The following is a 141,994-nucleotide window of genomic DNA, read 5'->3' as shown; positions in this document are numbered from 1 at the left end:
GGGGAGGGGGCGGAGACTTTGGGGAAGGGGCGGAGTTGGGGCGGGGGCATGGGCGGGGGCATGGGCGGGGCTGGGGGCGGGGGCGGGGCCCCATGGAGTGTCCTCCTTTTGGAGGCACAAAATATGGTAACCCTATTTTTAACAACTCTATGATATTTTGTACTATATAACTATCTTCAGTGGTGTCTGCAACATGGTTTCTTCCAGACCAGTAAAGATAGCAAGTGAAACAAGGCTTCACACCAGTGCCTGTAGCACTCCACAAATAGCTACAAGGTTGTATATCATTACCCTTGTTCATTGTTCTTCAGTCAGCTTTCAATTTACATTCATTTTCTCAATTTGAGTGATCTTCAGAGTAAGGTTTCATGAGATGCTGCTTAAATCCAAACATATAATATCTACACCAAGCATTTTATAATTTAAAAAAAAAAAAAAGCAAGCTCATCTGATAAGATCTGTTCTTTATAAACCCAGATTGATTACTACCTAGGATTATGTTATCCTTTAGGGTCAAAATTTTCAAACATGGCTGGCCTAAAGCTAGGTCCAGTTTAGGTGCCCAAGTTAGTGGCATTATCTGGGTGTCTAAAAAGAGATTTAGCTTAGTTTTGGCACCTGGGTTTGAAAATGTGGTTTGGATGTTCAGTGTTTCCATTTTTTATTAAGAATATAAATTAGAAACAAGATATTTGGAGCATGAATCATACCTTTGTTTGTGCTTGAATAGCACCTAGCACAGTGGGTTATTGATCCAGCAAGGGGCCTTTGGATGTTACCGAAGTACAAATAATAATAATTGCCAATACAAGTTGTCTTATCTTTTTTGAAGATAGGCACCACATTTGTTTCTCGCCATTCTTATGGCACCTCCTTTGTTCTTCATAAGTTTTTCCAAACTAATAGCCTGCAAGAGAGTGAGAAAGCGTGATTGTTTAGTGAGAAACCTCTTTGAGAAGCTAAGGGTACATTTACAACACAAAAACAAAAAACAAACCCCCCCGCTGGAGCAAATCTCAGAGCTGGGGTCTATAGACTAAGATATATGTTATTGAGCTAAAAATAGCAGTGTAAACATTCCAGTGGGGTGTAAGACACACACACACACACACACACAAACATCTGGTTTCAAAGCGTGAGTGCCACGAGTGAAAACATCTACACAGCTATTTTTAGCGCCGTAGCATGAGCCCCACAAGCCCAAATCTGTATACCTGGGCTCTGAGACTCAGCACTGCCACGGGAGTTGTTTTTGCAGTGTAGTCATACCCTGAGTAGTGTATACAAGATAACATTGCCACAGGTGACAAGTTCTCTAAGGATTTGCTCTCCATTGTCCAAATCTTATTTTTAATATATAGTAAGGGAAGAGAAAGAGGATGAGGTGCATGCATTTGAATAACTACAAATGCATCTATCCAAATCTGAACATATCTAGAGTTGTAGAGTGGAAAGGGTCATCTGTTGGTTAGAGCTGGGCAGAACTGAAAGTCAGGACTGCTAGATTCTGTCCCTATCTCTGAGAGGAGAATGTCATCTAGCAGTTGAAGCAGCAGATATTGTAATCAAGCACACACAGTAGACATTCATTCTGAAAGCAGTGCAGTTAAGTGAGACTTCGTCTGTTATATTGGGTTCTTCTCCTATGTCTGTCTTTAACTATCTCTTGCAACCTCTCACTTACCTTATTGGCAAAACCGATTATTTATATATAGATACAGCTCTCAGAGTTAAGAGTGCTGGTACTCATCCACAGGGAAGAATAGGGAAGGGATGTGCTCTAATATAATTTAGAAATAGCTTCTTAGATGGTTCCCAGAGTGAAGGAAGCTTTCCAAGAAGTGATCACATTCTCACACTCAGGCAACTTTGAACACATTCTTTATCTTTAAAAGGAAACAGAACAGAATCAGTCAGTAAATCAAATGAAGTCCTGGTCTTGTCTGCTGTAATCTTGTAGTGCAAAAACATATTGTAAAATCAGGCGTTAGGGCTGGACATTTGAAACAGGAACTGTCATGGCTGAAACTGTTTTTGTGTTTAGAGAATAGTGGGTAAAAGATCATATGTTTTATAAGATAAGACAATACCTTTTCCACACTTCATGCCTTTTCTTTATTATTCTCTAAAGACAGCTGTTGTGGTGACTGTTCTGTGGAATCTTTAGATACATAACAATAGGTAGATCATATTTCATTTATTGTGTACAGTAATACCTTCTCCTATAATCACTGCACACTTTCTTTTCGTGTTTATTTTATTTATAAAAATAGAGATTGTGTAGCTTGCCAAAAAATCCCCATCTCATTTTAATTGTTGTCTGTATGCAATGAAATATCTAAAGAGTTCCTGCTGCAACTTTGTAAAACTGCTAGTATCAGTTTCCATGGTTGATAAACAGAGCCATCTATCACCTCTGCCAACACTATGATTTGGTCAGTTCCCTAGTTCCAACTTCCTCTCCCTTCCACAGAATTGTTATCTGCATAGAAATATTTAGAAACAGATGGGTGCATTTTTAGTAATATATATAATTTAGAAATCTATTCAACAAAATAAGAGGCTATTTCAGAGGAACATTCTAAACAATCCATGTTTCCCAGCTTCAGGGTCATATACCGAGGTTTTATACGGATTTAGCTTTCAGTAACAAGCTGAAACTATTATGATGTGGGTTTTTTTTATGTTAAATGGTTTATTTTAGAAGTAAATTCTACTCAACTGGAGAGGGGAAATAGACAGCAGTAACTGTTAAAATGCCATTAAGGGCACCTTCTGAAAACAACCTTTGTCCTTATATTCTGAGGACGTGGGGGGAGTTGAGGGGGCATGGTAAGGGCACAACAACTCTGTAAACTTTCTACTTTTTGTTCCAGTAGTGTTATATTTTTCTATGTCAAATATGAACTAAAACAGATTGTTGGTTAGTTTTATCCTATTTGATTTTAATGTATATTATCACAAAATAGCTTGTTAAAAGAACGTTATTAAGGTTGCAAAATCAAGCACTCAAAAGTTAGAAAACACCAGAATTAAGATTATTTCTGCAACCATAATTTGGCCCCCTTATGCATTTACATTATGATACAATCTCCAATTACAGGATCACATACTATTTTTTTTCCACAGGACCCCCTACCTTATTCAGTTCATAGGATAGATCAGTGATTCTCAACCAGGGATCCGGGGCCCCCCGGGGGGGCCGCAAATGGATTTTGGGGGGCCGCCAAGCAGGGTCAGTGTTAGACTCACTGGGGCCCAAGGCAGAAAGCCGAAGCTCCACCATGTGGGGCTGAAACCTGGGGCTCTGAATCCTGCCACCTGGGGCTGAAGTCGAAGCCTGAGCAACCTAGCTTTGCGGGGCCCCCTGTGGTGTGAGGCCCAGGACAATAGCCTTGCTTGCTACCCCCTAATGCCGGCTCTGGCTTTTATATGCAGAAAAAAGTTGTTGTGGCATAGCTTGGCAGTGGAGTTTTTTATAACATGTGCGGGGGAGAGGGGGGGGGCTCAGAAAGAAAAAGGTAGACAGTGCTGTCTTACCGTGCAGTTGTTCAATATTTTGTTTTCTCCTCATTGTTCACTGTGTGGGTCTATGGCTTATTTACTACATACTATTCAAACCCTGTTTTGAAGACAAATTTATTAATTTCCTCATGGGATCTGTCTATGGCCCACATCACTCTAGTATCTGAGTGCTTCACAGATATTAATTAATTAATCTTCACAACACTGCTGTGAAGTGAGAGGGTATTATTTAACCACACTTTACAGATGGGGAATTAAGACACTGTGCGATTAAGATCAAAAAGTGTCCACTAATTTTGGGTGCACAATTTGAAATACCTAGAACCTGATTTTTTTCAGCATTATAGAGTTCTTTATATGTCCAAGCACAGCTCCTATTGACTTCAGTTGCAGCTATGAGCATTCAGCACTTCTGCAAGTCAGACTTCAGGGTATCAAGTCAAGCACCCACTGAATGAGCATGCACAATTAGTGACCACCTGTAAAAGGTTTGGTTTAAGTGACTTGCTTACTATCACACAGGAACTCCAGTGGCAGAAACAGGAATTAGATTCAGATTTCCATGGCAACATTCAACAGCCTTAACCATAAGACCTGCTTTGATCTTCCTGCCTCATTCATTACACACCTACCAGCTTCTGCAACAGATGAGGCAGGGTCTTGCAGACAACAGTTTATAGCACAACACTGATTCATCCCCGGAGAAGGCCATCTGTGCCCTGAATGAGGCGGAGTCCTGTAGAAAAAATAGTATGTGATCATATAAGTAAAGACTGTATCAGAATGCATATGCACAAAGGGGCCAAGTTAAGATTGCACAGGCAACTTTAATCAGATCAGTACTAGAAGCTGTGATGGGATGGAACGTGCTCAGTGCTCATGGAGTCAGGAAATTTTATCTGTTAAAACAGAGGTCCCCAAACTGTGGGGTGCGGGAGAAACATTCAGAGATGTGTGGTGGGGCCAGGCCAGCCCCCACAGGGGGTGAGGAGGAAGTGCCACTGAGCCCTGCGCCACACCCAGCTCTGATCAGGCCCCGCCCCTAGCCATGACCCAGTCACGGCTCTGCACCTGGCCCTGCCCCAGACTCACCCCGCAGCTGCAGCCCTAGCCTCGGCCCCTTACCCCAGTCCACGTCCCCCTCCCCTCCAGCTGCGGCTCCAGGGAGAGAGGAGGAGGCATGGACAGAGGGAAGGGGGGGGCGAGACCCTGAAAAGTTTGGGGACCACTGTGTTAAATAGTAAGACATTTCTACTGGCACAATCAAACACAGAATGAGGTCCTGGTCTAGCACTAAGGCTCATATGCACTATGGTAATACAGATAATAAATAATAATAATAATGTGATGTTTTATATTTCCATTGAGTAAGGTCTGAAGCAGTATGTTTGTGTAATTCTCCTTCACATCCTTGATATGACAGAAATGGGAAAACTGTGGTGCCACCAACATTCCCTGTAAACTGCACACACGTGTGGCTGTGCAGCAATCTCCCATATACTGTGCATGTCACAAACCATGCCTCTCACAACTTCCTCTGTCTCTGGGACAGGTGCTGCAAGGGTTGGGCTGGTGACTCCATGCTGCTGGGGATGGAGATGAGAGCAGGACCTGAGGGGTGGAACAGCTGCAGAGGCACTCTGGATCAGGCCAGGGATTGGGTAGGATTGGAACTGGGGTGATTGAGCTGGGACTGGGAAGCAACTACCCATGGCAAGACAGTCACAAACCATTAGGACCCTGCTTCCCATCCTGGAGCCAGGTGCGCCACCCCCAGCCATGTCTCTGTAGCTCACCTTGCAGAGCACCCACCCCAACATGTCCTATCCCTTACTTGCCCAGCCGCCCGATTCTCCCTGTGGGCACAGGTTCAGCCCTAGCACGGTGGCTGTGTCACACAGCGGCTCCCTGCAGTGGAAGCATTTGGCCCCCTTGGATGGGGTCCTGGTCATACCCTCCTCCTCTTAGGCTGAGCTGGGGCAAGTTCAGTCCTGGCTCGGGGACTGGGGTGAGCTCAAGTGTCAGGAGCTGGTCAGCCAGTGGCTCCCCTGCTTCCTCTTACAACTGTACATCCTGCCAGACATTTCACTCTGATGGAGTTAGGGCATCAGTGTAAGGATCTGAGGTTAGGGCTAGAGTTAAATCAGAGGCATACAGAGAGCCTGATCCTGACACAAGTACTCCTGACTCACCAAGTCTCATTTAAGTCCGTGGGAATACGTCGGAGAGTAAGAGTTTTCAGAATCAGGCTCAGGAACAGTAAAATGGAAAAAAAAATTCAGGGGTCACGTGGGTGTAAACGAGGGCAGAATTTGGATCACAATGGGCCAGATTTTCAAAAAAGATAAGCTTCCAAATGAGTGGCAAGACTCCCACTGAGAGCTGCTGGATTCTGAGCTCTTTGAAAATCTGGCCACTTAACTTAAATGGGAATGATTGAGCACTGAGGTCTTTTGAAAATGTGGCTTTGGATGTCTATTAGGACTGGTATCAGAGGGGTAGCCGTGTTAGTCTGGATCTGTAAAAAGCAACAGAGAGTTCTGTGGCACCTTTAAGACTAACAGATGTATTGGAGCATAAGCTTTTGTGGGTGAATGCCCACTTCATCGGATGCACTCAATGAAGTTTGGTGTTCTGACATTAAAAGTTTGGAAAATTAGAACTGAAATAAACCAGAGCCTGGTTGATGGGGGAGGAAATGTATTACAAACATTTATGAAAGCAGAAGTATGAAATAGAAAAAAATTAAGCTATTAATTACAAGTCAGGTTTGATAAAATGCAGCAAGAAACATGATTTGGTTTCTGACGCCTACCCTCTCTCCAATTTAAATTGTTAGATTTGGTTTTACTGCTGGAGATGTGTCAAAGTGTACATAGAAATGCCAGAAAAATATACTCCAGATCATGAAACCTTCAGAAATAAACCACTGACTGTAGCCTGCCAGTAATCCAGCAAGGGAGTCTTAACTTTTTATTTTCTAAATGAATTAATTATAGATTAATTTGAAAAATAGGACATGCTCTGCTTTAAAAAGAAAAATGCAAGATTAGAATGATCAGCAAATAGGGTGACCAGACAGCAAGTGAGAAAAATCGGGACAGGGGTTGGGGGATAATAGGTGCCTATATAAGAAAAAATTAGGACTGTCCCTATAAAATTGGGACATCGTCACCCTATCGGCAAATGCTCCCAATGGTCAGCTCAAGAGGGACATTCAGCACAAAGTTAATTTAAATGCTCACGTGAGTTTTCATTCATATGTGGCATGACCTTGCTAAGATATTTTCTTCTCATTGCACATATACAGTTGTAGCAGTACAGTGACAAGTTAACTCAGTGTAAGAAGACTTTTACAAAAATAATAAAGGAGAAGGATAAAAATGTAATGCTCAGTGGAGTTTGTAGCCTGTTCAGTGCAAAGAAAATTGAGAGGGTACATTGGTTGCCATAAGAGCTATGTAAAAGAACAAGTCGAGTGGAATTGTAGCATGGAAACATTTGGCAATTGACTTAAAAGAAAAAAGGGTGGCCAGGTTTGGGGCCCAATCCTACTACCTTACTTACACAAATAGTTCTTAGCTATGTCAGTAGTCCTATTGAAGCCAGAGTGATTTCAATGAATGAATAAGGGGTGCAGGCTCAGGCACTTAAACATAACAACTGTGCTTTAGGCATCCTTAACCAAGGACTTCATGGGCTAGATCCTTGGTTGGGTGAGGGCAACTTCTCCTGAAACAAAAGTGCCATAAGACTGCCGACCTGACCTCACACTCTTGGAGGATCTCCCCAGCATAGTGGGATGCTTGAATGACACAGTCACTGTAGCATCTCCTACAATATGTCCGCCCCTCACCCCCTCAGGTGGTGCCAGAAGCATTACCAGAGGGGAAAGAGGGTTGCGGTGTCCCTATGTTCTGACAAATTTTATCTCTGAGAACAGCCCTTTGGGCAGCCAGTGCAAGTTAGAGCAAGCTGAAGACTGCTCTAAATTTCAGCACGGCACTGGCCCAGCACCAGATTGGCTTAGGATCAAGGGGCAACAAAGATGGGCTTCATAAACAGCAGGTATAATAGGCCAGCGCAGCCACTGCCAATCTGCCACTGGATGCCTGGGCTGTGGTGGTCCGCCTGCACTCTGCCTCTTCCCATCGCTGCTCCAACCCTTCCCCAAGGACCTCAACACCTGCCGCTGTCTGTCTGAGTCCCTCCTCTCCTCCACTCCACTCCCCCCCTCCAGAGGTACCCGCTGCTCCCCATGTATCTCCTCTCCTCCACCCTCCCATCGCCCACAAGCCCCTGCCACTCGCCGCATCCCTGCGGGCAGCGGGGGCCTTGCAGGGACTGGGGGTGGAGAAGAGGAGGAACATGGTGAGTGGCGGAGGCCTTGCGGGAGAAGAGGAGGAACACAATGAGCGGTGGGGGTGGGGCCGGGAGCGGGGGCAGGGATGCAGGCAGAAGAGGCAGGGCCTCGGGCGGAAGAGGCGGGATAGAAAGCTAGTCTTCCCAAGGGGAAGCTTTACCCGCTGCCCATGTTGGGCTTCTCTATCCCACCGTCTAAACTGCACCAAGCTCTCCTTACAACTGGAGTTGAGAAGAGTTCAGAAGATCTTGTGTGTCCACTTGCGTTCAGGTGGTCAAGTAAAGGTCCAAATCTTCCACTGATTTGAACCTTGTTTAATCATTTACCCATGTGCAAAGTGCAAGTAAAAATGTTATCTAATGAGAGTAGAAGTGTTTTATACTCACTTTGCACAGGTGTAAATGACAACACAAACTGCAAACCTGTAGAAAATCAGGTCAGTGCATTTTATAGTATATCAAATAAAGTTTCTGATCCTGTGAACGCTGATACATGTGAGCAACTTGTAGCTTCAGTGGGACTACTCATTTGCGTAATCGAACTGATAGGTATCCTGTGTAGTCAAATTTTAGATTATTGTCCTTTTCTGTATTATTGCTACAATTCATGTGCCTCTGATGTTACCCTTTGTTCCATATGGGTGATTTACTGAATCTGAAATTGAATACGTTTATATTTAATGGCTTGCACTCCATTCCCATGCCTGTCCAGCACCAAGCCCTTAGAAAGGCATGTCATACAGCATATTTTAAAATGTCAGCACAGCAGAATAGTAGGACACAGAATTTAAGTACAAAGGGTCACAAGGCTTCAGAGGATATGTGCTGCATGTGCATAGGTATATTCAAGTGGTTAACGGCAGTGGAAAATGTTTTGTGGTTTTTCATTATTTGCATCAAGCTGTCCTCACCTCTTAGATGTTAGAGTGGGTAAATAAAAACCATTATTTTTGCTTGCTCTTCATTAGCGTTACCAGACTTAACCAATTCTGCGGGAATACACTTATGCTCACATTTAAAAAAAAAGACTGTTAATCAAAGCAGATTTCAAAGTAAAGCTGTGTGAAAATCTTGGCCTAAAATCTTTTCCCCTCCCCCCTGAAAAATGCAGATTCAAGTCAACGCAAACATTTTACTAATGTGTGTTGATGTCAGCAAATTGGTTCTGTGGGAAAAAATGAGAAATGTTAGGTAAGGTTCACAAAACAGAGAAGAAGATAGTGGTGATGGTATATGTCCCCGTGGTTAGTCCACTCAGCTGGCTTGTAGAAAACCAGGGTCAAGTCCCTGCTCCAGAGTGCCCTTAATCATCAGTGTACTGGGTATTGCAGGGTGTCCTCTTTCAAATCCCTCCTATTGAAGCTATTCCACTCTGTATAAATAATTATGTATTCACTGGAGCAAGGACTGGAACCCATGTTCCCTTTGCTCTCCATGGTGAATGCCCTAACCATTGGGTTATTACAATCACACTTACTGGCTCAATGAATATTTAATTATTTATACAAAATGGATCAGCTTCAATAGGAGAGACTGACAGTGCTTTCCCCACTCCTTATCACTGGTACATAATAGTCTAGTGCAGAGATCAGCAACCTTTGGCACATGGCCCATCAGGGAAATCCACTGGTGAAAATCCGGGACGGTTTGTTTACCTGCAGTGTCCTCAGGTTCGGCCAATCGCAGCTCCCACTGGCCACAGTTCGCCGTTCCAAGCCAATGGGAGCTGCGGGAAGCGACATGGGCCGAGGGATGTGCTGGCCACCGCTTCCCACAGCCCCCGTTGGTCTAGAATGGCGAACGGCGGCAAGTGGGAGCTTCGATTGGCCAAACCTGTGGACGCTGTAGGCAAACAAACTGTCCTGGATTTCTGCCACGGATTTCCCTGACAGGCCGTGTCAAAGGTTGCCGATCCCTGGTCTAGTGGTTAGAGGATTCGGGTTGTGGGATACCTGGGTTCAAGTCTCTGCTGCAGAACAAGGCTTGGAACTTGGGTTTCCCCCATTTTAGGTGAGTGCTCTGGCTATTGGGCATAAGAGGGCATTATCACCACTATCTTCTCAGTTTTGTGACTGTAGCCAGGTGTTTCCAAATTTCATTAGCTTTTTATTAAAAGAAACAGTTAAAAGTGCCTGAAATCAAAACAAAATGTTTAATTGCGGGTTGATCAAAACAATTTCTTTCCTGACTTTCCTATTTGTCAAAAATTTCCACAAATGTTTGATTCAGGTTGACCCCACCAAAAAAAAATTCCCCCATTTTTTGGACCTGTCAGCAATCAAAAAATCAGTTATCCACACAGCTCTACTTTATAGTACTAATGACCCACAGCATTTTGATTTAAAATGGCAGTTCAATGATTTTAATGTTTTGCATATTTGCTAGCTCAAAACAGAAGTGGTCATTATGTCAGGCATAACATGTTAATAGTTTTTGGGGCGCTGCTTCGTAGTTTGGGATAACAAACACAAAATGATATACAAAATTAGATTGTTAAAGTTATACAATTATTTTGACAAAGTGGTAGAATAATCATTTTTATTTTTAGAATTATATTAGAATGCTTTAAATACACTCAAATAAATATTATATTTGCATCATGACCTACAGTATTTTAATAAATGTGGATTGAAATATGCCCTTCCTTAAGAAAGCCCATGGAAGAGGCCTGAGGGGGAAATCTTGCTAGATGTGGAGTTTCCTCTAAATTTGACCCTTGTAATAATCAGGACATTGCCTCCCTATAGAAGAAACAGAGGTTTGGCCTCCAAAACCTCTTAGATCAGAGGCGGGCAAACTTTTTGTCCTGAAGGCTGCATCGGGTTTCATAAATTGTATGGAGGGCCGGTTAGGGGAGGGGGTCGTGGCCCAGCCCTCCGCCCCTCCCACCCCGGGACTCCTCCCCCATCCAACCCCCATGTCCCCTGACTGCCCCCGGACCCCCACCGCCCCATCCAACCCCTCCTCTCATTCCTGACAGACCCCCGGGTCTCCTGCCCCATCCAACCACCCCTTCTCCCTGTCCCCTGACTGCCCCTGATTGCGCCCTGCTGCCTCATCCAACCTCCCCTCCTTCCTGACTGCCCCCCCAGGACCCCTGCCCCCATTCAACCCCCTGTTTCCCCCTGACCCCTATCCACACCCCCTGCCCCCTGACTACCACCCTGAACTCCCCTGCCCTCTATCCAACCCCCCCTGCACCCTGCACCCTTACCACGCTGCCTGGAGCATCAGTGGCTGGCAGCACTACAGCCGCGCCGCCTGGCTGGAGCCAGGCCACGCTGCCACCGCCACCACCACGCAGCACAGAGCACCGGGTCAGGCTGGGCTCTGCAGCTGCGCTGCCCCAGGAGCTCACAGCCCCGCCGCCCAGAGCATTGCGCCGGTGGCGGAGCGAGCGAGCTGAGGCTGCGGGGGAGAGGGGACAGCAGGGGATGGGCTGGGGGCTAGCATCCCGGGCCAGGAGCTCCAGGGCCAGACAGGACAGTCCCACGGGCTGGATGTGGCCCACAGGCCGTAGTTTGCCCAACCCTGTCTTAGATATTAAGGGAATCTGCTAGCAATGTAGGGCCATCTGCATGGAGCTTCCTGTGCCTCTTCACTGGGTCCTGGCTCCTTGTGCCTCAGCCACAGCTTCCTGACAGCACAGCTCCTATGGAGATGCACTATCAACTCAGCCAGGAACTGCCCGAGAAAGCCCCCTTAACTTCCAAAGAAAGTTAATATAGCCTATAGCTCTATGTGAACTTCCATGGGCGATTTCTGAATGTCTCTATGCATAGAACTAGACCTGCAGTTCTCAAACTAATTGCACAAAACTGAACACTCTTGCCCTGCCCCTTCCCCGAGGCCTCGTCCCTTCTCTGAGGCCCCACCCCCCACTCACTCCAGCCCCCCTCCCTCCGTCGCTCGCTCTCCCCCACCCTCACTTTCACTGGGCTGGGGCAAGGGTTGTGATGCAGAAGGGAGTGAGGGCTCCGGCTGGGGGTGCAGGCTCTGGGGTGGCACCGGGATGAGGTGTTTGGGGTGCGGGAGGGGGCTCAGGGCTGGGGTAAGGATTTGGGGTTTGAGGGGGGTGCAGGATACAGGCTCTGGGAGGGGGCTCAGGGCTGGGGCAGAGGCCTGGGGTGCAGGAGGGGGTTCCGACCTGGGGCAGGGTTTCTGGATGCAGGCTCTGGGAGGGAGTTAGAGTATGGGAGGGGGTTCCGACCTGGGGCAGGGAATTCGGGGTGTGGGCTCCGGCCAGATGGTGCTTCAGGCGGCGCCTGGTTGGCAGCGCAGCGGGGCTAAGGCAGACTTCCCTATCCTTCCCTGGCTCTGCGCTGCTCCCCGAAGCAGCCAGCATGTCCAGCCCCTGGGTGGAGCCAGGTGGCTCTGCATGGTGTGCCCTTTTTTCCTTTTTTTTTAATTTAAAGAGCTCTGGCTGTCATCCCCGAGTGGCTGAGGCTTGTGCAGAAGGGCCATGCACACCCAGGAGGTGGGGATAAAGGGGAAAGCTGGAGCCCCGCCACCTGGGCTCAGGCTCTCCTTCCCCTCCCACAATCCTTCCTCTGGAAGCAGCAGGGCTCTGGCTGTCAGCCCCGGGATGGCTCCGGCCAGATGGTGCTTACTTCAGGCGGCGCCTGGTTGGCAGCGCAGCAGGGCTAAGGCAGGCTTCCCTATCCTTCCCTGGCTCTGCGCTGCTCCCCGAAGCAGCCAACATGTCCGGCCCCTGGGTGGAGCCAGGTGGCTCTGCATGGTGTGCCCTTTTTTCCTTTTTTTTTAATTTAAAGATCTCTGGCTGTCATCCCCGAGTGGCTGGGGCTTGTGCAGAAGGGCCATGCACACCCAGGAGGTGGGGATAAAGGGGAAAGCTGGAATCCTGCCACCTGGGCTCAGGCTCTCCTTCCCCTCCCACAGTCCCTCCTCTGGAAGCAGCAGGGCTCTGGCTGTCAGCCCCGGGGTGGCAGCAGCAGCCCAGAAGTAAGGGTGACAACGGGGCACTATCTGCTGTGAAAAGTGATATTGACAAATATCACTTTTCACATTGCCACCCTTACTTCTGCGTTGCTGCTGGTGCGACACTGCTTTCAGAGGTGGGTGACAGTATATGTACTTGGGAGGGGGGGTATAAATGACTACAGACACAAAAATGGGGGCCGAATCAAATAAGTTTGAGAACTAATGAACTAGAGAATACAATCCTCTCCCTTGTTACCTTGCAACTGGCATTTTTAAAATATTGATTCTCATTCATGGCACCTTTATTATGCCATACTAGTATTGGACACATTTGTGATAGAAATGCCATTCCTAACATTTCTTCTTTCTACATTCCAGGATCATAAGGCCCATTTACCATAACTCTATTCACTTGTCAAGCACTGATACCTTGCAATGTTGTATTAAGTATTTAAAAACTTTTTTGAATATATTAATAGTTGCAGTTTCACTTCTGCCTTTGGTAGCCTGCTAAAGGTTCTTTATATAGTATACCCTGATTTTAACTAATCACCATGGCCCAATCGTGCAACACACTGAGCACCCCGGACACCCATTGAAGACCATCAGGCCTTTGGTGTTGAGTCTTTTTTTAGCTTCAGTTTATATCCTCTTGTTTTTGAGCTAGTGATCTTCCTGAGTACTTTTTGTGGCATCTACCTTCTTTATTTCTCTCTCTAGTGGGTTGGAGGTCATCCCTCCTCCTCAGGCTTGGAGGGAGGTGACTCCGCATCACTACATCACAGCGGTCAAAGTCTATCAGCAGGGGAATTAGCATATCACCAGTCCGTAGCCCTGGCCCGTTGGGCAGAGCCTGTCAACAATCAGTCCTTAGCCTAGCTTCATGGCTGGGGCAGACAGCATGTACAGTCCGGGCACTGGGCCCCATGGTGGGCCAGAGCCGGGGGAAATCTTCAGCCCAAAGCCAACTGGCTAGGGCAGGCAGCAAGAACAATCTGGCGCTCTGGCCCTCTGGGCAGGGCAAGGCAGAGCAAGGAGCAGTCTTCAGCTCAGCCACCTTCTGGCTAGAGCAGGCAGCAATCAACACAGCCAGGACCATGATCCTCTGGGTGGGACAGGGCAATAGGCAGTCTTTAGCCCAGCCCTCTGGTCGGGGCAGACAGCAATCAATAGAGTCAGGGCTCTGCAGTGGTTCTGAAACAATTTTTATAGTGGGGGTGCTGAAGGCGGAATCCATGTATTTGGGTTGTTATTACTACTTCAAGCCAGGTGGTGCAGCAGCACCCCTAGTTCCAGCCCTATGGGGCTCTGACCCTCTGGGTCTAATCTAATGCCCAGCAGATGGCAGACAAACACAGGCTGTTTGACCTAAGGTGGGGAGGCTGCCACCCAACGGGTGGGATTGGCAGCAGGGGGTAAGGGGCCTTGGGTCCACACTACTCCACTGGGTCCCAGCCCAAGGCCCTAACAGTGGTGGAGGATCCCACCACTGGGTCAGCAGGGATCCTGCTGAAACACAATGACTCACACTCTGACAGCAAAACTGGACTAAAAACTGGTTTCCCTGGGCTACTTCCTACCACGGTCCAGGGATAGGGCTCCGTAGTCCACGGGTCCTCCATCTCCTCAGGGTACTTGGCAGCTGGCAGTCCTAGCAGCCCCTCAGGGTACTCATCAGATGGCAGTCCTTGCAGCTCCTCGGGGTTCTCCTCCAGGAGCAGGGGTTGGTTCATCTCAGTCCTTGCTCAAGGGCCAGCAGCAAAGTGGAGGCATCTGACTCCTTCTCTGGTTCTCTCTCAACTGAGCTGATCCAGGCTTTGCCTCTTAGGCCTGGTCTATACTACCCGCCTGAATCGGCGGGTAGAAATCGACCTCTCGGGGATCGATTTATCGCGTCCCGTTGGGACGCGACAATCGATCCCCGAATCGGCGCTCTAACTCCACCAGCGGAGGTGGTAGTAAGCGCCGCCGACAAAAAGCGGCAGAAGTCGATTTTGCCGCCGTCCTCACAACGGGGTAAGTCGGCTGTAATACGTCGAATTCAGCTACGCTATTCACGTAGCTGAATTTGCGTATCTTAAATCGACTCCCCGCTGTAGTGTAGATGTACCCTTATACTTCTTGTCCCACCTATTGTTTCTGGTGCAAGGAGCAGATCCGGCCTGGCTCCAACCACCAGGGGGCGGCGAGTGGTCCTTCCCTGCCCCCGGGATCAGAGGGAGGCTACTCCGCCTCACTACATTCTCAAATTTTATTTTCCTAAATCCAGATGCAGAGCCAAATCTTCTATTTTTGCACACCCAAAACTCTCGCTGACTTGAATGAGAGTTTTGGGAACACAAAGCATTCTCATTCAGACTGCTGAATCCACAGTTTGCATATGCCTGTTGTTTTTCACTGGCCTTGTTTGTAACCCACAGTCAGAAATTGGAAAAGTTAATTGAACTACTGAATCTAAAACAAAATTTTATTAGTTTTTCAATTCAGATTTGTAAGTAGCTAATTTTATTTAATGTATTAAAATAGAAAAAAAAAGACATTGGGGATATATCACAAATATTTTGGTCCAGATCCTAGCCCATGGTCTGGCTCCTTTGTGTTACCAGAGTATCACAAAGGGCCTAGAACAGGGGCGGGCAAACTTTTTGCCCTGAGGGCCACATCGGTTTCCAAAATTGTATGGAGGGCTGGTTAGGGGAGGCTGTGCCTCCCCAAACAGCCAGGCGTGACCTGGCCCCCGCCTCTATCCAACCCTCCCTATTCCCTGTCCTCTGATGGCCCTCCCGGGACACCTACCCCATCCACCACCCCTGCTCCCTTCTCCCTGACCGCTCCCGGAACCCCTGCCCCTGACTGCCCCCTGCTGCCCCATCCAACCCCTCCTCTCATTCCTGACTGCCCCCCCCCCAGGACCCCTGCCCCCATTCAACCCCCCTGTTCCCCGCTCTTTGACCCCCCTGACCCCTATCCACACCCCCGCCCCCGATAACCCTCTCGAACTCCCCTGCCCTCTATCCAACCCCCTGCACCTTGACCTCTTACCGCGCTGCCTGGAGCACCGGTGTCTGGTGGCGCTCCAGCTGCGCCGCCCAGAGCACCGGGTCAGGCGCGGCTCTGCAGCTGTGCTGCCCAGCTGCCCAGAGCATTGCGCCGACCGCGCAGTGAGCTGAGGCTGCGGGGGAGGGGAGACCACGGGGGAGGGGCCGGGGGCTAGCCCCCTGGGCCAGGAGGGTCCCGTGGGCCGGATGTGGCCCACAGGCCATAGTTTGCCCACCTCTGGCCTAGAAAGTGTTAGAGTTCCCCCAACATCTCTTCCACTTGGTTCCTCAAGAACTCAGTTTGACTCCAGTCTTGTCATTCAGGTTCTTTTATTTGGCATACAGCAGAGCTACACTGTGTTGATTAGATTCAAGTGTAGAGGGTGGGTATAGAGCGTACCACACATCCAAAGTTACACAGCAAAACTTTACCTTACATCCATTTTTACTAACACTAATAACACATGCATTCTTAACTATACATTGTATCGTATGCTTCATGATTGGCTTGGTTATTTTTTAGGAACCAATCCCTGGACAGCATGCTTTGTCCATGTATAACCTGATTTTTATATTTCAGGTTTATCTTGTCCATTGACCCAAGCTCCAGGGTGTTCCTGCTTATCTTAGCTAGCAACAGACATCCTGACTCCAGCATACTGCTTGTTAAGCCACTATTAACAACTTAACCTTTCATACCATGCCGACAAAGAAATGAGGTCTTACTTATGTCAAGTTACTTATGCCCAGCCAGGCCTACAGAAAGTTGCCTTATAAGAGCAGCTAAGGGAAATCCCCATCTATAATCGGACTCCCCCATCATAGGGTGAGTGTTGGGGGATGATGGGGATTCTATTTCAGTGATCCTTGCCTAGCATAATAGCCCCGAGGGGATTGTTACAAGTTGCTAGAATTTAAAGTAGCCTGAATACAGTTCTAGTGCAGCTGAGGATCTGGCCCTTTTTGTGGTGGTAAGAAAAATCCATATTTGGAAATATGCATAATTTCAATGCATAGTTGCTCACTCACATGTGGGAAATAAAAAGATGTATTAGTGGCAACATACATTTTTATCTGCAGAGAATATAGTATTCCATATTTATTATAATAATTAACAATGTGAGTAATTGCTCTATGTTGTATCATGAGTTTGTTTACAGACTAATGATAATCTTGATATTCTTAAAAGTAAGACTGAACTCAAGATTTAAGTATGTATTAAGTATGAGCAACACATGCCATCATAGGTAAATTAAATATATCATTGGCCATGTAAAGACTGCGGGAACAGGACCTACAAGTAAAAAGTGTAGTGCTTTAGCAGCTTCTGCTCATATAACTGCAGCAACTTAAACTAACAGTCTAAGCTCTAGTGGAAAAACATTTTTTTCAGAAACAAAACACTTTGTTCTTATGTTTTTAATTGAGTGATAGAAAAATACTTCTGTGTGGTCATTCTTGCTAAGAGAGTCAAACCCACAAAATTTTCCATTTTGCACTGTTTCTTTCTTTCTTGGCTGGAAGATGCCTTTATGAACTGGATTTATAAACTATTAGTCTGAGGGGATAAAATGTTTTCTAGAGAGGTTCATCCAGCAGTATACTAGAGCTTCAAGGAATGCCTCCTAACTATGTTTGTTTTTCAGAAGATAAAACCTGCTAGTTAATTGAAGCAGAGCCAAATTCACTGCAGGTAATACTTTGGGGAAATCAATAATATTACTCCAGAGATTAGTTTGGCCCATAGTTTTTGGAATATGTCTTATTGTGGTCTCTCAAAATAAGGTTGTTTATAGGTAGACGTTACATGATTCTCAACTTTTTGTCTGGAAAAATTATGAAAAGAATAGCCAATACAGTATTTTTACTAAACCATTTGAGAACACATTTCTGGCTATGCATTCAGGACTAAATAAGGAGCAAGTTCTGTACTAAAAATAGAAACTGAGGTTGGTCCAGCGGCAGCATGAGTTGTAATCCTTGTAGATTTAAGGGGGGGATGGTTGGTTCATGTGAGGACATCCTAATATGGAGACTCAAAATCACCTTTTTCTTGTTCCTAGAAGGCCCTCATATCCTACCTGATATCTTACACTTTGCTGCCTGTTAGCAGAATTGTAACTAATTACTACAGCAGTTTGTTTGATCTATTACTTCACAGATAGAAAAATATTTTTTAAGATTTTAGGGAAAATTATGGCTTGTTTTATGTAGGCTTGCTTGTGTGGAGGACATGGGGAAAAGGGCAGAGAGAGACTTACTGGTACCTTCACAAAAACGGGGCAGAATATGTACCTGCCACTCCCTTGAGCATTATGCTAGCATGCCTGCCAATACTCCAGGTATCCAAGAGGGCATAGTCAGCCAACTGGGATGTTTGGCCAGGTCTTTAACTTTAACCCTCTCCACAAATGCTGCTGTTGGCAGCAGGCACAACAGAATTGGTGATGCTCCTCCTTTTGGGAACAGCCATAAGGAGCACTGCAGAATGCATTGCTTGTCCACTGATCTCCTAGCTGTCCTACCCTGTGTCAGCAGCATGATTCAGAGACTCTCAAATTACCTTGCCATATATTCCCCGATACTTATTGAATGGTTACTGTGTGCTGGTTCTGTTTGGGAAACATAACCATTAAATGTTTGGGTTATAATCAAGTCCCTGTGGACTCCAGTGCAGAGTAAGCTTGATCTAAATTTTGCGGCATTCCAGACTGGAGATGCTGCATTAGCTTCAGATAGTTCATTAAAATCTACATGTAAAAATGTAAGTATGTGAAAATGAATTCAATCAGAAGCGTGTCCCTGCCACTATTTTAATTTGATATTAAATTCAATTTTACACTGTTCCTATATTTTTAATTTTCAGTGAGCTGCAGAATTTTATATTGACAATAATACGTAACATGTATGTATTTTGACATGTTGATTACAGAATTTGTCAAGGGGATACTGAAATTTTGGTAATGGAGTAGGGAACAGTTGGACAGGAGTGCCATTTGGGGAGGGCAGGGGCACCTGCCCCCCTTTCCGAGTTTCATAGCACATTTGGGTGAACTTTGCAGCAGGAGGAAAAATGCTGCTCTCCCCCACACCTCCCCGCTGCCCTGCTTTGCTGCCCTCTGCAGCTGTGCTGCTCCTGCCCCCTGCCATGGAGCCACCAGTGGCTTCACTACTTGGGACCAGGAGCCTGCCTCCTGATCTGCTGTGCAGATCTGGATGGGAGCTGATATTGGGGTGTCCCTCTATCTCTTCCTGTGTGCTCAGTCTCTACTAAGGTGGGGTGGGAGGGACAGAGACCTGTCTGTGCTGCTGCCTCTGGCTCAGGAGTGAGTGCTGCTGCTGTACTGAGCAAGCATTCAGGCTCCTGAGTGTTTGGCTTAAAGAGACAGCATGCTGACACACTCAGGCTGGGTCTACACTACTCGCCTGAATTGGCGGGTAGAAATCGACCTCTCAGGGATCAATTTATCGCGTCCCATTGGGACGCGACAGTCAATCCCCGAATCGACGCTCTTACTCCACCAGCGGAGGTGGGAGTAAGCGCCGTCGACGGGAAGCCGCAGAGGTCAATTTTGCCGCCGTCCCTACAGCGGGGTAAGTTGGCTGCGATACATCGAATTCAGCTACGCTATTCGCGTAGCTGAATTTGCGTATCTTAAATCGACCCCCCCCCCGTAGTGAAGATGTAGCCTCAAGCACACACACAGTCTTCCACATACACTCCCCCAACACACACTCTTTAACATGCTCCCCCAAACACATTCTCTCTCTCTCTCTCTCTCACACACACACACACACAGTCTCCCTCACACACTCCCCCCCAACACACACACACTTGTATTATTATTATTGTTGTTGTTATTTCTTGGTACTTACAGTCAAAATTTGCAATGCACATCTATTCTCTGTATTTTTATTCTTTCAAAGTTTGTTAAGGTTTACAGTACTGTTATTTTAGTTACAGTAGTTATATTTAGTTTTTTGACTCATCTGTGAATTTCATTACTTTATTTCTCTTTTATGCTTAAATGTAATTCTTTGAGTAGTGAGTTCTAAAATACCTAACCTGTCCTGGCTTGGGTAATTATCATAATTACTTTTATTACCATATTGTGCTTTGTCATTCATTATTTAGAAGTGGTACAATCAAATAATAGTATCCTTCTAGAATGTAAATTTAGCTTGTACTCGTCCTAGCAGTGCCAGTTTAAAAAAAAATTATCTAAACACATAACTTTAGACACTGTGCAACTGAAGATTGCTTATTTTCAAATTGTATTTTAGTTATATGTGTAAAATAACTTAAAATTTGTATGAAAATAAATGTGATTCCAAGTCTGAAACTAATAGTAATGATAGAGTCAAATGTTAGTGAGTTACATACATAATTGTGATCAGCAAACATAAATGCCAAAATAATTAGAAAAATAAATTCCCGTTCTTAATAAAAGAGAAAAAAGCTTAATCACATATTTTAAAATTAAATAAGTATATGTTTAGTGGAGTGAAAAACAATTGACTAAAATAGAGGCAGTAACACAGAGTGTGTCTGTTAGAGAAATAAGCAAATTTTAATCAGATTTTATTTATTTTTATTTATCTCTACTAAAGATAGTGTACAAAGTATCAAACCTATGTTTCTGATATCTGTGTTAAAGCCCCAGAACTGATATCTTCAGGCTTGGGATTGGGAATATTTTGCTGTATTAAATCTCCTGATTGTTCTAAATTTAATATAAATATAAAATATGGCTTTAATTCGTGTTTGTATATATTTTTTCTTTCTTTATATAGGAATTAGGTACAGTGCTCCTGTCAGCTAATTTCTAAGTTATTATCTGCAAAAAAATTAGAGTTTTCACGTGCCTCCGTAGCTCCTGGAATCACAGTTAAAGTCCCTTCTCCCCAAAAATCTGAAATGGCGCTCCTGCAGTTGGACCTTTTGACATCTGGGAGAGTGTGGAAAGACAGTTTAAATTTGTGAGTAAACGTATTGATCATCATCGCTCCAGTCATGAAATAGTTAATATTGTTGACAATGAAATAAATATCATTATGCTTTGCACACACAACTTGTACTGCTTTAACTAAAATCATTTAAGTTATTGACTTCAACTAAATTGAGATAAGCGTGTCTACTTAGGAGTTTATACTAGTTTAAATAAGGGCTTGTTTACACACATTTTTTGTATCACTGTCTTGGTTTGAAACCAGCATAGTTAAAATAGGGTTACCATATTTCCACAAGCAAAAAAGAGGACACTGGGGGGGAAGGAGCCCCGCTCTAGCCCCCCCCCCCCCCCCCCCCCCCCCCCCCCCCCCCCCTCCCCCCCCCGCGCCCCCCCCCCCCACCCCCCCCAATCCCCCCCCCCCCGCTCCTTGTCCCCTGACTGCCCCCTCCTGGGACCCCTGCCACTAACTGCCCCCTAGGAGCCCACCCCCTATCTAAGCCGCCCTGCTTCTTGTCCCCTGACTGCCCCCTCCTGAGAACCCCCTACGACCCTACCTGTCCCCTGACTGCTCCAACCCTTATCCACACCCCCACCCCATAATCACACCCCCACCCCCAGACAGACCCCCGGGGACTCCCATGCCCTATCCAACTGCTCCCCGCCCCCTGACAGTACCCCCAGAACTCCTGACCCATCCAACCCCCTCTGCTCCCTGTCCCTGCCTGCCTCGACCCCTCTCCATACCCCTGCCCCCCTAACAGCCCCCCCCAAACTCCCGACCCATTCCACCCCCCCTCCCTGTCCCGTGACCCGGGCCAGCTTTAAAGAGCCCAGGAATCGGGCTGTGCTTCAGCCGGGGTTGCGGGGCTTGGGCCTGGGTTGGCGTGCTCAGCCAGAACTGGGGCCGGGCCCGGGCCAGGGTTGCGGGGCTTGGGGCTCGGCTGGCGCGCTCAGCCGGAACTGGGGCCGGCGGTGCTGGGGCCGGGCCCGAGCCGGGGTTGCAGGGCTTGGGGCTGGGCTGGCGCGCTCAGCTGGAACCGGGGCCGGAGCCAGGCTGGGGGTGCTGGGGCCGGAGCCGGGCTGGGCCCAGGCCGGGGTTGCTGGGGCCGGAGCCAGGCCCGGGCCGGGGGTGCTGGGGCCAGAGCCGGGCCGGGCCGGGGTGCTGGGGCCAGAGCCGGGCCGGGCCGGGGTGCTGGGGCCGGATCCAGGGCCGCCACCCTGGGGCCGGAACCATTGGGGCCCGAGCTGGGCCGGAGCCACTGGGGCTGCTGGGCGCCGCTCGGCCAGGGCCGTGCCTCCCCGGAGCTCTCCTCACGCCCCCCTTCCCCTGCCCCAGCTTACCTGCTGCTGCCTCCCACTTGCCCCTGCTTCTTTTCACACTTCCCGCAAAGATCTGATTCTCAGGAAGCAGGGGAGGGGGAGGAGCAGGTGGGCGGAGCGTTCAGGGGAGTGGAGGAGGGGGAAGACAGCTGGGGGGCCGGACAGCATGGTAAGGCTGCAGGGGATGGGGGGAGCTGGGAAGGGGCTTTGGGTGTTCAGCGGTGCTTGGCCGCTGCTTTTCTGTCTATTAATAGCCGACTGGGGGGAAATCCCGGACATTTTTAGATTTTTAAAAATCCCTCCCAGACGGCTATTTATAGACCGAAAAGCCGGACATGTCCGGGGAAATCCGGACATATGGTAGCCCTATAAGTTAAAACCCAAACTACCAAAATAGTTAAATCAGTATAAAAACTGTGTGTAGACCAGACATAAACACATTTTAAAATGGACTTTGGTGAAATGTAAGTTGTGTGTACACACAATGGCTTAATTTTCAAAGTTAATACCCTATTAAAATGAGTGGAGCAGTTCACATCTTTCAACGCTATTATTCCAGGCTGTCTGTTGGTTTAGGCAGACATCACTACATCAATTTATGATGAGTTCATGGTTTTCTTTGCCATGACAAGGGCTAGAATTTTTTTTTTTAAATGAAAGCTTGGGCCTTGTCTGTGTTAAAAGTTGCATCGTCTAAGGATGTTTTTCTAAATTGATTTAGTTAAAGAGTACAGACCCCTTTGTGGGCACACTTAAAATTATTTAAACCTGGCTTAGATCACTTTAGTTTAACCAATTTAAAAACACTGTTAAGTTAAGCCAATGCAATTTTTAGTATAGACAAAACTTTAGATTTTGGAGCACAATTCTACAGCAAATTCCACTTTCTCAGAATTGCAGAGTACATAGACCATGCTCATAGATATCATTTCAGCAGTTTCACTCATTTCCTAAACTTGTACATGAGGATTATGAAACATGACAAACAAGAGCCAGCTGACAACTACATTTATTACTTTTTTTCCTTTTTAGAACCTAATCACAAGATCTTCCCTTATCTCTGTGTACCATATGGTAGTCATGGACAGCAGCCAAAAGTCTGTCTTCGTCAAATGGCTTATTATTTAAAAGAACAATGTGGCATTAAGGCAACTCATCTTACATTATTTAAAACATATTCAAAATGCCACTAGTACCATGCAGGTAAGTACAATGTATGATACACTATTGAGTGATGAGGGTTGTACTATTACAGAAATGATAGGAGATAACACTGACATTAATATCAGGATAAGTAAGTCAATGGTTCCAACTGGATTCCTATTTTTACTGTTAATTTTTAAGTTAATAAAACATAGGCCTTAATTCTGCAAATGCAAGTAGTCTCAGTGGAACTAATGGGAGTAAATGGTTGGTAGGGCTTTCAGGATCTGGCCAAACTTAATGATGAAAGAGATGGGGGGGGGGGTGTTTAAAAAAAGTATATAGGAAAAACACCCTTTTGGGTATGAATTAGCTCTAGTGCAAAAATGGTTTCTTAGCAATGAGTTACTTCTTATTATTTGTATTCTGATAGTGCACAATCTGCTAGGCATGTTCTAAGCACACAGGAAAGTACAGTTGCTTTCCTGAACCAATAGTAATCTAAAAAGCAAACAACATATGAATGGCAGGGAAGAGGGAGACAATCAGAACATGTACAGGTGTATACTTTTTAAAAAATGCGAACTAGGGGGTCACACTCTTTATAGCTTCTGTAGGCAGAGCTTATTGCACACAACAGGGGCTACATGCATTCCTCCATCTCCCTACCCCAAGCTCTTTGTGTGCAACCCTCCCATCCGCCCCTATTTCAGGGACTCCTTGAAACTTATCCCACCTCACCCCCCTTATGCTTTGGGTTCTGTGTGTCCCTCATCTCCCCACAGTCAAAGCTCTGTGTGCCCCCATCCTCCTCTCTGCCACATGCCAGGGTTCCCCAATTCCCCCTTCTGCCAGGGTTCTGTGTGCCCCTGTTTCCCACCTTCCCCTGTGTGCCAGAGGCTTTGTGTTCCCCACAGTCTCCTCCCATGTTAGGGGCTGCATGTGTGTTCCCAAGTCCTCCATTCCCCAGCCCTATGTTAGGTGCTCTGTGTCCATCCCCCCAGTCATTATTTTTCTTTCTGTTGGGGAGATACCTTGAACGAGTTATCAAAATGTTAATCTCTATTGCGAGCATAGATCAAAATTAGAAGGGGTATTGTTATGCTGGAAGCCATTAATAAGTGCCATCAACCAATTGTTTTATATATAGACATGTGAAGAGGTGCATGAAGCTCTGGCTGTGCCAGTCAGGTGGCAGGTGCTCCCTATGTCCCCCATTTGTCCCCTTTTGATTTTCCCCAAAATCAAAAGGGTTCGGGCCATTGATGTCTGGGAACATTCTCTGAAATTTAGGAATTGATCAGATGTGGTGTTCAAAAGTTATTATGTTACATACACTGAGACAGATAAATGCCATCAAGCTGAGCACAAGGTCTTCACAAGCTTGGTCAATAAATAAATATGCTTCAGTTACCTCCCACTGCCTATCACTCTGAGATATGGCTAAAGATTTGTGCTGATATTCAGACTTCATTCACTGCATTGGACAGAAAACAAACATGTCTCCCTGAAGATATAATAGCAAGAGCCAAGCTTAAATTGTCAGCCTTAATTTGATTGTTATTACTCTTATATATTTAAATAATCTTATAAAGAGACACAACTTCATTAAGCCCAAGTCGAAGGAGTGACTTTTAGTTTCCAAATATTGAGGGTGGGGGGAATCTACCACTGAGTTTCTTGGAAGTTAAAGGGGAGGGGAGGAATTAGCAATGATTGAAGCATTTCATAAATATTAATGAATTCAATAATCAAAACCCCTTTTTACTGATGGAGAAAGTGAGGCACAGAAAGGGTAACTGATTTTCACAGGGTCACAGAGGAAGTCTGTTGTGGGGCCTCTTGTCTTCCATTCTTGTGTTTTAACCACAAGACTATCTTTCTTCCCATTTTTACACTAAAATACCTTCAAGACAGAGTGAATTCCCCTTGCTGCTCTGAAACATCAGGTAACTGACAAACACGTAAGTGGAAACAGGTGGCCTCTACACTGTCAAATAACCACATACAACAAAAATATTTATTTTCTTGTGGGAATTCAGTGGCTTGGAGGATTGGTAACGGGGTGTGGAATAGATCTTGTCGCTATCCAGCCCAGATTGGTAGTGACTAAAACTTATTATCTTCTGGTGGCTGTTTGGTGGCCTCTGTAAAATGAATTGGTGGTCTCAGTCCAGTTTCCAATGGACAAGTATCCACACCATAAAATCTACCAACATAGTTAGCCAGCTCAGGAGAGACCAAGGACTGATCGGGGATGGAGACCAAACTATTCTCTCATTGCTAGAAGTAATCCCGCTAAGGGTTCTGCACTGCAGGCTTACCACATGTTTTATATAATTTTAAGCCCAGACACTGGTACCATCCATCCACACATAAAACCTCAGACATGTGCTTATATGCCTTTTGAATAAATGCTCGCATGCGTGACTGGGGGTGTGCGTTAAAGCAGGTTTTGCTTTAAGGTGTGTTCCTACCCACCCACTTTGCAGTGAGGATGCAGCTAAATCATGTGTTGCTAAGCTTGTGTTTAGATAGTCCTCCAATGGCTTCCCACAATTCCTGGAGCCTGTCTGTTCCAGCCCTTCTAACTACTTACGGTACTTCCCACTCACATCCTATGCACTGAAAGCCGCGTATGTGCCTGTTTATATACATCAGCATTTACCCCTTGATTCTATGCCACCTTCTCTATTTCCTGCCCAGCTCAGCCCATCTGTGCAAAACAACATTACAAACTGCCTACCCAGTGTGCTGCTAACTGACCAGAGGAGCTCACCAGGTGTCTCATTAACCTCTGGTTTGAGTACAGCAGGGAGTGTGATTTTTAGGAGAAGCAGCCAAAATCTGCACTAGTATGAGACCACCTTGAAAAGACTGGTGGAGGTGGGGATCAGTTGGACTGGTATTCAGTGCAGGGGGCACATTGAACGTATAAAAACCCTCTGTCACAAGGCTAGGGACAGCAATGTCTGTGCTATATCTGTTCTGCTGATAAACAAGGGACTTCAGTCTCCAGGACTGTGAATGTGAAGCCTTCCACAACCAATGAATCCACATCCAAATTGTAAAAAAGTAAAAGTTTTCATTTCAATTTTGAAGATTATTCCAGGGATGCAGAGTAGCTGCAGGGGATTTCTGGACAAATAAGTTCAGCCTGAGGCAGAATGAACTTTTTCTGCTGATTCCTCGTGCAGTTGATAGGGGGATGATGGCATCCCTCAGCTTTTCCCACCTGTTCCCATTCATACACTCAGTGGTTCTGGGCTGCTGCCCCCTTTCTACACAGAAAGGGTGACATCTGCATAGAGGATCATCTCTACTAATGAATCTCCAGGGCACTCTATGGCCTCAAATTCAGGATCTCAGTATTTGTATGCTTTTTGGGGATGTGACTCTATCTGTCATTTGTAAATAAAGCACAGTGCACACTTATGGTGTTATAAAAATGATGTTGTAATAATAATAATTAATAATAAATGAAACTCAGCATTAGAATTTGGCTTACCACCTTTAAATGAGCTAACTTGTGAAATCAAGATTATGACAGACTATGCGTTTTGTTCCAAGAAGGGTGATATTTTGTCATAAAGGACTTTTTACCAGAAAATTTACACAGCAAGATATCTTACTAAGCTTAGATACAGTATTCAAACCACACTGGAATCTGAAGTGTTGGAGATGTGCCATGTCATCTGGCGGAACCTATATTATTTCTTGGGATTCCCCAGTGCAGTCAGAGCTAAATCACTTCTTTGGTAATGTAAGAACTTCCAGCCATACAGAGATTGCAACATGCAAAAGCCAAAAGAAAAAGAAAGAGCAGAAAGCAACTGATGAACAGAATTAATTTAGAACAATATGGCATAAACTATTGCATTCTTTTGACTGTTGCCCTTAGACTCCAAAACTTAAAAGTAGCACAAAGAAACATGATGGTTATTAGGAAAAGAATTTACAAAGATACCAACAAACTAATGTTTTAGACTCATGGGGTTGTCAGGAGTTCGGTTTTCAACTGGAAAATCTGTTAGGAAAGGGGACCTGGCAGTGTCCAGTCAGCACTGCTGACCAGACACTAAAAGGCCAGTTACCAAAGTAACTGCCATCAGCCTCCCCACTGCTGGAAGACCAGCAGCTGCTCAGCTGCTGATGGAGAGTTTCAGTGGCAGCTCCAGCAGGCCTCTTGCAACCTAGGGAGGCAGCTCCAGCTGAGGAGGGGGCCAGCCTGGGGCTGGGGAAGGGGAGCACCCGCAGGTTTGCATCGGCGCTGCGAGCAGAGCAGGCGAGGGGAAGGCAAACTCCGAGCATGCTGCAGGAAAGAAAGGGGGCAGCCCGCTACCTGTGGGGTGCGGATGTCGGGAGATGGGCTGTTTGGAGAGCAGCCTCTGGCCCCACTCCACTCGCCCCCTGCCAGCTGCAGAGGGGCCTGGGCTTCGCGTGCTGCATGGGGCTACTTCCCCTGAAGGGCTGGGCTGGGCTGCCAATCCAAGCTCCACGCATAGCAAGATCACTGCCCAGGTAGGAGCTGCTCCCTAGGAACTCGGGCCCCCGCATCTTCCAGGTGACAGAAGCTGGCAGACTCCAGCACTTTGCAGCCAGTTTGCCCTAGCCCACTGCTGAGGTAGCCCTGGAGCCAGGGCCCCAAGAGCCCCTCACTGTAGGGTGTGGAGGCACCAGGATCAGCGGCTCGTTAAACCCCTTGGGAGAAGCAAGGTGACCTCAGAACCAATATTTCCATGTACCTTTTTTTGAGCCAGCCTGGGTGGGAGGGGAGGTATTAGAGCAGGGGACTGGGAGCCAGGACGCTTGGGTTCCATCCTCTGCTCTGGGAGAGGAGTGTGGGAAGTGGGTTAGAGTAGGGGAACTGGGACGGACTCCTGAGCCCTGTTCTTGGCTCAGAGAAGTGAAAAGTGTTTTGTGGTTAGAGCGGGGATGGGGATGGAAGTCAGGATTCCTGGGTTCTGTTCCCAGCTCTTCCCCAGACTTCGTGTGTGACTTGAGTGAGTAGCCTATGGAGAGAGCCTCCCCCCGTGCAGGTAACTAGAGGGGTGGGAAGAGTACAGTGGTCCTTGGGCGGGGTGCAGGGCAGATGGGGGGGAGAGGAGTGAGCAGAGGGTGGGACTTTGGGGGAGGGGTGGAGCAAGAGGTAGGCCTCTAGGTAGGGGGCAGAGCAGGGGCGTCCAGTTTTCAGAAATTGGAAAGTTGGCAACCCTCATATGAAATCGTTCAGTTCTATTACTGCATACAACAATAAAACACAAGGTTCCCCTTAACTTTGCACTCACCCAAATCTTCACTCTCCTCTCCTCTACTGCCTCAGATTTACTACCTACCACCCATGTCTATCTCCTTACATATATCATTTGCTCACTACGATTTTTGTGCCTTCTTTCATGCGACTTTTTTATGTTTAGAGGAGCCTTCTAGTTGGTGTGCACTAAACTGCCTTTTTCTCTTCCTTTAAAATCTTCTGAAAATCTGTATGGTCCATGAAGCATTCCATTTATTATTCCCATACACCATTCTGAGTTTATATGGTGCCATATTGCATTGTATTGTACTAGCTCACACTATCACCTGTAAGTTCTGTGGGTAAGAACCTGTTTCATTTCTCATCATCAGGTTAAATTTTGCATCTCATTGAGGCTGAAGGTAGCCACCTCAAATAAAAACTACAAATGGTGCAATGCGTACCAACCCATTTATTAGGCAACAAAGGCTGGTGTGAGCACATCACATCAGCACACCACGAACTCCATTGGAACCCTGTTTATTTCCAGATTACATTCAAACAAAACACACACAAACATCTGACTGCACCCTGCATAGTTACACCATGACTCTCTTTGCTGCCAATTCATCCATTGGAATCTCTTCTGGGTACAATCTCTTCTTGTTACCCCTTGTGTGCAGTGGCAAGTTGTAAAGCTATTCGCAGACTCTCTCCTAAGAATGAGTTTATGTTATGGAAAGGTTGGAGAACAACAAAGATAGAGACTAAATTACAATGATCGTTTCCAGAAGACCCATGGGTATGTCAAAAACTAGGTACCAAACTCAGACCTCCACCGAAGTCAGTGGAGCTGCATCTGTTGATACCAGGTCTGAATTTGTCACACTAGGTCAAACTTTACCACTTGATATACCCTTTAATTTCAATGGGAGAGCAGCATGTATGTACGAGCACAGAATTAATTTTTATTTAATTTTAAAATGATCAAATCCAAATGTTATTCTTCCCTTGCCAGCTCTGTGTAGGGATAAAGTGCCATCTTGCATATTTATTTTCTTGGAGTGATTCCCGGAAGAGTTGTGCTCTGCTCTTTTCTGCCCATATATCACTATCTTTATTTTAAGCTGTATACCCTATGGTTTCAATCCCCGGAGATAGTCCTGTTTAGGAAATATCTAGACAATATTTAGTATATGTGAAAGTGTGACAGTGCCAAAAAGAATCTACTATGGGATACCCCAAAGTGACCAAACTCCAGGTTTCAGAATGAACAACAGGCTAGTTAATTTCCATGTTTTACTTTTGGCTATAGAGCTTCCTCACTTACTACTTTGTGAAGAGACATTGTCAAGGTTACCAGGCCCAGAACAACAACACTTAACACTCATATAGTGCTTTTTGTCTACTGACTATTAAAACATGAATAAAGTAAACCTCATAATGCACCTTTGAAGTAGTAGTATTGCTAAGAAAGAGTCCAAAAGAATAGCAACAGCATATAGAATTACTGGCCTAGTGGATGGGAGGAAATAGTAGATGTAAATATCTTGATTTTAGTAAGGCTTTTGACACAGTCCCACATGATATTCTCATAAGCCAACTAGGGAAATGTGATAAGGTAGATGCACAACTGGTTGAAAGACTGTACTCAAAGAGGAGTTATCAATTATTCGCTGTCAATCTGGAAAGACATATCTAGTGGGGTCTCACAGGGGTCAGCCCTGGGTCTGGTATTTCCCAGTATTTTCTTTAATGACTTGGATAATGGAGTGGAGAGTATGCTTATAAAATTTGTGGATGACACCAAGATGGGAGGTGTTGCAAGGACTTTGGATGACAGGATTAGAATTCAAAATGACCTTGACAAACTGGAAAATTGGGCTGAAATCAAAAAGATGAAATTCAGTAAAGACAAGTGCAAAGTACTTGCCTTAGGAAGGAAAAAATCAAATGCACAACTACAAAATGTCTAAAAATGGGCCAGGCGATAGTATGGCTGAAAAGGATCTGGGGTGTGTAATGCTTCACAAATTGCATATGAGTCAACAATGAAACGTAGTTTTGAAAAACACTAATATAATTCAGGAGTGTAGGGTTAAAAATACTGGGAATGAAAAAAGAAGGCTGAGGGGAGACTTGATAACAGTTAAGGACTGTTCTAAAGAGGATGGTCCTACCTGTAGTGGACATGGAGAACAAATAGTAATAGGCTTAACCTGCAGCAAGGGACATCTGGATGAGATATTAGGAAAAACTTTCTAACAATAAGCATAGTTAACCTCTGGAATAACCTCTGGCTTCCAAGGGTGATTGTGGAATCCCCATCATGCACATTTTTAAGAAAAGGTTGAACAAACACCTGTCAGGGATGGTCCAGGTTTGGATGGTCCTGCCTCAGTACAAGGGGCTGGACTTGATGACTTCTTGAGGTACCTTCCAGTCCTACATTTCTATGATTATGCTATGTTGTAATAGGGAGCAACCTCAGTAATATCCTCATTTTACAACTGGGGAAATTGAGACTCAGTAAGATTTAAGCCCACATTTTCAAAAGGGTCCACTAATTCTGGGGGCCCAATTTGAGAGAACAATGTCTAAAGATGTGCATGTAAAGCTTGAGGCATCCAAAACGTGCAGAAAAAATAACTTGGACAAGACCACAGAGTTGGAATCAGCGTCAGAGCTGGGATTAGAACTCAGTAATTCCTGGGTCAGATCACATCTTTCTCCAAAATGTGACCCACTGGTCCTCACCCTTATATTTGTCTTGCTAAACTCATGAATAGTAATTTTATATGGCTGTTTTGAGGATAGGTTTGACTGCAAGAATATAGCTACCAAAAATGCTTCCTTGATTGTTTTAAAAAAGAAAAACAAAACCCTCCTACAACCCAACAGCAGGCCCAACGTCTCTAAGTAACCTGTGACACCAAACTAAAGAGTCTCTGCAATAGAGGGGTAACATTTGGGAAAGGAATAAAGTACAGTTTCAAAACTTCATAATTTAGTAAGAACTATGAAACAACATCTTCCATAAGACTGTCCTTTTAAAGTGGAAACAGTGACATTCAGGGGCCAAGTTTACATTAGATTATAGAATTAAAGTTTATTTCTTCTCTTAAGAGTCATTCTAACAGCATTGTGAAATTCCACAGTTATTGTGTCGCCCCGATTTCATATCAAATTTGCTTAGTTGACAATTAAGATGTTTTTTCTAACTGCTAGCCTTGCAAACTCATCCTGGGCAGCAAAAGAATCAAGCTGGGTCCCTTCTTTCTCACACATCATTATCACTGGAGACCACATTATGTTTTTATTTAATTTTGTGCAAGCCGATTGTCTTCATATTATTTCTTCAGTTACACCTGTGCAATCCCATTAATCTTCAATGTTCAGGTGGAATTGAAGAAATAACATGACCTGCAGGAACTCTATGACTGTTAATTAGTGTCTGGGAAAGTTAAAATCCATCATGATTCTCAAATCCCAGGTTTAGTTTGTAGGGCTGGGAGTCAGAAAATTTTTTTTTTTTTTTTTGGTAAGCGGAGCACATTTGCTAAGAATTCAGTGAGACACAACAAACGTGGAACCCTGTAAAGCTTTAAAATATTCTGATGGGTAGGTAAGAAAGTCAGTTTTTTTGAAAACTTGGATTATACTAAAATTCTGATCCATCTAACAAATCGAGTTTTCTTCTGTGACTCAGTCACCCATTGCTGGTCATTCCTTCCATATGTAAAACTGAGGACTATCCCATCTTCATCCCATCTTATCTATGCAACAGCATTTGGGCATTGTGAACACCATTGTGCCCATAGCATGCTTATAAAACCTCTTGTGTCCACGCACGACTGCTTGCAAGGACACACAGCTGTTCACATCACAGCTATGATTGCAGTTGCTCTGAGCAAGGCTAAGCACTGTTTCATCAGCTACTGAGTCATTCTGCACCACTGTAGTTCCAGAGTAGGTAGGAAATGCAAGGTGCAAGGAGTTCACCGAGTGTGATCGCACATTGCTCTCGCTCTCCCTTCAGTGACAGTAGTCAGGTAAGAGCACTCACTCTGTTGCCTGTCAAGCCACTCACCTACTGGCTGCATGCAGGCCTGAGAGCATATGACATGGTATTCTGCGTTATCAGCTCTGCTTTGTTCCTACACTTCTGGCATCCCAACCCCCAAAGCAGCAAAAGACATGAAAAAACAATGCAAAATAAACTACTTTATATGTTTTCAAAATATGCATTTGTGACCTGAACAATTATTTTTAAGATATTCACCTAAACATCATAAAGAACAACAACAACAACAAAATAATTGGTTAGTCAATATAGACACTGAGAGACCTGGACATACAAAGGATTCACTTTTTTGGGAGTTGGCATGGCTGTCCATATGCCATCTCAGCAGCATTTCCCAAAATCCTGAGATCTGGAAAAGGAAAAAAAATCTTATTAGTTAATCCATACATAGGAAGGTAAACCCTGCCCTTCCCTGCTTTCAGCCCTCAAAGCAAATCCACATACCTCACCAGTGCACCAGTCCACACATCTCTCACAACCCCTGCAGCGGACCATACCCAAAGATGTCAGCAGCATGTGCAGCTGAAGCTGTTGACTTTCCACCATGACACATGCAAGTGTCAGGGCATAGCCTCTTCCCTTTGATGCATGTGCAGATTATTGTACAACACAGAACAGTTTAAAGCAGTTTGTGACTAGGTATCTGGGATGGACCACACTGAGAATGCCATATCAGGGCAGACTGCAAGAATTAGGCAGACAATCCCCCAAAACGGGTTGTTTATAATTAGATTCACCAACAAAAGTGCTTCTGTAGTACCACACTGGTTAACCAGAAGCCAAACACAATCCCCCCCTTCCAGCTGTTGGCTCCTATCCAGACAAACAGGTCTAAAATAGTGAGGGGTTATTGAAAGCCTAATTCACCATATGTGAGGTTCTTACTAATCCCAAAGGATCAGAAACTTATCTCAGGTCAATATGTATTTCAGCTCTTTTCCAAATATCATGCTGTCAGCCAATCCTTAATAAACTAACTAAAGATTTATTAATAAAAGAAAAGAAGAGAGTTATAAATGGTTAATAGATTATATACATACAAATAATTGCAAAGTCCTTATATCAGGTCTGTAGCAGTGATGGAATAGACTGCTGGCTTGCAAATGTCTCTTTGGTAACTTCCAAAAGATTGGAAGGTCCACTGTCCATAGTTCAAGATACTCCTTTTAGTTGTATATCCACAGTCCAGAGAATTAGAACAGGAGAGAGACAAAATGGAGGTGTCTTGGCTATCTTTTTATATCCTTTGCCATGTGCATGGAAATGTACTGTCCCAAACAAAGTCCACAGCCCCGTGTATGGAAATTTACTTGCACAAGATGGAGTAGTTCAGGGTCACATGAGCATATCACATGCCCTTTCATGTTTTGCGGAATCACAGGGGGTGGCCATTGGCTAATTGCTGTCTGGGGCATCCACAGGAAGACCTACTAGACAGGATGAGTTTCATCAATGGCCCGCTGTGAGAGCTGAGTGTTCTTAATGGACCATCAATACATGGCTGTCTACCCCTGGCGTAAATCTATATGGGGGGGGGGGGAAGGTGTCACCCAGGCATACAACACGGGTTTAAGATAAATATACATAGCCAGTATTCATAATCTCAGATACAAAGATGATACATGCATATAAACAGAATAATCATACCTAGCAAATCGTAACTTTTCCATTGATATATCAGTCGTTCTCAACTAGGGGGTAGACAGAGGTCTTCCAGGGGGTATTGAACTCACCTGTACTTGCATCTGAAGAAGTGAGGTTCTTACCCACGAAAGCTTATGCTCCCAATACTTCAGTTAGTCTTAAAGGTGCCACAGGACCCTCTGTTGCTTTTTACAGATTCAGACTAACACGGCTACCCCTCTGATACTGAACTCACCTATATTAATGTTTCTCAACGTGGGGGTTGCGATTCCCCGGGCAGGTGGTGGACAACTTTAGGTAGATTGCAAGTGCAGGGCTGACATTAGGGGTGGCAAGCAGGGCAATTGCCTGGGGCCCTGCACCGTTGAGGGCACCACAAAGCTAAGTTACATGCTTCTGCTCCAGGCGGTGGGGCTCAGACTTCAGACAAGGCTCACAAGTGAAAAACTGGAAATGTAAGTACAATATTTATATTCTAAATTACTTATTTTATAACTATATGGTAAAAATAAGAAAGTTAGCAATTTTTCAGTAATAGTGTCCTGCAACACTTTTGTATTTTTATGTCTGATTTTGTAAGCAAGTAGATTTTAAGTGAGGTGACACTTGGGGTACGCAAGATAAATCAGCCTCCTGACAGGGGTACAGTAGTTTGGAAAGGTTGAGAATCTTTGCCTTACATGACATACTTTGTACAATACGTATGGAAATTGTGTAATAGTGGTAACAACAGTGATATAAATCGGTGGTTCTCAACCAGCCTATGAGGGGGCTACAAGCAGGTTTGGAGGGGGGGCTGCCAAAATAAACCAGAGAGCAGAGCCGGCATTAGACTTGCTGGGGCCCAGGGCAGAAAGCTGGCGCCTCAGCCTCGCTGCTGAAACCAAAGCCCGAGTAACTTTATTTCACTGGGGCCCTTGTGGTGTGGGACCCTGGGCAATTGCCCTACTTGCTACCCCCTAACACTGGCCCTGACTTTTAATCCACTAGCTATGCAGAAAAACAGTTGTGGCACAGATGGGCCATGGAGCCTTTATAGCATGTTGGGGGCGGGGGGAAGGAGAGACCTCAGAAAGAAAAAGGTTGAGAACCCAGGATATAAATGGTCACCTTTCTTATAGACAGCATCAACCAGTTATTGGAATCAATCAAAAATGTGAAAAACTGCAAATATATATTATCCATTGTAAAAGGAATGAGTGGACACTGTGCTGTGTCAGATCGCAAGGCTCTTAGGTTCATGTAACCCTGATTTATGTCAGAATGCTGGGATCAGGAAATAATGATGCGTCTCTTGCCAACGCTCCTTTGTGTCACACATTTATTTTATGTCACATACATTATGCATGTATTTCTGGGAGCTATGCTGGGAATTGTGAGATAGATGCAGTGCTGGGTGTGGGAGCAGTGCACTCTGTTACCCTTAAAAATAGGATGGCAGCTGTGAATGCATTGCACCAGGGGTTCTCAAACGCTGGGTTGGCACCCCCAAGTGGGTCACAATCCCATTTTAATGGGGTCGCCACTGCTGGTGTTAAATTTGCTGGGGCCCAGGGCCGAAGCCCAAGCCCAAGCCCCACTGCCTGGGGCTGAAGCTGAAGCCTGAGTCCCACCACTCAGGGCTAAGGTTACATGCACCCCTCCCAGGACAGAAGTCCTTGATCTTCAGCTTTGGCCCCCCTGCCCTGGGCAGTGGACCACGGGCGGTGGGGCTGTCGGGGTCCGTCTTCAGTCCCAACTCCGGGGGTCGCGTAGTAATTTTTATTGTCAGAAGGGGGTCACGGTGCAATGACGTTTGAGAACCGCTACATTGCACCATTGTAGCTTGTACTAGTTCACTCACACTAATGAAAATTGCAATAGTGCAATTCTCTAGAGTTATTAAAGGTTCTCAGACTGAGCATTAGAAGCATTGTGAATGTAGAGGGGCATGGGCAGGACAAAGCATATCATATATTGCTATGTTAAAATGACCATGGGTTCTACAGCCAGGAGTTGGGAAGGGCTTCTTATTAATGAGTTGACCTTTGATCTCACAAATGTAACACTTATGTTGTGGGTGAAATACATTTCATACCAGAAGCCTTTTAAATTATTTTTTGTTTAAAAAACAAAAACTGACCTTATAACACTGAATTTGTGCTCAGTTTTTTTCAACAGAAATGAAACATTTAGAAACATGAATAAATGTTTCACTAGGAAATCTTTTTGCAAGTTGGTATTTTTTGAGAAATGAGATCTGGATGTCCTAATGAAGTGTTAAGTCATGGGAGGAAAACTGCACTGGACGGAACTGGATTTCATACTCAGAATATTTTAGTTGGGGTCAGCACAGAAAATCTTATAACACTGGTGTGCTGTATAGTGTGGAAGGAGAAGAATCCTTTGAATTGCATGATCTTTTCATTCACGTAATCAGTTTGTTATGCACACAGTGATGCCATGGGACTCGGCATTTTAGCTGCTGGGTTTCTCACTGGCAGCATCTGAAGAAGTTCATTATATGCATTTATCACATGATGTACTTCATCAAACAAATGGAACTGGGAGAATAAGTCTTTCTAACAAGATTCTTCAGAGCTCCCTTATAAACTATTTACTGATATACTCTTCCTTGGTCAGGATACAGTGAAGTTCCTTGTCCTGCAGCATATGACACAGGAAGTTCATTATCCCCCATCCAAATTAGATACAGAGAAAGGAAGTCCACACACAAAAAAGAACCACTTACAAAGAAGCAACAGATAATTTGCAAATGCTTTTAGTAAGGAATCTCAAATCAATATATAGTTGGATTAAAAACTCTTCAGGAGAATGGCCTTGTCATCTTATTTTGTTCTGTAAAGTGCCATGCATAACGATGGTGCTATGCAACTAGTTTCTGCTACACACTAATGATACTGAAGAAAATTAACTAATACAAGCATATAAAAAATAAAGGAGTCAAAACTGGAGTTACAGTTATGTATGCTGTTAAATGATACTTACTTTGGGTTGCCAAGAAATCCTTTTAAAGCCTGCTGAATCCTGGTATGTGGTAAGGTTTGAGGTACTTAAACTCCTGCGTGACAAGCTAAATATGCCTACGCACGCTACTTGTGTTTGTACAAGCTGCATCTCTTTATTTTCAATGTACATAGACACTACTCAGTTCACATTCAGATCAGGTAGCATGATTGCTGTTGTGCATCCTTTGATGAACTCAGCTCAGTGTGCAATATCCTAGGTAACGTGCAGAACATTTGCTGAGCTCGCCAACTGATGTAACCTCAGTGTCTGCATTGATGTAATCAGTATCTTTCTGATAAAGATAACTGTAACTTCTTCACACTGCCAGTGTCCTCTCTAAGTTACCTTTCTATATGCTGGCTTTTTAAAGTTTGGATGAATATACTACTCATGAAAGTTAGGGGACTAACAGGGTCTTGGCTCAACAATAATGCAGTGATGCTCTATGCAGGCTTCCCCACCACAGCCTGATAAGCAACACTTCCTGCTTTCCCTATCTTAAAACTTTCTGAGCAGATTAAACTATGATTTTTGTGGTGTGGACAAATAGGGAGTAGGATCAGAGGCTAGATACTCAAACCTGAGTCTCCAGATTAACAGTTCTGTGTACAGGAAATTGCCATTGCAACAAGGGACATCAATCAGTTCAAGAGGAAAGTAGATAAAACATTAAAGAAGGGGAATGTGTGCGGTTGAGAAATATAGGCAAATGGAACCAAAAAGGAAGCAGACATGATGGGCCTCCTGTTTTTTCTCTGTTGTAGCTTGGATGAATGAGGCTGCAGTTCTTGACACTCACTCTATGGCTCAGATGTTTATTTGAGTGATCGAGTGAAACCTTTGTCTCTGGTGCCAGTTCCCAAACTGGCCAGGATTTTCAGTCTCACATATTAGTTTTTCCTATTCCCAGCCAGTTGTGTAAAGGAATGGGAATATTCTCAACTTGATGCATGGGTTTAGTGTTTAATTAGTGTTACTGGAAGGTACGGAACTAATGTTATGTGTTTTCAATAGTGAATATTTCTAATTAAAACATGTCATACCAGGGCAGCTAATCCTCATACTGTCATAGGTCTATACTTTATAAGTCTATAGCTTATTGCTATACCAATATAAACATCTTTATACCAGTAAAACTGTGTCTGCTCTAGGGCATTGCACTGCTTTACCTAAACCGATATAGCACTACAATAACTGTGTAGGCAAGCTCTAAGAAAATACCCCTTTTCCATTGCATTCCTCTTCCCTTCAGGAGTGGTGAACACTAAATTCCTTCTTTTTCCTCCTTCCACTATGTAGTAAGGATTAATATACGCATCCTGGGCATCTCTGCCCCTTTGCCCCATGTGGCCAATACCCCATTCCTGTATAATATCCTTACTCTCTCTCACCTCCTCAACATGAGCCATATAGCCATCTTCTCAGGCCTGGTCTACACTAGGCGTTTATGTCGAAGTTAGCGCCGTTACATCGAATTAACCCTGCACCCGTCCACACCGCGAAGGTATTTAGTTCGACATAGAGGTCTCTTTAATTCGACTTCTGTACTCCTCCCCGACGAGGGGAGTAGCGCTAAATTCGACATGGCCATGTCGAATTAGGCTAGGTGTGGATGGAAATCGACGTTAATAGCTCCGGGAGCTATCCCACAGTGCACCACTCTGTTGACGCTCTGGACAGCAGTACGAGCTCGGATGCTCTGACCAGCCACACAGGAAAAGCCCCGGGAAAATTTGAATTTGAATTCCTTTTCCTGTCTGGCCAGTTTGAATCTCATTTCCTGTCTGGACATCGTGGCGAGCTCAGCAGCACTGGCAACGATGCAGAGCTCTCCAGCACTGATGGCAGTGCAATCTCAGAATAGAAAGAGGGCCCCAGCATGGACTGATCGGGAAGTCTTGGATCTCATCGCTGTGTGGGGCGATGAGTCCGTGCTTTCCGAGCTGCGATCCAAAAGACGGAATGCAAAGATCTATGAGAAGATCTCTAAAGACATGGCAGAGAGAGGATACAGCCGGGATGTAACGCAGTGCCGCGTGAAAATCAAGGAGCTGAGGCAAGGCTACCAGAAGACCAAAGAGGCAAACGGACGCTCCGGATCCCATCCCCAGACATCCCGTTTCTACGAGGCACTGCATTCCATCCTCGGTGCGGCCGCCACCACTACCCCACCACTGACTGTGGACTCTGAGGATGGGATAGTGTCCACGGCCGGATCCTCGGACATGTTAGCGGACGGGGAAGATGAGGAAGGAGATGAGGAGGACGAGGCAGTCGACAGCGCTCACAACGCTGATTTCCCCGACAGCCAGGATCTCTTCATCACCCTTACAGAGATCCCCTACCAACCCTCCCCAGCCGTTACCCCGGACACAGAATCTGGTGAAGGATCATCCAGTAAGTGTTGTAAACATCTAAACATTTATTTGTAACAGAACATGATTATTAACAATGTAAAAAATGGGTTTCTCATGATTACTTTGAATAACTTAACGGTTCAGTCATGGGCAGTGCAAGTATTTCAAAAAAATCTAGCAATGTCCGGTTTTGCATGATTGTCCTGCCCAAGCCGCTCTACTGTGTAGTCCCTGCTACTGCAGCTACAGTAAGATGCGGTCTATATGTCCGGGGATGGAGCAGAAATCCTCCTGGGACATCTCAAGGAAGCTCTCCTGCAGGTAATTTGAAATCCGCTGCATTAGGTTCTTGGGGAGAGCGGCCTTATTGGGTCCTCCGTAGTAGGACACGTTGCCGCGCCACGAGACTAGCAAGTACTCCGGAATCATTGCTTGGCACAGCATGGCGGCATACGGCCCTGGTCTTTGGAGGCTTTCCCGGAGCATTCTCTGTCTGTCGCTCTCAGAGATCCTCATGAGGGTGATGTCGCTCATGAAGACCTGCTTTGAATGAGGTAGGGGAATGTTATTAGTGTTGGCTGGTTTGCAGCCACGCGGTGGAGGCGGGAAAGGGTCAGCCGAAAGGGATCGTTCCCGGGGACAGCCGCGAGGGTGTGGGACAGGAGCAAACTTCCTGCTTGCCGGATTGCTGGCAGCAGGGACCGACATTGATTTCAATGTGAAATGAGGCCATTGCTAATATTAAAGTTTTAAGCTGCCACGAATCTACGGCTTACCATGTCTGCCTGCAACAGAAATTCCGTTGTCCTGACAGGGTTCTCAAAAGTGCTCTGCAAAACCACAGACAGTGAATGCGAAGGCCGAGAATTCGACCTTGTGCTGAGTGCGCATGTGATAGGTGCTGTGCATGGTCCTGTTCACAGAGAAAGACTATGTTCTTTGTTCACAACTACATTTATGTTTCTGAGGAATTCACTCCCTTTTTCCCATTCCCACAGCCCCATCTGCGACTGTCTCACAACCTAGCCTGTCATCACACTCCCAGAGGCTAGGGAGGATTAGGCATAAGAAGAAGAGGACACGGGAGGACATGTTCTCCGAGCTTATAGCCTGCTCCAGAGCACAGGCAGCACAGCAGACCCAGTGGCGGGAGAACTTGTCCCAAATGCACCAAGCCAACATGGATCGGGAGGAGAGGTGGCGTCAGGAAGACCAGCAGGCGACTCAAACCCTGCTTGGACTACTGAGGGAGCAAACGGACACGCTCCGGCGCCTTGTGGATGTTCTGCAGGAACGGAGGCAGGAGGACAGAGCCCCGCTGCAGTCCATCTCTAACCGCCCTCCCCCGCCACCAAGTCCCATACTCCCTTCACCCAAAGTGCACAGAAGGAGAGGCGGCAGAGTCCCTGCTAACTCTCACTGCACCCCTGCAGAGAGCTCGAGCAGCAGAAGGCTCTCAGTCCCCAAAGTTTGACAAGTTCTTTCCTTCCCGCCTGACACAAGCCCCCGTCCAAGTTTCACTTCCCAGTCCCCTGTGTAGTTGTTAATAAAAAATATGTTTCTGTTAACTACTGTTTCCATCATGTTCTTTTGGAGGAGGGGGGGAAAGGGGGTTGGTAATTGGACAGGACAGTCACCTTTGGCAGGGTACATAGTCGGGGGCAGGCACAGCAGCAGGGCACATACATAGTGCAGTGATGCAGTGACTACTTACCCTGGTTAGTCTGGGAGGTTCTTTTCATGTTATGTGGTGGGAGGTGGGTTGCTCTGTGACTTTGTGGCACGGGAGGGCAGTTAGAGATCTGAAGCGGCGGTCCTTAGGCAGGATCACAGAGCCACACAGCAGGGGATCTGTAAGCGTCCCCCCCCGCCACAAAGTCACATAGTACCCCCATACACACAGTCCCTATCAGGAGGGGTGACAGGCTCCGTTGAAAGAACCATCCCACCGCACCGGAGCCTGTCAGTCCTTCAGTTTAGAAGCTGCATTCGCGCGACTACACTACACCCGCTCCGCACCACAGTCTGCGTCCCAGTTTTAAAAAATTCCCGCGAAAACAGTATTACAGAAAACGGTGTGCTTTAACAAAGTAGAACTATTTTTATTTTGAAACGTGTGTTGGAAGTGGGGTGAAGGCTTCTCTGTACACAAAATTAGAAAGTCACAGGTTACCCTGCTCACTCAGGAACTTTGCTTTCAAAGCCTCCCGGATGCACAGCGCTTCCCGCTGGTCTCTTCTAATCGCCCGGCTGTCTGGCTGTGAGTAATCAGCAGCCAGGCTAATTTCCTCAACCTCCCACCCCGCCATAAAGGTCTCCCCCTTGCTCTCACAGAGATTGTGGAGCACACAGCAAGCTGCTATAACAATGGGGATATTGGTTTCGCTGAGATCACAGCGAGTCATCAAGCTTCTCCATCTCCCCTTGAGACGTCCAAAAGCACACTCCACCACCATTCTGCACTTGCTCAGCCGGTAGTTGAAGAGTTCTTTTTCAGTGTCCAGGGCACCTGTATAGGGCTTCATGAGCCAGGGCATTAGCGGGTAGGCTGGGTCCCCGAGGATGACTATAGGCATCTGCACATCCCCAACAGTTATTTTGTGGTCCGGGAAGTAAATACCTTGCTGCAGCCGTCTAAACAGACCAGAGTTCCTGAAAACACGAGCGTCATGAACCTTGCCCGGCCATCCCACGTAGATGTTGGTAAAACGTCCCCTGTGGTCCACCAGTGCTTGCAGCACCATGGAAAAATAGCCCTTTCGGTTAATGTACTGGGTGGCTTGGTGGTCCGGTGCCAGAATAGGGATGTGAGTTCCATCTATGGCCCCACCGCAGTTTGGGAATCCCATCGCTGCGAAGCCATCTATGATCGCCTCCACGTTTCCCAGGGTCACTACCTTTGGCAGCAGTACATCAACGATTGCCTTGGCTACTTGCATCACAACAACCCCCACGGTAGATTTGCCCACCCCAAACTGGCTCGCGACTGACCGGTAGCTGTCAGGCGTTGCAAGCTTCCAGAGGGCTATGGCCACTCGCTTATGGACAGTCAGGGCTGGTCGCATCCGGGTGTCATTGCGCTTCAGGGCAGGGGACAGCAACTCACAAAGTTCAAGGAAAGTTCCCTTCCGCATGCGGAAGTTTCGCAGCCACTGTGATTCATCCCAGACCTGCAGCACTATGCGGTCCCACCACTCAGTGCTTGTTTCCCGTGCCCAGAATCGCCGTTCCACGGCATCAACATGACCCATTGCCACCGTGATGTCCTCGGCGCTGGGTCCCCTGCTTTCTGAGAGGTCTGTGCTACTCTCACACTTCAGGCCATCACCGCGTTGACGTAGCCTCCTCGCCTGACTTTTCTGCATCTGCCTCAGGGCAACCTGTATGATAAGCTGCGAGGCGTTGAGAGCGGCCACAACTGCAGCGATGGTTGCAGCGGGCTCCATGCTCACAGTGCTGTGGCGTCCGCGCTGTCAATGACTTGAAAAGTGCGCGAAATGATTTCCCGCCGGCGCTTTCAGGGAGGGAGGGAGGGCGGGAGTGAGTGATGGATGGATGACGACAGTTACCCAAAAGCACCCTCGACACATTTTTTTACCCAGAAGGCATTGGTGGCTCGACCCAGAATTCCAATGGGCAGCGGGGACTGCGGGAACTGTGGGATAGCTGCCCACAGTGCACCGCTTCCAATGTCGACGCTTTCCCCGTTAGTGTGGACTCACAAAGTCGAATTACTGTCCTTAGTGTGGACACACACGTTCGACTTTGCAATATCGATTCCAAATATTCGATTTAAGTAAAATCGAACTACTCTCGTAGTGTAGACAAGGCCTCAGTTACCACTATGGCTGTTTGAAGAGACTGCCTCACCCCTCTGAAAGGCAGCCAGCCTTGGTGTTGTCCATATACCTGTACTGCCTGACTCCATGATAAGAAGTGCTCTATATATTGGACCACACTTGTTGAAAGCCAGTATTGAGTGTCTGTGCTTATTAGTGATAGGGATAGTCTGGCTTCCTTAAAGAAGACAAGTTGCCAGTGACCCTAAAACATGATGAGTCCTTGGTCAAGAAACTATTACTTGTGAATAACAACCTTGAAATTAGTGCTTAGTCTCTGCTCTACATCTCTTTTCAAGGAAGTGTTAAAGAGTTCACTCACGGCAAGCATCGCCCAGTGGCCGAGCATACTGTGGCAGGTTCTCTTCTTTCCTGGTGCCCCTCTGTTGATGGTCCCTCTGGTCCTGTGATCAGGGATGCTGGAACAATTATAGTGGGGGTGCTGAGAGCCATTGAACCAAACTATAAACCCTGTATATGATGGAAACCACTTCAAGCCAGGAGTTGTTGCCACACCTCCCGCACGCCTAGTTTCAGCACCTATGTCTGCGGTGGTCCATCCCTTCTGTGACTCAGCCCTCAGGCAGATCACATGTTTACGTCTGCCCCTTTTGGGATATATAGACTGCAGCAATGGGGTTGCCCTCTGAGTTAGGTGAGATGGCTCCCCCCAGGTTGAGTTCTCAGGATCTTGACCCTTCTGTCCTTAGGGCCTTCTCTCCTCTGGACTCTCCAAATCAGGGGAAGGCTTTGACCTTTGGCACCCTCTATAGGGGAATCTGGGCTTACCCTCGCCACTAGGTTCCAACACAGGACCCAGTGTAAAGCAGCTAAGTCTTGCACCAAAGTGTTATAAAGCTGTCTCCTGGATCACTTCCCACCAGTACCTTCTTTCCCAATGGGTATAGTGTCATTAAATACCTGGAATCAAAGATAAAGTTTCAGGCCTTCTGAAAATCACCAGTCTCTTCCCTGTGTGCTCCTGCAGTGCTCTTCTTCCCAGGCTCTCAGGGTGTAGATCAGTTCACCTCCACTGTCTGCAGCCTACTGAACTGGCTTGTTCTCTTTTTGAGTTCCTCTTGCAAGCTGTGCATACTTTGGAGATGTGGTGGGTGGGTCCCAGAGTAGCCATTTAACCCTTTCCTTACTGCTATGAGGGGTTGTATACCCCATCCCAGGAAAGTTATAGAGCAGGAAGTTGTTGTGATAAGTTTTGTGTGTGTGTCATGTGCACTGAGAAATTAACTGGTCAATAACTCATTTCACATCGGCCACCATACAGCCATCAGATTGTAATGACTTTTGGTCACTACCAACCTGGGCTGGATTAAGTGAGGTGGCCTAAAAATGAAATGCTCTTTAACGTATCATCTCCCCCACACCCAATATCAGACTTTTAAAAAGTGTTTCTTATTAAATCTCTTCAACTTATCAAAAGCACTTGGAAGACTGCAGGCTTTTTCATAGCACACTTCAGCACTCAGTCTCTTGCTTAAACTCTCAAGGCTGAAATTTTTACATCACTGTGATGCCTCTCACCCAGATATGGCAGTCTCAAAGCATTATATTTAGCAGACTTTAACATGATGAAAATAGTATGGATGCATCACAGCGACTATGTGTCAGTCCAAGTAAAAGTAATAGTTAGCTCTAACAAACCCCATCAATGCTGCTGTTTTTGGGATGAGCTACTTTAAAAAAAGAAAAAAAGTCAAGCTCCAAAGAATAAAAATATTTAAGTATATTAATTCAAAATAAATTAGCCGTGTTGTGGGTAGTCTACAACAACATTGTCCTCAAACAAAAAATACTTCTGTTCCCAGTGGGCAGAGAAAATGTGCTACAACCTGCTGGCAATAATTGTTTCAATGCAAATGTAGTGCTTGGTTCTGTTCTCTTTATGGTCATTGCATTAGTTAGACAAGACAAGTGTCTTCAGAAGAGGTGAATAAGATTTCAGAGAGATCTTAGAAAGTTTAGCATAAATATTTGTGAAGTTCCCATTTATCACTGTAACAATGACTGTCTAGAAGGGACCTGTTACAACACAATAGGCTGCTGACGTGGTTTAAATAGAGGGCGGTCTTGCAGTGGAGATAGTGCTGAACCATATTTTAACCACATTCCTGACTTATACAACAGACTTGAATTTACAAAGACCTGGAGCATGATTTAGGAAGCTGTTAGGGTTCCATCTATGCTGCAAATCCAGTTTGTGTCAGTGCTACTGTATTATGAAAGCATTATCCTACAATAGTTACAATATCAATTTAAACTGGAAACTTCAAAAGGAGCTGTCTTTAGAAAGCTGGTTACATTTCCCAAACAACAGCCTTTGGTTATTAAACAATGGCAGACTCCTCCAGGTAACCAGACTCCTCTAAGTGAAGGGAGAAAAAAGTCTATCCCTTTTGTAATAAAGCCAGGGGATGAAACATGGATGTTTATTTTGAAAGATAACATACACCTGTTCTGTCTGTTGAGTGCTAGGTAACTATTGGAGGCTCATTTTCATCTGTTACCATGGTAAACTCTTTGCACTTCAAGGCCTTACAGCTTTGTTTCCTTTCAAGATGAGGTACTTGCCCTAGCTTTTCCAGAAGCTTTAACCCAATAACATGGAAGTGTGATAATAATAGTAATTTCTCTTCTCCCTCCATCAATATGTCTCATTTGTGTAGCACTGACCTATGGACTGTTTTTCCTTTGAACTCCTTTTTGAAGTTTGCTGCTGCCTGTAGTAGTCATCCTTATTAACATTCCTGGTTCTCCTTTGCCTTCACCCAGTTTGCAGATAGAGAGATAAGGAAGGGCAGGCTGCTAACAATGGTGCTTTTCAGGCAAGCTGCTCTAATGAGCAGGCTTGGTAGTTTATCTTGCTGTCTGTCCAGGCAGGTTACAGAATCTTTGCTTCTTTGTTTTGTTAAATAGTACAAAAGAAACCTGGAAGGTTAAAAAGCCTACGGGGGAAACTGGCAGTTATGGGAAGGACCATCAACAAGAATTTTCAAATACTTTTTCATATGAGCTCTTATTGGCTTGGCTTTTTATCAGAATGGCTGTAAAGTATCCTCACTGGAGATTAGCTATGGACTAGAACCACTGCACTAAGATTTTGTTAAGTGCTGGTGACTTGTATCAAAGGCTCATCCCAGTAGTGTAATTTGAGTTTCTTGAAACTTATAACAGGAGAAGAGAGTTACTTCTTTCACAGCTAATTTTATTTATACTCTTATATTACACCCATCACCAGGTTAAATTGGTAGCAAATAAGCCCTCATGCCTTCATCTATATCTTGATTACAGGGACAATGCATACTCCCCCCCCCCCCCCCCCTGAATCCTACTAGCTGGTCTGATAAGCAAACTCAGACATAAAACAGTTGTAAATGTTTAAGAGGTGCCTTTCATCCCCTTCATTACCTGTATCTCAGTTTCTGCTAGACAATAATGCCAGACTCTTGGGAAATGTACTTATTTACATATGGAATGGCTATATATGTTACTATGCTATTTACATATATAGTTAATAATTTACTTAGATTTTGGCTGCAAATAAACTTTTAATGCTTGCTCTCATTCATTTTTCTTCCCTTCTATGTCTCAGTCTTTTGTCCTCTAACCCATTTCCTTTATATTATTTAATGTAAAATGTTTAATTTTTAAATAGTCTCAGTATATTTTGTCTGTCTTTTCCTTTCCTCTTATCTACTGTTTCTTTCTCTTACTTTTCTCTATCCTTTCTATTCTTTCATTGTTTTTCTCCTCCTTTCTCTCCCTTTTCACAAGTCCTACCATTTCTCTATATTAATAAATATCTTTAAGGGGGTGTGACGAACTGGGACTGTTCTTAATGTGGTATGTGGTCTTTGAATGCTGAGTGGGGAGTGTTGGCTGGGAAGGCAGGGGAGTGTGGCTAGGATGGTCTGCATTGGGGGATGGGAGACTGGCCGGGAGGGAGAATACCTGAGGATGTAACATGAGAACCCAGGAAGGGGTTAGAGGCCAGGTGACACCTTGGCCCGGGAAACTGAACAAAGGGGAGGGGGAGGAGATGGTGGAGAGAGAGAGTTGGGGGCTGGCTGGAGGAATGGCTGGGAGGCAGACGGGGCTCTGACCTCCCAAGGGGGCTGTGGTACCCTGGGACCCCAAGATGCACCTAATTGTGGGGGGGGGGGGTCCTGTTGTCTGTGCCTGCAAGACCTGTCTTGGACTGTATTCCTGTTGTCTGAATAAACCTTCTGCTTTACTGGCTGGCTGAGAGTCATGGTGAATCGCAGGAAGCCGGGGGTGCAGTGCCTTGTGTCCCCCCACACTCCGTGACAGGGGGACTGCTCACAAGCTGTTTCCTCATCACAATGCCCTCATCATCGTGGTTTGTATCCTTCTAGAATGCTCTAACTAATTTAAAGATCAACAAAGCTTGGGAATTGTTATTTGAAATGGAATCAATGAGAAAGTGTCTGAATAAAGGGATTGAGCTCCTTGTGCTTCCTAGACCCTGATCCTTTCTGCCTCTCCCCAATGGTATTGTTTCCAGTAAGATATTATTTTAATACATTTTAAGGACAGAAAAGACCATTATGATCATCTGGTCTGACCTCCTGGCATAAAACAGGCCATAGAATTTCACCCAAGATCAACAAATTGTGGTTGAACTGGAGAATGTCTTTTAGAAAGACATCTAGTCTTGTTTTAAAGATGCCAAGGGTATGTCTACACTGCAATGTAAGACCAGGTTTAGAAAAACTTGAGTTAGCCAACTCCAAGTTTGTTAACCTAGGCCTGGAGTGTCTACACACATTTGTAACTCCATGTTAGGAACTGTCGAACCCTGGCTCCCAACCTGAGGCTATAGTGTCTACATTGCACCCACACCCCAGACTTCCTAGCACCCTCCCAAAATGTGGCTGCTCTAGCCCTTTGTTAGTAGTGCAGTGTGGGAAAGCTTGACTGTCCCCCAAATGTGACTGTCCAGAGGCCAAAGAAAGTCAGCCCATGGAATTGTGGGATACTTTTGGTGGATTCCCAGTGCACAAATCCAGTGGGACTGCATCTATACTCCAAAGCTATAAGGCTTGAGCCCTGGATCCTGGTTTGACTCAAGCTCAGACCCTCCACCCCTGTTGGTACCTGGGACCCTGGGTCCGAGCCCTGGGTTAGTATGACTTGTGTGTAGATGGAAGACAGTTTAGGCTTGAGCCTGTTTTTGAACCCTGGGTTTACATTGCAGTATAGACATACCCCGAGGATATATCTACACTGCAATTAAACACCCACGGCTGACCCAGGTCAGTTGATTCAGGCTTGAACCCAGGCTCTGGGGTCTTCCCCCTGACAGGAGTCTCCTGTGAACCCAGGCTCCAGTCCAAGCCTGAATGCCTATACTGCAACTTTATAACCCTGCAGCCCAATCCCTGTGAACTCGAGTCAGCAGACACAGGCCAGCAGCACGTTTCATTGCAGTGTAGATGTACCACAAATGATGAAGAATCTACCACCACCTCAGTAATCTGTTCTAATTGTCAAGATACAAATTTTTAACAGTTATTTCCATTTTTAAATTACCGGGCTTCAGCTGCCTGCAACTGAATCTTGTTATGCTTTTATCTGCTAGTTTAAGGAATCCTGTAATAGCAGATAATGGGAGTATCTTATTTCCCCCTTAACCTAGTGTGACGTTGCACTCTATATGATTTTATGAAAGTATGCTGATGAGTATGAATATAATGTAACTGGAATATGCTTCATGCAAAAGGTCTCGTGTAAGGTATGATTACAAAGCTTATAATCTACTGAGTGTGGTCATCCTATTTGTATAAATGTGTCACTCTTGTATCTAAAACTAGAAATATAAAATATAACTCTGAGGGCCTATTGTAATTATGCAAAGTGTGGGCCATTAATGGAGGTTTGGAATCTTGATGGCTCCTATTAACCAGGACAATTGTCTGTAGATGGCTCTGTTTTACTTGTGAGTCTTCCTGTATACTGTGTACTGGCAAGTGGGTAATGAAGTCTTACAGTGACATGTGATCATGTCACCTGAACTAGTGCTTTTCCATTGAGAAATGGGAGGTGGGAACTCAGAGGGAGAAAGGATTCCCACCTTATGCAAAAGATATATAAGTGGATGGAACAGAGAAAAGTGGGGAGCCATCATAAGAAATCCCCTAGCTACCACCTGAGCTGGAACAAGGGCTGTACCAGGTGAAAGGATTGTGCCCAGACTAGGAAGGCGTACAGTCTGTGAAATAAACTTATTGAAACATCTCTGAGGTGAGATTTTATCTATATTCAGTTTTATTCCTGTATTAGGCTTAGATTTTCATGTTTTATTTTATTTTATTTGGTAATTCACTTTGTTCTGTCTGTTACTACTTGGAACCATGTAAATCCTACTTTCTGTATTTAATAAAATCACTTTTTACTTATTAATTAACCCAGAGTATGTATTAATACCTGGGGGAGGGGGGCAACCATTTGTGCATATCTCTCTATCAGTGTTATGGGGGGGGGGCCAGGGAGCTGCCGCAGGGCTCGGGGAGTGGGTGGAGCAGAGGTGGGGAGCTGCTGCACGGCTCCCCGGGAAGGGGGGGGAAACTGCCATGGGGGAGGCGCCTCAGGGCGGAGGGGGGGGCTGCCGTGGGGGAGGTGCCTCAGGGTGGGGGGGAGTGGAGAGCTGCCGCAGGGCTTGGGGAGGGGATGGAGCAGAGGTGAGCTGGGGTGGGGAGCTGCCGCACGGCTCCCTGGGCCAGGGGGGAGTGGGGAGCTGCCGCGGGGGGGGGGCGCCTCAGGGTGGGGGGGGGGATGGGGAACTGCCGTGGGGGAGCACCTCAGGGCGGAAGGGGGTGGGGAGCTGCCTCGGGGGAGCTCTCAGGGTGGGGGGGGAAGCTGCCACAGGGCTCGGGGAGGGGGGAGGGCGCAAGGTGGAAGTTTTGCCTAGGGCGTGAAACATCCTTGCACTGACCCTGCACTTAGTTAGATAGAATTCTTTATGTAAGAGCCCCTACAAAGAAAATCTGCTTTAGATATATTTGCATTACAGGCCCTCATCTTGCAGCTCCATTTCGGACTGCTTCTCATGCACACAGCAAGGCCGGCCCTGCCAACCTGCATCTCCTTGGAAGGGCAATTAAATATTTTACCCAGTGTGAAAGGAATATCAGCTTTTTGGTTAAACAGATTTCATTGTTAGTCTGCCCAAAAGCTTTTGTGAAGCTAATTTTGGAAATCACTCTATAATATTGAATAATAAACTTGAGGAGGATCATGCAAAAGTATTTGCAATGTCTATAGCTAGGATTCCATGTCTGTCACAGAGGTCACAAAAGTAATGGATTCCGTGACTTTCTGCAACCTCCGTGACTTCTGCAGCAGCTGATGTGGCTGACCCCAGGGCTGCCTGAGCAGCAGTCCTGGGGGCAGCAGGAGCAGTGGCGGGTGGGTGGCCCAGGGGGCAGCCAGAGCAGCTGCTGCTTGGTGGCCCCCAGCAGCTGGTGCTGCTGGCCTTGGTAGCCCCCAGCAGTGCTGCTGGCCCCTGAGCCTTCCACACCCAGAGCAGCATCCCCTCCGCCCCCCAGAGCGGCATCCCCATCCAGTTAAGATTTAGTCAGGGGTATATAGTAAAAGTCATAGACAGGTCACAGGTGTGAATTTTTGTTTATTGCCCGTGACCTGTCCATGCCTTTTACTAAAAATACCTGTGACTAAATCATAGCCTTAACTATAGCTGATTCTGGGCTTGTTCTTGGAGCCCTTACGAGACTATTCAAAAGAGTAAGGGCTATAGGCTTTGACCATTCAAGTTGAATAGCATCCCAGCTGTTACGTCAGTGAGGCTTACTGAGTAAAAAAATAAACAACCACTCCTCCAACATATTTTTTATATCTTTAAAAAACCCTGTAGTTTTTGTTGATCTCATATTAGGTAGATTCTCTAGGTGCCAACCCTCCATATTTTCTTAGACTATTTTATGGCTCACTAAGTCTTACAAGTGGTGGGATTGTAAAGTTGTGTCTCTGGGCTAGCACAGCGTTGCAGAATAGCGACTGTTCTTTGTCACGTTCTTAGAGTCATAGACTTTAAGGTCAGAAAGGACCATTATGATCGTCTAGTCTGACCTGCATAACGCAAGCCAAAGAATCTCACCCACCCATTCCTGTAATAAACCCCTAACCTATGTCTGAAATCATGGTTTAAAGACTTCAAGGTGCAGAGAATCCTCCAGCAAGTGACCCGTTCCCCACGCTGCAGAGGAAGGTGAAAAACCCCCAGGGCCTCTGCCAATCTGCCCTGGAGGAAAATTCCTTCCCGACCCCAAATATGGCTATCAGCTAAACCCTGAGCATGTGGGCAAGACTCACCAGCCAGACACCCAGGAAAGAATTCTCTGTAGTAACTCAGATCCCACCCCATCTAACATCCCATCACAGGCCATTGGGCGTATTTACCGCTAATAGTCAAAGATCAATTAATTGCCAAAATTAGGCTATCCCATCATACCATCCCCTTCATAAACTTGTCAAGCTTAGTCTTGAAGCCAGATATCTCTTTTGCCCCCACTGCTCCCTTTGGAAGGCTGTTCCAGAACTTCACTCCTCTGATGGTTAGAAACCTTTGTCTAACTTCAAGTCTAAACTTCCTGATGGCCAGGTTATATTCATTTGTTCTTGTTTCCACATTGGTACTGAGCTTAAATAGTTCCTCTCCCTCCCTGGTATTTATCCCTCTGATATATTTATAGAAAGCAATCATATCTCCCCTCAGCCTTCTTTTGGTTAAGCTAAACAAGCCAAGCTCTTTGAGTCTGTTTTCATAAGACAGGTTTTCCATTCCTCGGACCATCCTAGTAGCCCTTCTCTGTACCTGTTCCAGTTTGAATTCATCCTTCTTAAACATGCACACAGTATTCCAGATGAGGTCTCATCAGTGCCTTGTATAACAGTACTAACACTTCCTTATTTCTACTGGAAATACCTCGCCTGATGCATCCCAAGACCGCATTAGCTTTTTTCATGGCCATATCACATTAGTGGTTCATAGTCATCCTGTGATCAACCAATACTCTGAGGTCCTTCTCCTCCTCTGTTACTTCCAACTGATGAGTCCCCAACTTATAACAAAAATTCTTGTTATTAATCCCTAAATGCATGGCCTTGCACTTTTCACTATTAAATTTCATACTATTACTCCAGTTTACAAGGTCATCCAGATCTTCCTGTATGATATTCCAGTCCTTCTCTGTATTGGCAATACCTCCCAGCTTTGCGTCATCCACAAACTTTATTAGCACACTCCCACTTTTTGTGCCAAGGTCAGTAATAAAAGGATTAAATAAGATTGGTCTCAAAATCAATCCCTGAGGAACTCCACTAGTAACCTCCTTCCAGCCTGACAGTTCACCTTTCAGTATGACCCGTTGTAGTCTCCCCTTTAACCAGTTCCTTTTCTACCTTAAAATTTTCATATTGATCCCCATCTTTTCCAATTTAACTAATAATTCCCCATGTGGGGAATTATTAATGCCTCAATCGAGGTAAATTAGATTCACTGCGTTTCCTTTGTCTAAAAAACCTGTTACCTTCTCAAAGAAGGAGATCAGGTTGGTTTGGCACAATCTACCTTTTGTAAAAATGTTCTTGTTGTAATAAGGGTTAAAGAGCAGCAGCAAAGCTAAAGCCCATTGTAAAAATATTGTAGCATTCTATGGTAATAACTAAAAACATATTAAGCTGTAGTGTTGTGGAATATTATTGTAGAATACAGTAGGTGTTTGTTAGGGACTATACTGTAAGAGAGTAGCACTTTGGTGACTTGGGATCTAAAAGGGCTCTGTCATGCTGGCTGCTGTGGCTCATGTCCATGAGTGTCAACCTTAGAGCAGACTGTCAAAAAGCAGGGTGGAAATCCCAAACTGGTTCTATGTTTCTATAATAAGATTTCACCAACTCAATAACAGGTGTGAACTCCTAAAGTGCTACAGCACTCTTACCATGGAGACAGCCCCCTTGGGCATTCCAGTCTAACTTGCCACCCAGGCAAGCTGGACTATGTGATAGATGATCACTTACACCAAAAATCACAACAATATTCAGGTTACTCCCAGTCCCAAAAGGACCAGTCACTTACCCCAGGCCAATTATACTCAGATCTCAAACTGAAGACAATGCCTGTAGCCAGTCCTGTAATAAACTAATTAAAGATTTATTAACTAAGAAAAGAAATGAGAGTTATTTACAGGGTTAAAACATGAAATACACACACACAAAAACATACACATACTTACAGCCTTAAAATTTAAAAAGGTAACATAAGCTTCTACAATAAGTACCTGTGTATATCCTTTAGGTCTGACCCATGCCAAGCAGCACAGGGATCTCTTGCTTAGGTTTAGAAATCTTTGCCCCTCGGAGTCCAGACAGCATGAAAGAGACCAGTGTCTCCCTGTCAGAGATTTTTATCTCCTTCACCTCAGATTCCAAACTAATGAGATGAGTTCAAGTGCAGGCCTTCCCTTCCTGGAGGGACTGAGGAATGCAATCAACAAGGTCTCTGTCCTTTGATGCTACACAATGGCTCATTTGGCTTCAGTGGGACATCTTGTGTGCAGGATGAGCACTATACCTTAATTAATGCTTCTTTTCCTGTTTGGTGAGTTATACAATTACAGAGGTTTACAGTGAAAACACTCAATATAACTTTATACCGTTGGCTACAGAGGTTATAAGTGAGATCAATACATGCAGCATCCTACACTGTTCATAGGGTCTAGACACCAAACCCACTCTTATAACATTAATATCTACTTTAACTGTATCTTCCATTGTTGTATGCAGTGCTGTTATAGCCCTGTTGTTCTGAGGACATTACAGAGACAAGGCGGATGAGGTAATATCTTTTGTTGGATCAACTTCTGTTGGTGGGAGGGACAAGCTTTCAAGCTACACAGAGCTCTTCTTCAAGTCTGGAAAAAGTACTCAAGAGCGTCAGAGCTAAATACAAGATCTAACAGCGTTCAATACATGCTATGCTAAACTACCTGTTCAATCTTGAATTTAGCTGTGACACTCTGATTACGTTTCCCAGATATGAAGAAGAGCTCTGTACAGCTCAAAAGCTTGTCTCTCTCACCAACAGAAGTTGGTCCAATAAAAGGTATTACCTCACTCACCTTGTCTCTCTATTTTAACTATACTAACTCACAGGTAAGCCAGACTGGTTTCCATCTTTGCATGGTTCAGTGAGGTCTGAGATCTTGCCATGAGCTGGCACGTGGTCTGCCAGAGTCACAAGCTCTCTTATCAAATTCAGTGCAAGATAATCTGTTTGAGTAAAAGCTGTATTACTGAACAGTCGCCAGTCCTTTAAGGTTGCTCCCAAAACACCATAAAGCCTCATTTATTTCTCCCCAGCAATAAATAAAACAGTTTTACAAAAAGCAAATATAGTTTATTGTCTATTCCATTGTTTGAGAGCACTGTAATATACAAGAACATCTGGATAACAACAAAAGAAACACTCAGTAAACAGGAAGGCGGAATTGTTTTACACTAATTGCAACATCATTTACAGTAATTACATGCTGTGTGGCAGACTAGTAAAGGAATATTAGAAACATCAATAAAAAATAAAATTGGACATTTTTTCCATTTGCAATGTGTTTAAGAATTGAGAGAGGAATTATGTCTGCTCAGCTTCAGAAAGAGATGTTTGATGCAGTGGAAAAGTGAGAGAACTGAGTGTGAATTACCCAAGACAACTCCTTTAGCAGAAAGAGAATCTTCCATCACCAGAAAGGGCCACCTGGAAAAGTCCTGGCTCCCTGCCAACATCAGCCTTTTACAATTACTTGTCATGCACTTTCTGTAAAACTGTTCATAATGGCACAACCTGGAGTGTAGGCAAAGGTCCTACTGGAGGAGCAACATATTCTTCTTCTCTCAGTAACCGCAACAAGATGTTGTTCTTATTTTTTGGCCAGCTATAAATGTGAGTGTTCTGAAGCCAGGTAGGCACATGTTCCTGCAAATGAGAAAAAACAAACCAAAACCATAACCACATAAAATCCCCTGACTGCATATCACTTTCTTGCAGAAACCTCCCAGCAGTGCTATTAGACTCTGCCATACAACCGTCACTGTGTCTCTGCTATGGCCATTTCCCACAACACTGACAAGTAATTAGTCACACTTGGATTTTTATTTATTTTTTGAAACAGGTTGAGTCTATGTATTGCTCAGCTGCATAACTCATCACAAAAAAACACATGTGTATAACATTTTTATATTAGCATACTATGGTGCTAACCATCATTCATGTTTTAATTTACTTTTCACTGATATCAGTAACTATTAGACCAGGGGTCGGCAACGTTCGGCACGCGGCTTGCCAGGGTAAGCACCCTGGCGGGCTGGGCCAATTTATTTACCTGCTGACGCAGTAGGTTCGGCCGATCACGGCCCCCACTGGCCGAGGTTCGCCATCCCGGGCCAATGGGGGCGGCGAGAAGCCGCGGCCAGCACATCGCTCGCCCGCGCCGCTTCTTGCCGCCCCCATTGGCCCGGGACGGTGAACCGCGGCCAGTGGGGGCCGCGATTGGCCAAACCTGCCGCGTCAGCAGGTAAATAAACTGGCCCAGCCCGCCAGGGTGCTTACCCTGGCAAGCCGCGTGCCGAACGTTGCCGACCTCTGTATTAGACAAATGCCTAAAATGGTCATCACCATAGTATCCAGGCACTATGAACATTTATATAGTGCCACATATTTACATGGTGCTTAATGAACGAAGAGTAAAAATTTCCCCCAGATGGAAGGATGGAAACTGATTATTTAGAACAATAGGTTTGCATATGACTCATGAGAAGTATTAATAAAGTCAACACACTGACTGAGTTTTGTTGGGGTTTTTTCACTCTAGCATTTTGTTTGCCCTCTGATTTTACAAGGTTCATCTGATAGCAGATTGATCTTCTTACAGCCCTTGGTTATCAGGGAATATATAGCAAAACATACCAAAAACTACTGTGGACTTTCAAATGCTTTGTGTGTGTTAGCACACAGAAAATCACTGGCTAACATTCCACTGGCATACTGTAAAGGTTATGTTTGTTATTTATAAAACAAATCAATAAAACATATACATATCTATTACTTGTCTATTCTCATTTAGAACATGGGATGAAAATTAATAAGTAACTAAATTCTCCGTTTTGATCCTTTGCCTACCGATACATAGTGTTCTAAACAGCACATTGTTTGGGCATTCGTGTAAGGAATTAAATACTTAATATTTTTACCTAAATCACTGAGGTTACCATTCTGTTGGCTTAATGCAAGGGCTGAATCAGCTGCCAGATCTGAGAGCTGGCAAGACCCAGGTTCCCTGTAGTATTATACAAGTAGAGGCTGGAAAAGCCCACTCAGTCTTTGGCTTAAGCTGTTTGTCACAATTTCTTCTCCCTTCAGTATAATTTAGTTTCATAGTGAAAACTATCTAGACCATTTGGCTCCTTGGTGATGAACTTTATTCCATATACGAGCAGTTCTCAAATCTTTTCTTATAGGGGACTACTTACTAAGTTCCAGACCCTATCATGTATTATTACCCTTCCAAGCATTGATCCCTTCACTTTCTCATGACAATTGCAGTAATACTGTGCTTGATTACATGAAAAATTATTACCAGGACAGTATAAAGGAAGCAAAATAAAAATGAACTTGGTTTAATATGATGAGTGTGGCTTCCTGTTTACATCATTCCACTTCGCATCTATACTGTTTATTCCCTCTCTATAGGTGTCAGGTTTACATACATTGGTACCCACACCTCCCCATACTTCCTACAGCCCTCCCACTGTATAATCTATACAGGTCACTTTACAGTTTGGTTCTTTCCTGCAGTACATTCACTCCCCTACAATTGTAGTGTCATTAGCAAATTTTATGAAGATTGATCTTACCCCAGAGAAACATGAAATAAAGACTACAGTCACAAAGGCTGTAGAGATGGTCCTAAATTTGTAGTTTAATTGAGAAAGGCACCTCTCGAAAACCTAAGAATGTCCTAGACTGGGTTACAATTAGCAGGAAGTGTCATTGCTTGAAGACAGATGTTTCACCACTCTGACAGGGACAGCTCAGCAGGACACCTGGAAACTCTCCTTGGCTAACTCTTTGAGAACCACTGCCATATGCTAGCTAGTCTCACAATACACAAAGTTCAGCCAAAATTAGTTTAAGTGTGCTATTCTTGTGTCTGGCATTAGGCCCAAATAGACCTGTAGCATCCATCTTGTCTATTCACTTCTGAATCTTGTACCATTCTTAGGGTATGTTTACACTTCAAACTGAAGGTCTAAATTCCAGCCCGAGGAGACATACCCACAGTAGCTTTGATCAAGCTAGCATGCTAAAAATAGAGTGTAGCTGCAGCAATGCACGCAGCAGGAGGGGCTAACCACCCTGAGTCCATACCTGGCTTCTTGGAGGGGTACATACTTGAGGTTTCTAGTCCCTCCAGCTGCTCATGACACACGGTCACACTCTGTTTTTAGCATGGTAGTTAAATCAGAGCTAGTGTGAGTATGTCTCCTCAAGCTCGAAAATACACCTTCAGCTCAAAGTGTAGACATACCTTAATCTCATTTTTTAAAAATAATACTACAGTATTCTCTTAAATCTTTTTGAATTACTAAAATCTCAAATTCTGCATATATACTAGCTCTCAAAGACTGACAAAAGTTAGGATTAACTCTGCCTTATGGGTATGGGTAGAGCTTTAAAGGCTGTAGATGCATGGATAAATAGAAAAAAAACTCAAAGCAATATGCTGTCCTTGATCTGCCCAGAATTCCCACTAATGTCAACCAGACCCTAAGCTTTAAAAATTTCTAAAGCAGGTGTGGGAACGCCTTCATTCCCATGATTTCACTTTTCTTTCCATTTGAAGAGAAATGCTACTTTGGAAACTTTATGATCTAAAGGTAAAATACTATAGCACCATTCATCCTGAAGGCTCCCAAACGCTTCACAAACTAGAGTCAATTTTTCAAAACTTTGGTGCTTCAAAGTTAGGTGCCTAAATCTATATTTAGGAACCTAAATAAATTATTTGTGTCCACAGATGCTGGGCATACACATCTTCCACTGATGTCCATGCTAGCTATAAGTTTCGGCATCTCTAAAAATCAAGCCATTTATTTTGTTGCCTAAATATAGATTTAGGAGTCTAAAATTAGGTAGCCAAGTAAATATAAAAGAATCCTTCCATCCACCATTGAAGTGCAGAAACCACATGGATCTAATGTGTAGAGCCCTGCGCGGAAAAAAAAAATGTATATCCACAGATATGGGTATCTGCGGATATAAATTGGTATCTGCGGAGCTGCAGCGGCGAAAGCAGTCGGGTTGCCACTACCAAGAGCCAGTGCCCCGCGCTGGCATCTCTTCCGGTGTGGCTGTACCACTCCCAGCCCCACCCACTGGGACTCTGTGCTGAGGCACAGCTGCTGGTGAGCCTGGTGCCCACACCAGTGGGTGGGGCTGGGGGCGGTACAGCCACACAGGAGGCGCTGCCGGCAAGGGGTGCTAACTCTTGGGAGCGGCGGTCCGACATGCTGCTGCTTTTGCCGCTGCGGTTCCCGGTAGTGCCCTGCAGCTCCGCGGATAGCGATTTATATCCATGCATATCTGCATCTGCGGATATAAATTTTGTATGCATGCAGAGCTCTACTCATGTGACAGCTGTTGACAGGCACAACCAAACTGCAGGATAAAACATTTTAGAACAAGAAGTGAAGATGAATACCATATCCATTTGTAATTTCAGCAGGAGAATGTAATTACCCATCTAGAACTTGGAAAAGACAATGTATTTGATATTTCTACTGTCGCAAAAATGTGAGGGAGGTCAGTAAGAATCACATGTGGGAAGGACTTTGATTTTACATCTTATTTCCTATTTTCAAATGAATCTTCAAAAATCAACAGTGAGGACAGGTGAAACTGCAGGTCTTGCAAAACCTTGTAGTTTGTTTGATGGGCCCACCACAGCTCACATGATGACCTACGATAACTTAGTATTTATTAAGTATCAGAGGGGTAGCCATGTTAGTCTGGATCTGTAAAAAGCAACAAAGAGTCCTGTGGCACCTTATAGTCTTACAGATGTATTGGAGCGTCTGACGAAGTGGGTATTCACCCACAAAAGCTTATGCTCCAATACATCTGTAAGACTATAAAGTGCCACAGGACTCTTTGTTGCTTAGTATTTTATTGTTTCTTTGATTTTACTTTCTTAAAAAAAAATTGGAAAAACCTCAGTTCCCCATGATCATAAATCTCTCCCATCAAACCCATCAGCATTATCTCGGGGTAAACTGGCAATATAATAAGGTGCAAATATAAGAAGCTTGCTTGCCAGATAACTTATCTCAAACTTAATTAAATTCGTTTACTACTCAGGAGAATTTGATTCTGTTTTAGTTATTACACTTATTAAGACCAAATATATCATGTTAACATACTGATTAATGCTATGGTATATGTTTTATTTGTACATAAAAATGAGGACCATTTGAGTAAAATATTGCTCAGGAAATTAACAAGCTCTTATAAAGCACCAAGAAAATGAGTCTTTTTATTCCATTTTGCACATTGACCAAAAATAATACAAGATTAATTATATAACAATTTGTTTTTACCTTCTTAGCATTTGGGAAGAGCACAGGAATGAATCTAAAGTTCATGCTTCCTTGTTGGATAAACTCAATCTGCATCTAAAAGAGAACAAATGTGACATTTAATTGAAAAGATTAATCTTATAAAGTTAATTTTTCTGTACACATGTCCAGACTCCTACACATATAGAACATTCACTGCTTATTCAAACTACTCTTCTGCTAAGATATTTGACCTATGGCTAGTCAACCTTCACTTCTAATTACACCAAGCATCATCTGTTTGGCATATTTATATGACTTCTCTTTATACAGAAATAAGAGACACAGGAAAGGATTCTTCAAAGCTTTATTGGCTATTTGCCAGTTATTCAGAATAAAATTATTATATTTTTGGTTGCACCGAGTAATCCTGTCAAATAAATCTAGAATTGCTTAAGTATGACTTGATAAGAACTGCTATTCAGTTTACAAAGTGGTGAAAGCATTAATTTTAATATTTTCACAATTTGGGTCAATTCTGTGTCCTGGCAAGGATGCTAACTAAATCCCGTCACATGTAGACTCGGGTTTAATCTGACTTAGGTTCTGATGGAAGTGGTGAGAACTGGAAGTGTTGCCAGGATACTGGGCTTAGCTCCCACGTGGGGGATGGGTTACCTTTGTATTAGCTCATTCTGGCTGATCAGTGGAGAGCTTTGGAGAGAAGTATTTTGAGAAGTTTAAATAGGAGGTTAGTTGTGGCAATGTGAGGCCTATAAGGTTATGACATGAGCTCTACAGGGGCTGACAAGGGAGGAAGAAGCGGGGTGAATTACAGGGAGGAAGGTCAGACAGCATTCTATCAGATCATGCTGGGGGAGGGGGCGTGGGAGACCACATAAAGGGTTTAAGATGATGAACTGGAATATCAAAAAATCCAATTTCATAAAACCACAAAGAATATGGAAGAATAAGGCACACATGATTAAAAGGGTGTTGTATTAATCTTGAACTGCATTTCCTAGCCAGTGATCCTGGGTACAGGACATTGACTAGATGGCAGGCATTAAAGTGAGCACCACAAAAAAAAACAAACAAAAAAAAACAAAGAACATGCATTTGGAGAAAGATTTGCTTTTAAGAGGAAATGATGCAGATTCCTTTTAAAATGGCAAACGCGTGCCCTCACTTACCATCCTGTGGATGTATTTAGTATGTAAGCCATGCTCATCCCTGTCCAGCTGGGATTCAGCCCCTTCAACATCCTGTTTGTATTTTGGACTGATTGCTATGATTATCATCACCATCTTCTGTTAGGGAGAAAAGCACTCATATGAAATTGTGAAATGCACTATGTTTGATAGAGGCTGCTTGGAAACCTGCCAGTTTGTATTTTAAGTGCTCTTGATGTTCTTGGCAAATATCAGAGGATCTCATTCATTCTGGCAAGTGAAATACTGTGAAACTCATCCACACTCTCTCCTCTCTCTTTCTTGCAATTGCTACTTCTACATATAAAACACCTAAATGTCCAGGGATAAGATCAACAGATATTAGTGTTGACTAATTTACAGTTGAAACCACATTAATAAAAAGTAACTTAGGTGTAATATAGTTATACCCAGATTTTCAAAAGTGCACATGCTACTACAGTTATCACTGGGGTCCACACCTGGGACCTTCAGTACCAAAAGTACAGTCCCCTGTCACCTACCACTTGAGCTCCTTCAACTGGGAGAAAGTAGAATACTGTATAGTTGTTGGGGCCAGATACTACAAGGAGTCATGGTAACTTGCACTGGACCAACATATTACATATGTGCTTTTTCACATGCCTGGCTTGCATGCACACACTACCAGATGTGTGCGCACATGTCAGGGATTGGCATGAACCTATGCACACACATGTCCGCACACCCATATTTCTTGCCTAGACTTTCAAAATGTGGGCCTGTCTTCAAGGATCTCAAAGCACTCTGCAACCAGTAATGAATTAAACCTCACAACACCCCTGTTAGGTAGGTAAGCATTACTAACTCCATTTTATGGATGGGGAAGTTGAGGCACAGAGAGGCTAATTGTCTTGACCAAGGTAACATAGTGAGTTAGATGCACAGAGAGTGCACAAACAAATATCCTGTGAAAGAAAGAATGAATCCAAGAAATCCAATGCATTAAGCTGATAGAAATGATAGAAATTAACGCGGTGCTTTCTACTCTGTCAGTGGGTATCTGTCTTTGTTTTTGTTTAAAACAATGATTTGGCTTGATCCCAACAGGGACTGAGGACCCAGAACTCCCATGAACTTCAGAGGAAGTTGTAGATGCTGAAGACTCTCAATATCAGGCCATAAGTTGTAGCATTATAGTCTTGGCTTTGAAGCAAGCTGCACTTTAGTTTACCTTTACACAGCACATTTATCCATAAAGGCCCCAGCTTCACAAAGTGCTTTACAGACATAGTAATATACAAACTATATACGGGGAACAGGATCACTGCATTCCCCACTGAAATGCAGCTGCCTTTGGGATGAAACAAAGTAATGGCCTTAACCATGCTTAGAAACACTATACAGTAATTTAGGGCAATATGTGAGGAACAACATATCCAATTGAAACTTCAGACAGAACTTAACTACCAGAGTTCGAGATTGGCTGAAATGCCACAGTTAATACCCCAGCTTGTAGAGAAAGAGCTTTGGGATGTTTAACAAGCAGAAGGAATCGAGATTGTGGTTTTATGTTTCATTACATGCCTCTTTTGCTTGTTTTAGTCTAGAACAGGATGAGGGTACAATCATTTTCTTTTAAATCACAAATCCTAAATTAAGCTATTGATCTATATGTGTTCTATCAATGGAAAACAAATCACCAGTGGATTGGCTAAGGGAGATGTAATGTTCCCCAAAGCTAAGGTAGATTAAAAGCAAAGCAGGGCAAAACAATTTCATGTAAATACCCATCTAGCTACTTGTGTTGTGGACCTATTGTTGTACAAAAATGCAGCATCATATTTCACATTCTATTGTAGAAGCAATGCTGCACCAAATACCCCCAGGTTGGGGACAATGAGAGCATAGGCTGGGAGTGAATGCTCATGAGTCTGGAGCAGGAAAGTTGGAAAGGTTCTTGGGGAGAGAGGGTTGACCACTGGCAGCAGGCAGGCAGATAGGGAGATCAAATCAATCAGCCTTGGGGGGAGGGAGAATGTCATGCTAGGCCTGAGGGGACAGACAAGGAGAAAACTTGTGATGTGGGGAGAGACAGAGATGGATGAAAAACTTGGTGGAGTGTGGTGGGGGCAAAGAGAACTGAGGAAAAAGAAACAAATTTACTCATGTTCACTATACTGTTTAATGAAGGAAGACAAACTCATTCTCAGAGCTGTATGTTCAGTGTAGGTGTGTGCACCTCACATTTTGGTTCTGGTCCCTCACTACTAGTATCAGCCTTAAGTATCAACCTTGTGCCATCTCTGTGGGAAAATATCCAGACAAGATTAGATTGTCTTTACGTACATCACCTAGGTAGCGTTCCATCCACTTAATGATGTCAATGCCTCGTACTGTGTCCTCAAATATATCAATCTGTAAGAGAAGGAGAGTTGGAGATTATTACTTCCCCACTGTTTAGCTGCAGGTCCTGAGGGTTGTGAAAATGGGACAGGGACAGGAGAGTTTCCTGGAACATTTGTAAAAAGTTTACCAAACGAATTTTAAAGTCAAATAGTGTACTTAAAGATTCAGTATCAGAGGGGTAGCCGTGTTAGTCTGAATCTGTAAAAAGCAACAGAGGGTCCTGTGGCACCTTTGAGACTAACAGAAGTATTGGGAGCATAAGCTTTCGTGGGTAAGAACCTCACTTCTTCAGATGCAAGTAATGGAAATCTCTAGAGGCAGGTATATATCAGTGTGGAGATAACGAGGTTAGTTCAATCAGGGAGGGTGAGGTGCTCTGCTAGCAGTTGAGGTGTGAACACCAAGGGAGGAGAAACTGTTTCTGTAGTTGGATAGCCATTCACAGTCTTTGTTTAATCCTGATCTGATGGTGTCAAATTTGCAAATGAACTGGAGCTCAGCAGTTTCTCTTTGGAGTCTGGTCCTGAAGTTTTTTTGCTGTAAGATGGCAACCTTTACATCTGCAGAAGTGCATCTGAAGAAGTGAGGTTCTTACCCACGAAAGCTTATGCTCCCAATACTTCTGTTAGTCTCAAAGGTGCCACAGGACCCTCTGTTGCTTCTTAAAGATTCAGAGTCTTAAGTGTTCGCTATTCCTAGGTGAAAGACAGATTAGCATTTACATATCAAAATCGTTGCCTTTTTTTTACTTTAACGAAGCTACTTATTACATGTTTTCAGAAAGTCCCAATCAAAGACAGTTATAGTTCAAACCAGAGTGAAACTCCACACAAATTGATGACACTATCCAAAGTTGGTGTTGAAAATTTAAATCATGGTTTTGAGCAGGGGCGGCTCTATGTTTCATGCCTGCAGGAGGTCCGCTGGTCCCACGGCTTCGGCATACCCGCCGCCGAATTGCCGCCGAAAGCTGCGGGACCGGCGGACCTCCCGCAGGCATGCCGCCAAAGGCAGCCTGACTGCCGCCCTCATGGTGACCGGCAGGCCTCCCCCCGTGGCTTGCTGCCCCAGGCACGCACTTGGTGCGCTGGTGCCTGGAGCCGCCCCTAGTTTTGAGAATATTCCTGAAGTGCCTAGTCTGTTCCTCTGCTTCTGTGGCTTCTGAATCTCCCATTTACTGCCCCTACCCCAACTCTTCAAAACCAAACACACACAACACTCTCTCACCCACAGCACACCCCAACCACCCCCCAAAATTTGCCATTATTTCCCTAAGTTGGCATCATTGCAAAGAATGCATGAATTTATGTCCAAGACTATTTATCAGAAAAGATCCACAGCTTTCTTCCTGCAAAATTTTACAATGAATATCTGAGCGTGGCTCCACACTGTGCTGATCAGCAAGGCTATTGCTCTTAGAAGCAGCAATCCAGGCTGCAAAGAGGGCCGAAGGGCAGGGGGCTTCATTGTAATGAATATGATCAGCCTCAATCAGCTCTCTGCAAGGTTCATGAGCTCCATAAATTGACAGTCTATGACACTGGTTAATGAAGTACATTTGAACAATTCCAAGGTTTTGGTAGTCTCTGTTTTTCTCTTCTTTAAAAATAATGAGTGAATATATTTGGGTACCTGCTTTGATACCATTTTTCTACATTTGTTACTCTGTCTCCAGAGGTGATATCAACAGTCTTCATACTAATTGGTCATATTTAGAATCAAACTACTATAAATAAGCATAGCTTGAGCCTCTGGAAAAAGGCTTTGATTCAAGAAAGCAAGCAAGCACATGCTTAACTTCCATTAAGTCCTATTAAGCTTGAAGCCATGTGCTTAAGTGCTTTCCTGAATTGGAGCCAAAGAGTGGAGGTGGGAGAATCAGACAGCTTATGTTCTTGAAATAAGAACAAATGAGTTAAAATTGGCTTCTCTGGATATCAAGGCCTGGAACCTTTGTGGATGATGCTTGTAGAGGTGAGAATTGTGTTAAAGAAAACCCACGAACAGTTAAATGAAAACCTGGATGGCATGTAGGATTGACGGTGGAACACATAGCCTTTCACACCTCTATGTCATTGGCTTGAATCCTCCTTAGATATGTAGTGACCAAAAGATCTCACTATCTTATGGTTGTTTCAGTAACCAATGTGAAATATCTGGTGGTTTTTGGTCTTTGTCTGATTTCTAGTGCACAGATGTCCACATCTGAAAAAAACATCTACAAAATTAGCTGTCTCTGCAAAGAGTCCATGGTTTGGACTGAACGAACATGAAAACCGGATTGATTTTTCCTGCCCAGAGATGGTCAGTCCTAATCAAGGGAGAGGCACATTGATGGAGTAGCGCGTGAAAGCTCATATTGATGTCCACACTGTACCAAGTTATCAAGAAATGTCTTAAGGACTGTCAGTCTAGCACCTTTCAGAAGCATGAAATTCACTTTTAAAAAGTCAACAAATGAAAATGTGGATAATCTAATCTAAACTTTTCATCTAAAACCCATTTCTCTGAATCTACAACATTTAGTGATGCATAGAAAAATATACACCTCTCTGTTTAAAAAAATTCTCTCTTCCTTTATCTGAAAATCATTCTTTCCAGAAGGAATACTCACTGCAGTTTGAAATCCATTTACAAGCAGAAAGTTCACAAATTTCATGACCTCCATAGCTGCATCCACAGAATAGGTTATAAAAACCTTACCTAAGAGAGACATTCATATAAATAAGTGATGAGTCAAAACAGATGATTCAAAGAAAAGGAGACAGTTTCATAACTTTACTTGCTCAGTTGTGAAGTCAGTGAGAGGGGGCTGTGCCTTGTACATTTGACCACTGTGACCAATTAAAGAGTCAGAGAATCATAAATTTTGAGGCCAGAAGAGACTATTACAATACTCTAATCTAACCTCCTGCAATAACACTGGCTATAGGATTTCACCCAGTAATTCCTGCATCAAGGCCATAACTACTGGTTGAGCTAGAGCATATCCAAAAGTGATATTGATAGTCTAGTTCAGCCTTCAGGCACAATGACATAATGGCTGTAATATGGGATTTTGAAGGTAGATATAAAGATATAAAGTGGTGGAAAATGTAAAGCTCCTATTGAGATGTGGAAGGATCTCACCAGAAATATATATCACCTGTCAATCAGTCAACACAATGTTTAAAAGGACACTGACCATTTAAAATCCTAACTTTTCCTTGAAAGAGACATTGGAAGACCATTACAGCACTATTTATAAAAAGTGGTATTGTTCTTTTTATTCATAGCCCTGGATCAGGGTTGGTGTGGCATTTACCACTTCAGCAGGAGTGCTGGGAGGCACAATACGGCTTCTGTGCCACTCCTTTAGAGAGTGCAGTGTGCACTCCTCTGTGTGGGCTGCATTAATTCATTCAGAGTGGGGATTGAAACCATGGCCTGACTGCCTTTCTATCTGCTTGGGGTAGATAGCGCCACTAGAGCACTGTATGGATACCAGTGTGCCAACCTCTCAGCCTTAAATACCTGCACAGGAGCTTAGCCATAATCTGGTCCTAAGTACTGTGAGATAAATAGGATCCGGAGACAGGATTCAAGGATTTGTGTGGCTCATGTGCAGGAAACAGATTCTCTAGAAATGCTCTGAATTGTATCTATTGCACTGAAATGTCAGGGATTAGAGAACTGAGTAGATTTTTAAAATCTCTATGATTCTTTTAGGAAGTGTTTGGTGATTTCAGTTCCAGCCCCAGATACACAAACTGGGAAAACTCAAAAATATATATATTATAAAAAAAAAAAAAAAAAAAAGCCATGTAAGAGATGATCATGATTAAGTCAGCTAGTCTTAGGCCTCAGTCCCCCATCTGTAAAACGTGGATAATAGCACTATATAATACTAAGTAACATTATTATTATTCTGATAAGGGTTTGCTTTGGAGAAATAGGTGAAGATTCTGAAGGAGGAGGTGGTTCTCATCTTTTCCTTAACTGATCCAACCATCGCTACAGAACAGTCTCTATGCTTTGATTGCTATTATTTCATTATTAAGAACTATAGTGCCTCCTACTTCACAGGGACATCTATTTTAGCAAGAAATCAGCTGGTCCATGAAAATAATCCAAAAAGTGTTTGTTTATTTTCTAAAAAACATTATGTCAAGTAATTAATGAGAATTATGTTAATTTGTTTCCAGTTCCAAGAGAATAATTTGTTACACCAAACACAAACACATTCAGGACCTGATGATGTTTAGTGCAAAAAGTCTAGTTCATGTTAAATGTTTTCTTTCTTTGTTGTCTTTGTGTTCTTATGTTGTTTACATTTTTTGTTGCTAAGCATGTAAAGCTGACAGGCTGATGATCACAAACAGCTTTTGAAATAATAAAACCTGACAGAAGAAAATTGCTAACAACTTACGCAACTCTTCTGGCAAATTGCTTGTTCTCAGAGTTCCCCTGGCTGCAGGGTTACTAAGAGGTCTTGGGACAGCAGCTGGGGGCAGAAAATTGTTAACCTGAGGTACGAAGTCAGAAGTACACTGGTAAGCATCATCTTGGGCACATGCCGTGGGTGGCAGCCCTCCATTGGGTAGCTGGTTGTAGAACTGGTTTCTAAAAGAAAAAACAAATGGTGATTTCTTATATATATACACACACACGCAAACATAAAATCTGAGTTCTGTTAAAGACAAACAAATGATTTGTTTTAATAGCAAAGAGAGACTTGGCTTATGAAATATTCACCAAATAAGAACCTAGGACTGAAAATCTGAATTTAAGAGAGATTTTGAAAAGTCACCACTGGCTCAGCTTTTCCTCAGATCTATTTGGGTGTCTTTGGATATGTGTTTCCATTGATACTTCTTGGCTGGAAGTCTACCACGCTGATGTAGTTTATTGCAACGGAAGCACTGACCACAGCAGGTGAATGTAAGAGAAAGGCTGGATCCTTTCATACTTGAAAGCAGCTAATTTGTAAATAAAGGAAGCAAAAAGTATTTTTGGATGAGAAGGGTTAAACTTTCCAAATGGTGCTGGTCTGTGCATACGGTTCTATACATGTGAATATTTGACCATCAAAGTTGCGCCTATATAGTCTATAGCCACTACCTAGAAGGTGATATGTGAAAACTCTTAGGCCTCCGGGACTCAGATGGAGTCTGACCAGAGACATTGGCCTAAGAATCGAAGTCTGAGGTACCCAAACTACAACTCCCATGAGACACTGTGACAGTATTTCCAAACTGAAATATTTTGGTTATGGACCAAAGATCAAAACTGTGAAAAAAAAAAATTGTATGTGACCAGTTATAATGGATGCGATTGAGGTTTTCCATGTTAGAGACTTGCGTTCTGGGCCTGCAGTGATCTTGTATAATGTTTCTAACTAGTTATTTTTAAAAAAAAGAGGGGTAGGGAGAGAGTTTTCAGCAGTTCTTTCCCAGCTGTGTTCTTGGCTGGGGTTTATGGCCTTAGAACACTCACTCTCTCTCTCATTTTTCCCCCTTGTCCCTGCATGTGAATGACAACATTCTGGCTACAACGTATTTTTTGTTGTCAAATTAAAACTTGGTGGATTTGCTTTGGCACCCATTTTCTGTTATGGGTAAAAAGTTATAAGATACTCTATAGATAATCACTATCAATGTATAACTTGTATTCTAGGAATCAGTGCAAAGGAGCAGCAATGTGGCCAAAAGATGTTTTGGATTTATTGCAAAAAGAGTACAAAGGAAAATGAGACATGCTCCAGAAAAAATCAGTCACAAAAACTCCTATTTTCCACAGCTGCTTACAAACTTTCCAGAACTTCAAATTGATAAATAAATGTCCATTTTTATCACCCATTTTTAAAATTTGACTGAAACGCTCTCAAAGACACTAGATATTCACCATTTTTTCCACTGACAAGTTGAAAATCCCTAATGCAAACTTAATTTGCTACTGCATCTCACTTTGCTCATTATTGCTCTTAATTCTCTGGAGGCAGAGAATGCTATGTAGCCACCACCAGGACTCCAGAGTTCTGTTGCTAGTTCAATTTCTTGCCACAGCCAAGCCACATAGCTGAATATTTTCAAAAATGAATGCCTAAAGTTAACCCACCTTAATTCATACTTCAGCACCTAACTAAAGGTGGCCTGATTTTCAAAGGGGCTGAGTGCCTGCCGCTCACACTGAAGGTAACTTTAGGCAATCAAGTTTGAAAAAAATTCTACCTCATGTTCCCTATCTCTTAAATGAGGATAGCGCATTATATAGCACATTGGGGTTCTGGTCCATGACTAGGGCCCCTAGGAGCTATAGTAGTAGTAGTAATAATAACAATAACAATTACAATAATAACAATAATAATACTAATAATAAATAATAATGATGATGTGAAGCCTAATGAATGAATATTTGCAAAGTTCTATGAGATCCTCAGATGAAAACTGCTAGACATTCTATATTTTATTATGTCATGAGAAGTCCATGAACGTGCTGGAAGTGTTCATTTAGATAGCTATCAGAATTAAACAAGATTTTCTCTCTTTTCCTCTGAGCTACAGAAAAGATAAGGATGAACTTATTTGTTGCAAATCACTGAGGAATTCAAGGCTGGCATATCATAAAACTGGAGGCTAAAGAATGTAACCTCATTGATCTTTATTCATAAACAGGGTGGGGAGGGGAAGAGTTCTGAAGTTTCAACTAAGATATTTCCAGCTCCTCTTCCTTTTAATCTTCAAGTATTTACACTTATGCACACTTCAGAGTGGAGCAGACACTGGAATAATATTTCAGATAACTGGCTTTGAAGTTCTGGTACCACACAGAGTCTGTATTTTGCTATGTCCGAGGCCCCGTTGCATGGGAGATAGCAAATAAACTTAACAAATCTCCAAACCAACCTTTCCATACACATGCCAACAAGAAACACTAACATTACAGGCTTTACAAATACTGGTTCCAAACTCCAACAAAACTGTTCTAGAATTTTCAAAGTTTGTGTCCCAATTCTCAAAGCAAACTTACGGAAATCGTGGGCGTACTGGAGAGGAGCATTCTCTTGGTGGAACTCTTTCTCCATTGCATTTAGGAGCATGAGGATTTGAATAGTTATGGATTACTTGCTGGGCAGGATGGATGACTCTCATGCAAGGTCCAGGAACAGGAGGCAGTGGTTGCGAGGGATTTGCGAAATGTTGGTAGGGAGTCCTACCATCTAAGAAATTAATAAAATAAACACAAGGTTCTCATCAATTTACTTTTGACTAACTGGAAGTTTTCATATTTCAAACACAACCTGCTTCATTTCTAGGAAAGCTCTAGCAGCTTGTAGATTATATAGTGCCATCAGTAGCAGGTTTAAGAAACATTTTACAGAACAAAGTTCCATGCTTGAACAAACAATGGGGTTCAGCTTTCCACGGTGGGTTGGAATGTTGACAGTTAAATGGTGTGAGTTGGTCTTCATCCATATTTAACATGCTTGACTTTTTTGGGGTTATAACCTGAGAAAATGAATCATCTCAACAGTCTCATGAAAGCAGAAGAAAAATCCTGGAACAAATCAGTTTGCAACACTAAGGCTAAACAGACTGAAATTATTGTAAATGAAAAGAGAAAAATTATCTTTCATTTTGTTACTTCATTCTGAATGAATTTGCTGTCTGTCTAACAGTAACCTCTTAAGGCCTTGAGGCTGGTTCTATTGCTATCCTAAAGGAACGTAACGTGACAATCCTTGCTAAAATAACTTCTTTGCAAAAATGCTATTGGTTTTTTGATGCGCCCATCATAATATCTATTAATTATTATATTATTATTATTTGTATTATGATAGCACCTAGTCATAGACCAGGAGGCCATTGTGCTAGGTGCTGTACAAAAACCAAAAAGATGGCTCCTGCCTCACAGAGCTTACAATTTATGTATAAGACAAAAGACAATGGGTGGATACAGACACAAGGGGGAGTACAAGGAGACAATCGATAGGTTACCGTGCACTGAGAACACAGCCTAACTCTTCTCAAGTTTTTTGTGGGCACCACAGAGCAGGGGAGGTTTTAATGAGGGATCTGAAGGAGGATGGTAAGTTAATTCCATAAACATCTGCAAAATTATTGCCTTCTAACACATTACATGTGCAGATGTACAAGCAGTAGATCACAACAAGAGTCGGGGCACAGATGAAGGCCTCTCATTAGAAAGTATTGGTATCCAATCTTCACTGGAGGTGATCTACACAGCCACCCAAGTTTTCATTTTTCAGTTGTGACATTAAGACTTTAGATTTTATTTTTATTGCATTTTGGGATCTCCAAACTTTTTTGTTCACTTTATGTGCCGGGGCTGAATGACAATTAGCAGAGCAGGGCACAGCAAAGAAGCACGCAGGCAGCTGATAGTAAAGGCAATGAATGCCAGGACACTGCACTACTGTGTGTCATTCCATAGTCTTTCCTCTTTAAGGGTCAAGCATAGCTGGGCAGAGGGGACCACAGACCTAACTGGAGTGGGGAAACTGAACCAAGGCTGTACATTTGAAGAGCTGTTTTGTTGCTGATAAACAGGAAGTAGCTTCTATTGAGCTGCAAGAGGAACAGATGGGGAAAGAGCATCCCACGTCAGGTTCATTGCCAGGAATGGCTCCCTGGCCCAGTGGTGGCACTGGCAGCCACATGCCCTCACCCAACTCATCTCTAGACTTTCACACGTGTAATGGCTGTTTTGGTCTATGCAAAGTATAGTTTAGGCATAAGCTGAAATAGAAAGCAATGGAAGCAACTTGCATCATGGGCAGGGGAAACTGAGTCCATTGCTTCAGTCTCTCTGTTTGTGGACTCCCTAAGATGACACTGCATCAGTTCCCAGTCAGGAGGGAATTATCAGGACTGGAAAATTATTTTTTTTACTAAATTAAAGCTTAAATTATGCAGAAGCAGATGGGACAGGAGTGAAGTGCTAGACATGTTGACAACTCTTGCTTTTTTATCACGATTCTTGTGATATTTGGTGGTTTTTTTCAAAACCCTGATATCCTGGAGACATGTTATAACATGACAATCTCAGTTTTCATTAAAAAAATCAAAGTTTCTAGCCATTGTGCTCACAGAGAAAAGCTTAAAAATGTGACCCAAAAGGCTCAATCACCAGAGGCAAATAAAAATAACCCAGTAGTTACTATTTTTAAAATCTTGCGATTTTTAATCCAAACTTGTGATTTTGGAGTGTTTGGGGTGGGCAATACTACTCTAGTAGGTCATATTGGCTCCAACTGACAATTGGACCCTTGTTTGAATCGTATTTGGAGTTCTGTGGGATATTTGTTTATAAATATGAGATTAAAACCCACAAGTAATTGGTGTGTTTGTTAATACAAGTACTTGATGTTCTTTACATTAGTTCTCTTCTTATTTACATTTGTTTAGTTTAGAATTACACGCTATTTAGAGTCACTATTTCAGTGTCACAAAGCTAAATACTCTATTTTTTCAGCAACTAAATAATGAATGCTTGTATTGCCTCTCATTATGATAAACTCAAGGTAACTTCCTTCCATAGTAAAATGTTAACAGAAACAAAAAACATGGTTATAAACAATTGCCATTTATGGTATTGCCTATTCCAGATGTTAAAAAAGCCAAGGCCCCAAAAATCATGAGAAGGGCTTAAACACAGTGACATTTTTAGACAATCTTTTTGTTTGCCTTCTGGGATTTGAGCCTTTAGAGTACAATGGAATCATGCTTTCAAGCTTTTCTTTTCAGCCACGAGGGCTAGACACTTACAAAAAATCAGTTATTGCAAGACTTCTGATAAAATTATGAGAGTTGGCAACATTCTATTTATTTGTACCACAGAAGGTCTCCCCCTGCCCCGCCGTCCAATTAGCTGTGTCACTGCTGGGTATGGTTTGAAAAAGCCTGGGGGAATGCAAAATGAAAGTAAACATGTTTTGGGGGATGTTGCTTGTAGCCAGCTCTAGGGGGACAGGCAATGCTGTGTCAGGGATTGGGCTGGTTTAAAGGATTTTAAGACAACACTGTCTCACTTCTTTCATTTGGATACTCCTGATGCTATAATAAATGGAGGTTACTTGTAACACAGAGGGACAATCCCTTGAAGAAGCAATAGAGATTACTTACCTGTAACTGGAGGTTCTTCAAGGGGTGCGATCCCTATCTGGATATTCCACATGTGGGACACATGCATGTATCTGTATCCAGATTTTTTTTTTTTTTTTTTTGCAAGTGGTGTCCTTTGGCCTGTATGTGTGCCACTGCTCACCTCGTGCTCTGAACTGAGGGCATAAAAGGTGGTGAGGGCTGATGCCTCTCCAGTTTCCCATTCATACCTCAGTTAAAACAGTCCGCAGCAGAGGGGACAGAGGGCAGGTAGTGGAATATAGATAGGGACCACACATCTCGAAGAACCTCCAGTTAAGGTAAGTAACCTCTATTTCTTCTTCAAGTGATTGTCCCTCTGTGTATTACACATGTGGGAGTGTAACAATCAGTAGTCATACTGCAGGTTGGTGCAAGGATCCAGAAGTGATAACTAACTGTTGTGCTGCTATCCCCACAGCTGTATCCACAGTTGACGACTGGATCAGAGTGCAGTGTCTCATAAAGGTATGAAGAGAGTTCCAAATAGCTGCCTTACATATCTCTAGGAGAGGTACATCTCTCAGTTATGCAGTTGAAGTAGCTTACTCTCTAGTGGAATGAACCCTCATCCCCCCCGGAGGGGGAATATGAGCTAGTTGGCAACTGTGACTCAATGCATAGGTGTATTCACACCCTGCACACTATTGTAATAATCTTTGTATAAAATATGCTGCGTGAGGTATCATTTGTATTTTAAAGAATCCTTATTGAGGTTGCGGGAACAAACCATCCCGATGCGTAGAAAGAATAGTAAATATGGCAGGCGCCCAGCTTAGCTAAACAGTGAAATCCTTGCTGATCTTAAATACAAAAAAGAAGTTTACAAGAAGTGGAAGATTGGACAAATGACCAGGGAGGAGTATAAAAATATTACTCAGGCATGCAGGAGTGAAATCAGGAAGGCCAAATCACACTTGGAATTGCGGCTAGCAAGGGATGTTAAGAGTAACAAGAAGGGTTTCTACATGTATGTTAGCAACAAGAAGGAGGTCAGGGAAAGTGTGGGCCCCTTACTGAATGGGGGAGAAAACCTAGTGACAGAGGATGTGGAAAAAGCTAAGGTACTCAATGCTTTTTTTGCCTCTGTCTTCACAAACAAGGTCAGCTCCCAGACTACTGCACTGGGCAGCACAGTATGGGGAGGAGGTGACGAGTCCTCTGTGGAGAAAGAAGTGGTTCAGGACTATTTAGAAAAGCTGGACGAGCACAAGTCCATGGGGCCGGATGCAATGCATCCGAGGGTGCTAAAGGAGTTGGTGGATGTGATTGCAGAGCCATTGGCCATTATCTTTGAAAACTCATGGCGATTGGGGGAGGTCCCGGATGACTGGAAAAAGGCTAATGTAGTGCCCATCTTTAAAAAAGGGAAGGAGGAGGATCTGGGGAACTACAGGCCAGTCAGCCTCACCTCAGTCCCTGGAAAAATCATGGAGAAGGTCCTCAAGGAATCAATTTTGAAGCACTTCGAGGAGAGGAAAGTGATCAGGAACAGTCAGCATGGATTCACCAAGAGCAAGTCATGCCTGACTAACCTAATTGACTTCTGGCTCTGTGGATGAGGGGAAAGCAGTGGACGTGTTATTCCTTGACTTTAGCAAGCTTTTGATACGGTCTCCCACAGTATACTTGCAAGCAAGTTAAAGAAGTATGGGCTAGATGAATGGACTATAAGGTGGATAGAAAGCTGGCTAGATCATCAGGCTCAACGGGTAGTGATCAATGGCTCCCGATATCAAGCTGGCAGCCGATATCAAGCAGAGTGCCCCAAGGATTGGTCCTGGGGCCGGTTTTGTTCAATATCTTCATTAATGATCTGGAGGATGGCATGGATTGTACCCTCAGCAAGTTCACAGATGACACTAAACTGGGAGGAGCGGTAGATACGCTGGAGGGTAGGGATAGGATACAGAGGGACCTAGACAAATTAGAGGATTGGGCCAAAAGAAATCTGCTTAGGTTCAACAAGGACAAGTGCAGAGTCCTGCACTTAGGATGGAAGAGTCGTATGCACTGCTACAGACTAGGGACCAAGTGGCTAGGCAGCAGTTCCGCAGAAAAGGACCTAGGGGTTACAGTGGACGAGAAGCTGGATATGAGTCAACAGTGTGCCCTTGTTGCCAAGAAGGCTAATGGCATTTTGGGCTGTATAAGTAGGAGCATTGCCAGCAGATCGAGGGACATGATCATCCCCCTCTATTCGGCATTGGTGAGGCCTCATCTGGAGTACTGTGTCCAGTTTTGGGCCCCACACTACAAGAAGGATGTGGCAAAATTAGAAAGAGTCCAGCGGAGGGCAACAAAAATGATTAGGGGGCTGGAGCACATGATTTATGAGGAGAGGCTGAGGGAACTGGGATTATTTAGTCTGAAGAAGAGAAGAATGAGGGGGATTTGATAGCTGCTTTCAGCTACCTGAAAGGGGGTTCCAAAGAGGATGGATATAGACTCTTCTCAGTGTTAGCAGATGACAGAACAAGGAGTAATGGTCTCAAGTTGCAGTGTGGGAGGTTTAGGTTGAATATTAGGAAAAACGTTTTCACTAGGAGGGTGGTGAAACACTGGAATAGGCTACCTAGGGAGGTGGTGGAATCTCCTTCCTTAGAGGTTCTTAAGGTCAGGCTTGACAAAGCCCTGGCGATGATTCAGTTGGGGATTGGTCCTGCTTTGAGTAGGGAGTTGAACTAGATGACCTCCTGAGGTCCCTTCCAAACCTGATATTCTATGATTCTATGATTTGAAAACTAACAACTCACTGGTCAATAATATCATGGTGAAATGTGTAGCAATGTAATATGTGAACTTATGAACATAAGCTAAAATTATGTCTGAGATGTGTTTATCAGACAAGTTTGGGGAGGGGGTAAACCTGTTTTCAGAGACAAAGGACAAGCTAATGCCTCTAGCCAGATGTCATCATAGCTGATTGGTAATCACTGGTCAAGTGGCCATTCTCTGGCAGTGAAGCGGGGCAGGAACAGATTGACCCATATTTTAGCAAGCAATACTATGGAACTTCTTTCACCACAAGAATCCATGTCTCCATCCTCACAAAAGGAAGGAAATTTATGTAGGGGTAACCCTCAGGAAAATGCATTTCAAAGGGTGACTGGACTATAAAAGTCAGAGACAAAAACACCCCAGAAATTCTCTCTCTTTCTCTCCCTATCTCCCTTTCACCTAAAATGACAAAGGAACCAGCCTTTGGACTTTGGGAGGGGTTCTGATCTGAGAATTTGGTCAGCCCTGTTGCTGGGACTACGTGATAAGGATTTTACCTTGAAGGAGGAGGGAGAAAACTTGTTCACCTTAGCCTCTAAGGATAGAACAAGAAGCAATGGGCTTAAACTGCAGCAAGGGAGGTCTAGGTTGGACATTAGGAAAAAGTTCCTAACTGTCAGGGTGGTTAAACACTGGAATAAATTGCCTAGGGAGGTTGTGGAATCTCCATCTCTGGAGATATTTAAGAGTAGGTTAGATAAATGTCTATCAGGGATGATCTAGACAGTATTTGGTCCTGCCATGCGGGCAGGGGACTGGACTCGATGACCTCTCGAGGTCCCTTCCAGTCCTAGAATCTATGAATCTATGAATCTAAATCTGGTTTGTTACATTTTAGTTACTAGAAAGTGTTTTATCTTTATTTCTCTTATAATCATTTCTGACTTGTCCTTGTACTCACTTAAAATCTCTCTCTTTGTAGTTAGATTTACTTGTTTTATTCTTTAAACATGGCATTGGATTAGTTTTGATTAAACTGAATTGTTTTGGTAACTCCAGTTAAAGTAGCAAACTCTTGTATACTGACCCCTTACAGGGGCAACAGAACTTTAATATCTGCACTGTCCAGTAGAGGGCTGGACAGCGCAGAACATATGTTTTGGGGAAATTTGGGGGCTGTCTGTCTGTTGGGGTCACCCTGCAGGTAATAACCAAGGCTCCTGGAAGCCAGAGAATGGCTGGTGTCTTGTTGATAGGGCGCTGGGATCAGAGCTTCTGGGCCAGGGCGGTAGCTATACACAGAACTGAAGGCATGATCTGTATGCTGTTTGCCTGTTTGTGAGTGGCCCACTTGGGAGCTACAACAGCAAAGCATTGTGAGGCACCAAAGCTGCAGGGCAAATGGTGACAACTCCCCACTGGTCTGGATTGCACCCCGGAATGTGATAGTATCAAAGGGTAATACAACCAAAGATCCATTTTGAAAATCTCTGTGTCAATATAGCTTGACCCCTTGACCTCTGATATGGAAACAAATAGCTTAGGTTTCTCTCTTAACATCCTTTGTTACTTGCAGATAAAAGGTCAAAGCCCTTCAGATGTCTAGAGAATGTCTAGAGATTCTACAAAATGCCGTTACTTAGCAAAATGGAAATGGCTGGGTTCTTGGATCTATAAACCTCCTGTCTCTCGTGTGGTGGCTCCTGAGGACAGATCTTGGATGGTACTCTGCAGCTCTCTAGAGAAATCTGGGGATTGTAACCACAAGTATCTCCTCATAACAATTATCAGAGGGAGTAGCCTTTGGGTGCTGTTGTTTGGACTGCTCTATAGACAACTGCACCACCAAAGAGTTAAGTGGTAGGTGAGAGGACAAAAATTCTCCCCCTTTGGGTGGAACAAGGCAATACTTCTTGCCCTCTTAGGGGTAGGAGCACAAGAAGCAGGAGTGTGCCAAACTTCTTTTACTGGATCCATGATGGCCTTGTTGATGGGGAGGACAACTTGACTGGCTGCAGAATGTCTAGTAAACTGAGCTGAGGTTCCTGGACTTCCTCAAGCTGAATCTGTAGCTCTGGAACCACCCTGTGCATGAGCTTGTGGTATTGTTTAAAGTTGTCTGGAGGAGATGGAGTAACCCCCTTTCCAGTGAAGATGACAAGATTGCTCCTGGAATTGTTGGATCTGCTCATCTTTCCCTTTCGAATATTCTGACAGGACCGGTTGCAGGTGTCTGGGCAATGACAAATAGGACTCCTGCACCGATTCTTGGTATCTAGGGTAGGATTTTTGCTGTCTCCAATATTAATAGTAAGATGGATCAACTGGCAGAAGAGGACTCCATGGCATAAGGATACCCCAGAACCCCAGTCTTCTGGGACTCTTGTCTTGTGCTACCTCTGCCTGATGCAGCAGAGACTCCTGCGGGGCCTCAGAATCATCAGAAGAGGAAGCTGGATCCCTTATCTCCAGTGGAACCGACAGTACCAATGGTTGTGCCTCAAGATGGGATGGGAGAACAACTCTGCCTCACCAGAATTACCTTCCTCTGGTGTCCTGGAATAGAGATGGTCCTGAAGGAAGGGGTGAATGCAGATAGGGAAGAGCAAAGATGTTCTCTGGGGAGATGTAAGTCTCTGATTGCCCATTGGTGGAGTCATTGGAATCGGAGTCTCTCTGGTCACTGTGGTGGTTGGCTCCCTCCATGGCCATGTTGCTACCGGTACTGCATCAGCTCTAGAAGTGGATGGGAGCACCAGGAACGCTTTATCCTGACCCTCCACCATCAGAGCAGATGTTGGAACTGTCAGATCTGTACCTTTGTGTACCTCCTTCTCCTGTCAAAAAGATTTACTCGGGCCTAAATCCTTAGCACCTACGTGCACTGGCTCTCCTGACTTTGTTGGGGTCGGGAAGGGATCTTTTCTCTTTGAGACAGTTTTATGGGAGTGCCATTTGCTCTCCTCTGAGCCCTTCTCCTTAGGCTTAACAGTCTTAGCCTCTGTTCCCGAGCTCATGCTCAGAGGGGTGCTGCCCTCTTGATAAGACTGATGTATAGTGGGGGGTTGCCCCTGGCTTGTATCTGATTAGGGCTTCATTGCCTTCTTTGTGAAAAATGCTTTTTCAGTCTCGGGTCCAGACCCTCACAAGTTCTGGGGGAAAAGAGCAGCAGATGTGGCACTTGGCAGAAATATGAGCCTCCCCCAGGCAGTAGAAGTAACACTGATGTTTGTTGCTCGCTGAAAAGGAGTGAGGGCAGGAAACACAGTCTTTGAATTTCAGGACCCAGGGTGTAACCCCAGACTTCTTGGGGGGAGAAGTCCCCCGGGGAGGGGTGAAGGGGAAGGGAAGAAAGTGGGGCAAAACACAATCTAACTATACTATGTATACTATACTATAAGAACTACTACAACTACTAAAACTAACTATATAAGATATCTTACAGCAATGTTACAGTAAAAAAGGAACCAAGGACACCAAAACTTCCAACTGAAGTCACACGGCGACAAGACAAAGCTGGAGAAGTGTCAGCCTGCACCACCTTTTATAACCCCAGTTTGGAACATGAGGAATCTATGGCACATGTGTGGGCCAATGGACATTGCCTGCAAAAAATTCTGGACTTGTGCATGTGCGTATACCATATGTGGAATACACATAGGGACCACCATTCAAAGAAGAAACATTACTTATCACAATCACAGTAGAATCACGTATCCATGGTTTCTGACATCAAGTGCATCATATAATGAATATGTAAAGTAACAGTCCTTGGGCGAATAGCTTTGCTGAGAGGATTTCTTTGACATCAAAAGCAGTTTTACTGTTCTTTCATGAATGGCAGATAGCAGGTGCTCAGGGCTAGATTACAGCCTGTGAACACAATACACTATATTGTTATTGTCTAGAAAATACATAATAGAATGCAGTAAGTGCAAAGCCTTATTGTGGGCTGTGATTGCCCAATAATCATTTGAAATTTAGAAAGCTGTCAGGAGGTGATTTATGCTGCACTGTGCATGTAACAGGAGGATCACAGTTGCCAGCTTCTTGGTCCTGACCAAATCCATTCCAACCATTTGATGTTTTTCCTTTGGATGTGATTGAAATATTGCTTTGATTTCTCTGTGGGGATCTTCCCCTAGTTCACATTTTAAAACAAACTGTACCCGTTCTGTTAGTGTACAGCTGCACACAATGTGTGTGTGTGGAGGAGGTAGGGAGGGACGGAGGGAAGAAGCAAGGGGATATTACGAATTTAGCTCTTCTTCTCCAGAAAATTAAGTGATGCAAGGAGGAGAGAAATGACCAGAAAAAAAAACAGCAGCAAGGAAGTTGGAACACAAAATGCATGACTGGGAAAGAATAACTTCTCTGTAGTAGCACCAGCTGTGTTCTGATGAGTGAACTTTGAGGCCTAACACTGATTTATTTGAATTGAAGGTTCTGCCTTAGCGAATTCACTGACATCATGCTAACATTTAGGAAGATAAAGGGGTTGGTAAAAGGTGTTAGAAAACAATAGATGCATCCTGTGAAGGAAGTACAGTAGGAATACCAACTTATTAAAATATAGTTTGGATCTAAGAGGGCGATACCATAGAAAAGCATATTAAATGCTGGTCAATTACATTAACTTACATGGATTTTGGTGGTGTGGATCAACTGGACAATGGTATCTGAGGTTCCAGTGAGCTTGTGGAGAAACATTACGGTGCAGCATTTGTTGGTATACAGGATACTGCTGAGGTTCAATTCTGAGAAACTCTCTGGATATTAATGGTCCTGGAAGGTCCTGGGGGTTAAACACAGATGTAAGTGGTAACGGAGGTTCTAACTGTCTGATGCCCATGACATCCCAAAGCTGAGAATCATATCCGGTGTCTACAGTTGGCAGGTCGAATGGTGCTCTGTTATTTGATGGCTGATGTGACTGTAAATTCTCTTGGCTTTTGTCATCAAGTGAATTCTGTGAAACATCAGAAAAACTTTTGATTGATTTACTAGAGTCATGTCCAGTGTCAGGAGAATCAGTTGAAAGCTGAGATCTCAATAGCTTATTTGTTTTCTCCATAGCTAAAAGATGAGACTGAGGTGGGAGCATCCCAGCCTCTGATTCAGTGGAAGCACAGGAAGGCACATCTTTTCCAGAATCCTGATATCTTACCCAAAGACTGCTGTCATAATCCTCCATCGCTTCATTGTGTGGTTCAGGCTGATGATAGTTTGCAAGCTCTGAGGATTTACATAAATGTGACTGATCAGCCAAGGAATTTTGAGACATTTGAGTTGGATATGGTCCTAAAGGTACCAAATTCTCCATATTTTCAACAGAAGGTTTCAAAGCCTCTTCTAGTGAATGTTCTGGAAATGGGGACCAGAATGCAGATTCATCAACTTCAACTGGTATGCTTCGACTCATCACAGTGCCTGAAAAGAGAAGAACAAACAATATAAAACTATCAGGTCATGGTTAATTCTTGGAGTCACTATAAAGACAAACTTATATCTTCAATGTTATGATTCAAGACCACAAAGTGAAAGATCAACAATAAGAATACGTCACTGCTTGGTTGACTTTTGATGAAGAAACAAATGCATTGAGCAATAGCCTTGGACTAACCTGCAATGGAGGCCATTTTGAGTTTTTGTGAAGACTGTGGAAATATGAATCAACTTTCTTAATTTGGTGCCAGGATTTTCCAACAAACTGGAAAACAAGAAAAATTATCCCCTTTGAAACAGTGCAGTTTCATACAGTTAAAAATCCAGAAATAATGACTTTGTATCAGAGATTAACCAGGAATATTGATTAAAGTTCTGAGAATCACATTTCAGAAAACAGAGAAATTTAAGGGTGTTTCTGGTACTTTGTGTTCGTTCCTGCTGAGTCTGGAAGGACAGCCTGTCTTGTGTTATTTCTAGACAGAAAGTTTAGGGTATTCTGATCTGGGGATTTGGTTCAGCTTGTTCCAGAAATGGGACGAACTGCAGGTTTTGGATCCAGACCTGATAATGAGGCCCCACCTTGCTGCCCATGGTCTACACTCTCCTTCTCAGCCAAACTAAAGAACTTTGAGTCCTGAGCCAAACTTAATGATGAAAGCCAGTCTCCAACTGCTGGCTCTTATTTCATCCAAAGCAGTTCATCCATTTGGTTATTACATTGATACTGTTAACTCAGGTTACTGGGAGTTTACAGATATTTTGAAAAGTTTGTTGTTCTTTAAGGTTCCCTTTTTCTGATGATGTAATAACCTAGACTGAATGGCACAGGTTATATGGAATTTCAGATGCCCTTCTAGAATTCAATAGGGATCCAAATTGTAAGTCATCATTTATGGTGTTGCCAGTAAAACTGTTCCAGCCAAATTACTCTCATAATGTTTTAATATGGCATTGTCATTACAGTAGTATTATAGTAGCAGCCAGGTCCAAAGCATGCATTGTAACTATACCAACTTTGGGAAATTAGATCTACATGCCCCATTACACAAAACATTCTTTCTCTGCTCAACCTAAAGTTATCTGAAAAAAGTACTGATTCTTGGATAGCAGGACCACTCTCAATTGGCCTCTAATATTTCAGAGTGGCCTCAATAGGCTTTCTTTGAAATTATAATGTAAATAAGAAGTCAAATGAAGCTATGTAAGCCAACACCTTATAAAAGGCTGCAACAGCCAACAACCTAATAGATAATTGGCTGTTACGGGCAAATTCTATATACAGTTCTGGCACCCGCAGGGCTTCCAATGGATAGGGTGAGGAAATAGGGTGATATGAACCACCTCCTTTACAGTTTTACTTCTGTCCTATTGGAAGAAGCCAAAAACCAAACTAGGACAATCAATAAACAGGGGTGGCTCTATGTTTTTTGCCGCCCCAAGCCCGGCAGTCAGACGTTACGGTTGCCGTGAGGGCGGGAGTCAGGCAACCTTTGGCAGCATGCCTGTGGGACGTCTGCTGGTCCCGCGGATTTGGCAGCATTTCTGCGGGTGATCTGCTGGTCCCGCATCTTTGGCATACCCGCCGCAGAATTACCGCCGAAGCTGTGGGACCGGCGGACCTCCCGCAGGCATGCTGCTGAAGGCTGCCTGTCTCCTGCCCTCAAGGCGACTGGAACACCGCCCCCCACCCCGCCTTGCCACCCCAGACATGTGCTTGCTGCGCTGGTGCCACCCCGTCAATAAAGATGAATGGGACAAGAACTCATAGCAAAGCAAACGGCAACATTTGCCAACGACGGAATTTGCTTTAAAGCCTTAATAATCATAAGCATACAATATTAAAGAGCTTCTAGTAAACCAAGAAGAAATTTACTTCAGTTACAATATTCAGTAACAAGTACCTTAAAGTAGAAATGTACTGCAGTTACAATATTTAGTAAAAAGTACATAAAGAGTATGTTCCACTGAACAAAGAATTCAAAACAGTCAAGCAAGATCATTGAGAAATATCATGTTCTGTGTCTGACTGAGAAATGTCTCAACTCCATTCTGGTTTCAGTAGCTCTTTCTCCAAAAATGTGTACCTTTAATTTGAAGAAGTAAAAACATGCTCTTTATAGTTAATTCTTGGTCAAACTGGGAAAGAGCAATTGCCAGTTCCAGTTCATCTGCTCTAAAATGTCCCCACAAGTCTTGTTCTTTTGCAGTAGCATAAAGGAAATAATACAATGTAAAAACTGAAATAAATCCAATTTGACTTTCCTCAGAGGAAAATCGTTGCTAAAGGGACGTACATGTAGCAAGAGTTCTGGCAGATTTCAGCTCGTTTAACTTTCACATCCTCAAACCCAGCCACTTCAGAGAGTAGCTCCTACCGCCTTAATAAGCTATATATAATGTGATAAAATCTTCACAAGGCATAGCCACAAGGAAGACCCAAAAATGGAGATTTTAGGCCAGATCCTTTAGTGCTTTGTGGCCAGTGTGTAATACTACTGTATTACATAGGCCAAACCCTACTTGTACCCTCCATGTTGATCAGTTCTCTGTAACTGTGATCCTGAAACAGCATAGAGCCAGTGACGTGACACATATGTCACACAGCAAAACCACCTCTGGCACAGTGAGGTTTCAGGTTGTGGTTCTCTGAAAAGGAGATGTGGCCAGGCAAAACTATTCTCCACAACTCCTAGGCTGTACGTCTAGAGAAAGGGTTTCTCCAAAGTGTATCTTCCGGTTTTTCTACACAGGGTAATTTACCACCATAGTTACATAAATAGTTTATAATTATACCAGTATAACTACGCTGGTAAATTTCCCAATGTAGACAAGCCCTCAGAGCAGTTATTGGGAAGCACTAACACACAGCACATGTAGCTGCTTTGTCAGATACTCAGACACAGGCCAGAGAACAAAGTGGAGTGCTGACTAGACTCCTTTTTATTGCAGGCATCCATGCTTGAAATCCCGACAGTAAGCTCACCAACATCATTCAGTTTTCCTGTGGTTTGTATCCTTTTCCCGTAAGCCATAAACATATGATTGCCACTTTTAGCTGAGTCAGTGTCCTGTGACGGTAATAATGCATGTGACTCTAAAGGGAAAACCTTGAGTTCTCATAGTTGGCACAGGATTAAGATGGGGACTTGCTTTACTCTGTTCTTTGCAATAGTGATGATGTGATAGTTGCCTGGGAAGGTTGGTTATATCAGTGGCTCTCAACCTTTCCAGACTACTGTACCCCTTTCAGAAGTCTGATTTGTTTTGCATGCCCCCAAGTTTCACCTCACTTAAAAACTACTTGCTTACAAAAATCAGACAAAAATACAAAAGTGTCACCGGACTCTATTACTGAAAAATTGCTTACTTTACTGGACTCTATTACTGAAAAATTGCTTACTTTATTTTTACCGTATAATTATAAAATAAATCAATTGCACTATAAATATTCTGCTTACATTTCAGTATATAGTATAGAGCAGTATAAACAAGTCATTATCTGTATGAAATATTAGTTAGTACTGACTTTGCTAGTGCTTGTTATGTAGCCTGTTGTAAAACTAGGCAAATATCTAGATGAGTTGATGCACCCCCCTGGAAGATCTCTGCACACCCCCAGGGGTACGTGTATTCCTGGTTGAGAACCATGGGGTTATATCACTGCCCCCATCATTCTTGCACTGCGATCGGATGACTTTTCTGGGAATATGGGTTAAGGCCAGGTTTAACAAAGGTATTGAGGCACCTAATGCTGCAGATAGGTGCCTAGTGATATTTACAAAAGTGCCTAAGCAGGCTAGGTGCAAACTCCCATTGAAAGAAATCACTTGTATGCATATTTAGGCATTTAAATACCTTTGTAAATCTGGCCACAAGGGTCCCCAGCCATGGCGTGCTTGCGTATACTTGCTTTGTGACTGAGGAATTAGTTGGGATGTGTATGATTTGTGGGAAACTTTGGACCAACCCCCAAGTGAAGAAACGACCAGTGTAATGGCATACTTCGCACATGGGTAAAAGCCAGATTAAGGGGCCATAAGGGACATCTCTAGACTTTATTCACATTGCAAACTCTCCTCCCACCATTGAATAGCATCTGTTCTTTCATAAGAAATTCCCCTTGATATCCATCTTGGATCATAAAAGGCAATTCTGCATTCAGGGCAGAAGGCTGGGTATGTGGGGGTTCAGGGGTCAGGGCAGAAGGCTGGATGTGTGGGGGGTTCAGGGCAGAGGGCTGTGTGTGTGGGGGGGTTCAGGGGTCAGGGCAGAGGGCTAGGGTGCTCAGCTTGTGGGGGTGCTCCCAGCCTCCTGCCCTGAGCGGCTCATGGCAGGGGGCTGGAAGGGATATGCCCTGTTCCACCCCTTCCTCAAGGCCCCGTCCCTATCTCTTCTCTGCCTCCTCTATGGAGTAGGGAGCACACTGCCACTCCTCTCCCTCCCCCTCGCAAGGGCCATCAGCTGATCGGCGCAGAGAAGGAGAGGAAGAGGGGCAGGAAAGCACCACACTGGGGGAATAAGAAGGGGAGGGGGGAAGCTTGGCTGCCGCAGGACCAAGCTTCTGCCTCCTGCCCCCTCAGGGGAGAGCAGTGGGCGGAGGGGCTGAGTGGGGCTGCGGGCCGGGACACCCCCCCACATCACTCTTCCTTGCGGGGGCAGGAGGCAGAAGCTTGGTCCTGCAGCAGCCAAGCTTCTCCCCTCCCCTTCTTATTCCCCCAGTGTGGTGCTTTTCTGACCCTCCTCCTCTCACCGGGCAGGCAGCAGCGTGCCACTCAAAATCGGCTTACGTGCCGTGTTTGGCACACATGCCGTAGGTTGCCGACCCCTGGTTTAGATATACTTGGTCCTGTCTTAGCGCAAGGAATTGGACTAGATGACTTCTCGATTCTATGATTTCTACATTTCTATGATTCTATCGTCCTCTCTCAGTGGTTTTGGTGGATGAAAGCAGCTTTAAATTGCAGAAGCCCTGTGCAAGAGGCTACCCAAGGGAACCCTACCCACTTTTGGGGTGATGCTGGGCAGCAGGCTCAGTCTGTATTTTGGTGGAAATTTCCAAAAGAAAACCCACATGTGGTTGGCAATGTTGATGATTCAGTAAATAACATTCTTCCTTCCAAATCTATACTGAACCAGTGCTTCAGTATGATGTTACTATTCCGCTGGAGGTCCCAGCTTTTAGAAAAGATGTAAAACTGAGACCTTGATCCTGTTGTTATACATGGCCTCATGCTGTAGATTTTCATGCAATTTCTCTTGACATTTACTATTTAACATATGCTGAAAGTAGAGCACAAGACAGACAAATAACTTACTTGGGCCCCTGTTGTCAAGAACTGAGATAAAGGAGTCCTTCAGCATATCAAAACACCCTCAGCAAACCATGATCTGATTCTTCTTCTAGCACTGAGACAACTGGAGAATGTAGTTTATGACCCAGTCCCATCCTCAAATATATAGACCTATTTTAGGTGGTATTTTCATATTGCCAGAAAGCTCCAAGAATTTAGTGTTCCCCCATGATTTAGGGTGCCCATATGTCCCGTTTTGGCCAGGACAGTCCCCTTTTTAAGCTCTGTATCAGATGTCACGACTTTTTTTTTTTTTTTTTTTTTTTGCAAAACCGGGCATTTGTCCCATTTGCTCTTGAGGGGGCTATGGAGGAACGTTCAGGCAAGAGCAAATGGGACAAATGTCCAGTTTTGCCAAAAAAAGTCGTGACATCCAGGACATTGGCTTGGGTGAGCAGTGACACCAGGTGGCTCAGGCCATACCCACATGGCAGGGCTTGGGCCGGCCTGTGAGCACAGACCATCTCTTACCCTGGTGTCTCGTTTTCAGTTTAGGGAACTATGGTCACTCTACCATGGCTATACTGAAGATTACTGATAACCAGCTTGAATTCTTGCGTGGACTTCTGCAAATTATAAAGTGAGGCCTTTAGTAAAGGGAATTAACATTCTAGCAGCAAATTTCGTAAAAATAAATGGAAAAAATCCCATTAACAGCCCTTGTCTCCTCTTGTTCCTCCCTCACTCCATACTCAAAGTTTTATAACATGGGTTAATTTAGTAAATAGCCTTGGAGAGTTTGTCTTAAGTGAGCTGATAGACAATGGCTCAAGCTTTTGTGACCAAACTCTTCCAAGCTTCCTTGCAACAGTTCCCAGACTGAGAGAAGTTCTTCCATTTCTCCTGCCAGATAAACTGAAAACTTCAGAGCCAAGGAGTGCTGACTGTGCTGTTGAAACAGTCCTGGACAGCAATGTTCACAATAAAACGACCACATCATATGCTTGTTCTGGACACAGTTTGCTTTGGATGTCTCTGGTGGGAGTTTCAGGGGAGAAAGTAAGTGGAAAGAAAGGTGGGGAGCAGACACTCACTTTTCCAGGTCAATAGAGCTAGGCCTGAGGTGCAGAATTCAATAGCAGGGCCAAACTCCCTTAACATTCAAGAGAGTTTGTAGCTGGGGGTTAGCTTCAGGCCCAACTTTACAGTTTAAGGATTTCATAATCAACCACAAAGCATTCCATATATTTTCCAATTTTAAGGTCAAGATTCACATCCCCACACAATACCTCCAACTGCCTGGATTTGATTAGACAACTTCTGACAAGGGAAAGGAAGGAACCTGCAACAAAAGAAGGTGCTTGTGCTCTCATTCTTTTTCCGAGGGCTTTGAGAGTTGAAGAGCAATTTGATTAAAGTCATATTTTTGCGTGTTAATCAATAGAAGAGGAAACGTTAGGACAAGGGAGAAACCTCTTCCAGTCTGATATGCAATACATAAATAAAGGGGTGGAAGTTAAACTCATCTGGAAAGGTTTGGAGGTAAATTAACCTTTGCTTTAGCCAGGCACAAGAGGGATGGACAGGAAAGATAGTGCAGTGATTATGAAGTTAGCCTGGGATTCAAAAGACTGGGGTTCTATTCCCTGATCCACCACAGACTTCCTCTCGACCTTGAGTGAGTCTCAGTGTCTCAGTGCCTACGTTCCCCACCTGTAAAATGGGGATAACTGTATTTCCTAACTCATGTGGTGTTGAAAGGATAAATACATTAAGCCTCTGAGATGCTCAGACACTATGGGAATGGGCCATATAAGGCTAAATAGAGGAGTGAAATGCTACAGCTTGCTCTGTAGAAAGATTGGACACAACCTTCCTAAAACTAAGGGAAGTCAGGCCCAAAACTTTACAGCAGTGTGCAGTGCTGCAAACAGGGGAGCCATTTGGGACCTATGACCCAAATGACCAGGGTCAAAAGACAAAATCAAACTGATCGCAGCTCCCACTGGCCGCGGTTCACCGTTCCAGGCCAATGGGGGCTGCGGGAAGCGGCGGCCAGCACATCCCTTGGCCTGTGCCACTTCCCGCAGCTCCCGTTGGCCTGGAACGGCGAATCGCAGCCAGTCGGAGCTGTGATCGGCTGAACTCGCAGACGCTGCAGGTAAACAAACCATCCCGGCCCACCAGCGGATTTCCCTGACGGGCTGCGTGAGGCTGCCAAAGGTTGCCGATCCCTGGTCTAAAACAACAACCACCACATTATTTAAAATGCTAGTAAATGACAACAACAGGCTTGCATATCACATCAGTAACAAAATGCAAGCTTTTGAAAACAAGGAAATGAATCCTGAACTGTCCACAAAATAAACCCACACATGCATATGAACTATAATGAAAAGCATATTTTATCAAAACATAACCATAACTTTGACCACTGAATTACTGATTTTAATGTAATTGTGTTTTCTTTATTTCAGTGGCTAAGTGGAATACATTCTCAGCTAACACAGGGCTACATTGGTACCCTTTAGGCACAGCCCAGAAGGGGTGGGAGGTGCATTGCCCCAGGGAAAACACCAAGGCATTCTGGCTTAGAGTCAGAATGCCTCCTGGAGCTTTCCATTGAACAGGGGGTGTGCACACACCACCACCCCACAATGCTGGCTGGTGCACAGGGGGACCAACAGAGCCACAAATCTTCCTAACTCTCCACTCCTCCCTTCCCCTTAAGGGTGGCATGCATCTCCGTGGGGAGTAGCTAGGGTGCTGTCCACGTGCTTTCTTGAGCATAGGGCTTGGAATTCTGCCTGGCTCTGACGCTCCACTGAAGAGGTAGCAACACATTGCTTTAGAGCTAGAGGAAGACAAAGATACCAAGTCAGAATTTCAAACCATGGCACTATTATAATGTCATGTAACGTCAAAGGATCTTGATGAATTTTCTTCAAACTTTGCAGAAACAGTCTCCTTTTTCTGCAGAGTAAACATGGCAATTTCCAGGCCAAGTGGAAGCTGGTTTCAAACTTACCTATGGAAATACTGCCACATCTCCTTAGTACTATGGGTGCTGGAAAGACAGCAACGTTGTGCGCTGGGTCAACATGAGGCCAACTGTTGGACATTGACATCAGCACAGCACTAGGCAGACATTCCCCCCGGTCAGGCTTCCCCCTCAACATGTTTCCTGATGAGGAATGAAGACCCCCTTTGGGTACCCACAAAAGGAGCCACCAGCCTTGGGTAAACACCTACACATAAGCTCCAGCACCTTCTTCCAAGGCATGCAGCCTGCCTTCCAAAGCAAGGCAGCATCATGTAAGAGTTGCTATGGGTCCCCCTTGACTCTTGAAGGCACACAGAACCTAAAGAATTGCAGCTTCCAATGCACCGAGTATAGCAGTATATTGAAGCGCACTCTGGCTGCCATAAGCCAACATCAGAACCACTGTCCCTCAGTTCAACCCTCATGCAGACTTCAGCCTGATCACAGCTGCTCCTTAGAGCTCACCAGTGCTGTGTGAAGAGCGGAGGCACATAGGAAACTGACAGGGGAGCAGTGCCGTGGGTCCTAAGAGAGTGAGAGCCCTTTGTGCCAGGCTGCTTGTGCTGGTGCCTGAGTAACTCAGATAAGATGATGCCATAAAAGACCCTGGGTAGATAAACTCTCCTCCGGTTCAAATCCTGCTAGCTCAGAGACTCTCACATTGGAATGGTGTTGTGACCCTGTGCACCAGGTCACAGAGCCACTCACTCAAATTTGGCCCAGTTGCTCCTCTGTTATGCCAGCAGGGAAGGGGCTCTGCTTACACCACCCAGCTCTGGTCGGGGGACAGGGGGTGGGAGTCCGGACCCCCTGGCAAGTTCACGTTCTCAAAAGTGAGGAGGGCACGGCCCCCTCTGTTTCAAAAGTGGGTGGGGAGGGTGAACTCCCCCATCATCTCTGGCACCCAGCCCTAACACAATAATCAAAGTGCCCTCAGTCCCTCTTTGTACCCAATCCCCACAGTAGGGTAAACTGAAAAACAAGACATTCCCTCCCAAGCACACGACCCTCAGCAGTGCTTGAATTGGTTGAGGCACGATTGTGACCTTACGCCATTGTGCTCTGATGCTGCTTAGGATCATGTGATGACTAAGTGTGCCCAGTTCAGCCTCATCCGGCTGAAATTCCTTTTCTTTGATTCAAGACAACAATCTTCAATAGTAGTTTGCAAAAACAAAACAAATTCCCCAAACCAAGAAGTGGCGTGGATAATGCGAAATGTACTCGAGGCTGCATGCTAAACAGCGCTTTGGGGAAATACAAGACAATGAGAGGAAGAACGGAGGTCTTACTAACCTTTCCCCCCCTCCTCCAATGACATTTTTTGAGCCTATGGAGCTAGGAAGCATTTTGTTATTTCCTTGCAGATGTCATCAAAGAGTTGGTACAGTCTCTACCTAAGGGCTTGTTATTGCTAAGAAGGGTTTGCTGGTTTAGCTAGACCAGCAAACCTGCCTACTATAGATGAAGCTTTTAACTGTCAGTATAGCTCACCCCAGTTCCTTGAGCAAAATAGACTACACCAGCAAAGCATAGTTTTGCTGGCATAACTGAGTCTTACACTACTGCATATACCAGCATAGCTACGTTGGAAAAACATCACCTTCCTGACATTAGTATGCTGGTATAAATTTTTAATGTAGATCAGGCCTTAGTCCTTAGAGGAGACCTTAATTTTGCAATACCATGTAATTCCCAGAAACTAGTTGCAGCTGTATTCTGAAAGCGATGTTAACATATCAGTTATACAGCTGATTTTTTAAAATTAATATCAGATCACTTGCAATCTGTTCTGATATTAACATCAGGTTGGAAGTGTTTTATCTTGGTCTATAATCCTATTTCTTCATTAATTTTCCATAATGATCCGCTCTTCAGCCTTTTAGGCAATTCCTAGATTACTGGGAAACAACCCTCATTATGGCCGAGTAGGCAGTGAGGCGTGGGCCTGTGTGGCAGGGAGTGCAAAACCGCTGTCCCAACGGTGCCACAATTCCTCCAGAAGCCCCTGGGGAGCACAGCTGTGTCATCACTCAGAAGAATGCAGGATCCCTGCGTGGGGGGCACAGAGGGGTAGAGGTGAAAGTTCCTTGCAAGTTACCTTCCAGTGGTACACCCGTGCAATGGCCAGCCAGGATCAGGCCCGTCGCTGGCATTTTTCAGACGACTATACAAATGCTTAGGCCCTTAGGACGACATAGAAACACTGCGTATGTCATCCATTTCCAGAGTGTTTACTCACAGACAGTCCTGATCCAAATCTGTAAAGCGAAGCAGCTGAAGCACAGCGAGCTGTTTGCCAAACTCACTGTTTGCTAAACTGTTTGCTAAAATGGGCAAAATAAAAAGGAGGTTAGAGCCCAGAAAGAAGAGACAGAAAAACAAGAGGCAAAGTGGGTCAGTGGTTAGTAACAAACAGTGACAGGGAGTGGCAATATCTTTAAGAGCTCTTACCGTGGGGCTAGCAGGGACACACGCTGGACTGACCAAGGGTAGAGAGCGACTGTTGGGCTTTCTCCTGCACACTCTTTTCCTGGGGATCTCTGTTTTCTTTTCTCCCTTTATGCTCCCCTTTCTCTTTCTCTCTCGCTCTCTTTCAGGTAAGTTGCAGAACAGGCTCTGCAGCAGGAAGTAGAACTCGTATGCAAATCACAAATCAGAAGTGGAAAACGTCAGTCTGAAAATCTCTGAGGGGGAGTGAATCAGTAACAGAGGAAAACTACTTTAAAGTTAAAAAGTCCCTTGAAATGTTTCTGTCCTTACAAATCAGGCTGCTGTTTACCCCGCACAGATAAGTAACTGCAGGGGAAACCCAATATGATTTTCAGACATAATATTCATGAGTGGAAAAACTTTCTGATTTTTTTTTTAAATACTAGAATGTATATTGTCAGTGCCAACAGCTCAAAAATCATGAGTTGGACCACCAAAAATCACGAGATTGTCTTACAAATCATGTGATTTAAAATGGGTTATTTTTATTTGTGTTCTGGTTCTTGAGTCTTGAAGGTTACACTCAAGTAACATTTGCAAACTTTTCTCCACAACCACGTCTAGGAACATTTGTTGAAAGAAATTAAAGTTGAGATTCTCATGTAGTGACAGAACTCCAGCAGCTGGGACTTTTAATTAAAATATCAAACATGGCAAGAGTTGGCAACATTGCATAGATATTAGAAGCACTTCTGGTATCATCCAGCTTGTCTTCTTGCCAGTCAGGATTTTCTCCACAGTATATTCTCTAGTGCTTTCTCCAATCTAGCTTACATGTCCCCAGGAAACTGGCTTTCACCACTTCCTAGTCCAGTAGATCTCACTGTCAGGCCTATTAGCCAACATTTTCCTTGCTTAATTTCACCCATTCCTCCTACTTATACTCCTAGGTGCCACGTTAATTCATTTCTCCTCTTTGGTGTTTTCACCTTTCCAGTATTTGTAGGCAGCCATCAGATTCCCCCTGAACTCTAGCTTAGTCAAGCTATACATATTTAGCTATCTAAAATCATCCCTCAGAAGTCAACTCCTCCTGCTGCTTGGTTGTTTTTATTGCTCTCTTCTGAACTCCCGCCTATTGATCACTATCTTGGTAAAGAGTCACCCACAACTGAATGCAATATTTCAGATGTGGCCATAGCAGAGAGCAGGGAGGTAACAGAACCTCTGTTTCCTTCCCCTCTCCCCTCCCCCCGGCTCCATGATGCCTTTGCATCAAGTTTCCAGGCACGTCAGTTCTTTGAGTGAGCATTACCTGCCACCTCTTCATAATACAACCCCTAAGTCAAGCAAGTCTTTTCTGCAGCCATGCCACATTGCAAACTGATGCCTAATTTACTGGCCAGGGGTCTCGTTCAGCATTACTGCTTCTAACCTTATTTTGAAAAGTACTATGGTACTCTACAGTAATAGGTGAAAACACTGTGCCTTATATTAGCAACACTGCCGTGTTTTGGGCTGTTGCTGTAGAATACTGTGGTATATTTCCTGGAGAAGCCCATGTTTCAACCATCCTTCGCTAGACTGAATGGACTTTTTCTGGAGCCCATTATTGCTGTACCTTGATGGGCAGGAAAGATTCCTGCTGAGCATCTTGTAATACTCCCTGTCACACTCCCCTTCCACTAATGGGCTGAGCATGCTGTCTCCCTTAGCTGCCCATATCAGCCTTACACGTGAAAGACTAGCGTCCATAATTGAACCCATATTTCCCCTCTGGGGCATTGCAAAGCAGTAATACTAGGCCACCGGAACAAAGCCAAAATGGCTGATTGCTAATAGTTTCTTCCCTTCTCAGATTAGCATCAGGTCTGTGGCTGTTCATGCCCATGGCAAACTGGAAAACACATGCCCTTCACTTCCCACCATCCCTAAACATTTTGCTGCTCCAGGCAACCACCTGTTCTGCCTGTATAATAGAGCCAGCCTTGGATGTGACGAACATTCCTACCAATTAATGTGGCATTAGTAGTGGTGCTATTAGCGTGGCCTTTTAATCAGTTTAAGTTTAAAGCCATCTGTCTGTAACTAAGATGTGGTGTTTTGCTGCATGCCTATTTTTCACAGTGAAAGCCCTTCCTCTGACAGCTGTGAGCTTTGGCATTTTACGGCACTGTTCTGTAGTAAGACTGGGTTTGATCTGAGAACCTTCACAAAGCCATATTTTACAACGTGCAGATTTGATAAGTGCAGCTACAGCGAGGTAATTCTTGGTTGCAGCTGGCTTGCTGGACTAGCTGCAGCATGCGCGCTAAGCACAGACACCCGGTAGGTGTAGGCTCTGGAGTTTCTGGCTGGGCATATCAGTGATGGTGACTCATTCAGGGCAGTTCAGACAAATACCATATTTACTGATATATAAAGCTAAGCACAATTTCCAGGCAAAACTTTTGGCTTATACACTAATCAAGCAGGGAAAGAGGGGAGCCAGGAGTTCTAATGAGGGGTCCCCTAAGTTACTTCCTATTTAAGGAAGACTCTTCCATAATGTCTTAGCTGGGGAGCACAGGGGCAGTGGGAGAAGAATAAGTTTACATGCAGGACATTTATGTTTGTTAGTGTCTGCAGGGAAGAGAAGAGGATTGGCTTTCTGGGAATTGGTTTATAAGTGAGTATATACGGTAGAGCCTTGCATGTTCATCATCATTGTCTAACTAGGGCAATGAACTGTGAAGGAGACTAAAGAATGTTTATCAATCATTCATGCAGCACATTAACCACTGCTCTGACTCAAGGGCAAGAACTTCAAAGTTATGCCTTTGTGGACATAAATGGCACTGTCTGGGTCCAGACTCTCCATGCTGACCCCTCCCAATCCCAACATCTAGACAGAGTGAACAGGGATTTTCAACAGGTGATATCTAACGTTACTAGCAGTCCTCCCAGCACACCTAAATCCAAAAGCATAAACACCAGCGCTCCCCAACACAAATAGGCATTCAAAGCTGAAAGGGTTCTGAAGTCTGTACTGTTTTTTGCAAACCTGGTATTTGTAGTTGTCAGATGACAGCCAGCTGCTGAAATATACAAGGGAAAGTTCTCACTATGAGCTGACAGCTGCCTGCTGGCACCCGCAGCCTTTCTGACCCTGCATATAGGGAAATGAAAATAATTCAGTTTCTGGTGGCCGAGTCATGATTTCACTTCTGTTTCTATGGAAATGGGCATGGACTGGCAGAAGAAAAGGTACATACAGTGTGTGTAAATGTGTGCACACGCACGTCTGCATAAATACATACATAACACACATAAATGTTTTTAAAAAATATTTTTGAAGGAAATCCACTTAGGTAGTGAAGTTATATTGGATCCCTGCACTTCTCAGGTTACGAAGGGAATCAGACCATTGAAAAGTATCAGGGAGTAGCCATGTTAGTCTGTATCTACAAAAACAACAAGGAGTCTGGTGGCACCTTAAAGACTAACAGATTCATCCGAAGAAGTGAGGTTTTTACTCACGAAAGCTTATGCCCAAATAAATCTGTTAGTCTTTAAGGTGCCACCAGACTCCTTGTTGTTTTTGTAGACCATTGAAAACAGCATTTTGGCTTCTACGTAAACACTAATTTAGGACTCCATCTTGTAAACATTTATTACTGGGTACAATGCATAAACCATTGAAGACACTGGGATTACTCAAAGCAGTACATACTTTACCTGGTAGTTCATATTTGCAGGATTGGGCCTAAAGTCACGAATACCTTTATTGTGCACAGTCTTTCTAGGTTTTTTACTATTCAAGAGCCTATTTATAATGGGTAAAGAAGTTTGTGCTTTAGTGCTCATTTTCACTTGTGGGCCACTGAGCCCTAATAGTATTTGATACTTGATGGGGACTGAATAAGCAGGACTCTTATATAATAACAATAAAATAATAAAAATAAAATAAATAATAATAATAAAAGCACAACCCAAAATGTTTCCATCCAAAGGGGAACATCACAAGAATTAATAAATAAAGATTCAAACCCCCCTGCATGGTAGGAAAGTACAATTATCTCCATTTCACTGATGGGGTAACTGATGCCCAGAGGAAGGTATTAACTGCTCTTGTGCAGCTCCCCAGTAGAATACCCCCAACACAAGAGGCCCTCTCTGCTAGAAATGGAGAGATGGTGCCACTGGCTCAATCCTAGCAGGACCATCTAGGGTAGGGAGTCTGTTTGGGGTGGGTGGACATGTGGCAGGGTCTGACCATATGGAACATGAGGTTATGACAGTAGTTAGAACATCCTTAAGGCTGCACTAACCTGCTCCAGGGGGGGTCAGCTTGGCCCCACCAACCTAGGCATAGAGGAGACACCAAGCCTCCCCTCTTGGTCCCTGCACTGGTGGCAGGATTAATCCGGCCTAGAGAAGATAAGTGACATGTCCAAGGTCACACACAATGTCTGTGGTAGAACTGGGAATAGATCCCCAAAATCCTGAGTCGTCATGTTCCTTAATCACAAGACCATCCTTCCTCTTACAAAATAAAAGAAAGGAAAGATTCCACCTGTCTCAGTCAAATTACAGGGCTGCTCACAGGGGGCTAATTAGAACCCACTAGGGAAGAGACTGGAGTCTGAGATCTGCTGGTGACTTCCCCAGGTGATTTATTCCAGGGGACCAGTGGGCTGAGTTTGCCTGACTGACACCAATCCAGGCTTTGTTAGCAAAATACTTTTCAGCAGTGACAATCACAGGACATGCCAGAAGGGCGTCTCTTGTCTAAGACAAGTAGATTCCAGCTACTCCCCCTGCCTGCCAACTTCCCCACCAGCAGGCTGCTGGCATTCTGCCTGAGAACAGCATGCAGCAGCTGACCAGTCTGTTTGCAGTCTGCACCTCCACTATATGAACAACTGCAAGGGAACTCTGGGCCACAGGGAAACCAAAACCAGGACCTCAACACATGGAATGAACGGTTTATACCCTTCAGTTAGTGCCACTACATTATGGCAAAAGGAGATAGTCACAATCATGGCCACACGTGCAGCAAAAAACATCATTTCATTTTTGGTGCTGCAGCTGATTAGGCGAGTTGAAATGGGGTGGGAAGGGGCAGACACCTGAATTAGTATCTGACAGAGTTTTTAAAGTGCTGAAAAAAATTACATATATTGAACAGAAACCTTCAAAAATCAGCTCCTGATCTCACTCCACTCGGGTGTTAGTACGCCATGGCCCCAGGCTTGAATGGGAAGAACTGTCCGTGGGCAGACAGCATCGATACTCTCACCGATGGCATTTATTTGTGTGAAAATCTTTGTAATACGTGTGCGTCTGGAATCTCTCACCTGAGCAGCAGCAGCAGGAATTCTCTGTTCTGATACTGGTTGTGGAAGTTCTTTATATCTGCACTGTGTACATATTAGAATCAGACGAACACCTTCAATTTTACCCCATGAAAGGATGAAAGGGGCAGAAAACATCTGAAAGCCTGTCAGAGGGAGAGGAGGTGAACCTAATCAGCACAGCAGTATCCCTCCCCTTATCTTAGATTTTGACATTGTGATTCTGACCATGGTAGCTACGGTAGCTACACATTGGACTCTCTTCGCTGACTGATGGTTTGGTGCTCTGCAGAGGGCATGGCTGGCAGGGAGGTGGCAGAGCCCTGGATAGCTCATTTTACACAGCATCAGTAAACCCATGATGAAAAACCCAGGGGTCAATATTGACCTCTCTCTGCAGATTGCCACTCTGAACATGCATCCCCTTTTAGACGTGGTGTTTGTGATCCAAGCACAGGTGAATGCTCCAAGATCCACAAGTTTGTCCCAGACCTTAGGACATTTAGATGCAGGATTGGAGGACTAGTCTCTGTCCCTTTGTAGCTCGCCAAACCTCACCCACAGGAAGGCAGGATGCTGCAGAAACTTTGTCTGTTTCACTTAATTTGGTCCTTGTGAAGCTTTTTACAAGTGGTGGTATAACCCCACTGATTTTTTTTTTTTTAACAAAAACTGCACAAAAGATTATCAGTGCCTGCCAAGGTAATATTATAACTCTAATGGTGAAAACCCCTTTTCCTGAGGGTATACATTGCCATCATCTGTTCTGTCTAGATTGAGAGATTCAATTACATTTGATTCAGCATCTCAGATTAATGAGCACCTGCCCTCTCCTCCCCGAGCCACATCTATAGCCTGTTGCTTTCTAAAGGCCTAATCCTACAGCTTGGAAGTTTTACTATTGACTTCAGTGGAAGCAGGATCATGTCCATAATTCCCATTTATACAGTATTTCAAGCTGAATGCGACGTGTCATGTTGGACCCTTTGTTCTATAAAATGCATATTCATATTCTAAGAGCAGAACATGACTGGGCTTGATTGACAAGGCAGATAACGGGAAGCCTTTGTATTAGATGTGGCTGGTAGACGACAAGATCTTCAGGATTTGGAATATTTTTCATTTGATGGGAAGAAAATGATACAGTCAAGCATAGTTTCTTTCATTACCACCCTAGTCTGTTTATTCAGAGGACTATTTAGTAACACATGTTTTTGCTTCCAACTGATTAACTTTTTAAAGAATAGCAGTCAAGTTATTGAATTTAAAATTAAAATAAAGTAACAATTTGAATTAATATAGAGAAAATTAATTCACAAAGAGTTTGCGCAGTACCCTTTAGGGTAAATAGGTATTTAGTTACTTTTCCTAATTCTCCTCTTGGCCACAATCTGCCAGGTGCTTACCATTTTTGCACTCCCAGGGAAACTGGGACTTCTCTCTTCCCCTTCTGGCTGTTTGAGATTCTTAGTCACATGTCTATAGAAATGGTCTTTTAGGCCTTTGCTTTGCTGTTTGCTAGTTATATCCTGGTGTGATACCTAAAAGGAAAAAAACACAGTTCCTCTATGTTAATTTATAAGATGCTTCCAATTAACCCTCTCTTAATGATAATAAACCCTCCTGCCATTTGTTAAAAACTTTCCCCACAGTATTATATATCCTCTTAATTAAGAACAGAAACAAACTAATACCTATTTTATTCCCTCTTGCTTGCAATTAGTCCTCCATTGCTCATTACCCACCAGACACTTGACAATTAACAGAACAAAAATTCCCCAACAACAGGATATATATTTCTTCAGAAATGACATGTCTAGAATAATGAAAGTGACACAGCCTTGGTGTGTAAAGGGGCAAGAGGCAGGAACGTAAAGCCTCCCATGTGGATCAAAGACATATGGAACATATGCAAAGGCTACATAGGTAACATGTGTTTTATACGCTCCATGTATATGAGATCATACAGAGCTGGGTTACAACCCTGCCTAATTTGGAGACACAGGAGCAAAAGAGAGAAATTTGGCTTTCATTTTATAAAAGGGTTCTCTCCCCCCTTGCCCTTGACATTTGCCTTGAAAATGTAAATCAATTGCTTGGTTTGGTAGCTTGTCATTGATTTTTCGTAAAGACCACAGGTTATTCAGAGTTCCCCACTAGTCACCCAGGACTGGACTTGGAGGACTGTGTAAACCATGCACACACCTCCCTCAACTGACTGCATAGCCTCACCCATCTTGAATATCCAAGATCAGTTTCCAGCTCTGGTGCAGTGTTTTCCTGGCTCCTGATAGCAAAACAGCCATCACAAATGACCTCCCAGATAACTGACTGTTGCTCGTGCGGATCCTCTGCTATGCAGCTAGTGTGATCTGTAGGAGAGGCAGCATGGAATAGGGACCAGGAATCCAGCACTTTCATTCAAGCTTTAAATGATGCCCTCTCTGGTCCTGGGCACGTCACTTATGCTTTCTGCTTAAATGTTCCTACTTGTAAATCTGATCTGCCACAGGTAGAGCCAACAGCAGAGTCAGATATTTAAATGTGTTCGTAAACACCAGCTGTGCACTAATATTCACCAGAACACACAAAACCTTCTAGGTGCTGGGTGCCTAATGACCCACAATGCCCTGATTGTTTGCACACTTACCAACATCTTACAAAGTTTGCAAGGGACAATTATGCCCAGACCCCACCACAAGCTGCACTTTTATAGCAGGAGGGGTGGGGGTGGGGGGAGCAATTGGGGCCAAAGATCCCCCTCCACTTGTTCATGATGTAAATTTAGTCCACTAGGTCTGGGGCATATATAAAACAAATCACTTTGCTTAACTTCCCCCAAATCTTCAGACTGAGCCTGTACAGAATAGCGCACCGTGGTGGTCTGAAATTTGTTATATTTCTTGGGGAGGCAGCAAAATATTTGGCAAGCCTGTCCAGTAACGATATATTGAGTCAATTGTATTGCTATGTCAGGGCACTTTTCCCATATTACCCTCCTGCCCCCCAGTAAATGTATAACTTACTGTTATATGGACTTGAGATGCTGATTCGGCAAAGTGGCTGGATGCTTAACTTTAAGCAAATGAGAAGCCTCCATTGATATGAAACTGCTCACATGCTTAGAGTGAAGGGTGTGCTAGAGTGCTTTGCCGGAGTGCTCAGCACCTTGCAGGACTGAGCCTTGGGGACACAGACATGTCTTTTCCACATGTGGAGCTGTAGAGTGGAAGGAGGCGGCATTAGATTTGGATTTATTCTCCATGCAGCCAATAGGGGAAGTGGAGAGTAGCGTACACAGTCATTCTTTTTAAGCTCTCCCTATATTTTAAAGCTAACCTCACACTCTTTTAATATACTTGTGTGTGATCAGTTTGGAGTCTCTTGTGAGTATTCTTACCCCTCCCGATGAAAGAAAGAGGGCTAGTGCTCTATTAAGCCAAAATCTGCTTTATTTGATTATAAGCCAGACCTGGCAAGAGAGCAGTGCCATAGATCTTACTATATGTTGACTATTGGAATACAAGTCATTCATGCTTTCACTCCCAATGTAATTTAGAGATCCTACAATCAAGAGGAGTGAGGACAGTCAGAATTCCTCTCTCTAAAGGGAGCATGAGCCAGAGGTTGGGGCCTGACGGATACCCCCTGAAAGAGGAGAGAGAGAAAAAACAAAAAACTTTCTACAAAGGAGGTAAAAATCTACATATTAAATCAGACCTGTTTAAAATACTGTTTAGGAAAGTAACAGACAAAACTGAGATAAAAGTGAAGTTCAGCCACACAGGCTGTAGCAGTCACCATCTGAGCCCTTAGCCCCCAATTCTCAGCTGCTTTGAGTCACCTTTCAGTTCTGGGTCCAACTGGAGGCCCAGGGCTGCTCTAACATAAGCACAGACACTTGTAGAATAGCTGGAGCATTGTGGCCACACAGTCCTCATGCCACCCGCACCCAGGGTGCACCCTGTAGGCCCTTTATATCAGCTCTGCCCCACCCAGGGATCACTCCTGATGTGGTATTTCCTGACTGGAGGAATCAGATGGTATAATGGGGCTGGAAGACAGCCTAAACTTGGGGCTTAGTCACAGTCATGCGTAGAATTGAAGTGGTCCATAGGCCTTTGGACAGGCCTGCTGCACAGGGGTGCAGGCCTTTAAGGATCTTGTGAGCAGAAGTGATGATAAATCGTTCAGCAAACTGCACCGAGAGCTACAAACGTGCATCGTACATGGAAGCTGAGAGCAGGGGCTCAGCAGCAACACTGACTCCATGAAAAAGCAAACCAGAGCCTTCACTGGTCTGGGACCTTCTCTTTGCTGTGTGGATGTGGGGTGGGAAGTAATCTTATTTCTTTGACCTTCGCTCTTTACACCATTCTGACAGGGCTTAATGCTGAATTATTCCAGAAAATGGGCAGAATGATCAATTCTCTGTCCCGTACCCATATGGCTAACAGTCGTTCAGATTTAGAAAGCACTTTCCCATAGTGAGTCACACTTGCCGTTTCCTGCCTTGTCTAAATAATATTCTAGTTAAACAGTGGAGATTGCTACATTCTGGTATGAAAAACTGGAGCCCAGACCCACCAACATTGTCATAATCTGATTACATGAATCCCTGGCTGGAGTTAAACACATTGATGCTGCAAGCACAGCTGGTGCTGCAACCTTTAAATCTGTCTGTAAATGACATGATGTACTTTCAACACAGCCTGCAAGCTAGTGACCCATTTTTACCCCCGTAAGGGCAGTCTCTGAATCCACCCTCTTTTCTCCTCTGTCTGCTCCTCCCTGCACACCCATGGCACAGGCCCCAAACTGCAGTTACTCTCCATGGATGGCTGGATGTGCCTCCCTCAGAAGTCTGCTTATATTGCTCTTTGCATCAACCCACCACTACACTGCAGGAGCAGAGCATGCCGCTACCACAACTCTTCTAACCCTCCGTTGTTCTAGGGACAAGAATCAAACACATAAGTACTTGGACACAAAAATTAGAGTCTACTCTGTTGTTACTTATAGACTTTAAGGTCAGAAGGGACCATTATGATCATCTGGTCTGACCCCCTGCATGCTGCAGGCCACAAAACCGTCCCTACCCTTCCCTTGACTCTGCTGATGAAGTCCCCAAATCCTGTGTCTTGGTGACTTCAATTGGCAGAGAACCCTCCTGCTAGCGATCCCTGCCCCATGCTGCGGAGGAAGGCGAAAAACCTCCAGGGCCTCAGCCAATCTACCCTGGAGGAAAATTCCTTCCCGACCCCAAATATGGCGATCAGTAAGACCCCAAGCATGTAGGCAAGAGTCTCCAGCCTGACCCTTGTTAGCCATTATACTATTTACCTGCTATTGCTCGGTATTCCTCAGCTAATATGTTTCACCATTAAACCATTCCCTCCATAAACTTATCTAATTTAATCTTAAAACCAGACAGGTCCCTTGCCCCCACCGTTTCCCTCGGAAGGCCGTTCCAATATTTCACCCCTCTGACTGTCAGAAACCTTCGTCTAATTTCAAGCCTAAACTTCCCCACTGCCAGTTTATATCCATTCTTACAGTAAATATGGTTCTTCACGACTGACTGACTGACTGCATGGACCTACACTCCCCGCCTTCCTTATCAGCATTATTTTAGTCTTACAATTGGTTTTTATTAGGGCTATCAAGCGATTAAACAGATTAACTGTGCGATTAAACAGTTAGACTGTCCTCTCCTCTAATCAGTTACTCGTCAGAGTCCATTTTTATGTCTTACAAGTAATTGTTCTCTTGTTTTTCCTAGGATGAATTTCTCAGAGAAAGGGGAAGAATAGGAAGGAATTGATTAGTGTATTTACTGCTTTGAATTTTTAACAACAGCCTCTACCTTTTCTAACACAAATTTGATTTTGTCACTTGCACATATTTTTGCGTACAGATGTGGAGTCCGGTTTGAAGCTCCTTGGAAAACCAATGGCCACTAGGTTAGTGACTACTCTACACAGAAACCCTGACCCCATTCAGGTTAATGAAGAAATTCCCATTGACTTCAATGGTGCCAGGATTTCACCTCCTATATTCAATAGAATCCCTTCCCCTTGGTTTGGCTGTGAAAATTTCCAAGGTAACTAGACCTGAGGATTTAGATGGGAGAGATCAAACATCCAATACAGGTGAAATCTCATCTAACATCTGAACCTGCTTTAGTTTGTATAGCTAAACTGTCTCGCTTCCTAAATTAAGATAGTAGGGAGGACTGTTCCAATTAACGCTACAGAAATCCTTTCAGTGGTGAATTCCCTGCACGTGAATTAATCACTGGGAATTATAATTGCTTTCTAATGGGACTGTAGAAATGTAACTCTGGAATCACATAGCAAACAGCCTGTAATTATTCTTTTAAGATGGATAGTCCTCTTCCTGTCATGACCTGAGAAAAAGGTAAACATCCTTCCACCTGTACTGTTTGTAACTAACACTCTCTAACCCCCTCTTAATGGTTAATGAGTATAGTACACATATTAAAAGAGGAGTCACTGTGTGATAGCAGCTCTTGTACACGTCCACATTATCTTGATTTTAACCTCTAGGTCCCAATAAGTATTTATACTAATTTAATTATTGCAGTATCTGAGTGCAGGGCAGTTATGTGCTAAACCAACAAATATGAGGCAGTCCTCCATTTACTTTGTAGGTCTGGTGGGTCCATCTTCTTGGCTCTACACTACTTTCAAATTTGTGGACTCCACTAGAGACACCCGCATAGGAGGAATATTCTCCATTTTCAATTCTTTTTTTAGATCCATCAGTTAACCAGTTTTTAATCCAATCAATATAGGATACGTTGATTTTCTATAGTGCTAATTTTTTAAAATTCAGAACTTTATGTGGGACTAAGTCAAATGCATTACAGAAGCCTAAGTATGTTACGTGAACACCTTTATCAACCAAATTTATGATCTCATCTTGTAGGAGCTGGATTTTATGAGATTTAATGTACGATTTGATTTCATCCTGTCAGCCACCCTTTTTGAATAGCAGAAAGGAATGATAAACCAGAACAATCCTTATGACTGATTATGGTCACCCTTTAGTTTTAGGATAAGTTATAATGTCTACTATGGTTTCCTATATGTATTACAATATAGGCACTCTAGTTAAATATACATTTCTTTGTTTTAAGGTTTTAGTAAGTAAGAGACAGGATTCTCTATTGTGTCTATGTTAAGTAGATTAGAGGAACATTGAGGGCCTGGGTCTCAATGTAAATTGTCTTGGTTATTGATTGTAAAACTTAACAAGGTTTAATTTGCAATGCCTTTTTGCTTGCTATAAAATACTACTGGTTGTATTCTCAATCTGTTTGTGTAGGGTTACCATACGTCCGTTTTTTCCCGGACATGTCCGGCTTTTTGGTAATCAAACCCCCATCTGGGGGGAATTTCCAAAAAGCTGAACATGTCCAGGAAAAAATAGTCCCTGGCTTACCTTAGAGTGGGCGCCGGGGGGCTGCTGTGCTCCCTGACTCCTGGGCTCTGTAAGCGCCGAGTTGCCGACTGCTACCAGCTTCGGGCAGCCCCCATGCCTCCGGACCCTGTGCCGCCAGCCGGGCACTTCCCCTCCCAGGCTCCGGGGGCACAGGGTCCAGAGGCATGGGGGCTGCCCGAAGCCGGTAGCGCTCGGGTAGCTCGGCGCTTACAGAGCCCAGGAGTTCAGGGAGCACAGTAGCTGCTGGAGCCCGGGAGGGGAAATGCCTGGCAGGGGGCGCAAAGTCCGGAGGCATTGGGGGCTGCCAGAAGCCCGAGCGCTACTGGCTTCACGGTTTGCCGGGCAGCCTCCAGACCCTGCGCCCCCAGCTGGGCGCTTCCCCTCCCAGGCTCTAGCTGCGCTGGGGAAGCGCCGGCTGGGGGCGCAGGGTCTGGGGGCTGCCCAGCAAACCGTGAAGCCAGTAGCGCTTGGGCAGCCCTTTTCACGTGGCTGGGAGGAGGAGGAGTTAGGGCGGGGACTTTGGGGAAGGGGTGGGAAAGGGGCAGGGCCAGGGCCCCGTGGAGTGCCCTCTTTTTTTATTTTTTAAATATGGTAACCCTAGTTTGTGTGAATGAGGAATATATGCATCAGGAAAAGATAAGGTGTGAAGGCCATTGTTATAGCCAGAGACAAGGAAGAAGGAGTGAAGAGACTTAAAGGACATCAAAGAACCATCAACACGCATCCATAATGAAGGGCAGATTGGCGACCCTGAGGTAAAAGCTATCACCCCTAAGGACAATTGATTAAATTGGAACAAAGGACAGGATGACCCTCTCGGAAGTGTATTGGAATGTTTACACCAGTTAAGAAGTAACTGGTAACAAACTGACACAGCAAAATCCATAGGCTTCAGCAGAGAAAAAATCCTATAAGAACAGGGTGCTTGGCCATGGGACTTTGGGTTTGTCTTGCCACACTCCAGGAGCATCGGATTGCGACCGATAGAGCCCTGCTCCCCTCTGCGACCAATCTGGCTGGCCACTCGATTGATCCAGATTCTGGACTGGTAACTATAAACATCACTGCAGGACTGTGTGCGTATGTGTGTCTGAAAAGCATATGGTAACTGTGGTATTCTCAATAAATGCTGTGCGTATTTACCTTCCTCTATAAAGATCCTGTGTGCTTTGTATGAGCATAACAATCTCATCAAAACACAGCAAAAAGTTTGTTTGACAATACCTATTTCCCACAAAATCATGTTTATTAGCATCAATCATATTAACATCCTTTACTTCTTTATTGTGTCCCATAACAGCCTTTCCATGATGTTTCCCTGGTTTGATGTCATGCTAACCAGATTATATAGTTATCCAAGTCATCCTAATTATCCTTTCAAAATACTGGCACATTGTCTTTTTTGCCCATACTCTAGAACTTTCCTAATGTTCCAAGGTTTGTTAAAAATCAGCATTAATGGTTGAGAGACTTCCTCGGCTAATTCTTTTAATACTCTTGGATACTTGCTTTACTGCAGATTTTAAAACATTGACTGGTGGAAAAGTGTGATTTTTTTAAAACGTAATGGTGTTCCTTTCCAGAAGTTTCAGAACAGTTCTGTGTCTGTCAGTGCCTACTAAAGGACTGTTATTAATTTGTAACTTAAATGTCACCAGCTTGTTTAAATATGTTGCTAATACTTGCTTTGTTTCATGGCGGTAGGAGAGTTTTGTTCTGTTTTAATACTAGCAAGCAGAAGCAGAATAGCTACCAGAGGAAAAGGTCTGAATGTGTCAATTAGCAACTGGAACATCTGCATAAAAGTTATGTGCAGACTAGCCCAGGGCAGCAATGTAGCAGAGTCCAACATGGTGCTCATGGCTTGGCAAGTGACAATCCCAAGATTTAAAAATTAAAAAACAAAAACAAATCAACACAACAATTGTTTCCAACTGGAAATGCATACAAAATCCCAGCCATTCCCAGTGCGTGAATCCCATCCTGTGCGCATGTATTGGGGTACCACAGCTAATAGCACCATGTCTTTAAAAAGAACAGGAAACAAACAGGAAAATGCTTCGTTGAACTTAGTTTGTTAATTGGGGAGCACTATTTAGGATTTGGCTGTGTCAGCAATCAACTGTATCAGAACTCATTGTGCTTTGGCTGGCGTATCAAGATAATTTTTAAACCTCACTTTAAAGATCTCAGCCCTGTAGGTTTTAAGGATGGTGGTGACTGAGGGAGAAAGATGAACATAACTCATTTGGGCAGATTTCTATGAGGAGACTGGTTAAACAATCCTAAAAATATTCCGTCACCTTGAGTATTCAATTGCTAGAAGGCTAGAAATATCACATGCACAATACACATTACATTAATAGTGCTACAGTTTTTGTGGCAATCACAGCCAAAGTTTTGAGTGATTTTTTTTCACAGAACATTAGCTTGTTTGATAGAAAGCAACATTGCTGTACAGTTTTATACACCAATAAAGGCTAGATTTGTGAGCTGCTTCTTTGAAAGAAACCTTTCAGCCAATGATCAGTATTGCAAACACTGAACAACTCATTCCCTGTATTTCACCAGATTATTGCTTTACTAGCTTAGTAACTGAAAGAAGGCCTATTAAATTAATAGGTTAATATTTAGAATATGACTGTACAACCTAAGTAAGATAAAATATTAAACAATAAAAATTGTATTTCAACCATCAAAATGTATTACTTGACTAAACATGGTTTCAACATTCTTATGCAGTAATAAGACTAACGTTGATCAATTTGTCTATGCATAAAACAATCTTTTCCTGTGACACTTACATCCCCAAATATAAATGATGACATCAAGAGAGCTATTCTAGAAAAAATAGCTCTTCCGAACACAGAACTGTGAAATACTCTACATGTTCACCCATCCTTGACATTGAACTCCAGCTGTTTTGAATCATATTAGCTTTGTAGTTTGGACAATGATACCAACAAACAAATGGCCAAGTACACCCCCTATTAAAGGTGATGCCAAAATGGTATTTTTCCCTTCTTCTCTCCATGATTTAAACAAAAGAACAAATATCCAAAGGTAAAATGCTCTCTTTTAATTACTAAATTAAGAAAGTTAAACAGTTTTAAAATGTAAACTTGCAAATAAATCATAACAAAATGTAATTAAGACTTTAAAATTTGCAACTCAGTATTAAAAACTCAATAGAAATAGAAAGGAATTGTTTTTTGGTTAAATGTAAGTCATTCAAGGCTGGTACAAATAGACAGCTGAAAAAGTAATACTTTGTTCTGTGCATCTCCCATGAAATGTAAAGAAGTGCATAGTAATTCCACTGGAGAACTCGCAGACATATAGAAAGTAATTTCATTAGCAGTACAGGACATTTAACACACTTATTTTACAATGGGCAATGTTACACATAAAACAGAAAATCCTAGTTGCATGATAAACAGTTTAGTAGGTGGACATGACTAAAATGCTATGGATTTAGGATCATTTGAATGTGGTTACAATGTTTATTAAATAAAAGTTTTTGAAACATTTCAGTATACATGTTTTGATACAAGAACTTGCAGTTTCAGTCTTCCAGTTCAAAAGGTGATGGTGTGGTTTTTCTTAATTTAAATATGTTCATTTTAATTTGAAGAACAAATCATAACACGCTTGTCAAAGATTGGAAACATTACTGTAAATACAGCACATGATTCCTGAAAGAGCAAAGTTACAACCATCTACAGGTACATAGTCATAAACAAAAAGTGCAATCCAATTGAAAAAATTCATGCTTGGCAAATGCCAAAAATTAGATCACTGGGTTTCAGAATCTCACCAGTGTTTACATGTTTGCAGTAAAATTATCATGTTCTGGGTACTACTGTATCAGCCTGGCTCATTCAATCTGAAATGAGTTTCCTCTGCAACAGAACCCATATACTGTATGTACAGGTATGTATATATATATATATATAAAAAAGCAAAAAACAAACACCTGTCCTGATTTTTTTTGTTAAAACATGAAAAAAAATGTTTTAGACAAAGAGGCCACTTTTGGAAAATAATACTTTGAATTGAATTGGGAGGAGGCTAGTTAAAATCACATAGGTTTCGCATTTTTTAAAAAGGAAAGCACAAGGATCAGTTATTGGCACTAAGTTACTATTTACACTGAACAGAGGTTTTGCAGTTTACGTAACATCAATACAATGCAGTTTGAGTCTCTGATTAAGAAAAAACAAATGTTTTTCTCCTTGTCATAGAGGACATTCAGATTATTAGGACAAGTGGTCATGGACAAGTTCTGTAGAAGTTCTCAACTTCAGACTCATGTGCATTCTGGTGCTGGAAGATGCTGCACTTTGGCGAAGCCGGTCACTGAGTTGGAAGCTAATGGGGGGGCGGGGTGACACCTGATAATGACAGTCTGTGTAGACCAGGAATTTACAAGTTGTCACCAGGCTGGTACTGGGGTTCTGTTGCAGTAAAGTAGTCTTCAAGGAAACCCTGCAAATATTCAAAAGTTGGACGTTCTTCTGGGTCTTTTTTCCAGCAGTGGATCATAAGCTCATGCAGGGAGCTGGGACAGTCCTGAGGACATGGCATCCTATAACCACGTTCTACCTGTTCCAAGACTTCACGGTTATTCATACCTACAAAGAGGCAATGTGAAATGGTCTCTGTTAAAATACATAGACTTCTCGATGTATAATACATACACTTTTCTCAAGCTTATTCAGTCCTTTTGTAGAAGGAAAACAAAAACAAACAGTTCCATCTTTATAACTACTCCAGTATAAACTGGATCCATTTTCTTCCTAAGCAATGAACTCATCTAAACCACAGATCAGTAAAACGCTGCTCTCAGGAATACCCCTATATCCACTCCATTGACTTCAAATGAATTGTCATGAGTGTAACAAAGGGCAGACCGTGGTGATGTGTCAATAGATAGTTGTGCAATCGTCTGTGAAAAGGTTTGTTTAGAGTTATTACAGCCTTTTGGTATGCAGAGCTTTTTTTTTCCCTAATCAGAATCCTAAAAGTTTTTTAAAAATATGAAAATTGACTTTTATAAAGGCTCAATTTGAGCTTGCTGAATTTTAAAAAAATATTTTTAGTGCTTGCTGGGAATGATGTGGGCAGAATTCAAGAAGAATACCAACAACACTGCTTTTAGACTATCAGATATCACTGACAGCATCTCTAATATTTGTACAGAAGTTTATGGTTATTGGTGACAGATAGTCCCTTGTTCTGCATCTGACTTTGTTCATCCTGTGCTAGATATTAACTGCAGAATTTGCTTTGACAGAAAACTGTAACGGTTACATATGGGAGTGCAGTTTTAAGGGTATGGGTTAGTGCCAGTGTAGTTTCGAGAACACACCAATGTTCCTTCTATTACTTCCTATCCAAAAGAGAACAAGTTTGTTCTGATGGAAGAGATGGGTAAAATATAAAAAACAACCCTGCTCGCAAGGAGACCAACTCTCCCTGTAGAGAGACACCTCCTCCATGATCCCGCTCTCGGGCTACAAGATATACTCTCCACTATGTGTTCCACTGCCAGACATCTGCCTTCCTTATCTGTGCCTTGGCTTTCCATTCCTCTCCTCCCCCCCCCCCAACAACAGATCATTCCGTTGAATTTTTTTCACCCTAAGTAGTTAAAACATATTAGCAACCTTCACTTCAGCTTAACTAAATTCTTTGATTTTTTCTTGATTTTTTAATAATTTAAAGGAAAAAGTCCAGTACCTCTGCCATATGGAAGTATTTACCAGAAAATATGTACATTAATTACACCTTAAATGGCAGCTTGGATTCCAGCTTGCTAGTACTGTAACAAGTTTTCTCCCAAGCTATACCTGCAGACTTAGTATCCTTAACCCTGTGGGTCCTGCTGAGAAACTCTGTAGGCATCTCAGACTCTAAACACACTAGGCCAGCCAGACCTTTGGCATATCTTAAAAGTCTGCCACATACCAAATGGCCCTACACATCCAGATGGGCCTCATTTGTCAACATGTAACTTCCAAAATACATGCACCAGTTTTTGAAAATGGCAAAAATACCCATTGCTCTGCAAGCCCTTCACCAGAAACAAAAGGTGAAGTTTCTAAGTCTCACTGTTTTTGAGACACACCATCAGCGCAGTGAAAATCTGTCATGCAGGCAAAATGTCCATAAGTATTTGTTTCATGCCACCAATATACATAATACACAAAAGCATAAAGGCAGTTTTTGCCCCAAAGAGATTACAATTGAAAAGACAGGCACGTAAAAGGTGGTATGCCCTGGGAAATACAGAAGCTGGGTGACAAGGTTTTGTGTTTTGAATTACAAACGCCTCTAATTTTTCAAACTCTCATCTGTGAATCAGCTGGGTCAAGTCACCTCACATTTTAGTGTAAAAATCCCTTCAGTGCTTCTTGTCCTTCACAGGCTAAATTATAATTCTTTCAACCTTGAATAAATAAAGTGCCACACATAGGTAAAAAATATTGTTTGTTTACATTCTAGAATTTTTATGTTGTCTGGGTCCCTTCACGTGCAAGGGAAGTACAACACAGATAGCAGCAGCCCCATCATCACTAACTTTCCTCCCAAATGTGAATTAATTAGCATTTTGTTATTCTGGGATATTAGTTCAGTATTTTTATCCAGTGTATTATTTCATGCAGGCCAGTACATGGTGAAACTTGATAGTAGACTATACGCTGTAAGGAAAAGCCTAAGGAGAGAGTGAGGGAGGGGAAGGAGAAACAGTTCTCAATCTCTCTCTCTCTCTCTTTTTTTTTTTTTTTTTTAAAACACGTGGGAAAGATTAACAAATTCCATGTACTGTGCTAACTGAAAACATATTGACATTCTCCGTGCACCCCAGAAAATCCAGCTATAAAAAAATGAATCTGGCTATTGCTTGTCATCCTAGTGTTATCCAGAAGAATTCTTCTCACAAAGTCAGACTCAATCAAGCTACCACTGGCATTCATTTCGGAAATTCATATCTCTGCCAATAGCTACAGAATCCATACTTATCCAATCAACTTTACTGTGTTTCAAATGAAATGAGCTATCAATTTAAAAGGGACAGTGCCAAGATAAAAAAAAACATCTTTGAATCCATCTGTATTACTAGTCAGATATTTGATTTATTGGAATCACTTAAATCGTTATTTTTATTTTGTACTTCTTATGCTGTTTGTTTACTTTCCTACAAACTTTTTAATAGGATAAGTGAATTTAGATAGGCCAGTTTCACTGTTTCTTCTACATTAGCACAAGGCTGTTGTATTTCCATTTCTAACAAAGCAGAATATTTAAATGATTTGTACAGTTCACTTCTCGTCTAAAAAAATCCAACCTTTTAATTTACTTAAACAAATACATACAGTCAGTTGTATCTGTAGTAGGTTTCTAAACCCTTTACAAGTTTTCGCTTACAAAACGTATGTCTGGGAAATAAACTGCTCAATAACATCCTATTTTAGGCAGCAGAAATTTCACTGTCCTGGATTTCAGCTGCATTCAAACTTTTTCTAGAACAAGCATTTGGGCCAGGGAAAACATTTGCACTTAAGTTCTAAAAGGCAATTTTTCTATTAGCTCCTGATTCCACCATAGGAGTGAGAAAACACATTGCTTTATTGGTGAAGGATGTTGCCATTTTAAGACCACACACCTTTCCTGTCTCAGGTTATTAGAGATTTGCATGTGAATCACTAAAGCTGCTGGGAAGCTATACGAATCTGCTGCCCAAAGCTATACAGATCAAAAACAGAGACGCTCTCCCACCTAGTTTACCTAGAAAAGCGCCGACAGAGTTTCTCACTCCCGATCACTTTCCTTTATTTTGGGGGAAAGGGACGGAGTGTCATAAATGGGATTTAAAAGCTCAGTTCTGGCCTGTAGAGAAGTCCCGCTAGCAAAGGGCTTGTCTACACTGGCACTTGACAGCGCTGCAACTTTCTCGCTCAGGAGTGTGAAACCCCCCCGCAAGTTTCAGCACTGTAAAGTGCCAGTGTAGACAGTGCACCAGCGCTGGGAGCCGTGCTCCCAGCATTGGTAGCTACACCCCTCGTGTAGGTGTTTGTTTTTTTTTAAGAAGTGCTGGGAGAGCTCTCACCCAGCTCTCTGCCGCGACTACACAAGACATGTTAAAGCACCGCTGCGGCAGCGCTTTAAAGTTGCCAGTGAAGACGTGCCCAAACTGAGGAAAAGTGCTGCAGGCTGTCTTCTGAGGACTCCCTTGTCAGCCCTGGAGAAGAAGGCAGGATTGAGGGGGAGGGGCATGCATGCTATAGAGATTGTGGGCAGCACTCAGGGAACAGGTTTCTGTAACTTAGCCCCTTAGGGCTGTTTAAATTACAGCAGCAGCCTCTTTAGCCCTAAATCAGGAGGGTGCAGTGATGGCTTTATGCTAGTTTTCCCTGGGCTGAGTTTTGTGCTGCGTCTTTTAAAGGCACAGCACATAATCACACTCTAAATTAAACTGGGATATTTCAGGACACTCATGATTTGTCATATCTTTTCCACAGATTAATTTAGGTTTCTCTTCCTATGTAGCTCTTACTATGCTGATCCAAAGGGTATCTTTATTATTTCTTAAATATTTATTATCTTTATTATTTCTTAAATAAAAGCTTTCCCAATTATTGCAGTATACAGCCACGCTGCCTCCTCTGCATGAATTACTTCCCTGTCCCATACAGCCACCCTCTCCACCTTCACATTCCTTCACTATACGTTTCTTCTGAACTACCCATAGAAAGTGAGTTCTATGTATAGCAGTAACACAACCAACCCCACAGCTAATTTCTCACAATACCTTTTGCGTCTTTTAGACTGTGACTCACTACTTGCTTAGCATCAATGCGCTTGGTACTGTACAATACACAAAGTAAAACTATCCCTACCTTGACAATTTTAATCTAAGGCTATGTCTTCACTACCATGGGATAACTAACCCACATAAGCTCACTGCTGTAAAATCTTGTGGAAACAAGGCACTTGAGTTCTACTGTGTGGTACAGTAGGTGAGGTCAACCACAGACGTGAGGAAAAGTGCTGACCTTACCTAGCTACCTAATGGTAAAGACTACGGTGCCTTGTCTCCACTAGGGTTTTACAGCAGGATAGCTAATGCACGTTAGTAAAAAAGCACCTTCTTTGCAGTGAAGACACAGCTGTACCCTAAAATCATCAGGGTAAGAACAGTTTCATTTGGGTATTGTACAGTACCCACCTTATTAGTGACTCTACATAAACAATAAGGATCCTGCTCTGCTTCATTCGAGGTGCTGCAGGTTTGTAAGCTGAACTGGGTGTTGAACTCCAGTGGTAGACATTGGTGAAGCCAGCTCCTGAGTCCCTTGCATCAATATTTCTTTTTCTCTAGGTGCTCAAAAAACAACCGAACTAGAGAAGCACATCTGGATTGTGTGCGTCTCATACCCTGGTTTACTATACCAAAAATATATACTGAAGTACCTCTGAGAGAAATGCCAATACCAGATCAAACAACTGTATGCTTCAAAGCCAATGTTCTTAGTCAAGGAATTGTGTATATTTATCTCTAAAACGTGATGCCATAGTCACCAAGTAGCATCTGTTAGCTAAAGGTGAAGTACAGTAAATTGCATCATGATGTTGTAATCCTTCACATATCTTTTTCCCAAGTGTGTTATTAAAGGGTTTGAGCAATATGTTTAAATTGCATTTAACTCTGTACAACATAGGAATAAATTTGGCCAACAGCTAAGAAAAACTGACTATTCCCTCAAATGGCTTTGAAACCCTTACTTATGCTATGGGTCAGATTTTAAGAAAATGTCCTCTAATAGGCAGAGACATCCGCATGTGCTGATAGCTACTCAGTTTTTGTGCTGAATGCTATCAACTTTGGGTGTGTGAATGAGGGTGCAAATTTGGAGGCAATTTTGAAAGAGTCCCATCAAAAAGGCCAACTTTCAGTTTTCCAGAAACAAAAGCAGTTGTCGTCTTTGGAAGATGAAACTCAGACTGAGTCAGCAAAGTTGGCAGGCAGACTGGATAAAAGTTCCAGCTCTGGCCCATCTCAGGGCCTCATTCTTCACTCTGTTACACCAGCATAAAAACCAGGGTAAATCCACAGCAGTCAGTAGCGCTGCACCACAGTAAAACCAGTGTCAGAGTGAAGGATCAGGCTACTTTTATACTCACATGCCCAAGCTAATATACTGAGCTAGCCACACCCCAAGGAGGACAACCACTGGAAAGGCCAAGAAAGAGGCAGCACCACACTTTCAAACCCCCAAGCGGGAAGAAAATGATCTGTTTTTTAAAATGGTTTATGTTATCATTTCCTATGTATTTTTTTTCCTAAAGCAGAAATAATCCTCATGGCATTAGCCAATATTTTCAAGAACCACTTTGGACATTTTGAGCTAACAGCCAAATGACTGACTCTTCCTCACAGTGAACAGTATCTTATGATGCAAACAGTCCCACTGAAATCCATGGGAGAGTGCCTGTGGATATGTAATTGGCACTATTTGCCGTGAGACATGGTTGCACAATTGAGCCCTTAGCCTTTGTAAACAGAGCTTTGCTATTTTCCAAAGGCCACACTTGGATGGAATTCTGTACAGGGTTTGATGGCACTGTGGCAGATACTTCTCCAAGTAGAGCATGTACATATGCTGCCATTCCGTGCATGAACATACTAATAGAAATTTTAACACCAGAAGCAGGACAGGCAAGGCAGATGTGCTTGATCAGTGTAGTTGGAATGTGCGGCTGCACTGCCCGATAAGCAACATTTTAGAAAATAATCCTGCTGTACAACAGCCAAAGAATTGTAGCCTCCTACTTCTCAACTGTGGTAAAGAGAAGATTAAGATCCAAGGGGAATGTGGGTAAAGCAAAAACAGTAAAACTAAAAATAAGTTGACATTCATTTTGGCTTTGGTTCTTTCATACCCCATGTAGTTTTTATTCCCCCGCCCCATGTACTAATAGTGACTAATATTTTTTTCTCTTACTTAATTGGCCTCTCAGAGTTGGTAAGACAACTCCCACCTGTTCATGCTCTCTGTATGTGTGTATATATAGCTCCTCAATATATGTTCCACTCTATATGCATCCGAAGAAGTGGGCAGTAGCCCACAAAAGCTTATGCTCTAATAAATTTGTTAGTCTCTAAGGTGCCACAAGTACTCCTGTTCTTTTGGCAGATACAGACTAACACGGCTGCTATTCTGAAACCTGTCATTGTTGAAGTTGCTTACTTCAAGCTCCTGTCTTCTAAAGGGTTAAAGAGAGCACCAATAAATGAACTGAACATTGCAGCCTATCTGTTAAGAAATCACGCTACTGCTGGCAGGGACTGCTAGGGCTGGGCTATAAGGTTTAATTGTGAGCCTTGACATCCCTTTAATCTGTGCCTCCTTTTCATCAGTGTCTGAAGCTCACAGCTTTACCTCCTTCGCACCCAAAATGGAGCACCAGGGTGCTTGATTTGCAGACTGAGGGAGAGAGAATGCCATACTTCCCATTCATATCCACAATATTTCCCCTTCCTCTGTCCGTCTTCCCTTTTCTGCTCTATGTTGTGCCTTTGGCCAGGAACGGGGAACCACGGCCAATGGGAGCTTTGGGGGAGGTATTCGGGCCCCCCCCAGGCGAGGGCAGCGCGCAGAGCCCTCTGTCAACCCCAGGGGCCGCAGAGACAAGATGCCGGCCACTTCCAGGAGCGGAGCAGCATGGGGCCAGGCAGGCAGGGAGCCTGTCTTAGCCCTGCTGCGCACTACTGCCACCCCGGAGCTGCTCTAGGTAAGTGGCGCCGGGCCGGAGCCTGCACTCCGAACCCCTCCTGCATCCTGCACCCCAACCCCCTGCCCTGAGCCCTCCTGCAATCCAAACCCCTGCCACACCCCTACTGCACCTCAATCCCCTGTCCTGAGCCCCCTCGTACATCCCTCACCCCTCCTGTGCCACAACCCCGTGCCTTGAACCCCTTCCTGCACACCGCACCCCCCCCCCACAGCCCTGCACTCCCTCCCGTACCCTAAGCCCCAGCCACAGCCCTATGTTCATGGCCCTGCATGCAATTTCCCCACCCAGACGTGGCCCTCGGGTCAAAAAGTTTGCCCACCCCTGGTCTAGAAGCTGTTCGAGCGAAACTGTCCCTTCTGAAAACATACATAAGCATGTCCATTCATCTCTAATATAAGTATCACTCCATGGCAGAGTTTCAAAAAGAAAGTAACAGGCCCTCACTTTCCCCTCCCTAGAGAATTTAACCCATTTGTGAACCTGCACTGGACTGGTAGCCACATGTTACATGAATAATTTCTTTCATTTCCATCGGTTTTTATACCCAGGATTGAGATTTAGAAGTATTTTAAAAGAGATTTGGCAACATCAGGTATCAAAGCTAGAACAACTAGACTGATGTATAAATGGATGAATCCATTCTGTATCTTAACTACTGATGTTAAAAAAAATTGAATGCAAATGCTACTGTGACTTATTTGGGCTAAAATAAAGTATTTTACATTGTCTATTATTTTGCTGGAAAAGTGATCAATTTAATTGATATTAGTAAAAATAAATCAGAATGAAGATAGATTAGATTTACTGTCCAGACACCACCCTTATAATGGCATGGACACATTAGGGCCTCAAATTAGGAAAGTATTTAGGCATATGCACAACTTCAAGCATGCGAGTATAATCCCATCTGAATTCAGTGCAACTACTCACGTGTTAAGTTATGAATGTACTTAAGAACCTTCCTGAATTGAGACCTAGATTAGTACTGTCGACTGCTTTTCTTACCTGGGTATGGCACTCTCCCTTTTGTTACAAGCTCTGTGAGTAATATTCCAAAAGACCATACGTCTGATTTTATTGTGAACCTTCCATACAATGCTGCTTCTGGCGCAGTCCATTTAATGGGGAACTTTGCACCTAACGAAAGAAGCAAACAAGTTATGATCAAGATGTGGGCAGTACAGAAGTAACAAATGACGGTTTCATTCTGTGGGTGCTGCAACAGTCAAAGTACTGCATACAGACATTAGCAAATAACTCAGTGGAATATGGTCAAGGCTGTAATGTGTGATTCATGGGTAGAATTTGTGAAGGGAAGGGAAGGCTTAAGAGGGGCTTGTGGGATCAAAGAATCATAGAATATTAGGGTTGGAAGAGACCTCAGGAGGTCATCTAGTCCAACCCCCTCCTCAAAGCAGGACCAACCCCAACTAAATCATCCCAGCCAGGGCTTTGTCAAGCCAAGCCTTAAAAACCTCTAAGGATGGAGATTCCACCACCTCCCTAGGTAACCCATTCCAGTGCTTCACCACCCTCCTAGTGAAACAGTGTTTCCTAATATCCAACCTAGACCTCCCCTACTGCAACTTGACACCATTGCTCCTTGTTCTGTCATCTGCCACCACTGAGAACAGCCGAGGTCAATCCTCTTTGGAACCCCCCTTCAGGTAGTTGAAGGCTGCTATCAAATCCCCCCCCCCCACTCTTCTCTTCTGCAGACTAAATAAACCCAGTTCCCTCAGCCTCTCCTTGTAAGTCATGTTCCCCAGCCCCCTGCTCATTTTCACTGCCTTCTGCTGGACTCTCTCCAATTTGTCCACATCCTTTCTGTAGTGGGGGGCCCAAAACCGGATGCAATACTCCAGACGTGGCCTCACCAGTGCCGAATAAAGTGGAATAATCACTTCCTTTGGTCTGCTGGCAATGCTCCTACTAATGCAGCCCAATATACTGTTAGCCTTCTTGGCAACAAGGACACACTGCTGACTCAGATCCAGCTTCTCATCCACTGTAATCTGCAGGTCCTTTTCTGCAGAACTGCTGCCTAGCCACTCGGTCCCTAGTCTGTAGCAGTGCCTGGGATTCTTCAGTCCTAAGTGCAGGACCCTGCACATGTCCTTGTTGAACCTCATCAGATTTCTTTTGGCCCAATCGTCCAATTTGTCTAGGTCCCTCTGGACCCCATCCCTTCCCTCCAGTGTATCTACCTCTCCCCTCAGCTTAGTGTCATCTGCGAACTTGCTGAGGTGCAATCCATGCCATCCTCCAGGTCATTAATAAAGATGTTGAACAAAACCGACCCCTAGGGCACGCTGCTTGATACTGGCTGCCAACTAGATATTGAGCCGTTGATTACTACCCATTGAGTCCGATAATCTAGCCAGCTTTCTATCCACTTTATATTCCATTTATCCAATCCATACTTTAACTTGCTAGCAATACTGTGGGAAACAGTATCAAAAGCTTTGCTAAAGTCAAGGTATATCACATCCACCGCTTTCCCCATATCCACAGAGCCAGTTATCTCATCATAGAAGGCAATCAGGATGGTCAGGCATGACTTGCCCTTGGTGAATCCATGTCAACTGTTCCTGATCACCTTCCTCTCCTCCAAGTGCTTCAAAATGGTTTCCTTGAGGACATGCTCCATGTTTTTTCCAGGGACTGAGGTGAGGCTGTCTCTCTCCCTCAGAGTCCCTGTTAGCATGTTTCTCTCAGAGAAACATTGTCAACAATTTAAACTCAATACTGAGGTTTTATAAAAAAGAAATTTAAAAAACCAACAGAAACTTTTGTGCATGTTTTCTCCCAATAAAAATGTTTTCAATTAACATTTCCCTCAAGCATTCACAACCCAAACATTGCTACGCCATGCTAGTTCATGAGAACAGAAGTGAAATTTATTAGAAAAACACCTTTCTAGACTCACTGTCCAAAGGGAGCAAAAATATAAACAAACAGTAAACCATACATTAAAAAAAATCTAATATGTTACTAGTAACATGCCAGGATTAAAAAAAAATACTGCAAATGAAGTTTCTTTGGATGTGATGTCAGGGCAGAATTTTGGCCTGTGATTTATATCTTGACAGTGTCCTTTTACGTTCTCTGAACTGAAAAGTCTGTAGTTATGTGCAGTTCTAATGTGTTCATCCATCATCATAGCATGTAGGAGCCAAGGTGGCAGCAGGGTTGATTTTTTCCCTTTATCAGTGAGTAAAATAATAGGTCTTTAAACATTGATTTATTTGCTTTTCCAATCATTAAAACATTTTTCTACAAAAATGGTGAAGTGTTACTTTTAAAAAAAATCTTGCAGTAATAATTAAGTGGCATTACCTTCTTCTGATTCCTAGTGGCCAACACCCTCAAATTGTAAAATATATTGAATTAGTGAGAATTGTTAGCGTTTGCTCATAGAAGTTGTTTATAATATATAAAATATAATAATAATATAATATAATATATGGAGATATACCTATCTCATAGAACTGGAAGGGACCTTGAAAGGTCATCAAGTCCAGTCCCTGCCTTCACTAGCAGGACCAATTTTTTTGCCACCGGTTCCCTAAATGGGCCCCTCAAGGATTGACCTCACAACCCTGGGTTTAGCGGGCCAATGCGAAATCACAACTTTGACAAATGACTTCTAGGTAGTTAATTTACTGCACTACTTACAGTAATTTGCTAATACTGTTTTGCTATCTCATTCAGTGATCAGTGCCTTGAATTTTCTCCTGTTCTAAGCAATATGACTTGGGCTCAGAATACAAAGTAGACAAAGTAAATCTTGAGTTCCCTTAATTGGTAAAATGATAGATATTATTTAAATATATTGTAGGAATAATTTTAAACTCAAGAACTGAATTATTTACAAATTAATACATATTGCTGAAGCAATTGGAACACAGGTTGAGTTGCTTAGGTAAGTCTTGCCAAACTTAAAGACACAGGCCAACATTTTCAAATATGGGTGCCTAAAGTTAGGAACCCTTTTAGATACCAGTATAAACATAGCCTGACTCCACAGTGCTGTGCACCTGCAACTCCCAATAACTTCAGTGGGACTTGCAGATGCTCAGCATGTCTGAAAATCAGGCCATTTCATACTTATGTGGGTAAACACAGATCTAGGAGCCTAATTTTAGGCATTCAGGTTTGAAAATTTTGGCTATGAGCACATTCTCTTATGTTATTTCCTTAAGGGACTGGTCTGAGATTACAGAACTTCCTGTCAAAATTTGCAGCGAATCACCTTATCCTCTTCTAAATTATTCCTTAAAATCTATCTTAGTGGTGGTGACTACAAATCACTGCTGTGTGCAACGGATCGGAATGGCTGTCTGGACTCCTCATCCTCAGCATTGGCTGTAGGAGGCTGGCACCTACCTGGCTTCCCCAATTACTGGCAATGCTGAGGAGTGAGGACTACGAGCCTTGCACAGCTCCCTAGAGAAAGCGTGAAATGCGTATATATAAGGTTTAAATTTTGTATATGTTTGGATTGCTGCTCCAGATGGCCCTGAACTGCTTGAAGATCCACATGTCATGAAGGGCAGGGACTACATTCCATGGTGCTCACGTACATGCAGATGCCAAGGCAGAGGGTCACCACCCTCTGCAAAGTAGTCTTTAGGTCTGGAGGCCTGGACTTTGGGTTGTTATTTATTTCACATATTTAGTTTGTTGATTTTCCTTTTCCTGTTTCACTCTGTAGCTGAACAGTTTCCTGCTCTTGTGTGTCCTGCTAGGATCCAGAGATGGGAATTGTCTGGGTACAGCCCTGGAGGATGGACACCCCACCGGGCTCCTCCACACAGCCCTGTCAATTCCCACTTCATCCTCCTCTTCTCTATCTAATACAGTGTTTCCCCAGGGGATGTACTGGTAATAGGTGCTGGAGCACCATGGGAAGGTAAGAGGTGGGGAGGGGTTACCTTTCCTGTGTATCCTTTAAAATGTCCCCTCTCCTGACATCCGAGACAGAGAAAGCCAAGTGTAGGGAAATGCTGTTGAGACAACAAATGGACTGTGCCAGGATAACCCCCCAATATCTGGGGATGGGGTGAGACTGGATGTCTGTCTGTAGTGGCTGCTGACTGAATACATTTACTATTTTGTAAATAGGTGGAACATTTATTGTGTTAATAATAATAATAACACTTTTTTAATGTTGTGTATTTTGCTTTATTTTTTTTGTACCATTTGATGCTGTCAGGGCTAGAGATGAAGACAACGGCTGAGTCCTACCTCGGGTGCTCTTGGGCCTGCAAGGAAGTGGGCAGATGAGTATCCTGACAGATGCTGTGCTTTGAGCTGGCAGAGCCATCACTGAGTGGTGGGGCAGGAGCATTGTGGGATTGCACCGAGAGGCCTAACTATGCTGCTGCAGTTGCGATGCTTGCATTTCCTGTTCACACCAGCACTGCAGTAGTGTAGAGGGCCATGTTGCAGTGTACTACAATGTCTAGCCTGCAATCACAATGATGGTGTGAAGTGTTTGCTGTACCTCACCTTTGTAAGAAGCCGTAGGTGGATAATGTGTTTTTATAGGAGGTTAAGGGGTTGCAACACCAAAATGGTGTAGTGTAGACAAGGCTTCTGAGAGCAAGGGGGTGGTTGATCAGCAGTGCTGGCAACCTTGAAGGGGATATGGCCAAGGCCTGGCCTCCCTTTTACAGTGAAAACCAGACATAACTGCCACTGCTAAATGCACTCCTCCCAATGCCTGTCTATGCCTCACATGGGTACAATGCCTCAAGACTTATGCTCTAATAAATTTGTTAGTCTCTAAGGTGCCACAAGTACTCCTGTTCTTCTTTTTGCGGATACAGACTAACACGGCTGTTACTCTGAAACTTGTTACTCTGATACAGTTCAGATGCCACCCCACCACAGCTTTTGATCCACAAACTGTAACTGAGCCCACAGAGTGCAATACATTATTTAAAGTCACAGGCAGAGCTAAGACAGTACATTAAACTAGCCACATTTTTCATGCTGTGAACAAACGTCAGATAAAATATACATTACTGACAAATGTGCTAAGTCGTCTCATGGGCCAGATCCTCATCTGGCATAATATGGTTTATTTCCACTGGTGTGAATGGAACTATGCAGATTTATATCAGAGGGGGATCTGCCTCAGTGGTTTCTGCTGGAACTGTAAGTACTGTGTTTATTAAAAGCTAACAGATCTGTAATGTGACTGACAAACCAATCACTATCTAAATATATTAGGTCAGCACAGTCTGTCCTTACCCAGAAGTCAAGTCTGAATTGATTGCTTTTATCCCCACTTATCAAACCGTTTCTGAATTAATTCTGTGTGAGAGCAGCAATTCTTGTCTGGCTGTGCTGCTTACATCGTGGCCTTCAGACAAACAGCTAGTTCACTGGAGTCAGTGAAGGAAATAAAGTCCATCAGACACATGGATTCTCAGGCCAGTGACTCTATTAAAGAAGGATATTAATAAGAGTCACAGGCCTGCAGGGCCATCCCTAGCCATTTGGGTGACCTATGCCTCCCTCCCCCAGGGTCTGGGAGGCAGGAGCTGTGGGGAGCCACTTTTGGGGGCCCCCTCAGGCCCAGAGTGGCCCAGGGGATTAGTGGGGGGCCAGGAGCAGCCCGCTCTGCTTCCCTCGCCCTGGCCCCAGCTTCCCGCTGGAGTGGTCCTTTCCCCAACCCGAGCGACATGCTGGGGCCGGGGCAAGGGAAGTGGAGCAGGCTGGGGCTGAGTCTCTCCGCTTCCTGCCAACGGTGAGTGCGGGGGGCCATCCTTTCGCCGCACTCCCCGGCGGTGGGAAGCGGAGCGCCACGGCTGGGAGCTGGCGGAGTAGAGCAGGCTGGGGCCGTGTTGCTCCGCTTCCCGCCGCCGCCGGTGAGTGCAGGGTCACTGGGGGAAGAGGCGGAATGGGGGCGAGTTGGGGGAGGAGTAGGGGGGAAGGGGAAGGGGCAGGGTGGGGGGAGTTGTCCGCCCCCAACCCTCCCCCAGGAACGGCCCTGCCCCTTGCAGGGGCGGGGCCAGCCGAAGAATAGGGCTGGTCGCCGGGGCTGGTGCTGCCACGTATGCAGCATGCAGCTGCCTAGGGCACCATGAAATTTGGGGCAATTTGGTGCCCCAAATTTCATGGTGCCCTACGCAGCTGCGTATGCTTGGTATGCCTAAGGACGGCCCTGCAGGCCTGTTACTAAACTCCTTGGATTTCTGGGCAGGATGAGGGAGAAAAGGGTGTCTCCAATCTAGACTGTGTCAGGATCAGAAGGACAGTAAGCCCAATTTAATTCTCCTTTTCCCCAAGCTGCTTTTCATGACAGGAGTATGGTGAGGAGCTGGGTGGAACTCCCAGAATGTATTTTCTCATGCTAAGGAAATCCCTCCAGGCTTTGTTTTGTATTTTTAAATTTAAAACCATAAGAAAAAGAAACAAACAAAATCTGACAATTGAAACTGTGTCCCCACTGTCCCAAAGCTGCTGCTGCTGTATCACTGCACCCTATGCTGAAACAAACTTACTACATGTCACCAACGACAAGCACCGGGCTTGGCAGAGGACACTACCTTTCGTGAGAAAACAAGACTCTGAGGGAATACTTTTTTTTTTTAAAAAAGCTAAAACGATAAACCGTGGAAACTATTAGGTTAACTATTAGAGAATTTAGTTCAATGTTAAGTAGCATTTGGGGCTGGAAAGGGAAAGCCACAGAGATAAAAAATGCTGAAGCAAACACGTAACATGAAACAAGTCAGTTTTGGTAGACGACTTTGAGTGACAAATGCTGTGTGGGAGGACCTGAGCCAAAAATGTACTATTAAATCTTGTTTGCTGAGACAAGTAATATGAAATTATGAGTCTGGTAAAAACGTTAAAAATGAGAACAAGGTCCTTACCCCCTCTCACCTGGGGAAATGGGTCACGGGGGAACTCCAAGTTCTTAACAGAGCTCTGTCTCCCCTACTCTGAACCCCACAGCCTCTTGAACTGGTCACTCTCCTGTCAGTTGAGGTCAATTGAATGGGGTTTCCTTTGAAACCCATCAGTGTTTTTTTCTCAAACACTCAGGGTTCGCTGTTGAGAAAAACGAGTCATTATTCCTTTCCTTCCATGCTACTACTGGCCCTGGAAATAGGAGATGAAGAACAGGAACCAAACCTTGGATGTTCTGTACCGTAGTACAGTCAATTGCAAACAACGTAGTCTGGTTAGTTGGAGAACCAGGTGCCAGTTCTCTACAAAGGACTGACAGAGCACAAAGAAAACTCCCATTTCAAGAAAAATCAGATACACCAGAGTATTGAGACAAAAATGTATCTGAGAGTTCACAAACAGACATACACGAGCTACAAAAATAGCTCTAGGTGGTCTGGAAGGCATCAGAAAAATCCTTATTGTTTCATCAGCGTTGGAGTAGCATTACCACAAGTGCTGCCAATATATGCAATAGACACATGGACTGGAAAATAAATCCCATTTTACAAAGGACATTTTAAATTTGTTTCAGCTGCTCCTGCTTGTAATAGGAAACACTCCTTCCTAGCAGCTTTCCCAAGCAGTCATGCCATGTGCTGGCTAAGGCTCTACATCACTGATCTGGTTCAAAGTTCAATGGGAACAATGCCCTATGGGAAGTCTCAGGTAGGAAGTGATGCAAGGACTCTGACTCACTGGTCTGCAGGAGAGAAGGAGGCAGTAGGGAGACAATTAACTCTGAAGCTTGCCTTACAAGGCTGACACAAGCCGTGCCATTTAAGACAACTATGCAGAAAAATTAGACTGTGACCCGGAGGAAAGTGATACAATGGCAACTAGCAAAGAGGAGGCAATACCCTTTCAAATGAGTGTCATTTTAATATACAATTTCTTTCCTTTGATTATTCACTTATGTACTAGAAAAAGCAAGATTTATTTTTTTGACAACAAAGCAAGACAAGAGAAGCCAAATGTTCACTAGAAGCCAAATGATCTTTTCCATATATTCAATGGCAGTACATAGTTTCTAGTCACACTCTTTAAATCACACCGGGTGTGACCATCTGTTTCCTTCTTGATGATTGCTGAGAAATGGTGGATGCATGGACCTAACCGCTTGCTATTTACCTTTCATAAATCATGAGCAGTCAGGCCTCTCTGCTTAAATCCCAAATAAAAATAAACTTTCTGGTCAACAAAATGTTATCACCAGCTGAGAAAGATTCATCTGGACCAAGAATCCCACATGCTAAACCACTGGGGCTTAGATCGTCCCCATCTGTTTCCTCTCAAAATATTTACATGGATCTAAAAGTAACATTTTTTGGGGGAGAGGGCAAAGAAATACCCCCCCACCCCACAAAAAAAAAACCCAAACAAAATTAGCTCCCAGAGAAAAGTGGAGAGGAGAGTGTGACCTAAGCTACTTTATTTTAAACTTTAATCTTCGGATTTCACATGGCCCAGCACTTCCTTTCTCCAAAAGGAACTGACAATCTAACTCCCCCCCCAGCCTTTCCACTTCTGTGTGTAAAAATCACCACAGAGGCAGTAGCCGTCAAGATAAACAGAGCAGTCCCCAGATACGTGCCCTTATAGGATTAGACTGATAGGTCATGGGAAACATGCAAAGGCAGCACAACTTCTTTGTGCTACTATGACCCCCACCATATTAGAGCTCAAAACTGAGTTAAGAAACCATGATTAAATTAAATTTAAATCAGATTCCAGGCAAAAGTGTTAGCTTATGAAGGGATTTTAAACCTGTTTCTAAGTCCCTAGGTTCATACTGGTTACTCAACTTGTATTAGAAACCAGGGTAATTGGAACTGAGCGAAACTGAGTCTATACCAGGCATGGCCAAAGGGCGGCTGGTGAGCAGCATGTGGCTCTTTGACAGGTCAACTGCGGCTCTCAGAGCTTGGGGCTTCACTCTGCGGAGGCGGGGGATTTGAACTGGTGCTTGCAGCTTCAGCTCCACTGTGGGAATGGGGTGGTGTGAAGGTTCAGGGTTTCACCCTGCAGCGGGGTGAGCCAGAGCTCACCGCTTCAGCTCCGTGGGGTGCTGATGCTCAGGGCTTCAGTCCCGCAGGAGGCAGTGCTCAGGGCTTCGGCCCTGCAGGAGGAGGCGAGCCGGTGCTGGGGGTTTCAGCCCTGCAGGTGGCACCTAGGCTCCGGCTTCAGCTGCACATGCTCATTATAACAGGAAATTGCATTACTGTATTGCTGTGCAGACCTCCAGTGCTGTGATCTCTCTGCATGCTGCACACTACAGGCTGTGTTTACTGTTCATAAGTCGCATTTGAATAGTTTTAGATTTAAGTGTTAACCCTACGTTAATTTTGTGGAGAACAATGACATCTTCAAACTGTAAGAAATGCAAGTATGAAGAAGAAAACCGAAGTTTTCAGCCAGAATGGGAGGAAGATTTTGCATTCACTAGTTAAGTTGGCAAACCCCTGTGCCTTAGCTGCAATGCATCATGCTCTCTCTACAAAGCAAGCAACTTGAAATGTCACTATGAAATGACTCACAATAACTTTTCATTTAAGTACTCTCCTGGATCAGAATTAAGGAAAAACAAGCTAACCATATTAAAATTACACCTCAACAGTCAACAGACACTACTTTCTGCATTCAGTAAGGAAGCTGACAACGACTGAAGCTAGTTTTGTTATGGCATGGAATATCACTCTTGAGAAACGTCCGTATTGTGATGGAGAATTTGTTAAGAAAAATATCGCAGAAGTGGTTGCAATATAGCAACTAATACAGCAAATTCCAATTTCACGCCATACTACAGAGAGGTGGATCTCCCAGATCAGTGCAGATGTTGCAAGCTACATGCAAAATGATCTAAAGAATTCTCTAGCATTCAGCCTAGTTGTCGATGAATCCACAGATATTCAAGATAAATCAAACTAGTGATATTTGTTTGCTATGTTTCCGCAGATGTAATTGTGAAAGAAGAAATGTTGGACTTAGTGGCACTAAAAGAAACAACCCGTGATGTTGACATAAAGAAGGCACTTGACAAAGCATTGACAAATGCTGATGTACCACTGGATAAACTGGCCAGTGTTGCAACGGATGGAGCAACTGCAATGGTGGGGAAAAAAAAGTAGGCCTTATTGGACTCTTGAAAACTGATCCCAAATTTCTGGAGTTTCTCCCTGTTCATTGCATCATCCATCGTGAACATCTCACCGGCAGACACTTCAAGTACGAAAATGTTATGAAAATAGTCTTAGAAACTCAATTTCATCTGCTCAAATGGGAAGACTCATCAACAATTCAAAAATTTCATTGAAGAGCAGGATCTTGAAGACAAACCTAACAACATCTCTTTCTACTGTATTGTGAGGTATCAACCAACAATGTCTTAAATAGATTTGTGGAACTGTTGGAACCTATCAATGCTTTCCTTGAAGAAAAGGAAAAGTCCTATCCACAACTGGAAGATGAGTAATGGATGCAGGATCTGATGTTTTTCACTGATATTATGGACCATCTGCAACTCTCAACTTGGCACTCCAAGGGAAGGATAAGATTATTTCTGACCTTACTCAGATAGTCTTCAGCTTCCAGATTAAGTTAAAGCTTCTGCAAAGAGACAGTGTCAAGGGGCTTCAACCACTTTCCCCATCTCAAGAGTAGGTTAAACACATTCCCTGAAATCATAGAAGATCACAAACTTGAGGAATATAGAGGTAAATTACAAGGACTGCTTGATGATTTTCAGGCCAGGTTTGAAGACTTGCAGAAGCTGAGATCCTGCTTCGCCTTTCTTGTAAGCCCATTCACGGTTGATGTGATCAATGACGGCTGTCCACTTCCCAAAACCATGATTACAGAAACATCTACTGTAGAAAAGGAACTACCGGAACTCCAGGAAGACCAGGCTCTAAAGACGATGCATAAATCACAGTCTACAATTGAGTTCTGGAAGCAAGTTCCAGGAACTAAGTATCCTCAACTCAAGAATACTAGTGTGCGACTCATTTCAATTTTTGGCACAAGATACTGCCGTGAATCGCTGTACTCTGTGATGAAGTTCATAAAAATCGAAACATTGTGTAGTCCTTACAAATCAACATCTGACTGAGCGTCTCCGTCCACGTTGACAATGTATCAACCAGATTTCCAAAGACTTAGGACCAGGATGGAGACCCACGAGGCCTCTAGCTCTAGCAGTAATTAGCCATGATACAGTAAGTAGGATGTTAATATTTTTTAAAATGCATGTGTAAAGGTTGTGCGTGTCTTGCGGCTCTCGAACTTCTGAAGATTATCGTATACGGCTCAGAGGGTCAGTAAGTTTGGCCACCCCTGGTATATACGGTTGCCAAGCTCAGCCAAAATTTACTTTAGAGCAGGATATAGAAGCATTAGCAAAACTAGGAAACCCTTTATACAAGATCTATCTAGAAACCTTCAGCACAGGGCTACCTGGAGTGATCCTGGGACAGTGCAGTTCATGCATCTTCTCTTGCTCAGGGTTCTGCTCTAAGGCACAATCTATATATAAGTATGGCACAGGAGAGAAAACTGCGGCATCGAAAGGGTAAACGACTTGCACACTATCACACAATAAGTTTGTGCTGGACACACAGAACTCAGGCATGTATCCTAACCACAGTCCATTCTCTCGCCCCAACTTAACACACTTGCTTGTCTTCACCAGTCCAAACAATCTTTACTCTCTCTGAGTCCAAACTTTTCCCATCCTAACTTTCATCACTTTTTATTATCCTTTAAAAATTGAAGATTATCCACAACATAAATAAAACGAGGGCATGTGGGGCTTCCAGGGATTTCTAATATATGAAAAGAGCTAAGCTCTTCTAGGAGATGTAACCCAGAAAGGAAACAGGACAGCCAAGGATTTCCTATGAATTTTAAGCTCAGAAAATGTTGTCCAGCAATGTTGCCTAGTAAAACAAATAGTTAGTCATATCAAAATATACAGTGGGAGCTTTCCAAAGAGAGAAAAAAGTGGTAGTGAAACAAAAAGGAGATCATACATTTTTTCTACTGTGCATTTTTTCCCAAGCTATTTTATGGGCTGTATCCTACTATCTTTATTCAAGCACACCTCTCACACTTCACATATGGGACAGGCTGGAGGGAGTGTACCCTGTATACTGGAATATGCACTTACCGTTCAAATCAGCATTAGTTAACTCTCTGCATCGGTACTTATCACAGTTTCTTTAAAAGCTCAGTCAGAAAAAGAGAGGCTCTCCCTGTAAGCTGATCTCTCATACTGCTCTCAAATAAGTGGAAAGACACAGTAAGCAACTGTTAGCACTAGTTTGAGTGTAGGCTGGTTAGGGTGCCACATTTCTGCAAACAAGTGCAGCTGACAACAGCTGAAAGAAATTTATAGGGATCTGAATGGCATGGTGGCCTTTGCTCTCACTGAAATATGCAGCACTCTGTGAACTATTTGGCTCATTTGGTGAACATTTCAGAGCCAGAAAGCAAAAGAAAACTCTTTGCTAAAACAGAGACAGATTCCATACTAGAACAGGGACATTTGGTTAAGATAAAAGCTCTTAATGGGTTATGAAGTATTTAAACCGCCCTACTTTTTGATGATTTATAATATGGTTGAACTCCATTAACCCTTGGGCCTTTTGTTAAAATATCTGGAGTGGTATTTATTGACATATATTGGGCAAGTACTGCCATTGGACAGACCAAAACTTGCAAACTTGAACACACACTGAAAAATTAGGAATGATTAGTAAAGAATTACTGAGTAGTAAGTGTGTGTGCATGTGTGTCATGGCTCAGCATGAACATAGGATTTTTAAAAAGGTGCCTTTAAAGGAAGTGCAATAAGGGTTGCTATAAAAACTTATCATCTCAAAGGGTATTGTATATATCAGTGGTTGCTCATGCCCAGCAATCTGTGTGGCAGTGGAGAATGGTTTTCATACTAAAAAAACCCCTAAAAGCTCCCCAAAGAAAATATTGTTCCCAGACACACAGCTGTATTAAAGAACGAGTACTTGATTAAAGTAATTTACTCCAATGGACTAAAATGGATTAAAAATCAAGAAAAATGAAGTCCAACACAGCAATATTTACCATGGTTAGTGCACACAGGAAGAAAAAATTATTTCATTAGAATATGTATATGAACGTATGCCTCAGCTTACACACATATATGTTGCTTAGTGCTGTAGGTTTTTTGTTGTTGTTCTTCAGCTTTCCTTGTGAAGATGGGGGGATTGGGGGTGGGGAGGGGAGGAGTTCTCGGTCTGACAGGGCACATGGATGATATTGTTTTCAGTTGAGGGATGGCCAGAATTAGCTAGAGAAATCACAGTTAAGCAATTATTCATTCCTTCTTTCCTGGGCTTTATGTACTACCTCAGCAAAGCTCCCAGCCCTCTATCAGGATTAGGAATTAAAACATGGATTAATATTTGTTTTATAGAAGGTCAAATCCTGAACTTGAAGCAACTTCTTGGTATTTTAGCATGTTTTTTTCTTCATCTGTTTCAAAAACCATATTCAAGGTTACATTTGCTACTGCTCCCACCTTGTCTCGCTGTGTATTCGTTATCTTCAATCAATCTTGCTAATCCAAAGTCAGCAATCTTGCATATTAGGCCATTCCCCACCAGGATATTTGCAGATCGCAGGTCTCTGTGTATATAATTCATTCGCTCAATGTACGCCATCCCTCCAGCAACCTGTTAGAAGCACAGCTATCAGTAGGCGTGATTTAAAAATGAAGCCCTACACAGTTGCGGTACAAAACACACACAACTAATTGCTTATAAATTAAGACATACCTGTGCTGCCATGTCCACTAAATTCGGTAACTTTAAGGCTCTTCCTTCTCCATCTTTTAAGAAGTCTAGCAAACTCCCTGCAAATGCAAAAGTTAACACTTTAAGAAAACAAGATTATTAATGGGGAAGGAGGGATTCAGTTTAGTACACAGTATTTAATAGCAATATTTTTGGTTGAAATGACACTGTGTCAAGTTTCCAGAATTAAGGGAATATTTAAAAAACAGGGCAACTCCCACTTACAGATACATATTAATTGCAAATCAATTCTTGGTAAGATGCTACTACTGTTCACTATATTCTCCTATATATTTGTGGAAGATTATGTAACTAGACCAAAAAAAAAAAAAAAAAAAGGAAAAAAAAAACCAGTTGTCATGGGTGTCAGGTATCAAAGGTCGGAGTAGGCTGAGCCTCCCCAAACAGCTCTGTGTGGCCCCGCCCATACTCTGCCCCCAGACTCCTTCCTGCTTCTCGTGGCGCTCTGCTGCGGCTTTTCCCCCATGGCCCGGGCCCTGGGGGAAGACTCTGGGTGCCTGGAGGTGGTGCTAGTGCCACCTGCTTGGCGCTCCAGGGCTGGAGGCGTGTGTGCGTGTGCGTGTGAGAGAGAGAGAGATAGAGAGAGAGAGAGAGCGCGCGCGCAAGCGCACTGGTGGCCGGAGATGAGGTGGGGTGGTGGGCTCTGGTGGGGAAAGGGGGCAGGATGGATGGGGCCTCGGGCAGAAGGGGCAGGCCAGGCGCTAGCCTCCCTGAGCCCCTGGTTCACCCGTGCCAGTTTTAAATTTTCCTGAATGTTACTGACAAAATACATATGTCTAACTTTTCATGTATGTGCTAATATTCTTTGGAACAACATACCCACTGCTCTGTAAAGACCTGATCTAGCTGAAAACATCCACACAATTCCAAGATAGGATGAATAGTAAGTGGCCAATATGGCTCTCTTAGGAGCTCTTTAGTGATCTGAAAATCCAAAAGGAGTCCCTGAGGCATGGACATGAGCATCCTGGAAATGAATACAATGGTTGCAAATATGGTGTCAACAGGAGAGTTGCTGCTTTCTTGGCCATAGTCCAGGAGAGAGGACTGTTGGGAAGCGATGGGGTCCACCTGAGAGCACCTGCGCACACTGACTCGGCAACAGAATGAGGAGGGCTTTACATCACGTTCAAAGGGGGCAAGTTGACAAAAGCCCCCAGAAAGGTTTTTAAAAAGGTGAGCATAACAGAGGGCTAAACATTGGGAGAGAAATTGAAACGTCAATAGGGGTCATCAGAGCAACCCTGAGAAATTGAAGAATTGGTCTGAAATCAAAAAGATGAAATTCAATAAAGACAAATGCAAAGTATTACACTTAAAAAGAAAAAAATATCAAATGCACAAATATAAAATGAGGAATAACTGGCTAGGCAGTAGTACTGCTGAAAAAGATCTGGGGTGTTTTGTGCATAACAAATTGAATGAGAGTCAACAACATCATACAGTTGTGAAATCTGTTAATACACCTCAGGATATTAGCCTGAGTGTCATATGTAAAACATAGCAGGTAATTGTCTCACTCTACTAGGCACTAGTGAGGCCTCAGCTGGAGTACTGTCTCCTGTTCTGGGCTTCACATTTTAAGAAAGTTGTGGACAAACTAGAGAATGTCCAGAGGAGAGCAAACACGATAAAAGGTTTAGACCTATGAAGAAAGGTTAAATTTTTTTGGCATGGTTAGTCTTGAGAAAAGAAGTCTGACGGGGCACCTGATAACAGTTTTCAAACATGTTAAGGGCCGTTACAAACAGGGCAGTGAGCAGTTGTTCTCTGTGTCCACTGGAGATAAGACAAGAAGTAATCAGCTTAAATTTGCAGCAAGGGAGAGTTCGGTTAGATATTGGGAAAAACTTTCTAACTATGAAGATCGTTAAGTTCTGGAATAGGCTTCCAAGGGAGGTTGTGGAATCCTTGCAACTGAAACTTGCAATTGAAGTTTTTTAAGAACAGGTTACACAAATACCTGTCAGGGATGCTCTAGGTATACTTGGCCCTGCCTCAGTGTGGGGGGAGCCGTACTACATGACCTCTCAAGATCCCTTCCAGCTTTACATTTCTATTCTAAGCCATGCAATCCCTGGAAAGTCTCAGATCCTAGTTCAGCCTATTCCAAGAGAAATGTCAGGCTGCAGCCTAACAGGCCTACCAGCCTAGCATTCACAGAGGCTAATTTTCCTTAGAAGATAGAAATCAACAGCACATCTTTTTAAAGTAATATATAATAAGACATTACATTTAAAAGACTGAATTATGCACTTGTTGAAGACAAAGTGGTGTTGAACAGAGGAATGACTAGAGGCAGTGATTAAAGCAGATTGAAACAGGAGAGGGAGCTCACACCGCACCTGCTAAATTGTCTGGGAGTGCTGCTTACTCAAGCTAGGGGAGAAAGTGGGAGTGTAACACAGAGGCCTATTGGTGCCAACTGGCAAAGGGATCACTGTTCTTTACAAGCTACTCCTGTCTCAGGCCTGATAAATTCACTACTCCAAATTCACTTTCATGGTGTTTATCTATAAAGGGTGGCATGTGAGGTGTCTACTGAGACCTTGTAAATTATGGATCATGATTGAGTGATAATATGTATGGGTAATATTTATTGAATAATATAACTATACTGAAAATTATGCCCCTATGGTCTTGGAGTGAAAGTGAGTCATCAAAGAATCATGTGTCTCAGTGATGGCCCATTCATGTGGCCCATTCATGTCATCCCTCTCTGGCTGGCCAATAATGTAATGTATTGCTTGGTTTTCTACCTTTGCAACCAACACAGAAAAGTCAATGGAAAACCATCAAAGATGAACTATAAACATTGAAACCACTTGGCAGTGAAAAGGAATGATGAGACACCAAGGGGAATGAATACAGATAAAAAACTGATTAAGTGCATCACAGGGGAAGAAAGACACTCTGATTCCATTCACTGAGGAGATACCTTGATGAGCGGAGGTGCTTCATGAAAGACCATTAGCCCTGTGGAGCTAGGACCCAAATGCTGCAGAAGACTGAACTACAGAGTGAGAATCTACTTTATTAGTTATTTACTTTTCCTATTAATAAGTGTAGGCCCTAGTTCATGTTTTATGATTTTGTTTCATATGTAACCGGTTGTTTCCACCACTCACACTTGTGTCTATTTGAATCTCCATTCTCTCAAATAAATTGCCTTTTGTTTTACTATAATTGAACTCAAGTGCTGCAAGTGACACAGAATGGTGGGCTAAGGCAAAGCTGGTAAACTGGGGTACATTGTTCCATTGGGAACAGAAGTCCTGGGATCTCTGTGTGTATCTAGTGATTAGGGGCTGAATGCCCCAGGGGGACACTTTGAAGGGATCCTGAGCAGGGGCAAAGGGCTGGTACAGCCCAGAGGAGAGTGCTTGTGTAGCTGACAGGCTGGTTGGGTTAGGGAGCTGACATCCAGCTGGCACAGGCAAGACTCCCTTGCACTGACAGGATGTGGCAACAAGGTGACTCTCAGCCCTGGGTGCCCCAAGAAGCATATCAGGGAGTTCCCCTTTGCTTTCAGCAGTGTAGGGAGAACCATGCCTTCCTGATCCCTCACCTTAACCCTGAATAGGGATGGGAAACCATCTTTGTTTAAAAGCATTTAAGTAAAGAAATTGATTTAATAAATATAGGGAGAGGACAGAAGATTAGGAGTTTCCCCCTGGTTAAATCTTCAACCAAAGCCCCGAACCAAAGGTCCAAAATGGTACAGTCAAAACTGATGGAAAGTCTGAGCCAAAACAGGCTTCATCTTTCAGAAACATTTCTAGAACAGAGAGAGTTTTCAAGAAAAGCACGTGCTTGGCACTGAGCCTTTAATCATAATAATTTGCCAGGAAAATAAAAATCAACTCCAAATAGATTAAAAGAAACCACTAAAAACTGTAAAAGGTATCCTCCATTGTACAGTGAAATTCCCTTTAGAACTTGTTCCTTTATTTGGTTCATTTACTTTCCCAAAACAAACGCATCTTTTGGTCTTCCCCTCAGCACTGGTGCAACATTTGACTGACAAGCTAGCTAAAAGTTTTCCTTAGTTCATTTTACTAGATTGTTACCATAGTTAAGTAGCTAAAAGTGTATGTACATATACTTTACAATGATATATAGAGCAGCCTGAAAATTAAGCTGTCTTCTGAGGGCAGTGTGTCCCCTACAAGTCTCAGCACTGCCACAGGGGGAAAAAAAAATAAAATAAAAAATCTCAGACTGACAACATGAACACCGACAAGAGATTCAATATGAACATGCTGGTGCCAGGTAGAGTTAGGATATCCTGAAGCAATATAAAGCATAGTTCAATGGTAAAACTTCTGAAACTCCTGTTATCAAGGAGGATAAGATGATATTTTAACTGGAACACTTATGCTGTACCTGGCTGTTTAATTTTTTTTCAAGCTGTGTGTGACTTGTACAGAAACCATATAAACATTTTCAATTCTTGGGGCCCAATTCAGACCTGGGGTAATAATCTGTGCCTACTTATGCCTAGGACTGAATTTGGCTTAACATTCTTTACACTGTGCATGCACACCCACCCACCCACGGGTGCTTGAACATACAAAAAGACTTGTTATTGATAAGGACCAAGGTCAGAAGCACTGTTTCACCTTTATTCATGTACTCGGTGACAATATAGATGGGCTCTTCAGACACCACAGCATAAAGCTGGACTAGCTTGTCATGCTTTAGCTTCTTCATGATCTGAGCTTCCTCTAGGAAGGATTCTGGGGACATTGTGCCAGGCTTCAGAGTCTTTATTGCCACTTTAGTATTTCCGTTCCATGTACCTACAACCAATCCATAGATATTTTGTTAAGTTAAACATCCTTCTTCTGTCTGGAAAAGAAAACTAACACCTAATTTAAGTGCAGAGTAATTTACAAGGACACCAATATTATTTTTAAAACTGCTTTACTCTTTTTTGTTTACATTTCTTCCTATCAATTTAGTCCTTTTTTGTTATGGCAAAGTATTATTTTTCATTACCAATACAGGGACTGATCTCTCCATCCTTACTCAGGCTCTGACATCAGTGCAAGTTTTGCTTGAGTAAGGAATTCAGGATTGAGCTCCTGATGTTGAAATTTACACTTATTTTCCTGCTCATATATGATAGTGTAAGTGATGTCAGTAAAGCTTCTGGAATAGGGCTGGCTAGTTCACTTCTGCTACATACACTGTCAGAAATAGATACCGACAGAAACTAGTCTGTTACATAGAATCCTTGTAATTACAGGAGTCAGCAAGGAAGGAAACAAAGGCAAATGCTTAATTTTTTTAAACACAGAAATTAGTGGTGCAGGCTCTCCAGACTCGTTCTGCACTGAACACTGACTGTGAAAGTGGCACCATGGGGTTCCATGATCATTGTGTCTCAATAATTTCACATAAAATTTGATCCCTTTATAGAGTTGTTTTTGTGCCTTATTGAACACCACCAAACGACTTAGGTAGACAATTATACTGGGTGAAATTCACTCTGTGTGTGTGGGCAGCAAAAGACCTACATGGTATTTAAGTCCCACTTAAACCTTCAAAATAGGGCAAAAGTAGGACTGATGTGGTGCTGGTACTTTGTTAGGGGTGAATTTTACCCACAATTAGTAAGTAGCAGTGATCAGTTCAAGTGAATAGTATGAATAACCCAAAGGCGAAAATGTTTGCACATAGTGTTTGCAGAATTATGACTAAATTAGTAAAAATCAAAGCCTGCTTATGTTCAATTTGAAAAAAAAATTGCGTGTGTGGGGGAAGACTGCTGAGTTTTTTAAATAAATTGTTCTCTCTGACTACTTGAGTAAACTCTTCTTATTAGTAATCCTGGCTCAGCAGAGTAGCACGTCTCAGTTACATCTTAGCTGCACTTGTAATGCAACCCAGATAAGGTAGTGAAATGCAAGCTGGAAAGAACACTGCTTGACTTTTAGATTTCAGGAAGAATGTTGCAGGGTTGGCAGAAAACGTTACCATCTGTAAAATGGAGTACACTTTATATGGAGTCATTGAGAAACAGAACCACACAGTGCCATTTACAGAGTCACTTCGCGGAATAACCGCACATTTTAAAACACCATGAACATGCACACTAAGGATGGAATCCTAGCCCCATGAAAGTCAATGGAAGTTTTGCCATTGATATCAATGAAGCCAGAATTTTATTCCAACTTTATGCAAAATTAATTGCACGTTATCTATTTACTCTTGACTTATTAAACTATCCCAAGATTCATTCTATCAACCTTTAGGATGTGCACGGTTTGTGTTTCCATTGTAAAAATACTTTATCTTCTGTAAATTTCTCCATTTTAAAAAAATCTAAATAAAAAGGTTGTTTAAAAATCCCTAAAACCTTACTAAAATTTTCATTGAAATAGTTATAATTTTTTTTTTTTTACTATGATTCGGTATTTTTATCTGCTATTGAGACCACCACTAGCAGTAACTTTCATTACTGGAGATCTGCTTATGTACAGTATTTTGTCTATAGCTGGCTGGCTATTATTAAAATACATTATTAATAGCAAAACCTGAGTAATTTGTTTTAGTATTTAACCAGCTCTAATTTTATGCTGCTTCAGGGTCTATCAGATTATTACCACACATTACTTCCTCGTTATTATAGACATATTATTTTTCTTAATTGTGCTTGCATTTCTGTCTGTCTGCTAGCTGCACTGTTCAAAACTATGACTGCAGTATATTTAAGTACACCTCTACCCCTATATAACGGTGTCCTTGGGAGCCAAAAAATCTTACTGCGTTATAGGTGAAAGCACATTATATCGAACTTGCTTTGATCCGCCAGAGCGTGCAGCCCCACCCCCCTGGAGCGCTGCTTTACCATGTTATATCGGGTCGCGTTACATGGGGGGTAGAGGTGTACTTGTATTTGGGACACTTCTTATTATATTTGCTGTTAGGGTGACCAGACAGCAAATATGAAAAATCAGGACAGGGTGTGTGGGGGGGTAATAGGAGCCTATTTAAGAAAAAGGCCCAAAAATCGGGACTGCACCATTCCCACAATCAAAGCGCTGCAAAGTCCCAGTTTAACCAACTAGTTGAACTGGATTTACAGCTGCTGTGGGTCACTGCAGCAGTACAAAATAGCTAGCCCACACTGGTCCTACTGGCCCATGATTCTTAGGTAATATCGTTGCTAATGATGATGTCGTCTTAACATACTGGAAATCTTTTTTATTGATTTTGATAGGGCTGTGTAGAGTATCATTTAGTGCAAAAACTAACTCACTACTTATAAAATAGCTGTGGTGCTGTATTTTGCTGCTGCTAAGATTTAAAAGTGTACAGATATTTTTTTAAATTATTATTTTATAATCAATAAAAATTGAAGACCAGGTAGAAGGGATTAACTGGGCAAGTGGCACGGCCACTGAATTTACAACTTGCAAAAATCCCTTGGTTTCAAAGCAGCTGTGCAGGTCATGACTTTGTCCTCCCAATCCCCAGATTTCTTTACTCAGGGGTTATGAACTGCAAACTAAACTAGCAAAGTCAACGACTGGGAAAGCTATCTTGGCAAAATTAGCTATCCCCATATTCACTCTTATTTTTAAAACAGGGAAAGTGGTTTTAGGGCCTGATCCTGTAAACAGTTCCCTGTGTGAGGAACTTTACATATGTATGTGTTTTCAGGGTAAGCTGCTTAATTAACAGTTGTGCTTTACACATTCAGTATTACTTCTATTTCATTATCTTAGTTATTTAGTCATATGAGTAAATTTAAAGCAATTAATAACATTTAAAGTAATAAATCCCTTATACCAGTAAATGTGAAGGGAAAAAAGTGAACACAATGTTTGCCATAGGGTGATCATAACAGTCAGTCTGATCACATCAACAGATATAAGGTAATACTTCAAACAATTTGATTGTTTTGCTTAAAAATCTCTATTCAAACGGTTTATTTCTTTTAAGATGGCCTTAAAAGATCCATCCAAAACAAAACATATTCTCTGCCTTACCACGCCACACTTCAGCGAAACACCCCTGACCAAGCTTCTGTTCCAGAAATAATGAATCACGTGCAACTTCCCATGCATCTTTAGCCAATCCGACGGTTTGTGGAGTATGATTCGAAGCAATCACAGTTAAGTTAAAACACAAACCATCAGCTTTCTCTATAGGAAAGGAAATTAATAAAAATACTTATAATCCAAAATTATGCATGCATTCAGAAAGATGGAAGGTGATTTGTCCTTCAGTGCCATGTTAAGTTTTTGCAAACACTCATATTTGAAACTGAAGGTAGGGAGTTTATGCCAGCTTGCTAAAAGACCCTTTTTATAATTAAGATTAGAATGTGAGCTTTGATGTATTAGTAAGGCTAGGGTAATTTGTCAAAACTGAAACCTTGCGAAATAACATATGATATCAGTTTTCTTTTGCCATAAATTACTTCAGATGTTTGAAACTAAAAATGTTCAAAGTCAAAGACATGTCTTAAGACATCTTTCCAAATTAAAAAACAATTTTTTTCTCTGGACACTTAACATTTTGACTTTTGACTTCCACCTTCCACCTTGTAAATCCCAAACAGGAAGACTATTTTAAAATAATAGTTTCACTCCATACCCATCCATACTTCCCCAAACTGCCCATTTCCCAGTCTCTTGATCAACTGTAGGGATTCTCGTGGAATTTCCCAGACATCTTTGGTTTTGACAGATAGATCAGTAAGCCTTGGCATTCCTTTATGACAGGGGACTACTAAGCGGCAGCAAAGACCCGCAGCTCTCTCTGACGAAGCAGAAATACAGCAAACAGCAAAGAGGAAAGAAAAAAGTTTGACACATGAAACAAAAATAGTAAGCATAAAAACAATGCTACTTACAACAGCTGTTAGTAGCATAACAAAGCATCTTTGAAGATTAGAAATTGAACACTGGAACATATTCACTTGCGACAGAACAGGAAATATTTTAGTACCTGCTTCTACACTCTTGAACTGAAGCTGATTGCCAATTGTTTTCTTACTTGAGGTAATGCCCTGGTATACTAACTCAGGATTTGTTCCCAATACTGCAATAATGCATGTTCATAATTAATTGGTGCAGTATAGATTAATATATTTATTTAAAAATACCCAATGGTAACCCATAAACTGGTTTATTTATACACTTCACGTGAAATTGAATTACAAAAAAATTAGTAAAGATTGTTTCCGTTTTTCTGAAAACCATTGAATGACAAAAAATTGGCAGGTACTTTATGGCATTGTAGGTTTTTGTATTGCATTCAGCTCTGTGTAATGGCCACCATATTGGCATACACAACAGGGAAAGAACTGTGAACCTCTAGACCTACAAGCACGAGCTAACAGACGTATTGGAGCATAAGCTTTCGTGGGTGAATACATGTACATGCGTCTGATGAAGTGGGTATTCACCCACGAAAGCTTATGCTCCAATATGTCTGTTAGTCTATAAGGTGCCACAGGACTCTTTGTTGCTTTTTACAGATCCAGACTAACACAGCTACCCCTCTGATACTTAAGCATGAGCTGTTATAGCTTCAACTATAGCTCTGTAGACAGAGGCTGTAATAACCCGTGTGCTCTGTAGATCAACCTACCCACTGGTAGGTTACATCTGCTCCTTTTTGGACAGATTAACACTATTCCTCATTGTAACCTCACTGAAAACTGACTAGCAGCAGACAGGATTGGAACAGGAATGACTCCAATTCATACAATTTTAGGCTCCCTATTCTATTATTAATAATCATTATGATTTATATATTGCTGTAAAGGCACATTGCACTTCCCAAA

General features: G+C 43.4%; 2 protein-coding genes and 2 long non-coding RNA genes across 12 annotated transcripts in view; 1 reads left to right on the top strand and 3 right to left on the bottom strand.

The window, feature by feature from the left end:
- Positions 1-20,331: 20,331 nt before the first annotated feature.
- LOC117875021 lies at positions 20,332-105,078 on the top strand. The gene is made up of 4 exons (XR_004645165.1): positions 20,332-20,846; positions 23,171-23,341; positions 101,661-101,795; positions 103,884-105,078. It is a non-coding gene; the product is annotated as an uncharacterized LOC117875021 (long non-coding RNA).
- LOC117875022 lies at positions 32,852-44,498 on the bottom strand. The gene is made up of 3 exons (XR_004645166.1): positions 44,369-44,498; positions 43,770-43,866; positions 32,852-32,947 (listed from the first exon to the last, which is right to left on the bottom strand). It is a non-coding gene; the product is annotated as an uncharacterized LOC117875022 (long non-coding RNA).
- Positions 54,878-93,008, bottom strand: TRAF3IP2 (TRAF3 interacting protein 2). Of its 5 annotated transcripts, none has more exons than XM_034765853.1 (11): positions 92,787-93,008; positions 92,434-92,659; positions 82,174-82,260; positions 81,192-81,980; positions 70,696-70,885; positions 68,096-68,289; positions 66,302-66,390; positions 63,628-63,696; positions 61,303-61,419; positions 60,152-60,226; positions 54,878-55,472 (listed from the first exon to the last, which is right to left on the bottom strand). In XM_034765853.1, the coding sequence occupies exons 3-11, from the start codon at positions 82,187-82,189 to the stop codon at positions 55,326-55,328; spliced, it is 1,686 nt and encodes a 561-aa protein (XP_034621744.1). In that variant the 5' UTR covers positions 82,190-82,260; positions 92,434-92,659; positions 92,787-93,008; the 3' UTR covers positions 54,878-55,325. The 5 variants fall into 5 exon arrangements, with proteins under 5 accessions (XP_034621744.1, XP_034621746.1, XP_034621743.1 ...); XM_034765855.1 differs by lacking the exon at positions 92,434-92,659 and having other exon boundaries at positions 81,192-81,345; positions 81,718-81,980; positions 92,787-92,993; XM_034765852.1 differs by lacking the exon at positions 92,434-92,659.
- Positions 105,079-108,901: 3,823 nt separating the features above from the next.
- The window catches only part of FYN (FYN proto-oncogene, Src family tyrosine kinase), a 191,180-nt gene continuing 158,087 nt past the window's right edge, over positions 108,902-141,994 (bottom strand). For 3 of the 5 annotated variants that reach the window (XM_034765847.1, XM_034765846.1, XM_034765848.1), the window contains 6 exons: positions 140,800-140,964; positions 136,812-136,991; positions 132,151-132,227; positions 131,895-132,048; positions 118,376-118,507; positions 108,902-110,202 (listed from right to left, as the gene is read on the bottom strand). In XM_034765847.1, the coding sequence (XP_034621738.1) occupies positions 109,994-110,202; positions 118,376-118,507; positions 131,895-132,048; positions 132,151-132,227; positions 136,812-136,991; positions 140,800-140,964 (917 nt within the window). In that variant the 3' untranslated portion in view covers positions 108,902-109,993. Of the gene's footprint in view, positions 110,203-118,375; positions 118,508-131,894; positions 132,049-132,150; positions 132,228-136,811; positions 136,992-140,189; positions 140,346-140,799; positions 140,965-141,994 lie in introns of all 5 variants that reach the window. The other 2 variants (XM_034765849.1, XM_034765850.1) reach the window with 2 other exon arrangements.

This window comes from Trachemys scripta, chromosome 3 (genome assembly GCF_013100865.1).
Source record: "Trachemys scripta elegans isolate TJP31775 chromosome 3, CAS_Tse_1.0, whole genome shotgun sequence".
Lineage (NCBI taxonomy): Eukaryota > Metazoa > Chordata > Testudines > Emydidae > Trachemys > Trachemys scripta.
The sequence above is the reverse complement of the archived record's forward strand: the minus strand, read 5'-3'. Positions and strand labels throughout refer to the sequence as shown.

Bases quoted from the DNA above. Each gene is read 5' to 3' on its own strand.
- TRAF3IP2 (XM_034765853.1), bottom strand. The intron at 70,886-81,191 runs GTAAGTTAATGT...TTAATTTCTTAG, and splicing joins TCCACACCACCAAAATCCAT to ATGGTAGGACTCCCTACCAA. The intron at 60,227-61,302 runs GTAAGTGAGGGC...GTTCTCTTTTAG, and splicing joins CTAAATACATCCACAGGATG to ATGCAGATTGAGTTTATCCA.